This window comes from Prosopis cineraria, unplaced genomic scaffold (assembly GCF_029017545.1).
Source record: "Prosopis cineraria cultivar Desert tree isolate PC_DT_omini unplaced genomic scaffold, ASM2901754v1 PC2, whole genome shotgun sequence".
NCBI lineage: Eukaryota > Viridiplantae > Streptophyta > Magnoliopsida > Fabales > Fabaceae > Prosopis > Prosopis cineraria.
In genome coordinates, this window is record NW_026555333.1 from 45,944,073 (window position 1) to 46,088,251 (window position 144,179).

Sequence of the window (144,179 nt, forward strand, 5' to 3'; positions counted from 1 at the left end):
AGTTTTGATAAAAGAAACCATTAAATCCATTCAAGCTAAGAGCTTTCGATCCATCAAGATCAAAGGCAGCCTCTTTGATTTCCATCTTAGTCACAAGTCAGGTGAGTTGTAAATTTTGAGTCTCAGAGATACAATTGTCCATATAACTGAGAACTAGATTCAAATCCCCTGGGTCATCACTTGCAAATAAAGAAGTATAATACTCTTCTACCAACCCAATCACCTCATCACCATTCTCTGCCCATTCTCCATCATCCTTTTAGAGTTTAACAATCTTTTCTGTTGCCTTCTGATCTCAATTAAATGGTGGAAGAATTTTGTGTTAGTCTCCAGCTTGCAACCAATTAACCTGTTCTTTATGCCTAAGAAGCTTCCTCCTTCTTCTAAGCTTCTTCTAGTTCTTGAGTCAGAAATTCAATTTCCCTCTTGCTAGCATCAGTATAGATATCTAGCTTTAGTTCTTCAATTTTCCTCATTAGAGCATTAATAAGGTTTTTGCTATTTAGGAAATACTTCTTACTCCAAGTAATCAGCATACTTTGACAATCTTCCAAATAACATAGGAAAAAATATAGATGATTCCAATTAAAGATATTCGCATTCTTCCAATACTCCTGGATAACTTTTCTAAATTAAGGATGTAAAGCCCACCTGTTCTCAAACCAAAAAGACTGAGGAGTACTGACATCCTGAAAACACATACACAGTCTTAATAGCAAACAATCTGAAGCCCCTGTCTCTATATGAAAAACCAATATCTTTAGAAAAATGTCTTTAAACTCCATATTACACAGGGCTCTATCAAGTTTTTCCTTGACGTGATTACCCCTTATCCTCTGGTTACACTAAGTAAAACCAGCTCCCTTAGACATTGGAAATTAATAATTCTATGAATCTTCTTATGACTTCTATTAAGCTTCGCACTTTAAGACATTATATTGTTGAGGTCCCCCAGGGATACCCAAGTTTGAGACATTGCACTAGCCATTAGTCTTAATATTCCCACAACTTATAGCGATCCTGTTCAAGAATTTAGCTTCTTGTTTTATCTCTATGAAGAAGACAATTTAGGGTTTGAATTTTCTTACTTCCTCGCTGAGATTCCTGACTGCCAAGGATGACCCTAAACCCTAACTATTCCAAGAAAAAAAATTCATGGCGATTTGATGGCTGATTGAAGACAGCCATCAGAACCTTCAGCCGACTCAATATTTCCCTTCTTCCCATCATCAAACCTAAAAATGAACTAACTAGAATTATACTTCAAATTCAACCTAATCCGTAGCAATCTCACAAATCCAAGGTTTCTTAAAAATTTAAATTTCCTATATTATTTGTCAGAAACTCTTTCTCCTTGTATTCCTCTTAGGAGGGGTGGGTATCACCTAATTGTTAGAAACCTTCTCTTGGCAAAAGAGCTACCGACACTTGCTATTAACTCGAGACTGAGTATCTTTGACCCCTCATTTCAACCTGACACTACCCAATTTCTTCAAAACTTTTAAGATAGGGGAAAATCCCAAGTAAGGAATAATATCCATGCAAGCCTGTTCTAGTTGTTCAGAATTATGTTTCCCACAAAAAATTGAGTGTATGGAATCAGGTTCATTAACAACTATAGGAGTAGTGGGCTTTGATGCATAACGAGTGTTTTCTATGTGGGCCTTTAATTTCTCCTTAATTTTTTGGCCCAAAAATTCAGTGTTCTCTGAAACCTTCTTCTTCCCTCTTTGTCATCTACTATCCTCCACTTCATCTAACATTACCCTACCTCAGGTTGCTCTCTCCTCTGTGTAGTACTGGGATAGCCGCCTCCTACTTCTCCATTAGCCACACATAAAGCAGGATATCTGACTTTCAGGAAGTTCCCCTAACGTGCTAATTTTGATTGATTTCCACACGCTGCTTTATTTCGATTACCATCTTCCTCCGTCCAGTCTCTAGCATGCTTCACTAGAGCTTCCTCATTATCCCTTATTGTTTCGGTGCATATCTAAAGGCCAAAAGCAGTTTCCTCAGAGGATTTTCATTTTCAAGTTGATTACAACTCCTGCCATTATGCCCAATCAAACTGCATTTGTAACAAAAAAAATGCATTCTCTCATATTTTACCATAATCCAAACCTTTGACTTGTCTAGACATGTGACCCAGAATCTAGTGATCAAGGGTTGCTGGATGTCATCTAATACCTGAAGACAGGTAAACCCCCAATTAAGCTTTCCTTCCACGTAAGGCTTTTCATACCAAATTACTTTGCCTACTACTTTGCCCATCCTACATATATTCTCCTCATTCATGATCTTCAACGGAACATTATGGAGTTATATCCAGTAAGGAGTCCAATCAAAGTTAATCTCACTTGGTACCTTGAATTCATTCTACAGTTGAAGGCTCATTAGATGACCCTGAGTCAACCATGGTCTTCCCCTTAGCATTTGGACATTCTATTCTTCAAACTTGAAATTAAATACTACAACATCCTCCAACATTTCAATAACATCCGTTTCCTCACCAATATTCCAACCTATTCGGATTGTAGCTAGAACAGAGTTTTTATTCACCGGTTTCGATGAGATGACTTTCCCTACTAGCATATGCTTTTTGTAGCCTTTCGGTGAATCTAATTGCCACGGTGTTTCAACTCTTCTTTTCGTCTTCTTCCTACTGCTACTGCCACTCCCACAGTTTTCCATCTCAAAATCTGACCTCCCGCCTGTCACACACCTCAAGAACAGAGAAATCCAAGCTCCTACACACACACTTCCAATGTCTCTAGAGAAGAGATATTAGAAATTTTCATTGGAATCACAATGGGTGATCCATGACACTCACTCTCTTTACTCAAAAATGAAAACCACAGTGGGTAGTTTACCTTTTCACTCTGCCCACACCGATGGTGGCACAACACTCCTAAAGACGAGAGAAAATCCTTCGAGAAGAGAGGAAATCTCAAAGAGACTTATTACTTTTTTTTATATATATTATCTATATAACAAAAACAAAATATAAGATTTTATTTTTCCTCTCATCCAATCCTAGTATGAATCAGAAGCGAGGGCAGAAAACCCCTGAAGTACAAAGTAGGGGGTGGGGAAGTAATAGGACGATAACAAGATACTACAGAGATTATCCAACACTCACCCGAAAAAAGATGGCATTGAAATTAATGAAGCAAATTATCATAATCTAGCCAATACAATTAGACCCTCCGATCTCGATTTCTTACAAAATTGATAAAGTCAAACTTGGGGGAAAATGTGCACAACGTGTAAGATCTACACATGTTGTGAGGCCCATTATTTAAGTAAATTTCATTTACTTCGTCTATATCACAATTTTAGATTGATAGAGTTAATTTAAGTAAATTCCAATCTCTAATCTCTAGTCAACCATTTCTATTTCTAGAGTTAGATGGCCTTCGCCACAATTGGAGTCTTCACAAGATGCTTCCCATCAGACCATATCAGCTTCCCAAACACATAGTTCTTTGCTGTTGAGTGTTCCTCAACCTTCATGATCAATTTAAAGCTCTTTTCTTCACCAACCCTTTTGAATTTCAAGACATTAGGCTTCACATAAATGGAAATCCCACGCGGGTTTTGAAGGTAAGCCATATAAGTTGCTGGAGAACCGACATTTTTTAGGGTTCTTGTGACTGTGACAGACCCATTGAGATTAGGGACTGTAATGGAAGGATGGTTGAGGTTGAGGATACTTGATCTTTTCTTGTCGCATTTATAATAATGGCCTTCAGTGAAAGTTAAAAGCTGTGAGGCATTGTAACCCAACGCACATAGGAAGTTCAAGTAATCATTGATTGTTGCATCATAAACAAGACCAGGATCCATTGCTTTATTGGGGTCAACGTGACCTGCTCCATAACTGAATGGAGTTGCCTGGCAGTTAGAAGCATTAAGCAGCGGCTCCACCTCGTTATCGTGTGTTGAAGCTGAAAATAGCAAGTCAAAATTACATGGGTGCTTGAATTGGATATGACACCAGGAGCAAGTACAAGTCAAGCTTGAACTGTTTAGCGTGTTTTGTCGTCTATGTGTCATCATATTGAGTTTGTTGCCAGATATAAATGATACAACTTAATATGAAACTGATGTAAATGTGTTCAATTGTTTGTGAAAACATCATATTGGAGCAATAAAATAGTTTGGTGTTGCATCAAGGGGTATAATACTTTATCATGACATGTTTCCATCATAAATGAACACAAAAGACCCATCATTTTCAAATTAAACTATATCACCCATTTCTGTTAATTATTTTTCTTATCAGGCTTGACATGATACAACAAAATACTCTTTGGGGAAAAAAATGCAATGGTTAAACTTTGGAGTACAAAAATCTTAATATACTCTTCTAAACTTTCAAGAGCTTCCGGGTTTAAACTAAATAGGTCTGTGTATGCATTTTGAAAATATCAAGGAATGCATTCACTTTAATTTTTCTACTATTATGACAGAAATTGGCATGAGTATTAGGGATTGAAGTATAAAGAAGTTGAAGAACTTCTCACCAGTAGTCATGATTGCAGATTTAATAGCAGCAGGAGTCCATGAAGGATAAAGTGTTCTCAAAAGGCCAACAATGCCTGAAACATGAGGACATGACATTGAAGTGCCTGAGACTGAATTAAATGGAATTCTTCTGCTGTCAAACGGCTGGTTAGTTGGCCCTTGAGCTTCTGTGTAGGCGGCTATAACTGAAACTCCAGGTGCAGTTATATCAGGCTGCAAAATTGATACAACAGTGAGTTTAACTTCTAGTACAAAGAGTTGAAGGAAAGGACCCAGATTATTTGTATTTAACAAGTAAATATATTGTGTATAAGGAAGAGATAAAAAAATAGAAATAATCTTGAAAGAGATGAAATAAGTCCTATATATACTTTTACCTTTTTTTTTTTTTTGTCATTCTCTCTTTTCAATACACAATTCATTCATTACTAATAATGATCTTAATATGAAGGAAAAAGGTTTGCTTCTTTCCCCCGGTTTCCTTCTTTGTATACCTTTAGGATTTCTGGTATAACAGGATTGGGTCCTTTTGATGAAAATGCTGCCATGAATGGGGCTGGCTTCGCATGCAACTTTGTTGTTGGGTGCATAATATAAGCCACAGGGGACCTAGCAATAATTATGCAAAAGTGAAGTTTAAGCTGATATTAAACTTGTACAAGTTAAATTGTTCTCTTAAGCTCTGTAATGTTATTTAGTTAACTTTTATTGTTAACCTTTTGACAATACTTCTGTTAAATTTAGATATCCAAACTATCGTGTATTCTCTCAATACTTCGAAGTAAGACCCGTCACTTACGAAGCCATGCACAATTTTTCTTCAAAAAGAACATGTATGAATAATAGATATCTTACTTTGTTGAGTTGACGTAAGTGAAGATTGAAATGCCATCAGTGTAATTGATGTGAGAAGCAGGGAGGACATGGGGATCAGCAATTATTTCATTGCCATTAATCTTATCGTTTGCAAGAACCATTCCAACAGCACCTGCAAGTAAAGCTTGTTCTCCTTTGTCCACTCTTGCATTTTCTCCTCTCAGACATACCACTATCTTCCCCTTCACCTTTGTCGGATCTAGTGTTCCATTCTGGCACAACCTCCTGCACATGTCTCAATATGAATTATTATTTTCATCATTTAAACGCCTCATCTGTTTCAATTTAATTATGTGAAGTAACAATGCCTTTTAGATCTTTTAAACAGAAACTAGTGTCAGCAATTATATTAAAACTACTAACATATACAAAATAAATTCTTTCGACCAAAAATAAATAAATAAATAAATTCTTCTAAATAACTTTACAGGAAGTTTAAAGAGTGAAAGAGAAAGAGAAGAGATTTCCTTTTACCCAATAGATATCATCTCTGTATTTTTCCCCTTTCAAACTTCCTCTAAAGTTAACTTCAAAGGATCTTGATGTTAACACGCAACACATAGGAATAGATTCATGGTTTAGCATGAAATTGTTGGTGCTATTAAATGCCCAGTAATCAAGAAAACTTTCCGGGACAAAATGATTAAATACTCCCTCCCTTCCAGTTTAAAAGTCAATTTTACAGGTGATTTGTCCCAAAACAAATTTGAAAAAACTAAGATTTCATCAAATATATTTTTCCAATATTACCATCCCCTTCTTACTATATTCTCTTTCTCTAATGTTTTACAAATATTAAATGAAGAGTATTTTAAAAATGTATATTTTTGTCTTGAAAAAATAAAATTATAAAGTATATTTAATAAATTTTATTAGTATATGTAATTTTGTCTAAAATTATCTTATAAATTGGGATGTAGGAAGTAGTATTTATGTGCCATAGCATCTTGGCTACATCAAGTGGTATAATGCTCAATCATGTGATGTTTTATTAGCAGCCGGATATTTCATATTGCTATTAATTGTCCTGCAGCCAAAAACTTGCAACAGAAAAGCACAAAAACAACTGGGTGATTTGACTACTTCACGTGATACAGTGATCTATCATAGCAAGTTTTCACTGACAATTGGACATTGAATGACTGCAGTAAGTTAGGCCACCAATCACTTAATTATTAAAGACAAAAGATTGAACCAAAATGAGATGGTCAAATTTTAAGAAATGAAACGAAGACATGATGTATCTTTCAAAGATGAAAATGTGAATTTATTCCAAATCATACAACAGCGATGGAGCAATACTAGAATGGAATTCAATAATCATATTTGTACTTACGCGTCCTCAGCATTTGCTGTAGGCTTTTTAGCATCGAGACTAGTGATAACTGGGTAAAAGTTGCGCGGCAAACTTGCAGCTGACAAGCTTTCTCCCTTCAATACAAAAGTTTGGTATTAGGTGCCCAACTTTCTTCAACAAAAAGAAAGACAACATTTTGAAATTTTCAATAGATTTTGCCTAACTTTTCAGCACAAAGACTACGTCAGCCCCGGGTCTATCTCGTGAGAGGAAAACCCAACAACATAAACACGGAGTTCCCCTCTACTATGATCAGTAAACTATTACAAGAATTATACTTGAAAGATCTTAAACGTTAAAATTAGGTTAATGATGTTAAACTCGTCATTTGCATAGGTTAATGATGTTAAAATATCATGATTTAAGGCTAAAAATGAGAGAATGATAGGCAAGAGGGGAATGAACCTTGAGCGTGAGGTTGTTGCCAAGAATAACATAAGCTGGGAACTGTCTATCCATGGTGCTGGCAGCGACGGTGAGGAACCACGGTGCGAGATTCTCAACGGTAGCATCGTCTGGCCCACTGTTACCGGCGGAACACACCACCGCAATGCCTCGCTTGGCCGCATGGAACGACCCTATGGCAACGCTATCATTGAACAGTTCGGAGGACGTTCCTCCCAACGACACCGATATGACGTCGACGCCATCCTCAATTGCCGCGTCGAAGGCTCCCAATATATCTGCATCGAAACACTCGCTGCCTCTCACCGGCGGCCAGCACACCTTTTTCCGATTGAACAGTCGGAATGTCAATTAAGCTCAAGCAAATCGAAGAGGCAGCACATAACAAACCAAATCAAATTAAATATGACTAATTGGTAAATGATCTGAACCTTGTAAGCAGCAACGCGGGCTCTCGGGCAGCCACCCTTGGCGGAACCAAAGCCTTGGCCGTAGATGCTGACGTTGGAAACGAAGTTTCCGGCGGCGGTAGATAAGGTGTGAGAGCCGTGACCCTCGCTGTCACGGGGCGTGTCAAACGATTCGTTTAGTTTTCCCGCCACTGACGCATACCCTTGATTGAAGTACCTTGCCCCTATGAGCTTCCTGCCACCATTTCATTCCCAGTTTTATTCATTTATTATTCACCGTAATTGATATAATATATATTATATTATTCACTTATTCCATTGTTGGCAAAAAATAAATAAATCAGGGCCAACAAATCTAAAAATTATTTTTGTTTAAATTTTCAGATAAACGCTATCTTTATCATCAAGTTCTTCGTCTAGAACCTGTTGTTTCAATTTTAAGTGACATTATTTATATTAAACAAATTATGGCATTGATAGATGTCTTTTTTAATTACAGATAAACAATTATTTTTAACACAATTTATATCGCTCTTATTCAAGAGATATAAATGATTCATGGTGGGTTGAATAAAGTCCCAATAAAAAATTGCTCTCGTTTTAAATGGATATATCGACCCAAATCCGAACATAGCCTTAATCCAAATTCATGGTGGGTTGAAATCAAGGTCCACTGTATTTTTTTTTAAAAAAAAAAGAATCGTGCAGTGGATATAAATGGTTTACTTTTTATTAAAAAAATTGATAGAGAGGCAATTATTATTAACAAAAAATTGTCTTGCTTAATTCAACCAATAAAACTCATTCAAAATAATTGTTAAATTTCTATTATCATCCGTCTTAAATAAAAAGAAAATAGAGATTAGAGAAAAATACAAGAAAAAGACTTTTTCCCCCCTTAACATAAGATTTTGCCTTTAGTTTTTCCTTTATTTGAAGTAAAATTAATGAAAAATAAAGGTAAAAATGTTTTTTTCGTCTACTTTTTTTTCTAAATTTTCTCTCATTTTTATTTTTTTTCCAATTCCAAACAAAGCCTTAATGTCCATGTGAGATCAGTTGGTCAGCATACCAGCATTTTTTGACCTGAAAAATCAGCTAGATATCCAATAACTTTTTGGGTTGACTCCAATTTTAACAAACTAAGCGGCCCATTCTAACTAATTGATGATAAATGATGCGAAACCAAGAAAGTGAGGATGAAGTTGGAATATTGTGTGAAGTAAAGATGAAGGGAAGGATGGGGAACCTGTTGCAGTGAAATGTGGGATCAGAGTGATTTTGGCAGATACCTCTCCACTTGGAAGGAATTGGTCCATATCCTTCATCATTGAAACTCTCTGATTCAGGCCACACTCCTGTACATGCACACCCATACATGTTAGGTGTGTTTGGAATTGAATATATTTAAATAATTTTTTAAGAACGAATTTTGAGTGTGTAAATAAATGATACAAAAAAAAAATAAATCAAATGGAGTTTTGCAAATGAAAAAAATTTCAAATTTTTTGAAATAAAGTTTCTCAAGCTAGATGAAATTTTATAAAATGAGAGTGTTTAAATATTTAAATAAATGTTTGCAAAACTATAATTTTAATCTCAGAATTGATTCCTAACGGGTATCCAAACAGTCCCTTAATCATAGGCCCCCACACACACACAAAGTTAGTTGGGTAACACATGGCATAGCCACCACAGAATCAACACACAATATGTACGCATATCTAATCTATTTGTATATTCTTCTGATCCATTCATGCATGCTACATCCATGGTCCTCCTCCTTATCTTCTGTTTCACATCCATTCATTTCTTCTCTCATTGGATTCCATTGGACCTATCTCTTAATTTTAGGCCCACCGCTATCAACCACATCTTTTTCAAAAAAAAAAAAAAAAACCTTCAGGGAAATGGGTGAAATGACATTTGGGTCCCTTATAAGATAATTATTGACACTGTGATCCTTTGAAATAATAACCATTTTGAAAATGACAACTATGGCATGCTAATTCTGTCCTAAGAGACCAAAATGTCATTCTCATTTTGTTGTTATCAATCACTACAAAAACACATAATTACTTCTCTTTTATACCAAATTCCCCACATTCATCCACATGGGTATTATTGAGAAAGAATGATAAAAACTAATAAGTTATAGCTCAAATGGCATGACTTCTCCCTTGATGCAAAGGGTTTTGTTCTGCCTGTGTGAAATATATATGTATATGGGACCCCTTTCCTATGAAGAAGGGATTATATAGGATGAAAAAAAAAAGAAAAAATAAAAATAATAAAGAGAATGTAAATATGTATGAAAATTGGAATCAATATAATATTCCATAATGATGAGAATCTTCTAATCTCACTCTCACACTATACCTTTCACTTTCATTCTTATTCCATTGGACCATTCTCATGGTGCCAGCAATAGGAACCCCACCTTTTTTACTTCATCATTCACAAAACACAGAATAATAATTTTTCTTCTAAATCTAAATTCAATACAATTCCTTATGTTCATATTTATTCATTTTGAGAAAAAAAATATGGTTATTCATTAGAAATGAAGTGATATAGAAAAATATTAATGTGTATGAAATTAACATCTCATTATTTTACTCATGTAATTTTTCTTAATATCTATCTCTCTTTAAATAGAGTATAATTTGCTTTCTCTCTTCCTCTTTCTTTCGTTTTTGACAAATTGCAACAAATTAAATTTAATCTTTTGTTTTGAAATAAATAAATACATTTAGATTATTAAAATTTAATCTAAATGGCTTAAAAAAAATGCAACAGAAGAGGATGAAAGAAAATAGGAGAGAAGTTGAATTTACAAAACAAACTACCAGAATATGCGAGCGTCTGTATATGTGCAACATAGTGTTTTGATATAATATATTTGCAATGAAATTTTAAAATTTAGCATGCATAGTTATTTTCACTATAGATAAAAAGAAAAGTCCAAATTAAAGTGCGCCATCATATATATCACAAGCCATTATTCAGCCTTATCCTATTCAAACTTGTGCAACCACAAAAAATCAATTTTGGTGGGCTGATATTTTGTATTTTATATTAATATATTTTTATACATTAAAAGAGTATAATAGTTACTATAGCTAGGCCTAGCAGTAACTTTTATACAATGCTTATTCTTTTGGCCATGGCATTGATTACTTTGGATTAGCCAATAATTTTGTAGAAGCTTCCATCTTTGAAATCATTTCGAGCTGTTTTTGAAAAGTATATATAAAATATTTACGAACTACTTGTATATATTTGACGCCATTCAAAATATTTTAATATTTTTTATTCTATGGCCTCGCTATTTTAAGAAATATGGGATATTCACTTTGAGTCTAAACTAATCTAAATTATACTGTGAGAATGTTATTATCAACGACAAGCTCAATAATACCTCATGAATATCTTTCACATGTTTATTCAATGTAACTAATAACTACATTATCTCAAGATCTTAAAATAAATTGAAAATAAGTTGAACTAAGTTTTACTCAATAGAATATTTTCATATTCAATATTATCTATTAATCCAATCTTTCAAATACCTAGGTGTTTCCCACAGCTGAATATTCTCAACTTTGGGCATAGGAGTGTAAACTTTCCTGTTTAAAAATGTACAAATAATTTTCTATACCTTAATTGTTCTATCAAATTAAAAAAGCATTATAGTTTATTCTGAATAGACAATGAAAAGGACAGACTATTGGGCCTTTCTATAAGGGGTCTTTTGTAAATAAAGAAATAATACATTTTTTTAGTAATATGATGTACGAATATTGACAGATGACAACAGATCTTGCCGAAGGATTAGTCTTATTCTTAACAACCCTGGGTGGGAATTGATATAAAAGAATATAACAGAGAGAATGATAATTAGGTATTAAAATTGAATTAATTATAATTATGTTTTTGATAAAATTTTATTAAAAATGAGTTTCAATTTTAACTCATACAATTATAAACACGATTCCTGATTATAATTTGGGAATTATACTTAAAAATTTTTTGTAATTAAAATTTTTGAATTTATAATTTAATTGATAACATAATTGTTATTAATTTAAATTTATGACATAATTGTTATTCTCCTGATAAACTAATAACTTCAAGAGATTAACCTTTTTGAACAGGTCAAAAAGTTGTACAATCAAGAATCGGTGGGACTGATAAAGAATTAAAAAAAAAAAAAGAGAAAACCTTAATTTTTTAATGATTCGATTCATGTGTGAACTGATCTAAGTCAACGATATGGTTTCAAAAAACTACCACGCAACGTTAAAAATAATCAACCGCACGTTCGAGATGATAGCCTCATTCTATAGACTATTTGACTCATCAAACGCTGACCTTTTGTTGATGGTAATCTCTCCTAACAACCCAAAAAAATAAGGAAAAATTGAGATATTGATCCATTCAAAAATCTAATTTAAAAAAAAAACTAAACCTAAAAAAAAACACAGAAAGCATTCGAATTCCTTTTCCCGAATACTTTTCCATCATGTTCTTAACCCCAATTATGCCCCAAAAAAAAATTACACCCCACATTTAATTTTGATTTAAACATGCATTGACTCAAATTTTTATTAGAATATAATGCATTTTGAATTAATGGCGAGCAAGTACAAAAATAAGAAGTAAATGAATTATTTTTTTGTAAAATAATAATTTTTTAATTCTATCACTGGTTATACTAGAAAACTTTGCAATTACATATTGCAGGACTTAAATTCAAAAATCCAAGATAAATTGATTAAATTCTCTCAACCATTTAAACCAAGCATTTCTCAATTATAAAATAACAAATTAATTGGATATGTTAAATTATTTTAAATAATATGGATATGCTAAGAATAATTTAAAGTAGGGAAACCACAATCATAGATTCATATAATTTTATTGGGTTTTATTTTTATTCTCTATAATTTTTTTAGTATTTTAAATTTTTATAAGAATTGAAAATATTGAAATTATAAGGATTGCAAACACTGAAAAAACATACAAGAATTAAAAGCAAAACTTAATAAAATTATTGGGAATGATGATTATTTTTTTCTTTAAAGTAACATTTAAAGAAAAAACAGATTGAAATTATGATGACAGATTATTAAATGATTGTGATGTTAATAAGTAATTGAGGGAACTGACCAGTATCGAGGTTGGCTATGATTACGTCTTCACCAAATCTGGCTTTGTTCCAGATTGAGCCGGAAGAGATCACTCCATTATGTTCTAATCCCATGAAATCCCATGATCTCGTTGTGTGTAATTTTCTTCCTCTGTTCAAGAACACCGATAATACTCTGGGATGCCCTGTTTGCCCACACAGAAATTGCCTCAAAGAACCAAGGAAACAGACCCAAAAATAACACAAAAAGAAAAAAGAAAAAAATAATAATCATATAGTCCCAATAAATTTGAGTCGTTAATTTGGTGCAGTTCAATCCTTGTAATTTTTGCAATTTTTTAAAATATAAAGATTAATATTTTAAATTAAGTCAAAATTATGAGATTAAGTTACACCAAATTAAAATTTAAAGATTGAATTGTAATTTAATCAAAATTATAGGACCCAGATGATTAATTTTCCCCCAAAAAGTACAAGTCTCTGTTTCTCACTGGCTATATCCTCTGCCACATCTTGTTCCAGAGTCGCAGCAAAACCATTTATATGTCTCGTGTATGAGTAAAAGATCGATTCTTTTGCTGCAACAGAACTGCAATGGAAGCAAAATCAAATATATCTCAATGTTTGATCATATTATGTTTAGATTAGATATGAATCTCATCGTCATACCTTCCCAGAAAGGATCCCAGAAACTTATAGTGGGACTTTCTGACATGAAAATCAGTGGAAGACAAGTGTGGATCATGAGAGTGAGATCCCAAGTACACAATATATGGCTACCACCACGAAAAGGAAAAAACAAAAGATTAAAGTGGTTTCAGAAACAAATCAAAGAACTTGTGTTTGCCTGAATATTTCCAAAGTTGAAGTTAATTAATGGTTACCTTTTTGTCAGCAAAAGTGGGAGCTTGCAACAGAAAGAGAAAGAAAAGCAGAATTTGGAGAAGAAAGGGATAAGAGGCAGAAGAACTGTTTGGGTTCCTCATTCTGCTTAGTTCCTTTGCCTGTCTTCAACCTTCTTCTGCTGGAGCTCTTATACAGATCATAAGTAGGGCAAGATCCATATAAATATATAAAATCATGTGTTCCTTTCAGTCCTATTTATAAGACATTTTTTAAAAATAATTTTTAAACTAAAATATAAAACACTTTGTAATAATTAAATTATTTTTTTTAATTTTATCCATTCTTGATTAGTGTGAAAGTGTTTAAATAGTTTTATTTTTATTTAAATTTAAAAATAAAAATAAAAGTGCATCTCACTTTTTTATAATATAAAAAATATTTTTTTAATATACATAAAATCATTAAAAGTTTCCCATAATAAGCATTAGAGAGAATATTTTAAAACAAGACAAACAAAAAGTTAAAGATACTTATTTAGTCTTTGGAACTCTAATGCAGCATTTTGTTAATGTACATTGGTTGAGAGGGGATAAACATAAAGATGTCAGTGGGTTCAAATGGTTTTGTACTTTTTCTTTGTTAGGTAAAAGGTAATTTCTATTAAAAGATTTTTTGAGATAATATAATTTTTAGTTTTTAAATTATTTTTAATTATCCATTTAATTTTTAAATTTTAACCCAATACAATTTAATTCTTATAGTTTATTCAATTAAAAAATTATAGGGATGGAGTTATATTGAAAAAAAACTATAAAAATTGAATTGTTTCAAATTAAGAAACTATAAAAAATAGGTTATTTTGATTCAAATTTAAAGAATTAAATCAGTAATTGAGAAAAAATTGGAAGACATGTCTAAAACTCCATTTAACTCTAATTTAAATTAGTGGGAGTTCAATATTAGATTGAAAGAGGTTTTGAGGTTTCTTACTATTAAAAAAAAAAGTAATCCCTTTAATGTTTGTGAATAAATCATGGCTTTTGCCTTTGGAGATAAACAACGAAAATAAAAAAATTGGAGGGTGTTGATTCTTAAGGGGTCAATTTGGCACTTAATTAATCGCTGGGAGTGTTTGAATTGTATTAGGACAATTATAATATCAAATCCACAGTGACTGGGACCACAAAGAAATTTCCTTTTTGGATCTAATTGCACGTTTGAATGAGAATGATGCAGAACGGAGGGACGCATGCAACACATTTCATGGCATGATTGATTGTCTTGATAGAACATAATAACAAAATTACAACTATAAAATTTTATAAAATTTATTAGTTTGGAAAATTTAAAAGTTTAAATCTGTCTTGAAGGGTTTATTTGGTTTTGTTCTATTTTTTATTTTTAAAACTAAAAAAATAACTCTAAATAATTTTATTTTTTGTTTTTAAAATAAAAAAATGAAAATAATTTTAAAAAATTTAAATTCAAAACACATATTCAAATTTTTTTATTTTAAAAACATTAAACAGTTTTTTTGAAATAGAAATCAAACACGTCCTAAAGCTATCATTTTTGCGGCCGAAAAAGAAGAAGTTAATAGATATAAATGTCATTTTAATCACAAATTTTTTGTTATTTTATATACTGAACCTAAGAGTCTACGTCCTATTTTTTTCTAGCCTAATTTTTCACATGTGATGTTGAGGTCGGCATCAATTAATAGATGCCAGTTTCTTTGAATTGCACGATTTATCTATTCTAAAGAATAAAATGTAAGTAAACATTTTTTATGAAAATTTTTCAAAGATTAACTAATGACGATGAACTTAATAGCAATTTATACCCATTTGAATCTTTGATATTTTAAAGCAAAAAATTATTTATTCTGTATTTTATATCTTAAAATGAGATTTATGATTTAGAAGAAGTTGCAAAGGTAGGCCTATTTTTGGACAGCAAGTTAGGCCCTAATCTTAATTGTCGAGCTCCAAAAGTTCATAGATACTATTTCTTACCAAAGAAGACGCATTATTTAAATAAGACAGTTTATGGCATGTTCACAATTTTGTGTTTCAAGAAAAGGGCAAAGAAATATCTCTTAGGACCCGCCTACGTTGAAAAGAATTTTTAAACAAATGAATTTGACAAAAAATGAAAAGCAATACTACCCCCACTCAAAAATATAAGATATTTTTTAAAGAATTGAATGTTTAAAAATGCAAGACATTTTTAGTCTTTCGTGCTACAATAATTATCTTTTTTTAAAAATATCCCTATTGATGAATAACTTTACATTTGTTTTGAGGTATTTAATAGAAATAAATATGAAAATATAAGATTAGTTTGAAAACAGATAACTATTTTATTGAGAAGTGAGATTTAATTAAAAATGTCTTACATTTTTAATGGAGGGAATATATTTTTAATGCAATAAATTATTTTTCTCTAGTATATATATTTGGTATGTAAATAAAAGTAAATGAAATTCTATTATAAAAATTTTGTGGTATACACATTGAGATCGTTTCAAGTCTCCGGCTCCAACAATTTTTTTTTTTGGAATACTCAAACACTTGGTGAGCTAAAGAAACTATTTTTTGGCCAGCAAATAAGATTTTGAAAATTATTGAAAATGGAAGCAAGCATATACTCAACAAAGTTGAAGAGTAGAGGGAGGAGAGGGAGGCACATCATGACTAGCTAAAAGGAAAATGTTCATAAAATTTGGAAAATGATAAGAAAATGGTCGTTCTCACTTGTATTCCATGATAAAGTTTAGGATTCCTTAGAAGATAAGAAAGATAGAGAAAGAGTCAATCAATTTGTGGCTTATTATTCTTCTCGTTCTTTCTTTGTTCTTCTCCCTTTCCCCTTAAGTGGGAAGAAAGAAATCAATTTCGTTCGTCTGTTTGTTTTTCTAAAAACAAGTTTTGATCACTAAACATACCCATTCAAACAAAAAAAAATGTCATATATAGTGGCCCAAAAATGTCAAAACCCCTTGGAGGGGCAATTCCATTTTGCACTCATGAGAATTTAAGTATGCTTTATAAATGTGTCTTTATTTTGAAGAATGTCACAAAGAAAATGATAGGTTGTGAACCTCTAAAGGTGTTATGTTCATCTTAGAATGTCAAGTGTTGGCAATTACAGAAGCCAAAACCAATACTTCAAAGATGTTTCAACCATTGTCTCTTATTCCCTTTCTCCTAGCCTTCCTCTTACACTCACATAAGCATTTTTGTTTCTTGGGAGAATGACAGGTAAGTCACAAGAGATCAATTAATTCAAAGTAAGTCTCAAAATGCCAAATTCTAAAAATTTGCAAGTTTAGTTCTTAATTTTACAACTTCATTATAATAAATTTACAATTTATGTTTTAAATTTTAATAGAAAAAATAATTTTATTTATTCTTCAACTAAGTTAAAATTTAAAAAATAAGTTACAAATTTATCATAATAAAATTATAAAATTGAGACCCAAACTTACAAATTTTAAAAGTTTGGCACTTTAAAACTTACTTTAAATTAATTGGTTCCCTTAAGATGTATATGCCATTTTCCCTTTTTTTTCTTTTTTCTTTTCTTTTTTGCTTCAAACCACATACCAGGAGGGAGGGAGCAAGCAAAAAAAAAAAAAAAAAACCTATACATTTCTTCCTGTGATTGAAGAATGGAATAAGTGGAGAGAAATATTCAAAAGTAAAATATTGGGTACAAATAGATGATTAAGTTTTTTAAAGTTACTTTTAAATATTTTGAACAGAAATATGCTTAGAATATTAATATTTAAACCTAAACCTACCCATACGGATTATTTTTGGAAGTTAGTGGGCCAAGTTTGGGAAAAGGCAGGACAGAACAATTAATTTGGTTAGCCGAATAACAGGGAGCCATGCTGTCCCAGTTGTACACTTACTCAACAGATGTATGGATTCCTTGACTTTTTTATGGGCTCATGCTTTCATCAACACAGATTCTTCCACCAAGCATTGCCATTAGAACTTAGAAGTGCTATTATATTATAACATCCCCAACCCCCTACCCAAAAGACAAGAAGAAGAAGAAAGTACCCCAATTAACTTTCCATTAAAAGATACTAGATAATAGATTACCCTGACATCGAATTAAGTAGGATCTTAGAATAGGGAATAAACAACCGTAATTCTCCTCCAAAACTGTTTTTTTTTTTTAACTGATACTATGTTACCTTTGAAACAACAAAAAGAGGTTTTTTTTAGGACTAATGTACAAATATGCCGCGGATGTTTTCAAAGAGGCACAATTGATACCCTTACATTTTTAAAAGGCACAACGTCACCCTGATGTTTTTCACAATCAAACAATTTTGCCCTCTCGTCAAAATTTAATCATGTTGATCGTCGGTTTGACCCTGAATTTCCATGTAGGCAGCCAACTAGCATATTTTAAAAATTAAAAAAATAAAAAAACGCTGCCCGGAACAACCCAAACTTGTTCCCGTTGCATTTGGTCCCTGTTACCTCGTCTTCTTCTTCACCTTCTGATTCTTGCACACGTTTGATTCTTGCATCGTTTACTCCATCAAACCCCTCTATCCCTTCGTCATCAAACAAATCAAAGAACCCAACCTCCAGTGAACCCCTTTGTCCAGATTGAACAAATAAGAGAACTCAACTGTTGTTGAACCCACCCCTCCATCCAGTTCAAACAAATCAGAAGACATTGGGCGGGGATTCAAAACGATTTTGACACCCAAACCTCCATTGTCATCCACCCAAGAGCAAACCCTCAACCTAAATCAAGCACTGTCGAACCCCTTCGCCTAGATCAACATCCTAACAAATCCAAACCCATGACCTATTTCTTTGCCAGATTCATTGAACAAATCAAATAAGCTTTAGTCATCGAACACATCAAAGTGGATCAAAGAAGCTTTTGCCATATTCATGCTTTGATTTTTGTTGAGATTTCGCCACATTCTTGCGCCCTTTACTTTGTCTTTCATGATTTGTGGCTTCGTGCTTTGCCATTTATGCTTCGACATCGAGTTTCCACCATCATCCTTTATGTCTTGCAATCATATTTTGGTCCATCTTTGTCTCATCCCTCGATTCATTTTCCAGTTTTGTCTGCTCTTTGCAATTAGATTGAGCCATAATTTTTGTAATATTCATCACAATTACTCCCTTATTTTGGAGTTACATTTTGGTATTCTGTATGATAGATTTTGGTTATAGTTGTCGGATTTTTCTATTGATTTTTCTTAATTCTTAATAATCTAAAGATGTATTCTTAATTCTTGATCAACGTAGATTGAAGCTTGACTATTCAACTTCAATAGTTTTTGTTGAGTTTGCACTGCGATTTTCTTAAATATTTTTTATTATTGATTATGATCCGATTTGATTGTTCAGGTTAATGTTGGCATCTTAATTCAATAGTTTTTTTTTTTTTTTTCATTCTTCACCTATCTTTCTTGATTTGATTTGTTGTGTTCTTGATTTACTAGGTTCTCGATTTGTGTTTTTGATTTGCTTCGTCTGCATGATGGTTTCAGTGATAAGAAGGAAAAAAAGGAAGAGGAAAGAGTGATAATTTTTAGCGTACGTAACAACATTTAAAAATTCTACGCATATGTGGCATCAATGTGCGGGGTCCATTTGACTATATGTGGCATGCCATGCAAGCATTAATGGGTCAACTATTGTTTGATTTTAAAAAACTATCAAGATGACATTGCACATTTTAAAATGTAAGAATATCAATTGCACCTCCTTAAAACATTAAGGGCAAATTTATACTTAACTTTTTTTTATTATCTAAATTGTTTAGATTGAATATATAACTTATTTTGTTTTTGTCTAGCGAGCACAAGAAATAAGCAGAGATTATTTCTCTTGTGATATTGAGAGCGAAAAATAAACATAAATCCCTTCCAACTAAATTGTTATGTACTTAAAAGTTGAGATTCAATATCACAGTTACTTGCTTAGATAAACTCTTATCATTCAAACCAACTTGAGTTGTAGACCAATGAATGACTGTTTTCTTGAATGATTATTTTATTTTATTTTGTGCATAACTTCCTTGTATTCAATGATAAAAATCTACTAATTTAGTACTAATTTGGATTTTAAGTTTTTGCTAGATCTAAATTAATGTTTTAAAAACCAGATTGAGCAGCGAATAAAAAATATGAGCAAGTCATTGTTCTCATGGTTTAACTAGTTTAACTAGTGGCCAAACAAATAAAATAATAATTAAATAAAAAATAACATGTATATGCAAGCATGCGCACATATAACATTAAAATACCCACAATATCGCTCTCCATTCAAAGTTGTTTAGCCATAACAAATTAAGTTTTAATTTCCTCACTTTTTTTATATGCATATTTATTTATTTACCTTTTGTCCCATTAAAGCAAATAAGTTTTCAACTTTAAAATATAATTCATATCATGTCAATAAACAAATCATGCACTCAAAATTTTACTACCAACAACCTAAAATGATGTTGACATTAATCTTTTTAAATTGGATAAAAATTCTCATTACTAAAGTAAGAGAAATGCCAAAAAAAAAAATCAAAATTATCCAATTGTTTTAGAATTCCAGATTAATTCTAAGCATGTCAAACAAGTTGGCTTGAAAGACTTAATGAGCCAAACAAAACCATTTTTATATTTGGGAGGCTATCCAAGTGCCTGGGTCTTAAAATACTGATTCAAATTAAAAGAAGCGCTTCTAAAAACATATTTTACATGCACACAAACTTGAATGATTGATTTTTTCAAAACGAAGAATTTTAATAAAGGACCCTTGTCCATATTTAATTACATTCAAAGACCCAAAATTTTTGGAATTTCACTGTAGCACAGAAGTATTGATTTGATATTAAATTTTTGAGAAAAATAACAAAATCACCCTCCATTTAAATTAATGTCAAGACTTCCCTACTTCACTTATTAATTGTTTTATTCCACTTGTTCATTTGCTTATTGAATGCTACTAATTATTCCACTTCACTTGACTATTTCCTATGAATGAAATCAAGTAAAAATATGGTAATAACAAGTGAAGTAGGGCCATGAGCAATAGTCTTAAATAAATGAACAACATATAGTATCAGAATCAATAAATTGTTTTAAAATGATTTAAATACCTAAAATAAAAGCAAGTTAAATTGGACAATTAACAACATTCTGTAAATAAATGAACAATAAAAAAGTTCTGACATTAATTTAAAAGATGGACAATTTTACCATTTCTCTCATAAATTTAATATTTGAATTGCAGTAAAATTTCAAAAAAATTAGGAGTTTTAAATTTAATTTTGGTCAAGTGTCGAAAGTGAAATTCTCCCTTTTTAAAATGTTAGGCCATAGGTGTTGAACTTGAGATGGGTTTGTTAGTTTATGAATTGGACCAGTCCAATTTTGAAAACCATAATTTGGAAGGGGTGATCATTGCTATAAATGGACGGGGTCCAGTATCGGTACGACGCCTAATACTAATGGTAGCTTCAAAGACGAGAACCTTTTAGCGCATCCTTCTTTGTGACTTTGGTTTGAAAAGATCAAGGTTGTTGAAAACTGAGAAGAAAAATTTGTAGTCTATACTCGTACAGGTTCATCCCTTTTACCAAGAAGGGACACCTATGATTTAAGTTTAGTACAATTTCAGACCTATCATGCGACAGATGTTGAATTTTTTTTAGAACCATAAGTACTAAAAAAAAAAAATTCTACAAGGAAGTTTGGGTATACTACTATACTTAATTACTTTAAAACTAAGTATAGTAGGTGCAATTCTACAAGCATCACATGCTCAAGTCTCAACATTAAAGGCTAACAAGCAAGTTTCGGTATACCACTATACTTAATTACTTTGAAATTGCAAGTAACGATTAAACAAGAAGTCAAATTTGTAGTGTAATACCAGTTATGAGGCTTTTCGAAGAACTAAGGCCAACAGGTAGCAGAGAGCAGAATCAACAGATGCGAGTGCCACAATAAGCAGTGCAACAAGGACAAGAGTCAGCGTAGCAGTCCTTACCTGCAGAGTCCCACAATTCAAAATCCTCAATCAACAATTCTACAGAAAGCAAGGAAATCCGTGGCTGTGACATGGGAATCTCCATGAAAGTAGCAAGACGACTCTGATTTATAATTCCAAGCGCGACAATAAAGGGGAAAAATACATTTTAACCCCGACATTAAAAACCTAAATATATTTTCTGTACTCACAAAAAAAAAAAACACTTCCTGTTCTTTCTAAAAAAAAAAAACGGGCTAACTTTACATTGTTTTTTATACTTTTTCCCAAGATAAGGGAATTTTTATTTACACTTTAAGTTGATGTAATGTATTGAGATAGTAGTAGGTCTTGGTTTTGAGAAGTTAAACATATTTTTCCAAACTATAAACTTCTAAGACGTACCGTATTACTAAAGCTCGGCCATTCTATGTACTTCAGCTGGCTCGGCTGCTCAACCAGAAATGCAAATAAAGATTTCACTCCCCTGAGATTGAACGCACAGTTATCGGGTGAATCTAATTTATGTTTGTTAGAACCAGAGTTAGAAAACTGAATTAGATGTGTTGATAAAAATATTATTTTAATTATACTACAGTTTCACAATAAACTTATTCAAACAATACCAAATGATGTCTGCGATAAGACTCAACCAAAAAGGCTCCTGAGGGAACTCATCATCAAATCGCAATTGATCATTTTTTGCAGCAAACATCACTAGTCTGGTGCTAAAATGGCTTCTAGAAGAATATTTTATCTTTGTGCCACGAATCTGCCCACACAAAACATTATAATGATAAATGATATTGCCCCTTAAATACGTATAGAAAGAGCCACAATGTGAATGAGGAAGTTGGGAATAGGAAAAGAGGCAAGACATCATTACTGTTCTAGATGTCGAAGGGAGAGTTTTGTGGTAATCAACTCTGGTAGCACAGTGTGCTGGAAACTTTGATAAAAATGGAATATCTTGACAAAGGAAAACTATAAAACATAAAAGAAAAATGTTAGCCGGAATGCAAATCAAGAATTCATATGCAAAATCAGAAGAGTTGGAACTTGGAAGAAACCTGAACATTTTGCTGGTAATGCAGAAGGAATCACCATCCCAGGCGGAATTTTTAGCCAGTCAGAACCAACTGAATACATGGAAATCAGCACACACAAACTTAGTTAATAGAATTTATGCAAGCTCAAACAAAACCCTTCCCTCAATATCTGTGCCTTACAGAGAATAATGAAAAATATTTAGCCAAAAGTAGACTAAGGTCACACAGTAAGTGAGTGAGAGAGTAAGTGTACCCAATGAACTTTCAATCTTATTGGGAAAAAAATTAAATCAGGCTTGCAGATTGACATGATTGCGCAGGATGCCTCATTCTCACATTAAATAAATAATATGGGATGCAATTGCTTTTGGGGGAAGGTTTTTCATCCAACCGGGGTTTCCGTAGTCAAAGCTTCCCCATGAGATATTGAAGGATATCAGACAGAGACAAGCACACAAACTTGAGATTCTGTAAGCTTGAAATACAGCTTAGTATCAATAATCATAACTTACAGCAGTCGTACTATATTAAAACATACAAATGAACGCTCAAAGAGCGTGGGATTTTGAAGACAGAGGAACCCGAATCTTAATCACAAATTCACAATCCTAAAGCTCAGGTACAAAATGCTATGTTTAATAAAAATAAAAAATCCATCACGAAATCACAAAATCAATGTCAAATTTGAGTCTAAAAAAACATACCAAACACCTAATACGTAATGCAGACGCGAAAAATAATAGGTCAGAGAGAAGTCACAGAGCTGCCAACGAGTTCAGACCAGAGACGTGCAAAGAATTTCTAAGCGTATCAGAGCTTCCGGCTAGCAGAAAAGAAGCGCGAACCCACGCCCGAATTCGGTTTGCTGCGACGCCAGTAGATCGAAGCTCAGACCGAGTTCGCGCGCTCCGTCGGCGACGATTGTTCCAGTTGCTTGGGTAGAGTTATGTTTGAACTTTGAAATGAGGAGCCCGTAGGCTTGAACCTGATGCTATCTTTCAAAGTCCAAACCCATAAACGTCCTCAATATGAAAAGCCCTATAAAAGCCTATCAACTTATGGGCCAAGCTAGCCCATTAAGGCGTTAACACTTTTTTGTTTAAAAAACACAGCCTCAGTCTCTCAGATACCCGTTGATAATTTAAATATAAAAAAGTTCTACAGAAGTACAAAAATATTATAATATTATTTATTGAAGTTGTGAATTAGTATTAAATAATTGTTAATTACTATTTTTTTAATAGGAACTGAAACTTCATTAACAGTAGCTCAACTAAAACAGAATATTATCAACAGTCAGTTGTCTAACGACAACACCACCTCCTTTTTTTTAGAAAAAGTCATGGGTTCAAATATAGTGTTAATGTACTTGTGTACATGGGCGAATGCTTGTGTCTCTTTTTTTTTTTTAATTAAAGAAGGTTAAGTTAGAGGTAAAAAAAATTTAAAAAAAAAAACTAAAACAGAATACAACAACTAAGAGAGGAACTACCCCCCACCATCATCTGCCACCTCCTGAAGCATAGGCGGAGCCATGGAGGATAATCAAAGGAAGAAAAATTACCCTCAATGCAATGGGAAAATCAAGTTAATAATTATATAATAGTAATTGACAATTTCAATATAGTAAATTGATAATTCTTTAAAGTAATTTTGTGATTTTATGTATATATATATATTTGAGAAAATATAACATTAAATTCTTATACTTTACTTGCTTTTTGTTATAAGTCTCTATACTTTTTTAGTGTTTTAAATTCCTACACTTTTATTTTTTGATATTCTAAATCCTTACACTTTGTTCATGAAAAGATCTAGAACATAGAAAATAAAAGTGTAAAGACCTAAAATACCAAACAAAGTGTAGGGATCTATAACAAGACATAAGTAAAGTACAGGGACTTAAAGTTATAATTTTTCAATATTAATTTTGCATTTAGATTATGGTGTGGGACTTGATGAAATTAATTTTTTCTTTTTTTTCTGCAAAAGTGAAACTATTTAACATATTTATCCTTAAATGATCAGTGTCTATACATCTTATCTACTTTGGGCATGTCAAATTTGTTCTTTTTGTCAATAAAATTTTATTATTCTCTTTGGAATAAACTCTATGAAATTTACAATTTTGTAATCAACCCCTTAAACTTTCATATTTAAGTATATAACTTAATTACTATTCTTTTTAAATGCATAACTTCCTTACTATTAATTTTTTGTGATTTCATTAATGAAATGTAAAATGATAGCAAGTTTATTGCATACTTCATTCGGTCAAAAATATAAGGCATTTTTTAAGAAGTTGGATATTTAAAAATATAAAATATTTTTAGTATTTTGATATGTAATTATTGCATTTTTTTAAAAATGTCTCTATTGATAATGACTTTATATTTAATATAGGGTGTTTAACAAGGGTAAATATAGAAAGATGTGGTTAACTGAAAAGTAATAACTGTTTTATTGGGGGAGAAATTTAATTAAAAATATCTTAGATTTTTAAACGGAAGGAGTATAAAATATAAATTAAAATTATGAAGGATTTATGTATACATAACTCAATATATGAAGGGCTTATTTGTAAAGAAAAAAAGTTTAAAAGACACAGAACTTTAGAGCAATTTTGTGATTTTATAAAAAAATTATATTTAAATTTCTTGCATTGATTTTTCTCATGTAAGGTTAATAAATATTATGTTCTATTAGTAAACAAACAGACTTATTAACAACAATGGTTATTTAAACAATCTCAGAAATTTTACAGGTTTGTTATTCATCTAGTTTTAAAGCATAAGGATTTTATTCATATGAGACAAAGTTCAAACGATTTTTACATAATTTAGCCTTTTTTTTTTAAATAAATGATCCAATATGGCAACTGATCTGAAATGAAGAACAAATATGGATGGTGGAAAAAAAGGGGGAGTTTTGTATTTATATTTTTTAAAAAAAATTGATGTGATATGTGTGGCAAATTATTCCTATTATGATATCAATTTAACATATGATTGCACTTCATAATTTCCCTTTTCTTCTTACCTTGTCGCCATAGTCGACATTTCGGCCCAAACTTAATGGGTAAGCCCGAACTTATTTAAAAAAATTTAAAATTAAATTTATAACTTGATCAGTTTTGGGCTTGGCCCAAATAAAAAAATTTTATTTTTAAAAATATAAAATATAATTAAATATTAATTAATTCTTTAATGTTCAGGTCATTTTATATTAAAATACTATATAATAAAGTCCTATGCATTGTTTAAGCATAAAAAATATATTGTATATTTTTTATAAAATAAAAATAATTAATTTTAAAGTAAAAAATTAATTCACAATAATTTTAAAAATAAAATTCAGATATTTTGGTTGCCCAAAACCCAAATAAAGTGGGGTTCAAATACCCAAATTTTATTTTTAAAATTATTTTTAATTAATTTTTCACTTTAAAATTAAATATTTTTATTTTATAAAAAATAGAAAATATATTTTTTATACTTAAATTTTTTAAGCCTATTTGGACTAATCCTAACCCAAAATAAAAATATCTTTTTTAAGTCTAACCTTAAATTTTTTTTTTTGGTTGGTTCAGGCTATAAAATGCAATCATATGTTGAGATAAAATCATGGTAGGCATAACTTGCCACACATCAAATCAATTTTTTTAAAAAAATATAAGTACAGAACTTGGTTTGATAGAAATCAAGTTCTGTACCTTTTTGTAAAAAAAATAAAATTCAATTTCATTGGAACTAAATTTTAAATTTGTAACATTTAAAAAAATATTTTTAAAAATATAGTATATTGATAAATATTTTTTTCTTTGTAGTACCGTGGTGAAATTGCCTCAGAAGCGAGAGGTTGATTATTGAACCATATTTCAATTCAAAGCCTCATTATGTAGAGGTTAAATGATAAATTTATACTTCAATTATAAATTTAAGAATATTTAAAACTCTAAATTTATTTAGATAAAGTGACAGTAAAATCTTTCTGAATTATATAAATAACACTTTGATCCTTTAAAATGTCATAATTTCACTAAAACTTTAAGGACTTTTCTATCATTAATAATTTATGTAAATGATCAAATTGCTCTTGCAATAATATCAAGAATTTGACATGCAAAATATTGTGATTTGTTATTATATTGTTGTGAATATAAAAAGTAAAATTTTGATTATTTAAATAAAACTTATTATCATTACTTATTATTTTCAATACCTATAGTAATATCAAAAATTTGACATGCAAATATATGATTTGCTGTTTGTATTGTTGTAAATATAAGAATAAAATTATAATTATTTAAATAAAATTTTTGATTATTATTTTTTATTCTTAACACCTGTAGCAATATCAAGAATTTGACATGTGAATTCATGACTTACTGTTGTATTGTTGTAAATATAATAAAAAAAATTATAATTATTTAAATAAAATTTGTGATCATTTTATTTTTAATAAGGATAATTTAATCATTTCTATAAATTTATTACGATAGAAAAGTTTTTAAAAACTTTAGTAAAATTAGAGTATTTTGAGGAAATAAATTATCATTTATATAATTCAAAAAAATTATATTATTATTTTTTCATTTATTTATAGTGTAATGTTACTCTTTAACATTTCAAATTGGTGTGATACTTTCCTTACAATTAACAAACATTATAAAAAATTATCTTAAAAATTATTAAAAAATAAGAAATATATAGAAAAAGATCCTTTAAAAAACTAATATCATAAAAGATCCATTATAAAATTATTAAAAAATTATAATTATTTAAATAAAATTTTTGATTATTATTTTTTATTCTTAACACCTGTAGCAATATCAAGAATTTGACATGTGAATTCATGACTTACTGTTGTATTGTTGTAAATATAATAAAAAAAATATAATTATTTAAATAAAATTTGTGATCATTTTATTTTTAATAAGGATAATTTAATCATTTCTATAAATTTATTACGATAGAAAAGTTTTTAAAAACTTTAGTAAAATTAGAGTATTTTGAGGAAATAAATTATCATTTATATAATTCAAAAAATTGTATTATTATTTTTTCATTTATTTATAGTGTAATGTTACTCTTTAACATTTCAAATTGGTGTGATACTTTCCTTAAAATTAACAAACATTATAAAAAATTATCTTAAAAATTATCTTAAAAATTATTAAAAAATAAGAAATATATAGAAAAAGATCCTTTAAAAAACTAATATCAATTTTGTTCCCAAATTACAAGTTAATTTTTTATATTTACAATTTCTCCAAAATTACAACTCAGTTAATGTATTTGTGTTTTAAAAATGAATGTAATCTTTACAAATATAATAGTCGAGTTGTTAAAAATATTCACATATAAATCTCAAACGTAGCAATTGAGTTTTTAATTTCTAAACGAAAAATTATAAATTTTGGAAGAATAATTATCAATAATAATATTTAAACTATTAACTATTAAAGTATTGATATTTTAATAAGATTTATTAAAATAAATATATTATTTTTGAATTACTTATAAGTGTTAGTGTCAATAATGGTTATCCGAAAGTCACTCGGTAGCTAGTCAAAATACTTGATTAAAATTGAATTTTATTTTATACATGTAAAAGAAATAACGTTTATCTCTTAATATTTATTTATAATTTAAAAAATTTACTCAGTAATATTTTTATATGATACTTATTTATAATTTTTTTATTCTGTTCCGTAATTTCTGAATATTTTTTGTAATTTTTGAAATATTTTTTTGTAATTTTTTTAATCAATGAACCGTCAAAATTAATATTTATTAATAATTGAATAATATTGAATTATTTTAAAATTCTAAAAAAATATTTTATTAAAAATGAGTTTAATATTTTCGACGTTCTTCAACTTATAGTTTAATAATAAATTTTTTCATTAGAAAATTGAAGTAAATTTTCCCATTAACACTTTATTCTAATATATATATATATATATATATTCATACCTCGTTTTGAAAATATTAAATGTCAGATTAACTATGACGTGAAATCGTATCAGAGCTTTAAAATAAACCAAACTCAAACATATACCGTCTGCGATTATCCTTTGTTTTTCACAAAATTTACTTCATTCCTTATTAAATTAGGTTTATTTAATTAATCTAATTTCCGAAGTAAAGAGAAGGCGCATGAGTGAACAATTATACATAACATATTGGGGAATAAATTCACAAGTCTTGGTAATTTGATCATGGAAAGAAAGGCTATTCCCAAAGATCGAAAATAGAGAGATTGAAATTAGCCTTTAAATTAGCAGATTTAAATTTTAATTTTAAATTTAAAAACCCATAGTTTAAATTCATGTATTTAAAATATTTATTTAACTAGTATAACAATTTTAAAGTTAGAAAAGATATGAGTTGATATGTCAAGCACAAGCAGAAAATTAGTAATGATAAGCTTACCTCTTTTTTTTTTTTTTTAATTGATGAGAGAAGCAAGAGTAGTAAAGAGACACCAATAGTAAAATTTATAATAATCCAAATTCATAAATTTTTATATATTTAAATAAAAATATTTGGTTTAAATTCAAATTCTAATATATCCAAACACAACATTAGGTTTATGAAATCATGCATCATTGGACGAACAAAATCTCAAAAGTCTGTGCGTGTTGTTTAGACTTTAGATGAAAATAAAGGGGGAGGGGGGATTCTAATAAATTCAATTTTTAAAAAAATTGGAGAAGTGAAATTAAAAGAGTTTAATTAATTTTTCTTGCTCTTTTAATTTATATCTTTTCTTTATTAACATTTTATACCCTCTCTTTTGAATTTTTTATGTTAAAAAATATTAAACTTATCATAACTTCCTTGGGTGAGCATTTGATCAATTCGTTTTTAATTTCTGTAAAATTGATTGATCAAATTATATAAAAAATTTAAATTGAATCAAATCTAAATACATAACCAAACCAAATCAAAACTGAACTGAATTTTATTGATTTGGTTCGATCAATCTATTCAATTTATAGGCTTTGATTTGGTTGTATAAAATTTAATTGTTCATATATTTTTTTATCCAATTTTTTTTCTCTTGATGTTGAAGGGCCAACAAAAAAATAACAATCTTATACCATAATTTATAAGAAAATTAATAAGACTCAATACTATTGTACTAAAAACTAAATTATAAAAATAAAAAATTAGAACATCACATTAAACAAAAAAAATACTATTATTGCAAGTAGTAGAAAGATCTTTCTTACTCATCTAGATGAGAATTTATTTACATTTTCAAAAATATGAAAGAAAAAATATGGATAATTAGGTATGTTCAGTTTATTTAATTCTTGCATTCTCATACCGAATTGAACCAATCAACTAAAATTTTCATTAAAAGAAAACTAAATCGAATTAAAAAATCGAATAGACTGAATCAAATAGATAAAATTTAATTCAATTTTTTGCTTCGATTCGGTCTTGCTCACCCCTACCTACCTCTCCATTTCCCTCCAACTAAACTGGGTAACAAGAAATATTCTTTGTACTCATGACCTTGATACAATTAATCAAGAAGAAATAATAAAAGAGAAGGCGAACGTTAAAAAAAAATTAAAAAAGAGGAACAAACTTTAAACAAACACAAGTTCAGTACTCTTGCGTACGTGTTTCCCTTTGAATTTGAGCATATATAATTAATACAAACAAGCCTGTGATGAGGGTATTTTGAATGTCAATGTTTACAAGGGATGTCAAGCAGGGAATCCACTAGAGAAGCAAGTCTTAACAATTCTCTTGCCTTACATGATGGAACAATAGTAAGGATCATGATGATACTGATATGAATTCTTGCAATGATGAATTGGGTAATAGGGAATGCTTTGTGGATAATAACAGATTATATTGTGATCATCTGAATCTGATTGTGAGCTTTTAAAATCATGTTTCTTCTTTTCTTCTTTTACAGGACCCACACTGAGGAGGTCAGCATGACCAACACACTTTCTAAGCAAATTTGTGAGCTCAACTATATCCAATCCTTCTCCTATTACTTCTATTTCATCCTTCTCTTCCCCTTTGAATCTCGCTCCTTCCACTCCTGCATGCTTTTTTCGGTTAGCTTCTATTTAGCTTTTCCTTTAACAAACTTCAATCATAGTGTACGTTGTAAATTATATAAACGCTAACAAAACATTTTTAATATTTAAAAACTGTGACTGATATAACTTATCATTTCTTAGACCCTATGCAATACATGCATGGAACTTATGAACTTGGATTACATCCATTCCCTTTATCAATACTTCCCTCTTATCCATATATTCAATCCCATTCATTCATTTAATTATTTATTTGGTTTCATAATCTAAGATTGCTAATTATGTCATTAAAAAGAAATATATTATCCATTATCATCACTTAAATGCTTTTTAAAATGAGGTCAAAAAGTTTTTTTTTATGATAATTATTAAATTAACAATCTATTTATTTTCAGGGATAAATTGGCCCAATCGCCAAAAAGCTGTGTGTGTCCAAAAATATAGATAAAATTTTTGGAAATTTAATATGTAGTCAGTTCACATTTTATCATTAATATATAAAGAATTTATAATTAAAAATTTACAAAAGGTTTATTATAGATATACAAAAGTATATTATTAGCGAATATAATAAATAAAACATAATATAAAATATAATAAATATTGGGTTATTTGATTGTTTGTTTCTATAACATGAGCTATATATGCAAAAACTCATTTATTTTAATGCCATAATTAACCTTACATCATTAAATCAAATAAATAATTAAATGGACAAATAGGATTGAGTATGGAAGGAGATATTAAGGGAGGTATAAAAATGATCCAAATTTGAAAGGAAAAATGACAATAAAATCCTTTTAAATTATATAAATAACAATTTAGTCTCTTAAAATGTTATAATATCAATGAAGTCTCTAGGGACCTCTTTGCCAATAACTTTTTTAGAAAAAAGATCATTTTACTTTTACTAAAAATAACAAGACTCAATCATAACTTTTATTTTGTAAATTACAAAAGTTAAACAATAAATTATAACTCATCAAATGTAATTTGCATTATTGAAAAACAAGCCTTACCCACAACTTTTGTTTAAAAAATAGCAAATTTTATTTTCTAAATTGCAAGAATTAAACAACAAATCATAATTTGTTAAGTGTAATTTCTATTATTAAAAAATAAGTTTTCAAAATAACAAACTCTATTCACAACTTTTATATAAAAAATTATAATTTTTTTTCAAAGAATTGCAAGAATTGAATAAGAAATCACCATTTATCAATAAGGGTAAAATAGTTTTTTTAAAAAAATTTATTGACAAAGAGGTCCTTAGAGATTTCATTGGTATTATGATATTTCAAAGAATCAAATTATCACTTACATAAGTCAAAGGGATTTTATTATCATTTTCTTAATTTGAAATGTTCATCTAGTTATCAATTAAAAAATATAGGAGATACAATAATAGGTTTCTATACTTTGATTGCTTTTTATTTTTAATCCATATAATTTTATTTTTTATTATTTTCGGTTTCTTTGGCTTAATCAGTCTGCAACGTTAATTCTTATAAATTTTAAAAATATGCATAAAGATCATAAGTTAACTTGAAATTGATGGAGTTAATTTCACTATAACTCTATTAACCTTTTCACTAACATGATAAAAATATGCTAACTTGAAAATAAACTGACCATGTATAATTAATCAAAAATAAAATGTGAGAGGAAAAAGCACTCTTTTATATTTGGGTTAAATAAATGCGGAAGAATAACACGAGATTAAATACATGTCAGCAAAGGAATTAACAGAGTTAAGTACATGTCTAAGAAAATTATCTCTATCAATGTCAACTCATGATCTTTATGTGAATTTTTAAAACTATGGGACTAACATTGCAGATGGATCAAACTAAAGGAGCCAGAACAACAAAATAAAACTATAAAAACTAAAAATATAACACAGTCAAAATACAAGGATCTACTGTTATATTTTTCAAAATAAATATATAAAATTTATAGCAGGTTATATATTATTCAAATGCAACTCATTTTCCGAGTTCCATGTAACACACACAAAAACACAAATCCGATCACCAATAAAAAAATGCACCGAAAAAAAAAATCTTAAACTTTGGATCAAATCCATATAAAAACTCACCAGAAAAACCTACAGTAATCTTCAAGGCTTTGGATCTCAACTTGTGGGTGTTCATTGACCCTACTCTTATCACAACCTTTTGCTGCACCCATTCATACAACATTTCATCACATGTCAATGTAGTAATTTACTAATTGAACAGAAACAATATATATTAATTGTATAATATGGAAATAAAAAGGGATCAAGAATATAGCAAATCCACGTGAACAGAAAAGGACAAATTAACTTATCCATATTCACAAATAAATATAAACGTACATTGAGAGATAACAATTTAAAAAAATGATGTTTCATGTAATCTTTTTTTTTTTTTTAGTGTGTCTCAAATAGGTGGGTGCTAGTTAAGTGAAAATGACAAAAAATAAGATCAAGAACACTATCAAATCATCACAATAATAAAATAAACCATGGTTTGGGGGGGGGGGGGGTCACTTTTTTCCTTTAATTTCATTTTCATGAATGGCCTGTTGGCGTTGAGCATACCTTCATAATTTTTCTGGGCAAAGTTTGAGAGCCGAAATTTAATTTGGAAGACAGAGAAAGAGAGGAAAGATGATTGTAGAAGCATATGAATGAAGGTTGTACCAAGAAAGCTCAAGCTTGAAGCTATTTATAGGGATTGATTGTAAAATGTATATTGCAAAATTAATATTATAATAATAATATATTAATGCGATGGCAATAATTGAGACGAAGAAGAGTCCGATTTGAATGGCATGATGTAAACTTCGTAGCAACCCTATTTGGCTTGAAATTCTAATTATTCATCCACCGCGAACGTATGGATGGACATTTTTTCCTGAGCAAGTTGATCAAATTATCAGTTATTAATTTTTACGCCTGGAAATTATGAATAATTAATATCAATATCAATATTAATATAAAATATTAAATCTATGTCTCTTTACAAACCGTGTAAAATAGAGACCTATTTTTAAGATTTTACATAATAACCATAATCTCATCTCTCAGATCATAATTTTAAAAAAGTAAAATTAAATATTTCTATTAAGTTTCTAGTCAAAACATAATATCGTTCGATATCAATGTAATACAATGCACACTTACTTGGCGTTCAAACACCAAACAAAGCATAACCAATTAACTATCCAGAAATTCAACGTTTTTCAACGACTAAATCCAAGCGGGGAGCTTCATTGTAATTTACGCGAGGCTTTAATTTCTTCAGCTTTCATGGGTCATTTTTATCACTGTTTTCCTCTTTCTTTCTCTTTTACTTTTCATTTAATAAATTAATATAACAATATACAATATAAACTTAAAAATGTTTTTCATGTTATGCATTTTCACAAAATAAGATAAGCTGTATTTTTTATAATTTATAAATACTGAATGTTAGGATTTTATATAAAAATTATTATATATATAGTTACATAGAAATTTATAAAAAATATTATTTATGAATTAATGTGAAAAAATACTAATTAATGGCATTCCTTGTACGCAACGTTATATTTGTGGGTGAATTATAGGATTTAAACTAAGCCGTACCCTACGTAATTAGATGCTTAGAAAGCTAATTTGTGGGTGCAAGTCATCAACTATTATGCCAAATTGCTGACATTTTCTATACTGGTGAACTTCTTCGAAGGACGGTGCCAACCATTCCCCCCCCCCCAAAAAAAAATTTGTAAAGGGAAATTAGAGGAAGGACTAAGTGAGAATAATATTTATTGGGGAGCTTCTTTATAATTTTAGGACTAATTACCAAAATAAAAATTTAAAAATATTAAATTATTCCTATCAAATTTAAGGGTGTTCAACCTTATACCTGTTAAGAATGGCCGTTTTTGTCCTTGTTATGAAGGGACAGATCTTTGCTAGCTTAAAAAAAGTGAGACAAAATTTTGTAGAATGAGATGAAAAAGAAATTTCATATGGGACAAGATATGGGATTGCCCTTGAGATCCCATCCCATATTATATATATATATATATATATATATTATTTTTAAAAAAATTATCATAAATATATTAATTATACTAATATAACTTATTCTTATATTAAATATATTTATAATTTTAATATTTGCAATCTCGATCCAAAAGTAAAAGGTCTTGATATTTATAATTTAAATGATACACGGCAAGCACTACAAGGTAATCTCCCTTTTTTCACAATAGATTAAGTATATTAATATAATTCATTCTTATATTTGTCTATTTTAATAATGTACGTTTATATCATTATATTTTTGGTTTTATTTTTAGAAGAGTCAATAATTTTAAATATCTCAACTAAAAAAAAATAATAGTGACTACTTGATGTTATGCCTGACTTGTCTGTTTCTATTGCTCTTATAGTTTAAAGATCACTTATAGTTATTATCATAATGTGCTATGTCTTATACATATTTGATTTTAATAAGTTATAGATCTATAGTTGTGATTGATGTAATTCAATAATTAACTTTAAGTTGTTGTAATTTATATACTTGTACTGTTTTGGCTTTAAATTTATCAGGTTATGTGATTTAAAATTTTAATGAATATTATTATACAAGTCTTTTTTCTATGTTGTATGCTTTATCAGAATGTTTTGATTTTGTCATGGTTCTGTCTCAATTCCTAATGAGACGGAACACTAGATAAAAATTCAACCTCAATAATTATTTGAGATAAGACACAGAATAAGGGTGTCATGGTTCTATCCTTTCCTATGAACACCCTTAATGAATTATTCTGTGTTATCCCACGCTACATTTTAGCTTTCTTAGATAGTTTACTACCAAATGGATATTAATTGAAGTTCTTGCACCTCATATATACTCCTCTGGTCTTATTTATAAGGTAAAGAGAGAAGAAAAAAATTTTAATCCTATTTATAAAATACTTATCAATTTTCAATGCTCCTTTTTACATTTTTATTCTTATTAAATTATTTGAATAAAAATAATAGTAATAAAATTTAAGAATATTTATTAGGGATAAAGGTAGAAACTTATTAAATTTTAAAATAAAGTTAATGAAGTTTAAGTTTTTTTTATTCTAATAAAATATGTTTTAAGTAATTCATAACTAGAATTAGAGAGAGTATTTCATGCACGAGAATTTATTTTTAATTAACTCGATCTGTGAAATGAAGAATATTCATTTCAATAAGAAGCTCTTTAATTACGAAAGACGCGTTATCGAAATTGTTGAGTGCCAAATGACGCACCCCAAGTCTGAAAAGGGCGAAAGAAAAATGAAAACAAAATTCAGATGGCCATAATTTAATCATTTAACCAAAGAATCTCTTGCACAAGGACATAATGGTCTATCAGTTATATTTTGGTCCTTCAACGTAACTTTAAAATTAATGATTCTTTATAGAAAATATTGATGGTTCTAGATCATACAATGTCACCTTTTATTAAACTTTGTCGCTTAGCCATTTTGATATTTTTTCCCCCGTTAACATAAGGCTACAGCAGAATAACATATATGAGAAAAAGGATTCGCTTAATCAGCATTTAAAAGATCAATAAACTCAGGTGAAAAAAAATAGAGATAACAAGAAATCAGGAGGAGAAACTTTTAGAAATGATAAAAAAATTACTATCTTTATAAATTTATTCTCTTAATTTCCCTATTCCATTTTTTTCCCAGATAAATAAAAGGTAAAGGTGGTGCACATGTTGTGAATTTGATTTTTTGTTTGGTCTATTGCATGCGTTTATTGAGCCCACGAAGCAATGCATTTGTCAGTTTCTATGAAAGTATGCTCCATTGCAACAATTTGATCTTGATCGACATGTTATGAGCGATAATACAGATACCTTATTTTTTTGGATGATCCACCCTCAGGGTGTCATCAATTCCTTATAAGTTTAAACTTGATCTAATCGTTTCAACTCACACAATTTTCTGTGACCTTGTATTAAAAAAAAAAATTTAACTTGGTGATAAATTTGTTAATATCTTTAATAGTATCTATGAGAGGATAAATTATAGAAATTCATTCTAATTAGCTCAAGGGCTTCTATAGAATCATTGAAGATGTTGTTGATCGTAAATTTTAAATACATCCTTGATTCTGACATATTCTTAGATCTTCAAAAAAAAAAAAACCCATGAATTTTGTACGAAAATCTAATAAGAAGAAATCTTTTTTTTTTCATTCTTTGAAACCCTTAATCCAATTATCATTATGGTCATGAACAAAACCATCAAATGTTGCATATCCTCTTAGATTGACATAACTATCAATATCTAATCTAACTCAATCTAAGACTATCTAGAATCATTAATGCAGATAATTATTTTAAATTTTTTACGTTAGTTATTAAGAAAAAATAAAAAAGAAGAAAATAGAAAGTTGACTTTCTATGCCGATTAAAAACATTTACATATCAATTATTTTAGTAACCGATATGAAAAATGTACTTTTCACTTAATTGTAATAATTAATGTAAAAAGTTGACTTTTCATAACGATTATCATCCCAAATATTTTTACCTAATTTTTTCTCTTGGGGTGAAGAATTTAATTTTTTTGATTTTACCATGCCATATTCATTATTTTTTTTATACCTCAAATTTATTCTATTACAAAGAAAGCGGTTTTTTATTTCATCAAAATTCAGTCGACTCTCATTTAAATATTTCACCATGGACAAAAAATAATTCATTTTTATTAGAAACACTCCTTTTAATAAATTTAAAAAAATATTTTACCCCGTTCTTATATTTTTTACATGTTCTTCTATAATTCATTCAACTATAATTTATTGTCTAACTAGAAAAATATAAATTTTATAAATATTAAATAAAATTTGGTAGAATTTTTTGTTAAAATAAGACCTCTCAAAATTTTAATAACAATTAAATTCAAGTAATATAATTTTAAGCAATTTCAAATCAAACTCTCAAGCATTAAAAATTTAAGTAATATAATCCTAAGCATTTTCTAAACATGTAAAAATTTAAAAGAAAAAACATATTAATTTCTAAACACAAAAATTTAATAATTATGATTATAATATATATATTATTAGTTCAATCATATTTGTTTATCAATTTATAAAATTTAAAAAAAAATTGGCAACATTTTCGCTTAAAGTAGGACGTTCCAAAATTTCAACAATAATCAAGTTTAACCCAAAATCAACTAAAATCTTGAGCAATTTTAAAATTCTAATATAAATTCAGTAATATCACCTTTTCAACAACAAAATAAAAATTATATAAATTTCAACAACAATATCAAATTTCTAATAATATCAACAATTATAACTAGAAATTTAAAAACTTCAAATTTATATCTACCCATCTAACATATATTTCAAAAATCAAAGAAAATCTAGTAAATAAAAATAGAATTTAGAACCCATGGAGGAAGAAAATGGAACTCACAAGACCCAAAAACTTCAACAATGAAAAAGGGAGGATGAAAAAAATAATGAAAAACTGAAAATGTTGAAGGAAAAAAGGCAAAAAAAAAAATTGTTGAAGATAAGTATTTAACAATAACGAAGGAAGAACGAAGAGGGAAGAGAAAAAGGAGAGAGAGTGAGACAAACCTATCTCACAATAGGAAGAATGCAAACAAACGGTGCAATGGAGAAGTTGATGGATAGCGCAGCAGAGAAAATCAATGGACGAAGAACCTCAATGGCTACTTGACGGTCAGATGCTATAAATGCAAAATGTGCAACCTTTCAATTTTGGGGGAGAGAAAATTCAAAAATGAAGAGACGAATTTTACAAGTTGAGCGTTGATATAAAGACGAAGCCACATTGGTTTCTTAGAAAACCGACGTGGTTTCTTCCGTTCATATTAGTTATTTCTGGAATTTACATTAAAAAGTAAGTTATTTTTTTATTTTCCCTTTTTCATGTCGATTAGCCAATAAACTGATGTGAAAAGGTATGTTATTTAATTTTTTTTTACTTTCAACATTTCACGTTGGTTATTGCATTAACCGATGTGAAATGTAAGTTATGGTTTATTTTTTTATTTTTTATTTTTTCTACTTTTCCATGTAGGTTGTTTTCTTAACCAACATGGAAACCTTTCTTAACAACAGTGTTTTACTTAACCGACATTAAAACACTCTCAATTATTTACAATCAAATCATTGCAGTTTTTTTTTTTTTAACAATGGTGTTTTATATAACCAACATTAAAAGGTGACATGAAATGTAATTTGTGCAGTAGTAAATGTGTATCTCTTTAATTTATTGCTAAATATATTCATCCTAACTTCAAGAATGAGGTCATCAATGACTAATTGAATATTAATGAAAAGAGAAAACAGTAGGAAAAAACTTATAATAAATATAAAAACATATAAAATTATAATAGATAATAAAATTTAGGAAAAACACTACTTGTGATCCTTGCACTTTAGTCAAATTTTGGTATAGTTCCTTGCAATTTGTTTTCAGTGTTACAAGCCCCTACAATTTTCTTCATATGCAATAGTGGCCCCTACATTTTTAGAGGGACATTGATATGGCACAAACGGTATTAATAATGCTGACATGTTAATTAACATTGTTAATTTTATGCTTACATGTTAAATTGATGCTAACATGAAATTTTTAATAAGCAAAAATAAAAAAACCCACATTAGATGAAATGAAAAGGCTAACTTGGACTTTTATACTAACAAGCATCGGTGAATCTTGATTCTTGTAATTGATTAGGAAGGTCATGGATGTCTGATCATTTAAAGAGTCCAAGTCATCATTTTTATTTCATCTGATATATGTTTTTTTTAATGTTTTCTCATTAAAAATTTCATGTCAATATCAGTTTGACACGCAAATACAAAATTAATTGTGTTAATTGACATATTAGCATTATTAATATTGTTTGCACTGCATCAACATCCCTATGAAAATATAAGAACCAACACTGCATATGGAAAAAAATGTAGGAATTTAGAAGCTGAAAACAAAATGTAAGAATTTATATCAAAATTTGAGCAAAATACAGGGACTAAAAGTAGTATTTTTCCTAAAATTTAATAGTTCCAAGTAATTGTGTCTATTCTTATAAAAAATACAGTTATATTTAATGCAATTTATTTTTACATTTCATACAATAGACTAAGAAATATGTTTAAAAATATTTTTTTGTCTGTGCACACTACAAGTAGCCTTCCATTAAATACAATCTTGTTTAGAGTATGCTTGTACACTAAATGTAACACCTGTTGTAAAATTTATAGGTTAGATTGGTAAAGTTACCTTTACTAATCCTTCCTAATTTTCAAACATCAATGCAATGATCAAATGTGTCAAATTATACAAGTGGGATCCTAAATTTTCAACACTTTAAACATCCCAAAAAAATCTTTACAATTATAAATCAATGTGCATGGGATCTCAAAAAAAAAAAATTTAATGCATTTGATTTAAAATTGGAAAACAGTGACTCAATGTAGAAAAAGAGGCATGAGGCGTGCGCCACACTTGCGTCGTGACTCAGGCACAATGCGTCGCGGTGCATTACATGATTGTTATAACAGATTTTGCTGTCATTTGACAACAACTAGGTGAACTTTCGATGTTCAATTGAGACGATCTTGATATCTACATAAAGTTATCTCCTAGCCATAACTAATGGCTTTGATTTCACACTCAAATTATTTTTCAATAAAAAATTAGACACTTATTTCAAAATTCACTCTTTTTCACAATTACCCACTACTTGAGTGCCCAAAACTCATACCAAAAATCAAAAGCGACAAACACAATTTAGATCACACTCAGTGGACTAAAATGGACTTGTGTAATACACTACATCACTAACATACCACATAAAACACATTTTCATTACTCAACCCTTTAATCTTAAAAAGAGATGGGGGAGCCTCAACATTATAAATCATTTACCAATCATATGAAATTTTTATCCCTTATTTACATTAGTATTTTGACCTTTCTATAGACTTCACAATGATTACAAATACAATTTTAGGGCTCAAAATACACAACATAATTCCACAATCACACAATGCAAGTAAGTTAACACATGAATTCTTCTTAGTTGGAAATATCATCTAAATTATACATAAAACTAAATCAAAATAAATGAGGCCTACTAATTTTAGGTTCAAGTCCTAATCCTCAGTATGTTTTCCTAGTTTGTGTCCCAATAAACTAGTTCCTGTAATATTAAAAATAATGGGGTGAGTATAATCACTCAATAACTAAGGTGCTTTTAACTCATAGTAATGCATGTCAATTAATTTAAATACAAATGGCATGATATTATTCTTAATTCATTTAGCATGATCTAGAAACATTAATGAAAATTTTTATTCATATTAGCATGTAATCATAAGATAATGACTTATTTACACATTTTCACAAAAGTATAAGACCAATCTCACGATTTTCATCACTAGAGTCACAATACAGACAATTATGTGCTCTTTTATCACTATATACATAATCACACCTCCTTTATATCCTATTTATTCTTCTGACACAAAATTATAGGTTATAACATATTGAGATCATTTATGAACTAAGACTAACCTAGCCAAATTCACGTGAAAGGTTACCCGACTAAGGTTTCCTAACTCACTTGTGAGTCACAGTTTCTCCCATTTTTTGCACTATAAGATGTCATTCTCCTTGTATTAGCTTTCTCGTTGAACAAGTAGATAACTAGTTAGGTTCAAATCCTTTATTAAACCAATGAGACAGTCCCTCATTAAACAAGTAGGATGATGGATATGATAAACCTAGGCAAATCATCGAGCTCTGATGGAAGCTTTATCACATAGATTTTATTCTCTACTCCTCTTTCTAGATGAACTCTTGCCTCTCAAGATCATGCGATACATAACAATGCAACCTTTCAAGGCATGGAGTTACTCAATGTTCAGGCATGTATAACATCATCATTATACTCATCTCATACATGGGCATCACATTAACACTCATAATCAAATCGTCAAACTCCTTAACTACACATTTTATTGAACTCCACAAATATAATTTCATTGAACTTTACAAAACTCTATTTCATTGAATTATTCACACATCAAGTCGTTGAACTTTACTTAACACATAATCATTGAACCCCCTATCAAATCATATCATTGAACTCTAAAGAAATCATGTCATAGCACTTTAGTAATAATGTTTCATAAAATTTTGCATATACAATGTCATTAAACTCTAAAAAACTTTAATATAAATTTGAAATAGTTCATGCCACATTTGCTTTGAGTAATTTCACACATTTCAATTGTTAAGCACAAATTAATAAATTAATTAACACGCAAGAGCACAAGAAAAAATTCTTTTAATTATCTCAAACCTTTGAGAGGTTAAAGTTTTCACCCCTCAATTACACGCTCCTAAAGCTTTCACAAAACTTATGGTGCTAAATATGCTCATTTTGCAATTAATCACAATATAAATTATCAATACCCTTTTTTTGGATAGTTTTTACTATTAACTCAAACACTTCTTTGCTTTTAAGATTCAATCTCTTCTTATACAAGGGTACCTTAAAAACCTATAGGGTTTCTTAACTCTTTCTAATTCACATTAACCTTATTAAACTATTAAATAATCATTAATAAAGTTACATTATCCCAACTACCATATTTATAGTGGGATTTTTTGGGTATTTACTACCCTCAATCATTGATACTCATAAAACCATAAATGTTAAGTTTTATTAGCTCAATCAAATCTTATTAAATCTATTTAAGTCAATGGATTCAGACCCATAGCCTATATGAATCGAACATCATATTTATCAACTAAACCTTAACTTTCTAACTAAAGCAAAGGGAAGAAAAAGAGAGATTCAAACTTTGAAAAGTTACCTCTAGTGTTTAAAAAATCTAAAACAATTTAAATGCTCGAATCCCTTAAGCCCTAGCAGAGTTCTTCCGTTGCTCCTTCATTTTTCTTTTGTTTCTTCTCAATTTTTTTACATTTAATACGCTCTTATTTCTGTAGAAAAGTAGCCATGTGCCATGGCTCATGGCACAAGAAAGTCTTGCCCAGGTGCATTACCACACATGTGCCATGGTGGATGAGCCACATGTTACAATGTGTGGCACAAAATCTCATCCTTCAAATTTTCTTTCTCTTTCATATTTAGGTGACTCGACTTCATTTTGAACTCACATTTAGGGTTGAAATTGCAACTAAACATGCCACTTAGATCTCTCTAGTCACACACCTGATTAATAAACTTAATTACTCTAATCAAGCTTAGTTAATCAAGTTTAAATTTTGAGGATGTTACACCTCTGCTTGTAGAGAATTCAAATATTGATTCATTATATTGTGAAAAACTAGCCCTTTCTACTAAACTTAATCCCTTTAATATATTAAAACTCCCCTAAGACCATTGTAGAATAGTTAGCATTATTGTGACTCTTAAACCCTATTAATATGTTTAAAAATATTATTGAGATTTACATTTATAAACTTAATATATTTTTGTCAAATTAAATTAGGATTTATGGATTTTAAATTTAAGAATATGCTAACAACATTAATAATAAAATACATTATAAAACAAATAATGTAAAAAAAAAAATAGCCAAAGAGAGATCTGCTTCACCATATGCCCTAACCCATTGCCTTCTTGATTTCAATTTTTTTCCTTTTGCATTTCTTGGATGGTTTTTTTTTTTTGAAAGGGATCAAATATAAATATCCCCCACACACATCTACATAGATACATACACATATTCTCATAGAGAAAAGTGGCTCTTACTCAAAAGGAAAGAATAATACACACATCCATCACACTCACACACAACCCATCCCTTAACTGCATGAGAGATAGAACACACAACCTTTCTCTTTTAAGGGGATGCGAGGCATTATTAAATGAAGAAGCTCTTGACAGTATCCATTGTATACCGGATATTAGCTTTATCCCATGCATTTTTAGTTTATACATTCACATATTTATTCTAAATTTAAAACCTATTTTTCTCTCTACTTTAGGTTTCTTGGGGTTAATTTTTGATAAAATCACAATTAAGGATCCTTGAAAATCAATAATAATTATTTTGGATTACAAAATGTTAAAAATCAAATTTCAAGATCATGATACCTTTTTTTATAGTTTTAAAAAATAATGTTTTGACAAAACACTTGCGAAGAGTGGATTGACTGCCTACTGAGATGGACTACAAATTAATCTTCAATTACGAAACACTTTCTAGATCTCAATATGCCAACTCATCACCATTTTTATCTCATTCTTAGCTAATCTTAAGTTACTGGTTCTCCCTGATATCAAAGTAAGAGAAAGAGGGAGGGCATAAAGAGAAGTTAATGCCAAAGATTAATTGGAGCATCTGCAACAATGTGAAGAATCCATGTGAAACCCAAAATCCACTTGTTGGAGGGTGATGAATAGAGATCAAGGCAATTGAATCCTAAACCCCTTGCTCCATCTTACCTTCTCCATAAGAGGTATAGGAGTGTCAAGGGTCATACAATCAGACTTGAAAAATGCATTCTAAAACTATATGGAACTGCTGTCATCAAGCATAGTGTCTACAATGGCCAGAGCCTTAGTAGGGGTCATCACTCTCCATCTTTTAGCCACTATTCATCGTGCTCCATAATAGATTCACCCAATTGTGTGGCTCCTCACCTTAATGGGTAAACGAGGATGCTAGGCCTTGTTTGTTTTCTATTTTTAAAAATTATTTTTTTTTGAAAATAAAAAATTTTAAAATCTTTTTGGATAAGAATTTTCAATTTAATTTTTTCAAAATGTTTTCATTTTTTATTTTTTATTTTTAAAAACAAAAAAATAGAAATAATTTTAAGTTGTTTTGATTTTATTTTTTATTTTTAAAATACATTGCATTTGATTATTATAACTTACAGTTATCTTAATCAATTTTTAATTATAAATCACTACTATTAACTGCATATAATCATCACTATCAGTCTACTTTTTAATTTAAAAATTATTTTTAAAATTAACATAACCAAACAATTTTTTATTTTGTTTTGTTTTAAAAATAATTCTAAAAATTGTATTGCAAAATAATTTTTAAAACAAAAGGCAAGAAAAAAACCAAACAAGCCATATGCTTCTGCTGTCAAGTTTTCCGTATGTTAATGGTTTATTTTTTGTGTAAAATGGCTTTTTTTATCGGGAAAAAAATGTAAGTAAGCGATATTTCTGAACCGTTGATTATGTGAACGGCCGAGATGCAGAGCAGTGAAACAAAACGCAACGTTTTCCCGAACCCGAAGTAGAACCACCTGGAACCAAAGGGAGTCCGAGACTCTGGACCTGCGCAGCGCGAACCAGGCCGAGCCCGACTCAACACAGACACTAGACAAAACCATTGTTCTCCTTCAAAGAAGCAGGCACGTCGATGAAGCAAACGATGATTGAGGATAGAGCACAAACAGCTAGCAAGTCTTCATCCTGTTCTGATATATTCGGTAAAAGTTGTCAACAACAGAATCAAAATCATTCATTGTATTTGAAAGCTGAGTGGTATGCTGGTCATTTTCATGGATTTTTTTGGGCCATGGTTATCTATTAAATTTTTGGTGAGTAATGGAGATATCAAGAGTATTTAATGTTTGTTTGAAGATGGAACTTGAAGAGACTTGGAGAATTTGAGGTGTAATAACCAACTTTTAGCACAAAAATCTTCAATCATTGTTTTCTTTGATAGAATTTGGAGAATTATGAAATATAAAGATTTGCTCGTGTCTGTGCTTTTGTTCAGGTTGTCCTATTCTTTTTATTTTAAATTGTTGTTACTTCATTATTATTTTAAGTATTTTCTTAGCTGATTTTGTTTTGTTTTTTAAGCAGAATGATCAAGAAATGTATTTTATAACATCATTCACATATTGATTTTCACTGGAATTGCATTAGCTTTAGTCATCTAAATTTTAAGTTGATACTTCCGTAAGTGTGATTGAGACTGCTAGTGCTCGCACCAACTTCTCCATTAGTTGCTAAATCCTTTGGATGCAGGATGCATGATGGCTGGCAACGTGCAAACAGCAAACAGACTGTGGATTACTATAGAGGAGTTCACTTCCTGGTAAATTGAGAGCTTAAAATTTTTCTTACTTTTTTTATAGCATGCACAACTGGAATCATTTGATAGGAATAGGGTTTAATTGTACACTGAAGTATGCCTCCTCAACATCAGATAAAGGAACTGAATGTCCTAAAAGTTTTGGAGTCAGTTATCCCATTTTGGAGTCAAATATTCCAACATGCGTTGGTTATTACACTTTTTAAATATGCATGTATGATTTCATATTTGAGTAGATACTCCAAATCTCAATTTAAGAGGTAGAGATATTCAGTATCTCTGTGTTATTTGCTGATTTGTTGAGAATTTTAATGATCAAGCTTCTAAGAGTTCTAAAGAAATTGTTTTGAATTAGGGTTATGATGCATTCACGGCCAAAAAAAGCTAGCACATTGTTTATAGTTTTCAACGATTTGCTTTATCATTCTAAAAGCTGTAATTTATAGTGGCATTTGGGGGATGTGTATATTAGAGCTGATGCAACCCTTTTCCTTTTCTTGCTAATCCCTGAAGCAGGCTTAGGCTCAGAAGGTTTACCATAATCTATTTTGCTGACTCTTTTGGGTTTCACTTCACTTGCTAACAATGGTGAGTTCATTTTTACAAATGTAAGTACTCATTTCTGCTACATTTTTTCTTCTTTTTAGATTTCAACTCTTGCTATTCCTGTTTATTCAATTGTAATTTGAAGATCAATGTAAGAATCTTCACAACTTACCTTTTACTTAACCTTTCTACCTCTCCAGGAAACAATGCAATCTTTTGCATATCTCCCTGTAGACTTTGCAAAGACATTGCAGCAAACACTGACAATAATGTGTCTCAATTCATTACACATTTAATTTCTTACAAAATTAGGTCACAGAGTACTCGGGAAATATTTGTTGTTGCCCACATATTCAGTTAGCTTGTGTAATTAGTTCTTGGAGTCTCCAAATATCTTGGCTTAACTGTTTGTTACTTGCATGTACTCTTTGATTATTAGTCCCCCCCCTCAAGTAGTTTTTGAATTCAATGGTTTTGGTGCAATGTATTTTGTTGCTTGTAATAAAATCCTCTAAGTTGCATCAACCTGATTATGATACAATCCCATTTTTTCTTGCAGCTCTCTCTGGAAATGCTAATGAATTGGTTTGGTATCAATTGATGGGTACCTAACTGGGATGGGAAATCCTACCCTAAAAGCTAATTATTAAGGCGAGAGAACAAACACACTTAAATTTCCTATTAAGCATCTCATACTACTCAATGTCAGGCTTAATATGCCATATTGTTAATTCTCCATCAATTGCTAAAGGAAGTTTCACCATCAGGTGCAAACTAGGCGTTGATGAGGCGTCTTCCCAGCTTGTGTAACAATCAATAGCCATCTTCGGTAAATATGGTCAAACTTTTGTTAAAATGCCTATAAAGCCCATTGAATCTGCTGTCATGTTGACGAGTTCTCTTCAATTTATTTATCTTTTATTTGCCCGGAAAGCTCTCTTTCAAATTTAATTTGAATTTCTTCTATTTCTCAGTCAAATGAGAGTTCAACTTTACAAATGCTTAATTGGGAGTGGTTACCAAGTTAAAGCGTTCCAACAACTTCCACACAAAATTGTTCATTATGTGTTGGCTTCTACCCAGCAAAATTTGTCCCCCAAACTTGTTATTAGGCATGACCATTCTGGTCACTTGTCTTACATGGAAATAACCCAGGAGTTTTACAATGCTATGAAGATTTGTGCTTCAGTTGAGGCAATACCTATTGCTCAAACACTTCATGGCCAACTCATAGTCTCTGGTTTGGACACTTCTACTTTCTTGCAGAACAATCTACTGCATATGTATAAAAAATGTGGCTTGATTGATGATGCCTTCCAAGTTTTCCGTGATAGCAATCATCTTAATATCTTCAGTTGGAATACAATGATCCATGGGTTTGTTGATTCGGGTAGGATGAAGGAAGCAGAGGACCTGTTTGAAAAAATGCCTAAAAGAGACTTGGTTTCCTGGACCACTATGATGTCAGGCTACTGTCAAAATGGGAGGCCTGGTGATAGTATAAAAACTTTCATGTTAATGGCTTGGGATTTTAATCATATTAATGATCCATTTCCCTTCTGTTGTGCATTGAAGGCTTGTGCATGCCTTGGCTTCGTTAAATTGGCTGTTCAATTGCATGGCCATGTGATGAAATTGGGTTTATTTAGTGAAATTTGCGTTAATAATGCAATTGTTGATATGTATATTAAGTGTGGAGCTGTGAGTTCTGCTGAGAAAGTGTTTTCAAATATTGAAAATCCAAGTTTATTTTGTTGGAACAGTATGATATATGGTTATTCTAGATCACATGGAGTTCAGAAGGCTCTCAGTACATTCTCTCATATGCCTGAACATGACTCAGTTTCTTGGAACACGATGATCTCAATTCTCTCACAACATGGCTTTGGGGCCCAAAGTCTTAGTATGTTTGTTAAGATGTGCAGTAAGGGATTTAGACCAAATTCTATGACCTATGGTAGTGTACTAAGTGCATGTGCTAGCATATTTGAGCTTGAGTGGGGTAGTCATTTGCATGCTCGGATTATTCGCATGGAACATAACGTTGATGCCTTTACAGGAGGTGGGCTGGTTGACATGTATGCAAAATGTGGATGCTTAGAACTTGCAAGGCGTGTATTTGAAAATTTAACGGAACATAATGAAGTTTCGTGGACTTCTTTGATCAGTGGACTGGCACAGTTTGGACTTGAAGAAGATGCATTATCACTATTTAACCAAATGAGGTGGTCTCCAGTGAGGCTGGATGAATTTACCCTTTCCACTGTACTCGGGATTTGTTCGGGTCAAAACTATGCCACCATTGGAGAATTACTTCATGAATATACAATAAAGAGTGGAATGGATTCATCTGTTCCTGTGGGGAATGCTATCATTACAATGTATACAAAGTGTGGAAGTATTGAGAAAGCTAGCCGTGTATTTGGATTAATGCCAATTAAAGATATAATATCATGGACAGCAATGATCACTGCATATTCTCAAATAGGTGACATTGAAAAGGCTTGGGAATATTTTGATAACATGCCTGAGCGTAATGTCATTACTTGGAACTCGATGTTAAGCATGTATGTTCAACATGGTGGCTGGGAAGAAGGTCTTAAGTTGTTTATTTCAATGAAAAGGAAAGGAATTGAACCAGATTGGATCACCTTCACAACTTCAATGAGCGCATGTGCTGACTTGGCTATTTTAAAACTTGGGATGCAAGTTGTATCTCAAGTTGAAAAGCTTGGCCTTGGTTCTGATATTGCAGTTTTAAATGCCATTGTTACCATGTATTCAAGATGCGGGCAAATCAAAGAAGCAAAAAAGGTTTTTAACTCAATACATGACAAAAACCTGGTTTCTTGGAATGCTATGATGGCAGGATATGCTCAAAATGGTTTAGGCAGGAAAGTAATTGAGACATTTGAGGATATGTTGAAGACGCAGTGCACACCTGATCATATAAGTTATGTTGCTGTTTTATCTGGTTGCAGTCACTTGGGACTAGTCGAAGAAGGGAAGCACTATTTTGACTCCATGGTTAAAGATTTTCACATTTCCCCTGCAAATGAACATTTTGCTTGTATGGTAGATATGCTCGGACGAGCTGGATCACTGGATGAGGCCAAGAATTTGATAGAAGGAATGCCTTTCAAGCCAAGTGCCGCTGTCTGGGGAGCTCTGCTAGGAGCATGTCGTATCCATCATGACTCAAAACTAGCAGAAATTGCAGTCAAGAATTTGACAGAGTTGAGCGCTGAAGATTCTGGAAGTTATGTTCTTCTGGCGAATATTTACACTGATACTGGAGAGCTGGAAGGCCTTGCCAATGTGAGAAAGATGATGAAAGAGAGAGGAATTAGGAAGAGCCCTGGTTGTAGTTGGATAGAGGTTGATCACAGGGTACATGTATTCACTGTAGATGACACCAGTCATCCACAGGTAAAGGAAATTTACATGAAATTGGAAGAGACGATGAAGAAGATTGAAGATACAGGAAGATATATTTGTGCTGCTGATGCTTATCGGAGTCGGAAGTACCATAGTGAAAAGCTTGCTTTTGCCTTTGGCCTAATTAGCTTGCCATCTTGGATGCCCGTACGTGTGATGAAAAACCTTCGTGTCTGTGATGATTGTCACTTGGTGATAAAGTTAATGTCTTCTGTCACCTCTAGGGAACTTATTATGCGTGATGCATATCGGTTTCATCATTTCAAGGATGGGTTTTGCTCTTGTGGAGACTACTGGTAAATGGTAATTATTTTATATTCAATCTAAGTTAAATTTAGTTCCTTTCTTAATTCTTATTCCTTCTGCCTGTATATTGTTCGCCTGGATGGTCTAAATAATGTCCTTATTGGCTATTGTTGTATCTGGAATTTGGAAATTAGTGTTACATTCAAATGTGATTGTTGTTCCTATGATAATTTTTATAATTTTTTATATTTATCGTCCTAAAAAGATGTTTTGAGAAATAAAATTGGTTTTCTTGTGATGCACCTGAAATCCAATAGAAGTTTAATGGTTCACGGATTATTAGGCATTCATTCTAGATTTCTAGTTCAGATTTAACTTCCTATTTTATTTTGTGCATATTATTACCAGTGGTCAATTCTAACAAATGTTCTCGAAACCAAAATTAATGCATGATTCTTAAAAAAAAAAAAAATCTCTTTAAATGAAACCTGGACCTTCTTCAACGTAAAAAATGGATCTTCTTCGGGTCCAAATATTTAATTTTTTTTCCCTTAATCTTCATTTTAATCATAATTTTTTTTTTTTTGCTATCCAAAAATTTAGAATTATATTACTGAAACAGGCCTTTTCATGTCAAATGAAAGGGTGCAATATAGCGAAGAATAATATTTAAATTTAGGCCGGAAAATAAATGTGATGACTGTTATAAAGACGAGAAAAAACTTGACATTCATTGCTAGAAAGGATCTCGATTGCTGTAAATTGGAAAAGGTAAAGGTTAATAGAACATTGTCTGATTTCATCAAGTTTGCTAAACTTGATTCACCTTGTTTTAGAGTTTAACTTCTAGAAATTACTCAGCCAGAAAGAAAACGTCCAGAAATTAAAAAAAAAATCTCCGAAGAAGAATTTTGAAACCATAAAGTTGTTAAAGACGTAAATAAAATCTTTTTAATAATTAAGTAAATATTATATAATGTCTTTTATAAGGTTACTTTATTTTATATATAAAATTTAATGCTTTTCTTTCGTCAACGACAAAAAATGAAAAGCAGAGAAAAACATTTCTTTTTTGGGTCTAAAACGAGAAAAAATTTGTAGTATCATCTATGCATGAATAGGGCCATGGCCATAGCAAGTAACCGGTAAACATCATTCTTATGATTCGTTAACAAACATAGTCGTTTTATATTCAAACAGCACATTAGAGTTGGAATTGGCTACTCTTACACATTAATATATGCTATAAATTTCACCAACACATCGTCCTATTGTCACATTCCCTTATTCTTCCTTTCCTTCTCTTTCGCCTTTACCTCTCTTTTCAGCCTCTACCTCGAGAAATTTTCTCTCCTCAAAACTAACTTTCTTCCCCATTCCTATCTCTCTCTGTTCTCTTCCCAAAAATTCTTTCATCACTTTTCTTCTCAAATCAACCATTTTCGTCCCTGCAGACTCCAACCCTACTCATCAATCTCTCCCTCTCCATTCACAAGCTTTGTTCGGTCAAAACCGTGCATGTCAGCTCTGCAACTTACGATTAATTCATCAATCTTCTGAGGGATGATGATGAACCCAGAAACCAACCAGAGAACTCAAGAATAGCCTCTTGAGAAAACAGGAGAACAAAGGTGGCATTTTTGTGATGCAGTGTTAGCCCAGAGCGACACTGCTATATATATAACAAATATATATAGCTTTCATTGAAATCACCATTGATATTGCTATGTTAGTTAATATCTGAGGGGGGAAATTGCTATAGACACACACAAACACACACACATGGCATTCTATCGTTCCTTCCGAGAACAGGTAGTGTCATCAAGATCACCAATAGTGGACAGAATCATAGAAGAACCTGTGCCGAGCAAATCTGCTCAAAGCACTGTCACGAGCATTTATCAAGTCAACATGGTGGGATATTGGAGAAACTTGACGATATTATGGACTAAAAATTACATGAACCATTCATTACACCTAACAGTTGATGGATTGGGAGGTGAGATTCAGTACAACTGCAAGATTGACGTGAAGCCATGGCACTTCTGGAGCAAGAAAGGCTACAAGTCATTCATTGTCGACGGCCATCAAGTGGAAGTTTACTGGGACCTCCGGTCTGCCAAGTTCTCCAGCAGCCCAGAGCCGAGCAGTGACTACTATGTCGCACTGGTGTCCGACGAAGAGATTGTCTTGTTATTGGGAGACTACAAGAAGAAAGTCTACAAGAGAACGAAGGCAAAATCTCCACTAACTGATGCAGTCTTGGTGACAAAGAAGGAAAACGTGTTCGCCAAGAAAAGTTTCTCAACGAAAGCGTGCTTCGACGAGAGTGGTAGAGACAGTGACATAGTGGTGGAGAGTTCGAATTCCGGGCAGAACAAAGACCCAGAAATGTGGGTGAGCATTGATGGGATAGTGATGATTCATGTGAGAAACTTGCAATGGAAGTTTCGAGGGAATCAGACAGTTATTGTGAATAAACAACCCGTGCAAGTGTTGTGGGACGTTCATGATTGGTTGTTCAGTGAGAGTGGTCCAGGTGGGGCTGGTCTGTTCATATTCAAGCCAGGACCTTTAGAACCAGACAGTGAAAGAGAAGGCAGTGCATTATCTGGTTGTGAGAGTGATGATGGTAGTGGGTTTTATTCTACCAGAAGTCAAGCTACGACCAACTTTGATTTTTGTCTGATTCTCTCTGCTTATAAAATTGAGTAGTGACGAATTGTATTAATTCATTAAGGGAGGAGACCTATGAGCGAAGAAACACTGTTGCTGAGATAGATATGAGATACGCTTGATACTACTTTGTTTTTGAAGTAATATTGGTGTTTCGTCAATAAAAAATGAGCCAAAAAAAAGAGGGTAAAGTTAGAGATGCATTAATACGAGAATTATGGAGTCAAGTGTTATTGTGAAGAATATGAATTGCTCATGTAAAGCCTGCCTGATTGATTGAAACCAGATAATTTTGTGGGAGGTTTCATCTTTTTTCTTTCTCATGCCGGTTCTTTCTTACTTACTCGGCTACTAGAAACATGACACAATGACAAGTTAGGAATTAGAAGTTTTTCTAGTAGGAATTAGAAGTTTTTTCTACTAGACAAAATGCGGGATGCTTCATCATTCTCTATTTCATAATATATTCTTTTTCTATCAGTCCACAGTTCATATACGCTTTCATAATATATTCTTTCTTTTTTTTTTTTAATAAAGTTTTCATAATATATTCTAAGCAAGTAGTAGCATTCACATGACCATCATCACTCCCAACCACCTGTTTTTGTATGTTTATGCAGTGTCAAGTTGGTGCAGTCAGTCTCATTCTCCCTTTCTCATTCACCCATTCACATCACATCACATCCCCACACACATCGTCTCTCGTTTTTGTTATTTAATTTAATAATATAATAAAAATAAAGTGATGTGATGAGTGAGTGTAGTATGTGGTTGGACCATTCAGAAGCTCTATATAATATCTCACATCACATTCCATCCACGCTCTTCTAATTAAGAGCTCTCAATTCGGCCCTCTCAACATTCTTAGTCTTTACACTCAAGCAAGGTCTCCTCTCTTCTTTTCAGGTCTTTCTAATTGAATTGAACTATTTTGCTCATTGCTATCATATTATTTCCTGTGGTTGTGAATGCTCCTACTGTTTTTCTTTCTTCCTTAGACCTATGAGATGATGGTATAGATATGAGATATGATTGATATTACATTGTTTTTGAATTAATATTGGTGTTTCGTCGATAAAAAATGAGCCAAAAAAAAAGGTATTGTAAAGTTAGAGATGCATTAATACGAAAATTAGAGTCCACTGTTATTGTGAAGAATATGAATTGTTCGTGTAAAGCCTGCTTGATTGATTGAAACCGGATTATTTTGTGGGAGGTTTCATCTTTTTTCTTTCTCATGCAGGTTCTTTCTTTCTTTCTTACCCGGCTACCAGAAACATGACACAATGACGAAGGCAATAAAGTAAAAATTGGGCATAAGAACCAAAAGGGTGAAATATTTGGGAGAAAAGACCAACAGTTAAAGCAACATTGCAAATTCTAAAATCTGCAATCGAGTTCAATTTTTTTTTTTTAAAAAAAAAAATCTACCTGGATGATTCTTGAAGTTTGATTGCAGATCTGTAATGCAGCTTTAAGGATTACTAGCCCTTCGTCCCAAATATTTCACTGTTTTGATCCTGACGCCCAATTTTTCTGACAATAAAAATGTGTGCATGATATGGCACCACTTAATTTTCAAGTATAGTTAATACAAAAAAGCGTGCTTGACTAAAACTACGGTACAAGGATTGACATTCAAATACAAACCACGCACAATGTACGACAGTATCATATTCACATCCTAATGACAACTTTGACACAATCTGGTTGTTTCAATAGCCACAAAGCTTTGTCTATATCCGTCAATGACACTTCATGAGTTAGAAGTTCATGAAGAGGGAACTCCTGTGAAAAGGAACACAATCAACTATCATTACAAACTTGATCAGTAACTAGATTTTGCGTGTGCGTGTGCGTGTGCTTGTACTTGTATCGAAGAAATACTGACCTTTTTCAGGCATTTGTCAACTATGAAAGGCAGGTCAGATTTGGGTTTTAGTCCTCCAAAAGCAGATCCTTTTAAAGTTCGACCAAGTAAAAGAGATCGAAAGTTGATGCTCACAAATTCTTCAGTTACTGAACCAATTACTATTGTCTTTCCTTTCCCCTGTATGAACAGAGTATGCCACCAACAGAATCAACACGTCTACTTCAGAACAGAAAATGAAAGGAGAAGAACCATGACATCTTGGTTAATAAATTGCTTGATTGAAACATGCGTGTTGCAGGTGATAAAAAAGAGACAATAAAACAACTTGAGTTCAATTCCTCAAAACACTCTTGGGAAATCAAATTCTAATGCTACTGAGTGAGCCCTTGAGGTCATTAAAAAAAAAAAAAAATCAGATTTAGTCTGCATGAAATCTAGAAATACTGCTCAATGTAATAACCTAAAATGAATTGCTTTTCGGGCAAAAAAAAAAAAAAAATTTGCTTTCAGGAGTTGGAATATACCAATTTCGTGGCTTGCAGCGCCTGAGTAAGACAAGGGGCAACTCCGGTGCACTCAAAGGAATAATCCACACCCATTCCACCACTCAGTTCCTTGACCAACTCTGAAGCTGATTTATCAGATGCATCAGGATTGACAAAATCAGTCATTCCAAAAGCTTCTCCTTTTGCTCTCTTCACTTCATTTTTGTCAATACCAATTATCTTAGCTGCCCCCATCATTTTGGCCGCGCTAATAGCCTACATTGCATAGCAAAGAGGTGCCTTACAAGCCTGTCTACATACTAGGCAAATCAAACCAAATATATATATATATATATTGGAACAAAATCCTACCAACTAGGTGGAGTTCCATTTAGATTTTCTATAAAACTGCTTCTATTAATTTGTACCAAATTTGACAGTTTACAATCGTTTCAATGATTGAAAGACTAAACTGAAAAAATGATCAGCAGATGACTTCATCCGTCAAGAGACTAAAATAAAAGTATTCTCAAGAAAAATTTTGTACCCCTAAGCCAACGCCGCCAAGGCCAAAAACAGCAACGGATGATCCACTTTCAACCTTGGCTTCCTTCCAAACAGCCCCAAAACCAGTTGAGAACCCACACGAGATGATGCTAGCATGGGCTGGGTCAATGTTGGGATCAACTTTGACAAGGTAATTTGCGTCAGTTATCATGTACTCTGCAAATGTGGAACAACTAAAAAGATGGAATATCTTTTGATCTCCTATGGACATCCTTGAAGTGTTATCCAGCATTAGGCCGCTGATTATTATAGGGTATTTCAGGCAAAAGTTGGATTCCCTTGAAATGCAGTTCTCACATTCTCGACATTCACCAATATATGTTGGAATCACAACATCGCCTACTTCTAGATCTGTTACTTTCTCCCCAATACTCTCAACAACACTGCAATATGTTCAACAACAACAATGGGAAGTTACACACACACACACACACACACACACACACCATCTTGAGCATATAGTTAACTTTAGAGATGAAATTATAATGGGAATTCGCTGATTACCCAACTCCTTCATGCCCCAATACTCGAGGAAACAAAGGCTGCACAGAAAATTAAAGCATTAACTTCCACATTGTTGGTTTCTTATACAACTTAGAGGCAATGAGAAAGCCACCTTTGACAGACTCATTCACTGCTTCTTCTTTGATAAGTTAGATCAAGAATTTTGAATACCATATCTTATATTTTGGTATCTTTTAATATTGTACAAGTTACAAAGTTTAATATACTAGTGACGGCAAATGGTATAAGAATTTTATGATGGCCACGGGAGACTTTTATGGGTATTTCATTGTGAACTATGAATTTATGATCTGCGTGATGGTCACACAGTAAACAAAGTAAAACTTGTAGATCAAGCCCTGAACTGATATATATTTTCTTCTCAAGTTCTACCTCAATTCTTCATTGACTCCGCATCAACCAACTAGCTAGTGCGCTAAAAGAATCCATAATAAATAGAAAGAGTTCAATATCTGTTAAAAAAAATAAAAATAGAAAGAGTTCAATAAGAAAATGATAATAAGTAGGAAATTACTGCATTTCTTGAAACCTTTTCTGACAAAACGGAATCTTTTCGATATGAAATTGAGACACACAGAGAGAGAAAGAGAGAGAGAGTTACAAGTGGAAACCCTGTGGCCCTAAGGAGGTCGGTGTGGCAGACACTGGCGAAGAGCATCTTGATGCGAGCTTCGGTAGGTTTGGGAGGATCCACTTGTATGTCTTGCAACTTTACATCATTTTCTCCGCCTCCCCACCATACAGCACCTGCATTTCCACAGCCAGAATCCGCAGGTCTTCTTCAGTCTCAAGTCAACGATATTTCAGAAATCAAGCAGTCTATTATAGCATTTGAAACTAGAACAAGAAGAAGAGGAAGAGGAGGAAGAAGAAGAAGAAGACCTTTGCATGTAATAACTTGCGGCGTTGCGGCCATGCTCCCACTGCTTCTGTAATAAATGAAGCACACAGCCGATAATACATAAATGCCCAAATATTCTGGGGATATTGGATAGAGTTTTGCTCCGAGTGGGGACCACCTGGAAGAGACGGTGAACCACGAAGAACAGTAGAAGGTTGCTCCGCTTAGAAAGAGCACCCGTGCCAATGGCCTTTGTTAATTAGCTAAGAGGGAGACGCCGGGTTTTACAGCTTGTAACCTCCCATTGTTAATGTCAACTCAATGAAGGAAAAGCTATGGTTTCAAACTGTGATGCTTCGGTCTTTTTTTTTTTTTGGGAGAATACCGGCAAAGAACTCAAGACACAACTTAATTTTAAAAAAAAACTTTTGACTAGTACACATTAATTATTAAAAAGAAAAGGCCTGCAAAGTATCAACCAAATCTTTATTAAATATTAATTTTTTTAAGAGTCTTTCATTAATATTCTTTTAGTTGGGGTCAGCAGTCTCTTGGCTTTTTTTCTTGACTTATCTTTCTAAATATTGTTAGTTTTAGATTGGAAGAATATCCATTAAGATTGGGGGATAGATGAATTTGGATTTTTAAATAGAGGCCAAATGTTAATGGAGCATAACAAAATATGTAAATTATATGACACCACTTATCTTTGGAATATTGATTTTTCATGAACAACGAGGAAAAAGATTGCCAACGTTAATTAACGCAAGTGTTATAAATTGAGCTATTATTGTTATTATTGGAAAGGATTGATTAAAACTTTATAGCTAATCATCCGAAGTTCTGCTGGATTAAAACCTGAAAACCACGATACAAGGACAGGCAATTTGCTGGGAGACTTGCAAACAATTTACAACAACATCATATTCACATCCTAATGACAACTTTGATACAATCTGGTTTTCCTAATAGCTCCAAAGCTTTGTCTATATCTGTCAAGGGCACTTCATGAGTTAGCAGTTCACGAAGAGGGAACTCCTGTAAATAGGAAAACAGTCAATCAAATTACAGATTTGATCAGTAAATACTAAGTAGTGTAAAAAAGCTAACCTTCTTGAGGCATTTGTCAATTATGAAAGGCAGGTCAGATTGGGGCTTTAGTCCTCCAAAAAGGGAACCTTTTAAAGTTCGCCCAAGTAAGATAGAACGAAAGTTGATGGGCACAAATTCTTCAGTTACTGAACCAATTGCTATTGTCTTTCCCTTTCCCTATACATAAAAAGTAACAGAATTAATCCGTCCACTTCAAAACCCCAAAAAAGAGAAGGGAAATTAATCATTTGATTTTTTTTTTATTTTTGACTCAATTGCAACTTAATCCATTAATTTTAACTCAATTCAACTCAATCTTTATAGTCTGATTTAGTTGTAACTTAAATCTTAAATTTTAACTCGATACAATCCAATCCATTCAAAACATTTTCTAAGTTTTGATAATAACTTTATTTTTACAATTTTATTTTCTAAAATGCAAGAACCAACAATTTAAATAGAAAAAACTACAGCGACTGAGATGTAAGTCAAAATTCAAGAGTTAAATTTTAACTATATCAAAATTATAAAAATCAAATATTAGTTTTTTTTAAAAAAAAAAAAGAAAAGAAAAAGGCCATAACATAATGGTCCACAAATTGCTCGATTGAAACGCATGTTTCAGTTGATAAAAACAGAGACTCCCCAAAACAACTTGAGCTTAATTCCTCTAAGAAGTCTTCGGATATGAAACTCTAAATGCAACAGATTAATGCTACAGAGTGTGCCCTCAAGACAATTAAAGAATGAGATTTAGTCTGCCTAAAATCTAGAAATACTCTTCACTCTTATCACCCAAAATGAAACATAGAATTGTTTTTATGAATTGAAAAATACCAATTTTGTGGCTTGCAGGGCTTGAGAAACCAAGGGGATAACTCCAGTGCACTCAAAGGAATAATCCACACCCATTCCACCACTCAATTCCTTCACCAACTCTGAAGATGGTTTGTCAGATGCATCAGGATTGATAAAATCTGTCATTCCAAAAGCTTCTCCTTTTACTTTCTTCATCTCATTTTTGTCAATCCCAATTATCTTAGTTGCCCCCATTATTTTGGCTGCGCTTATAGCCTACATTTCATTGCAGAAACATGCCTTAGATGAAACCAGCCTGCATGCTAAGCTTAAGAGAAAATCGAAAAAAAAAAAAAAGTATTGGACAAAATTCTAACAATTTGGTAGAGTTCTATTTTGATTTCTACAATTTGCCACAAAGTTGACAGTTTACTCACGTTAAACTTTATCACATGACAAATTTGACTCAAATGATGAGCTGAAATCTGATCAAATTCACAGACTATCAGGTTTGACCTTAAATTTTAAATAAAAATAAGAAGCGAGGGTGAAACCACAGTCACTTTAATGATTGAAAGACTGAACTGAAAAAATAATCTGCAGAAGACTTCATCTGTCAGAGACTAAAATAAAAGCATTCTCAAGATAAAATAAAGCATACCCCTAATCCAACAGCACCGAGGCCAAAAACAGCGACAGATGATCCACTTTCAACCTTGGCTTCCTTCCAAACAGCTCCAAAACCAGTTGAGAACCCACAAGAGATGAAGCTAGCATTGGCCGGGTCGATATCCGGATCAACTTTGACAAGGTAGTTTGTTTCAGTGACCATGTACTCTGCAAATGTAGAACAACTAAAGAGATGGAATATCTTTTGATCCCTTATGGACATCCTTGATGTGTTATCCATCATTAGACCATTTATTCTCATAGGGTATTTCAGGCAAAAGTTGGATTCCCTTGAAATGCAGTTCTCACATTCTTGACATTCACCAACATATGTGGGAATCACAACATCGCCTACTTTTAGATCTGTTACTTTCTCCCCAATGCTCTCGACAATGCTGCAATATGATCAACTTTGGAAGGTCATACACCATCAGCTTGCGCATAAAGTTAAATTTAGAAGTGAAGTTAGTATGGGAATTTGCTACTTACCCAACTCCTTCATGCCCTAATACTCGAGGAGCCAAAGGCTGCACAAAAAATCGAAGTGTTAACTTTCACATTGTTGGTTTCTTAAACAAGTGAGAAACAATGAGAACCTCCTCACCTTTGATAAACTCATTAACTTCTTTTTCTTTGATATATTACATCTCAGTATCTTTTATTACCGTAAAAGTTTAACATGCTCGAGATGGCAAATGGGATAAAGATATGAAGGCTATGGTCAGTGGTTAAAGACTTTTATGGGTATTTAATTGCGAATTATGATGTAAGACTTGTAGATTACCTGGAATGATTTATAAATCTCAGCAAACTCTTGATTTCTATTTCGTTTGTTGATTTAAGCATGTAATCTTTTAAGATCATGAGCAGTGCACCACATATTTAGTAGAAACAATGCTACAAAAAGTGAAAATATGGTGTCAACTTTTTCTCTCTTCACCAACTCCTCATTTTCTATTTCTCTCTCTCTCTCTAAATATGCGTTTTACTACATTCACTAGCTAGCAGAGGATACAGATCCAATCTTCTAATGGTTTCGAAATATTATCTAATTTAGATCGTATATATATTAATGTAATTATGCATCACAAGAGTGACTTTGTACGAAATGCATATCACCTCCCCCTTTACATATGTTCTCTCCTTTCTCTCTTGTGCCCCTTGGAATAGGCATTCGCTTTTCTTTACCTAATATATCACCCATACTTTCAATTTCTTGCCCAAATCTTCCTCAATTCTTCAATGAATCTGCATCAACCAACTAGCATACAAAAAGAATGTTGGATTAATTTTATACTCCCTCAATTAATCAGATCTCACTTCTCAAATAAAGTAGTTAGTTATTTTTAAACTAACACCATCTTTTCATATTTATCTCTATTTAATAAGGGGTTTTACTTTAAAATAAATACAAAATAATATATTTATTAGGGGTACTTTAAAAAATACATATTAATTACACCTTAAAATGTTAAAAAAAAATTAACTTCCAATCCCTTAAAAAATACCTCATATTCTTTAATAAAGGTAGTATATGTTATGAATTTGCACTAATTAGTTATCTAACCTTGAAAAGGTTTACCTTATATTATTTCATGTCGACCTTGATAAAAGAGCTGTACAAGTAAACTTATTTGGATAGAAACTTAACCTACAACTTTTTAGTTATCAGTTTTTTTCCTGGCACAAAGCTGATTAAATTAAAGAGCTTATGAGATGATAATTAAATTAATTAAGAATTAATATTTTAATTATTTACTAAATCGGTCTCTGGCACGTTGAACATCGTGCCTTATGAGAGGTCAATAATACCGGACTCACCGTCTTCTAATTTCTCATCCTCTTGTCTTCCTCTCATGTGTCTGTAAAGCTAAGGTTGTCTCGTAGGTTCTAAATTTGCCTTCTTTTGGAGCAATCAAAATTTTTACTTGACTTTACATTAATCTATAAAGCCATGGATTCCTGGACACGCTCAGTGAACTTTTCTTTGAATCATTTTCGATTAATTATTGAGATACTTTTAACCCAAAAAAAAACATATTAAAAGAAAAAGATCACCCCTAGTTTCCCCTTTCTAGTTGCGACTAACCCAAATGTTTTGGAGATGGAATTGAAGAGAGGAATAAAATAAGGAGAAAGTTACGATGGGAAATCCTCTGGCCCAAACGATGTCGGTGTGGCAGATGCTAGCACAGAGCACCTTCACTCGAACTTCGGTCGCTTTGGGAGGATCGACTTGTATGTCTTCCACCCTCACATCGTTTTCTCCGCCGCCCCACCACACAGCACCTGCATTTCCGATTCCCAAATCCGCCGAGCTTCTTCAGTCTCAGCTCAACCATATTGCAGAAATCAAGCATTCTATTGTGCCATTTCAAGCTCCAAATAAGAAGAGGAAGAAGAAAGAGTACCTTTGCATGTAATGATTTGCGGTGTTGTTGGAGCCATACTCGCTGTTTCTGTAATAAATAAATGAAGCAGATGACACCATAAATTCCTGTATTTATTTTGCGACATACGGACATCGGATCACACCTTGCTCCCGGGAGGGGCCACTTGGGAGGGAGTCACGTAAGGATTTTGATTGTGTGGCGCTCGTGCACCTTAATATAAGAGAGCTGAGAAGAAGGGTACTGAAAATCAGTCTTCAATTTAAGATAGTGGTGAGTTAATTATTAAAATTATAGTCAAATATGATCAAGGGGAGCAAAATATTTTACTAAATCGGTATTTATTCAACATTTTACTGGTGAAGTGATCAGATTGATCCTATTTACAATAGCATTTTAAGTAGTGAGAAGCATTTAGTCTTGTTGGTACAGGCGTTCCTGGGAAACATGAAGCTTTTTACTTATGTTTGCAGTTATTCTCTTTCAAAAAAGATTACAAATGCTATTGTGTTGGACACTGTCGGAATCAAGAAATCGAAGGTTGTTCTTTGATGAATCTTATATGCCCTGTTTAGTTCATTTCCTTGCATCGGGATGATATGTAATTCTCATGCATTTTACGAATATTTCATGGCGTTTGGTTAGGTCTCGGTAATATGAATGGGACTACATAGCATATTTATGTTTCTCTTGAATAGTTGCATTGGGATTACACAATCGTTTGGATAAAGATGATGTAGACCTCCTGTACAATGTGCCATGTATCATAATCCTATGGACAGTGAATTTCCACCGTTAATAATTTCTGTATGAAAATTTCAAACTTGTCTGAAATACGGCCAAAACCATGCAGCAGAATAAAGTTTCCGTGATAAACTTCCAAGAGAAACAGATAAATCTTGCACTAATTAAGCAAACCCGGTGGGGACCACCTGGGAAGACTCAACAAAGATGGATTTTGATTGTGTGCCGCTGGTGCACCGTAATATAAAAATTAAAAAGATCTGAGAAGTGAGGAGCATTTAGCCAGGTGGGTGCATGCAAGCATTTGAAAAAAAAAAAAAAAAAGGATTGCAAAGACTATTGTGCTGAAACTATGGGAATCAAGAAATCGAAGGCTGTTCAGTAATTAATCTCATAATGTCTTTAATCATATGTCAATGAAGTCTTACCATGCTCATACATTGGTTACATGATATTAACTATTTTTTGTAAATTTTATTAGTCTCTTTGGTCCCTGCTGAATTTTTTGGCATCTGGCTTTTTAACACCTAGATTCATCTGGTGTACAGTTTGCTTTGAATGGAATTTTCTTTCACTCAATATAATATATATATTACAAATGCTATGGAATTAATGCATACGGACAAGTATGATGTTCATTGCACAAGTTAAAATTACAAGATTGTTGGCACTACCCAATGTAGATTGTCTATGATCATAAAATTAATATTATTTGTGTGCTTAAAGACTCCATCTGATCTTTTATATAAATATATAAGCCACTCCTAATTATTTCATTGGAATCAATTTAATGAAGTATAGTTAAATTATTGATGTTCTTTGAAACAGATTTTTTTTTAATTTACCCTTACATCTTTAGAAATATTCTCTCTCTCACAAATTTTTGAAATAATTAAGTTCAGCACCTTGATAACTTAACAAGTTATTTGATTGAAATTAGGTTACAAGAATCGATAACTTTCCAGAAAATCTCAAGCACAAATTAAAGTCACAAATAACACAAAATTTAAAGTTGCTTGGCACACTTGCAAGAATGAGTCACGTTATTATCAATTTATAAATAATGCGACTCTGCATTTTTTATTCTGATATATATGATACAACATGTTCATATCCTAATAACAACTTTAACACAGTCTGGTTGTTTTAGCAGCTCCAAAGCTTTGCTTATATCTACCAGTGACACCTCGTGGGTAAGAAGTTGGTCAAGAGGAAACGCCTATAAACAAGAACAAAGACAATTACTATTATTTCACATTTTTCTCACCAAAAAGTGAGTGTGGCTGCATATAATTATATATACACTTGCTTACCTTTTTCAAGCATTTGTCAGCTAAGAAAGGGAGGTGAGATTTGGGTTTTAATCCTCCAAATATTGAACCTTTTAAAGTTCTCCCAAGAATGAGAGAGACAAAGTCGATGTGCACAAATTGTTCAGTTACTGCACCTACTGCTATTGTCTTTCCTTTTCCCTGTATAACACAAAGTATACCACTAGGAATCAAAACATCTACTCATTTAATCCTATTTATAGAATAAAGAAAAAAGATTAATTTTAATTATATTTATATAACACTTTATTATTTTTTATACTCATCTTTACCTTGGTGCCTTTATTAAATGTTATGACAAATTATTAAAAATAATTTTTTTTGTCCTTATTAGAGATAGAGATAAAAACATATTGAACTTTAAGATATAGTTAATGAGATTTAAATTTTTTTAAATTCTAATAAAATATATTAAACATGACTTATAAATAAAATTAAAGGGAGTAGTTGACAAAAGTGAGGAAAAGAAAGAGCCATGACATAAAGCAAAAGAGATGGCATCTCTCTCAAAAAACACTTGAGCTCGATTCCTGATAGTTTTTTTTTTTTTTAAATAAAGTATTACGAAGGGACATAACATTTAAAAACCCCTAAAACCATTAATTACATTTAAGGAGATTAAAATTTTGAAATTTCATATAAGGGTCACAATCTTTGGCTGGGATTAAAAAAATTGAGTTAATTTTTCTCAGTACTAGTATTTCATATTTTTAGTACTCAATTTTTCAATTTTTTCAGTAGTAGTCATCTTAGAAGTTTTTAGTACTAAAAGAATCAAATATAAGTATTGAGAGCATTTAAGATGACTGTTGAAATATTGAAGAATTGAGTACTGAATGTGTTAAAGATAAGCAATAAAATTGTAGAATACAAATACTGAAAATATGAACTGATAAAATTCACTTAAGAAGTTTTAATTCCAACCAAGGACCATACTTTATTTTTAAAATTTCAAAATTTCATGATCTTTAATTATAATTAATCTTCTTACTTGAAATGCCCTTTTTCCAATTATAAATACACCATATTACTGCAGGAGAGCATGCTTTGAAGACTGACGATGATCAAAGAATGAGATAGTCTGCAGAAAATTTAAAAAATACTAATCACTGTGATGACCAAAAATTAATGCTTGATGAAATGAAAATATACCAATTTTGTGGCTTGAAAGGCCTGAGAAAGCAAAGGGGCAACTCCAGTGCACTCAAAGGAATAATCCACACCCATTCCACCACTTAATTCCTTGACCAACTCTGAAACTGGCTTATCAGAAGCACCAGGATCCACAAAATCTGTCATTCCAAAAGCTTCTCCTTTTGCTCTCTTCATCTCATTTTTGTCAATCCCAATTATCTTAGTTGACCCCATCATTCTGGCTGCACTTATAGCCTACATTTCATTGTAGACAAATGCCTTGAATGAAACCAATTAGTGAATCACGCCAAAGTTTTAGAACACAACATAAGATCTTTGTTCTAATCTAAGACATGGGAAGGGGAAATTAATGCTGTGTTTGGATGCAAAGAGTTTTGGATTTAAACTTAATCCATCATCTGAAGCCATAAAAATTAAAAATTCATATTTTATTGTAATTCCAAATTCTTCCTAAATTATAGTTATTTGAAATGTTAGCTACTCCAATCCTTTCATCTCTTTCCATTTTCATTTCCCACCTACCTTTTTTTTTTTTTATCTTTGAAGTCACAATTTTTTATAAAGGAAAGCATCCCTCTAGGGTGCCAAGCGGGGATGTTACAATCATGTCCATGCCTTGAAGTCAAAGTCAAACTATTCCCTCTCCCTAACAGTCGAGATCTTAAGAACCTCTGCAGCATATTGGTCTCAATATCGAGTGTTTTGAATTCCTATCGTTTGAGGTGTTATCCCTCCTTACCTTCAGGTAAACCTCATGGCCTATTCAAACAAATAATTTTAAATATATGAACTTTAAATTTTAAATTTAAATCCACCAATCCTAACACTACCTAAGAGAAATGATCCGAAGAAGAATTTATCTATAACCAACGAAAAAAACAAAGATGCATACCCCTAATCCAACACCTCCAAGACCAAATACAGCCACAGATGATCCACTTTCAACCTTGGCTTCCTTCCAAACAGCCCCAAAACCAGTTGAGAACCCACAAGAGATGAAGCTAGCATGAGCCAGGTCAATGTTGGGATCAACTTTGACAAGGTAATTTGCTTCAGTAACCATGTACTCTGCAAATGTGGAGCAACTAAAAAGTTGGTATATCTTTTGACCTCTTATGGACATTCTAGACGTGTTATCCAGCATCAAGCCACTTAACGTCAAAGGATATTTCAGGCATAGATTTGATTCCCTTGAAATGCAGTTCTCACATTCTTGACATTCACCAATACATGTGGGAATCACAACATCGCCTACTTCTAGATCTGTTACTTTCCCCCCAATGCTCTCAACAACACTGCAAAATGTTCAAAAATGGCTGGTCAGATGCATCATCATCTTGAGCATGTATCTAACTTCGGACATGTGTCAAGTTTTAATGGAAACTAGATCAGATTGGGTTCCATGCATTACACAGAGTCCGATATAGATACACACACACACACACACACACACCCACACCCACACACTATAGGCAGCTTACCCTACTCCTTCATGCCCTAATACTCGGGGAAACAGAGGCTGCACATAAAAATCAGAGTATTAACTTTGATGAGGTAACTGGTATATAGTTATTTATGTCCGAACATTGAAGATATTGAAGGTATTAACATAAAATCGGAAACTAAAATTTCAGAGATATCCAAGACGCTTCAAGCCTGAAGTCATCAACCATGTTCCAGGTTTCTCATGACCAAATCAGATCTTGTGGAGATGAAATGTGTATTTCTTTTTTTAACATATAAATACATATCAAAAAGTTCTTGTGAGTTGGTATGAAGATTGTCAGAGCAAGTAGAGTTGGGATTCTTGGGAATACATGCCAAGGCATTGAGCGGCCTTTTTAAAGCTTTTTTTTTTGGCCAAAAGTTTTTTTGAAGTAGGGTTTTGAAAATTAGGATATATATATATATAAAGGTTTCTGAATTTGTCTTTTTATGTTCAGAAAAAAGATGCTTCACCTATTTGTTTGAGCCCCTATTTATATCAACCTGAAAAAATTGTCCAATTTTATATTTTTTGATTAAATTTAAACTTCTAAACAAATGTTTATACTTTAAAATTATAATTTATATTTCTTATTTTAAATTGTAGAACATTTTAATCTATACTTCATGGCTGAATCCAATCGATAACAAAAAATAGTTGATTTTAGGGAAAAAGAATTTCTAGGCGAGAGAATATGTAGGCCAGCGTACCTATTTTCCAGCTCAATGAGACTATGACCACGCTTTTATAGCTTCAAAAAGTACAGTGCATAAACGTGTATTTGTGGAACGAAAGAAAATAGGAAGAGAGTTTTACGACTGGATGTCCTCTGGCCCTTAGGATGTCGGTGTGGCAGACACTGGCACGGAGCATCTTGACCCGAACTTCGGTTGGCTTCGGAGGATCCACTTGTATGTCTTCCACCGCCACATCGTTTTCTCCGCCGCCCCACCACACGGCACCTGCAAGCATTTCCGGTTCCAGAATCGGCCAACCTCCGTCATCGTCTCGATCGACTCAACGAAATTGCAGAAATAAAGCAATCCACTGTGGAAATTGAAACTGCAAGAATAGAATATAACACTGATATGATACCTTTGCATGTTATCGCTTGTGGTGTTGTTGTCATGACTGTTACTGAAAGAAAGGGGTAACTCAAAGCCGATGATGAAGAAGTGCCAAAATTTCGTTGGACTCTAAGCAGTGAGGAACATGAGATGCGGATTGCTCTGTTCTTAGCGGCGAATATGAGTTTCTGAATTCAATTTGAGAAGCGATGAAAGAGAAATTATTATGGATAGCAAGAGAGTCAACACCTGTCTCTCGTCTCCCCGCACCCACACCACTCCTTCCCCCAAAACACTTTTTGGTTCTATGAGAAGTTCACATGTTGCTATCCATTTGTTCTTATTCATTTTGAATTTGACTGGCTTCATACTTTGTACAACCCATCACAAAGGTGGCTAATTATTGAATTTTAATTTTGATTATATATCACAGATCTCTCGGTGGCCTTGCCGTCTTGGATTAAGTCTGAATATGTAATTAAATGTAGAGAAGTTATATGAGATTTTAAGTGTCATTAATAAAACATGAAAATCTATGGAAAAAAAATGGACTCTAAATTTTGAAGTTGAAGTTTAACTCATAACCTGTAAAGAAGAAAATGTAAATAATCACAAGATGGCAAAAATAATATATGATACTAAACTTTTCAAGCAATAGAGAGACAATTTTGTCATTTATTATGCGTTAAAGATGCATGCCAATGTTTAGCTTTTAAGGAATTTCTTTGTAATTAACTAAATTCAAAAGATTTAACTAACTTTAATTTTTGAGCTGAATTGTCATTTTTCCTATAGATAATGTTTTGAGGCATCAATCAGTATCACTCCTAATACTCCTCCAGCCAAGCGAAGAAAGTAAGTGGCTCTAGGCTCAAAAACTCGTTGCAATGAGTACTCTCGGCTTATTCCTGTGTGCAGCCCTGAACTGGCTAATGAGGTACACGGTTTCTTTCAAATTAAAACCCCCTCTTTTTTCTACTCCAAACACATCTCTCTTTATCTGTATTATTGTCAGCTTTTCCAATTCTTCACGCTTTTTGCCTCTCCCTTCTACGCTTTTTCCTCATGGGCAACCCTTGCACTTCACTCCTTGTAAGAGGCTTCATTTATCTTTCTTCCTCTTACTCTCTTCACCCCAACTTCTCCCAAAAAATTGACCCAAATGAGTGGGGGAAGAAAGCGAGGAGATCTTAACTGGTAGGAGGAGTAGTCTAGGGTTTCATCTAAGGGTTGATTGATGGCAACTATCACTTTCTATTGATTCAGATAAAGTTATCAATTAAAGCTAAATCTGTTAGGCTAGCCCTTTTAAGTTCAAAAATAATTAAAGTTGGGCCATTATTTTGAAGGAAAAAATGATAACTCGAGCTGGCTCTTTTAAGCCCGACAATAAATGGGTCGGACCCTTTAAGGTCAAGGCCAGCCCTTTTGTTATTTTTCAAAAATTTTAATTTTAAAAATAGAAGATTGAATATATAACTAAAAAAAATGAATATCTTAGACTCATTCGTACCTCCCCTATTCATTTATTAAGATTTAACTGATAATGTTGGTCAAGTTTAATTTTTATTAGTGCTAATTTTGATGTTACTATTATGTTTAGGTTTTTCATATTTGTTGTAGTGTGAACTGATTTAAATTTATTTTTTTAAACTTAATCATATGTGTAATAACTTTTGTTAGAATTATAAATATACATTTTTTATAATTTTAAATTGAAAAAAATAGAGTTGATGCCTTAAGGAATAGCCCTTTAACCCTAAAAGTTAGGGTCGACTTTGTGAAATAGAGCCCTGAAGTATAATTAAGTTTATCAGGGCTAGCCCACTTAGGCCCTAATCTTTCAAGAGTCAGGCTGATCCTAATTAATGATTTTAAATTCAGTTGGTTGATGGTCAGGCTAGCTAGATTTTGCTTTCCCCTTTCTTTCTATTTTTCTTTATTTTATCCTCTCCTCCGACGCTATCTAATTGCTCTCTTTCAAGTCCAAAGCCAACCACGACATTAGGATCCTCTACACCCTTCACAAGCACTTCGATTACTGTCAATGGCAAGGTGTCAAGTGTGCGCAGGGTTAGGTCATTCTTTTCTTCCTTCAGCCTTAAGGAAAACAATTTTGAGCAAAAACCAATCGCGATTTAGTGCTTTAAATTGTGTTAACCTTCTTCATTCTAATTATTTGTATATCATCTCATACATATAATAATGCCATGCTTGTCAAATCTGCAGGCACTATTGTGATACTTATTTGACCCATGACTCTATAAGTTCATTTCTTATCAATCATCAGTATTTGGTTTCACAAATTTCTATCATGGTATTTTATGTGGGGACTTCATAAATGGTTTTTTGTGATTTGTGCATCTCTAGATTTCATATTAAAGGTATTATTCTACCGTGCATTTGGTTCTTCTTTCACGCTACAAAGCTTCAATTTCAAGGGCAAGAAAATGGCTTGCTGTTATGGATGAGTTAATGTCCAGGGTAACGCAGAATCCAGACCAAGTAGAACATATCTGTTTCTATTGTAGTTTGTTATCTTTATGCTTATGGATTCTAATGCGCCTATTAAAAAAAAAATTAAACCCTACTCTTTGGATGCTTTGCTAGCGGTCTGACAACCATAATATATTGTGATTTTTTTCTCCTTTAGCTTCATGCTTCTTTAATTTAGATGATTTAATCTTTATCTTCTGCTTCAATTGATTCAAGGATTTGAATTGTTGGTATATATTGGTTTTGCTAGTCATGAGAATTGTTTGTTTTAACTTTATTATTAATGTGGATGTGACTGGACAATACAAGTGAAATGGTTAATTGAAAAAAAAAAATTCTATGACTTGTGACGGAGAACTTGTATCAATCAACATCTAAAGAAAAGCTTTTTTGTATGTTGTTACTTGTATTGATTACTTCCCCCCTCTTTTTTTGCTATAAAAATTCAATACAGGTTCCTTTGATTTAAATTTTAATTCTTTTGAGTGGTTATTTTCTCATAAGCTGTATTTTTCATTTGTAATTATTTCCCCATAAATTGTTATTACCTGCAAAATGTTTTATGAAACTCTCCATGTTGAGACTAATATTGTTGATGATTCTTCTTTGGCTCAAGTGTGCTATAACTTTGTTTTTTTCCATCTTCGATGCTCATCCGACACTAAAGCTGGATATGGGTCCCTCTATTCAAAGTTGTATTTATTTGTTATTTAGCTGTCATTCCAGCTCACAATTAGCATCTATTTTGTCAAGTAGTGAGATTAATATTGTTCCCTCACATGTTTGTTTGTTTTTTTTTTTGGTTTAAGCTCATACTTTTATTTTAAATTTTTATAAACTTGTAGTAGTTGACGGGTTAGAGCTCAAGTTTTTTTTTTTAATCTATGATGGATGAACACTGCCTAAGCTTTTGTTTTATTAGTTGATGTTTCTTGCTTCACTTTCATATTTCAATTGCAAAAATATTTCAAGATTCATGTTATTCTTTAAATAAAAAAACGAATTCAACTTGTACTGAATTACAACCATGGTTATAGTTAAATAAGGGAGAATGACAAATAGGTCATAAAAGAATTAATTAATTTAAATTAAATTTTAAAGTGTTGAACTCTAGAAATTTACAAGTTCAACTTTCAATTTTATAATTTTATTATGATAAATTTACAACTTGTGTTTTAAATTTTAATAGAAAAAATAAATTTATTTATTTTTCAATCATGTTAAAATTTTAAAAATAAGTTGCAAATTTATCATAATAAAATTATAAAATTGAGAATTAAATTTATAAATGTATAAAGTTTAACACTTTAAAATTAATTAAAATTTAATTTAAATTAATTAGTCCACTTGGCCCTGTCTATCACTCCCCCTCTAGAAACCTTGGCTTTTATTGATTGTGCAATAAACTCATTCTTATCTTCTCACGGTACTATTTGAAATGCAGAAACTGTTTGGAAGAATTTGTTTAAAATGGCTCTGACTTTATCTGCGCCTCTTTTCTCTTGTCAACTTAGCTCTTAGCTTAAGGTGTTCAAGGTATTATAGTAGAGATTGTGGTTTGAACTTTGCAGGTAACATGTGACAAAAAGCATTATAACCTATTAGTTAATGTATTATTTTACTTGATCACCCAGGATATGTTTGTTTTCTCAAGGATAGTATAGTATAATGAAATGATATCTCAATCATTAACTTGATCATTCAATCATAAGCCAAAGTATCCTAGAAGTACGTGTATTATTTGACATTATTTATGTTTTTTTGTTCGCAAGTTGCAGCAAGCCATGCCTCTTATGCTGACAGGCTGAAGACTCCATAATCCATACAGTATAGTTTTGGAGTAGGTATTTCTATAATTTTGTTATTACGTATATGTCTTTTCTTTTATTACTTTCTTTGATTTATTACTATAATTTTGTGTTCTTTCACATAGTTTTATGTTATATTTTAGTTATGAAATTATTGTTTTATCTTAATTGGTTCTTAACTAAACATAAAAAATAGAGCCACTCGGATGTGGTGTTTTTTTGTTTCAAGTGCTATGTAAAGCCCAATATAAGTCCTTTTTGGTATTAATTTTGATTGGCTGGTTGTGTTTGCCTTTTTTTTTATTGTATATTTACTTATTTTGATGAATAACCAGACTAAGAACAAATGGCACATCATGTGAACATTAGAGAGTATGACTAAAAAGTACTAGCTAGACAAACAAGAGAAAAAGATATTTGAAAAATAAGAATCATCAAAGTTAATATTTTGTGTTACCCCAACTTGTGAAAAATGGGGGAAAAAATTGTAGCCACTTGTGACTTTGAAATCGCGGTTTGATGCTAAAAAGTGAGCAACTTTCCTTTGAATATGTGAAGTGGAGAAATGAACCATAAAGAAAGACAAAAAAAATTGGCTAAGCAATGGACAAAACAATCAGTGTTACTATTAGCCCACGGGACAAATTGTAATTGTTCGTGCGTGAATATTTTAGCCCAAACAGTAATGAAAAATAAAGGCGGTATTTGCCATAAAAATTCATTCCACAATCATATTTATTTCCTATATTTTTTATTCCCTCCATTTGATTTTTTGCTGATAGATGCTTCAAAGTTTGGAGTCATGTATGCATGATAAAAGTTGCTAGCTGGGCCCAAGCTCGAGATGGTACAGGGTAATTTGTGTTTTGTTTTTCTTTGCAACAAATTATACTCAGGGATTTACTTTTGTTCGTCCTTTTGCGATAGGTTCAAAGTAGGCTTATTGCTTTTGAACTTTTCTTCTTTTAAATCTTCTTTGCTATTAGTGAGTATCACTTTTTTTCTATATATCAATAAAAAATAACTTTTTTGGCTGAAAAAAAAAACACAAATAGAAGGCATTATACATCCTATCCATGCAATTTAAAATTTTCAAGAGGATTTCTTTGTTTTGCTCAAAAAAAAAAAAGAGGATTTCTTTGAAATCTTTCCTAACATTTTTTTATTAACTAATTACTTAATTTGCTTAATATTTTCACGTAATATTTGAATAAGTATAGTTTTAGGATGCTTTCTTCTCTTTTCAAATATTTACAAACATTGTTCCCATAACATGTCAGTTATCTATTCGTGCTAAATTGATATTGATTTTTATTATGAATAATCATTTAAATTTAGTTTTAAGTGATTTTTAATAGGTTTTTTAATCAAATAAATATATTTAAAATTTTTACATGTGAAACAATTTTTTAAAATGACTCAATGAGACAAAAATTATTCAAGTGCCATATTTTATGGAGAGCTCATTACATATTTATTTGATAGAAACAAAGGAAATTGATTCTTTTTGTTTTATTTTTATAGCCATGTTTATGTCTTTAAAATTATTATTTAATAGTAGTTATTATTTTTAAAGTAGAGGCAATTTTTTTAAATTTCGAAGTGAACTTTTTAGTTTACGTTATATTATGTGTATCTAACATATTTTCTAAAATTAATTTACCCATATTTATGTTATTGGAGTATAATTACTTTTATACAATGTATTTTAAATTTTAAAATAAAATTTTTATTTTGCATACAATCTGCATTTTGGTATGGCTTGAGCCAGGAAAACGGGCCGAGCCCGTCGGGCTAGCCTGTTTAAGCCCATATAAGAGTAGGGCCGGGCTTGTAAATAGGACTTCAAAAATGATAAATCGGACTTAAACAGGCCCGTTTAAGCCTGTTTAATCTAGGGTTTAAAAGGGCCGGCCCTGCAGGGCCGAGGGCCAGCCCGTTTAAGCTTGCATATGCATTTTTTTTAATTAATTCTCATAATTTTCACTCTTTTTAGATTTGGAAAAAAAAATTAAACTAAATCTTACTCCACATCACATATTAGCCCATATTTACTAAGGATGGAAGGAAAAAAAATAAAAAATTGCAATGAAGAATCACTGATCAAAAATTATATCAGTTAAGGATCACTTATTATCAAAATTTGAGTAAATACTTGTGGATTTGAGTTAGCCTTTATCAATAAGTATTCATTTAGGTTTTAATAACAACTCATTTTAAATTAACAATAGTTCATTGTGGCTTATTTTTCATTTAAGTTTTGATAACAATTGATTCTTAATTGATATAAATTTCATACAGAAATCCTTGATTGTTATTTTCTTAAAAAAATACAACCTTAAATCTCCTAATTCATCTAGATCCATGATAATGATTCATTCAATTCAACATTTACTTTTCTAATTTTGATTGGGTATTTGTCGACTTAGCTAATCCATTACTTATTGTATTGCTATTATTTTATTTGTATTTTTAGTTCATTTAGATGTTATTTAGTTAGTTTTATTTGTACCTTTCTTGATTGAGTATTATATTAGAATGAAGTAATTTTTTGTTTGATTAAAAAATTTAAAAAAAATAAAAATAGTTAAAAGGGCCTAAAGCCCGCAGGGCCGGCCCTGAGCCCGCTATGTTAAGGGCCGAACTTTAAATATCAGGGTCCTAAAGAGAACTCGGGCTTAAAAAGGCTGATCTTTTTAGGCCCAAGCCCTTCAAGGGCCAGCCCTATAGGGTCGGGCTAGCCCTTTTTGCCAGCTTTAGGTATACGGCATCAAAAACTATGCATACATTATCCCCTATCATTATGTGTAGAGGACTATAATTATTTTAAATGATATAGTTTTATTGTTACTGATATTCTAATTAAAATGTAATTTTGTGAAAATTTATACTCTTCCATGTATCGTTCGGGAGTTAGAATCTAGCTTGTTATAAATGGTTGTTAAATCAAGCATGCACAGATAGACATATCAGACAGCTTATACAGCTTGTAACATGACAATATACCCACCAAAAAGTTTTTTATTTTCCTTTATTGATGGTATAACTATTACTTCTGACAGTCTTGGCTTAATTCAAGCTAACCCTATCTAGATTGAGGTTGAAATACTTGAATATATTAAAAAAATAATTCATATAACCAAACTCAAACCAAATTCCTCAAGTTTTTGGACTTAATTGAGGTTGACATGAATATTCAAATTGTTGAATATTATTTTTATTTTATTTTATTTAAGTCAATTTTAATTTTTACCTTAAACAATTAAAATTTTCAAATAACATAACACTATAATGTATCTTTTTTTAATCTCTATTAAAATGAGACCAAATATTGAAAGAGTAAAAATCAAAGCATATAAAGTAATCTCTCATGTTTATTTTTTCTTAATATTTAAAAAAGGATAAAATAATTATTTAGTCCTTATAATTTTGACTCAGTTATAACTCAATTCCTGAACTTTAACTCATTATAGCTCGATCCTTATTATTTTAATTCAATTGTATTTTAGTCCCTAAAATTTAACTCTTGCAATTCGATTCTTATAGTTTTAACCATTTAAAATATTAGTCTTTATATTGTAAAAACATATAAATATAAATATTAAAATTATGTCAAAATTTATGACTAATATTTGAAGTCACTAAACCCTTTTAATTTTTATAAATAGTATAAATATTAAACTTTTAAATTTAATCTTTATAATTTTTTTAAAATATAGGGACTAATATTTTAAATATTTAAAACTATAGAAACTAATTTGCAAGATTCAAAACTCAGGGATCAGATTATAGTTAAGTCAAAACTATAAAGATCAAGTTATAATGAGTTAAAGTTCACGCATTAAATTATTGGACATAATGTAGTATGACGTTATGTTTAACTTAAGTTTTGATGATGATAAATATATATTAATTAAATATATGCATGCATGAAATAATAATGTTTATATTTATTTCCATGCATATTAATACTTGAGCTAACAACTATGTTCGTGATATATTATTGAAGGTTGTCCAATGTGAATGAGCATGAAAAGGAAGCCACTGTTATCATTAGCATGTTTCACTCAAAAATGAAGAACGTAAAGATGAAGAGAAAAACAATTTAAAAAAGATTAAGTAAATGAAGACATATAAACTTAGATCAATCATAGCCTTGATCTTGATGGGTATAATATCTTTAAGCTTTTTAATCTTTATGTAAATTCATTATTTTTATATGCATTTATTTTAAATATTATCACGCCTTTTTGTTTTGAAATAAATAATAAGGTATAACCTTAATCTTATTTTTAATCAATTATATCTCAAGTTTTGAAAATGTTTTCTCTTAAATATTGTTTGAAAATTAACTTCATAAAGTTTAAAAGTTATATGTCACACCCCCAATACTAAAGGTATCACAAAGCTCATGAATGACAAGCGTGGATTATATCCACGAAACTACATCCTCCATTCCACGTGTGTTGGCTCGCACACGGGGCTAGCACCTCCAATGTACCCTGCTAGTTAGGTGTACCATGGTGTGCCAAGGGCTAACAGAACTGCCGTTAGCATCCAGTATTCTGAACTCAGTCTCTCTAATTAAATCAAGTGTGCATGAGTTTGAAACATTCATTGAAAACTGTTCCTTTCAAATTATAATACTCAACTCTCAAATTTTTTTTTATTGTTCTCCATACACGAATCACTGTATTAACAACTGTTGTATAAATTATAAAATTTTAAAAAAATAGAAATCTTTAGAATAAATAATCAGTTAATAACATATCGAATCTAAAATTTTTTTTAATAATAGCATATTTCTTAATGAAAATAAAGCAAATTCCATAATAAACCAATTAATATAAAAGTGAGGTAAGTAAAAAGAATTACATAAATTATAAAAATAAAATTGACAAGAATATTTATACAACTTATAAAGAAATTCTATAAAAATTCAAATAAAGAAATTTTATTAATACTTTGTAAGAAATTATTTGGAACACTACCCACTCACCTGAGAGTTTTTCAAGAATTTTAAAACTTGCTTCTCTTATCTTTTCACTTTAATTCTAATGATGCCATTAATTCTTGACAAATAAATCATAATTCTGAAATCATTTACCAAGTAATTTTCCAATCACTTAGTGAGAATTTAAATTCACTCTAAATAATATCATAGATAATACTCTAATTAATTATGTTCCAAATGCACTTAAGTTAGTTAAACCATTTGACAAATCTCAATTCATTCTCATACCTTCTTATGGCCCATTCTCAACTATAAACCATAATAAACCAATCAACCATTCTCATGTTTCCTTTAGACTTAATAAAATACTATACAAGTATCCTATGCAATTCTTTCTCCTATTTTGGTATTTTTAAATTTCAATCAATAGCTCAAGCCACTTCTCGCACATATATTCCTCCAAACTATATTATACCAATTTAGTTACATTATTTTCACAGATTTCTTTTTTCAAGCATTTCCACAAATCTCTTGGTAGCACCCATACATGTTCACTACAAATTCAAATGAAACTTGAACTCTAAGGAAATATTTGAATTAATACAGCTTCCTATAATAAATTCCTTTAACAAAAATCAATTTTAACTCTAAGGATACCAAAGCCATCCATCTTTATCTTACTCTTAATTCTAAAATTTTCAATTTGATATCAACTTGCCCTCCCCATTAAATGCACACAGTAACAGAGTGAAGAATAAGGGAAAATTTTTACAATATTTATCGCTTAATTACGCACACAAATCAACGAGGAAGGAAAAAATTCGAAGGTCCTCACCTCAATCAACCACCACAAAGCCAAAGAAAAATTTAAAATTCCTTCAAACCATGACAGCATCACGAACAAGGAAGAAGAAGGGTGAGTTCCACACTCTAACACATAAATGACGCCACGAAGAAGGAAGAAGCTTACATCGTTGAGCAGTCGAAGAGATGAGAAGGAGAAAGGATCAGCAGTGAAGCAAGAAAAAAATAGAAAAGAAACAGGGCGATGGGCAAGGCAAGATTCTGGTGACGGCACTCTCCTAGCGGCGAACGCGGCGACGAGGAAGAACGGAGCTGACTGTGAGGTCGAAGGAGATGCGACAGGGAAGAGGAGAAGAGCTATGAAGAACCGATATGATCCCTTCCTCTCTCATTGCTCTGTTATTTGAATGATCGAGAAGAGGAGGAAAAATCTGGACAAAATGGAAAATTGGGAAAATGACAAAAAGTGGCATAACTTTTTCTATTATTACATAAAAGACACAAGTACTTTGGTAATTTTTTCCAAACTTTAAAACAAATTAAAACCAAAATTTTGATCAATATGATTCAAACTCTGAACCTTAAGATAAGCTTTTAGCATAGATTTTACTAGGTCACTAATCTTCATTTATCATAGAACTAAAACAATTAAATGAAATATCAATTGAAATAAAATTTTGTGTAATTTAAAAATTAAGGACATTACATTATATTTACTCAAAGTGGAGTTATGTTTTTAATACTTGAAGCTCATGATTTGATTTAAGAGTTTTAGAGATATATAATTTGATCTTTTATTCAGTATTTTCTATATATCTCTTGATATACAAATTCGTTTGATATGAAAATTCTTTCATTTGAAAATAAACTTGTACATCTTTTCAAAGAACTTAATTTTGTTCAGAATGAATTTTATATGAAATTGTTATGAGTTTTCAAAGTTGGCTATTGAAGCCTCCAGTACATTGAAAAAACGTCCTTAACCTTTGCTCATCATGTTGATCATATTTCTCAATATACTTTAAACTTTCAAGTTGGTCTTATTTTTTTGGAAAACTAGACATCCAAGGCTTTCCAACCATAGGTCATTTTTTTAATTTGGACTTAAAATGAAATAGTTATGACCATTATAAATTGACTCATTTTTATTCCGTAACAGTGTTTGTTCGTTATTCCGATATAAACTATATAACTCTTCATTATTCCCATACAATATAATGAGTGTTTTAAATTAGGATTTAAATCATATCATTAACTATAGTTAATTAAGGATTAACCTAAAAAGGTTATCCTATAGAGATTAACCTAAATAAGCATTTAACATGTATTTTTATAAACTACATAAAACTAAGAGATTTCAAGTCTTTAAAATATTTCAAGAACTTATATCATTCAATTAAACATATGTGAAAGCATGATTAAGGAAACATATCTCAACATGGGAGAAAAAAATTCCTGCTTTATTTTCTCTCTGTGCCTTACTCCACATAATATATATATATATATATATTTATCAACATAACACTTCGCCACTTAAATCCTTCCATAACTAGCTGTGTGGGGTCAAGGACTCAATTATACTTATCACAATGACTATTACCTAATTATATTATTTTATATATCATCTATTCATCAATAGCCCATCAAATGCATGAATTTTTCATTCACATATAATTAATATCAACTACTCACCCTTGGACATCAAAAACACAAGGGGAAACTATAACAACATTTAAGTTCTCAAATTAAGCAAATAATAACTATTTTCACTTACATAAATATTTGGTCCACTAATATAAACATAAGCACCAAATCACATACCCAAAGGCCCAAAATATATTTTCACCAAACACAAAACTCACAATGTAAGTGGATTAAGAATATGTTGTTATAGTTGGCAAAATCATAAACTAAACACACATATCAAAATAAAAAGAAAAAGGCCTACATAAGTGATTATTATCACTTGGTCTAATGCTCCTTTACTCTATTCTTCCCAAATGAACTAGCTCCTATAATATATTAAAACAGAAGGTAGGTACAACCATTCAGTAACCAAGGTATATTTAAATTATATAAATGCATGGTAATTAATCATAAATGCAAATGGCTAATAAATTCATCGAGATAGCCATGTAAACAATCATATTAAAAACATGTTAATCACATTAACATCTAATTCATATGAATATTTTTAAGAATAAAGTCAAGTATAAAATTAGCACGATTGCCCACAAGTATTGAATATTCATATAAAATTGGCATAAGTGGCCATGTATACATTATTCCTATATTTACCACATGTTCTCAATTCAACAATTACAATCTCAAACATAGCCATCAATCACTCAAATGGCATGATAATGATAATATGCATAATCAATCTCTTCCTTATATCCTCCTTATTTCCTCTGATATGAAATTTGTGGGCCAACAATCGAAAGGGATTGTCCATGTGATAAGACTACTTAAGGCTTTAATCATATCGTGAAGGACTACCAGGCAAGGGTTACCTACTTACTTATGAACACGATTTTTTCCAAATTACATGTTATGGGATGTCATACCTAAGACTTGCTTTACCCAAAACTTTAGGTAGGCTAGTAAAGTTAAGTTCCTTAATAGGAATAATGCTACAATACCTTACAAGATAAGTAGCGACTATAATCGCTAGAATTATCAGTTGATAGCCAAGAACTATATGGATTTTGCATAATTGCTAATTCCTTTACTAAGGCAAACTCCTGCCATATAATCATGCTCATGAGAAAATACATTTCAAAAACTCATATATATAATTCACAATTATCCCACATGCTCATCAACTTTCTTGCTTAACAAGCATCAAGAATCATTATATTTCAATCATGCCTCTTGCATCAATTTTTATATTACCACATAAATCACATTATCATCATATAATACTCAACATGCTCATGTATAATTCATTACTATACATAATCCACAATTTATAATTAAGAGTATACACATCATCATCAACCATCAAGAGTATACACCTCATCATCAACCATCAATCTTATTACTCAAATCATGTCATAATTAACTTGGTCACAAATTATAAGGTCTCAACAAAGTCACAATATGCATTACAAACAACAATTCAAGATTTAGATACACACATACACACACATATTCATTTGTTTTACAAATATAAATAATTAATTAACACACAAATGCATAAAATATATTTTCGTCGGTTATCTTAACCTTTAAGAGGTCAAAGATTACGCCTCAAATAACAACACTTTCAAAGCTTTTAAAAGCTTGAATGGCGCCAAAAGAAAATTAATCTACAATTAAATCATATCTTAATGTGTCAATAATATTATTAACATAATTTTTACTCATATTTCAACATCTAAGTATTTCTTTTATTTTATTTCATTTTTAAGACCTTAGTCTTAGCCCCTTAAATTCTAAAATTTAATTTCATATATCTAAACCGATCTACTTGATTCAATAGGCTCCTTCACAATAATTTCATTGAAATTCAGCTAAAATCATCATTTAAACAATTTTTTAATATCAAAATTTTCCTTTTAATTCCAAAATTCGCACCTAAAAATACTTAAAAATTTCAAATTTAGTCTTAAGCCTAGAATCATTATTCTATAGTCATAATAATTTATTTCTCATCTCAAATAATCATCTAGACATCAACAAATCAATTTATGTCTTTAAATTTAACCAAAAATCTATCCAAAGAAGTCTAGGGTTTAATCCAAAAGCCTTAAATTCAAATTCCATCAACAAAATACAACCAACAACCTTAATAATCAGATTTATTCATCAAATATTCATTCCTCTTTCAAACCCAAAATTTTTTATAATTCCATAATCTGAAACTCAAGAAAAAATGTGATTAAGAGAAATATTTAAAATACTTATTTAGTTTTAAAATACTTAAAATCTCATCTAAAGTATCTTATTATGAATCTCTACCTTTTAAATCAACACTCATCATCGACGGATAAACGTTTTGGCTCTCGCTCTCTCTGTGTTTGCACACGCAGAAATGAAAGGAATTGGGAAGAGAAAATGAAGAAGAAAGATAAGAGAGGTTTGAAGTAAAGTGGTGTGAGTCTCAATATCCTACTCCCTCTTTTTTTATTATATATAATATCAAACCCACACACACCCCCCAATAGATTGCTCCCCCTTCTTATTATTATTTTATTTTTTTAATTCCTTTTCCAACTTCTTCTTTAGTTTTAATAATAATATTATTATTTATATTATTCTTTAATTATAACTTAGAATTTTTATTCTAAATTAAATTCAATAATCATCTAACTAAAATTATTTATCTTTAAATATTTCTTAAAATTACTCATTAACCCTTGATTAACTTAATTAATCTTGAGTTAAATTTTGAGATGTTACATACAAAGCCCTTTATACCGATATAATCCTTCATTTTTGAGTTTAGCCTTGTCTTATATTAGTATAGAACTTTCTTATACAAATACAAAGGATCTCTTATTTCGGTATAAACATCATTTTTTATGCTATGTCTTTCATGTTTGATTACGAACTATTCGAAACTCATTCAATATCAATTCCTTTCATTTCCTATGAGTTGTATTAACTTTATAACCTTTCTAAAATCATTTTAGACACAAATTTAACTGGGATTAAACTCTTAATGATGATTTTTTCATCATCCCCTATTCTCATATTGTCAAGAAACTCAAAAGCTAAATCTGTATATGATCTAATCAAGTTTTTTTTTTAAAGATTAAGTATTTGACTTGATCTTAATCTCTCAAGGATCATTTCTAATGTTTAAGAAGTATTTCAACTGCTCTCAAAATCAAACAATTCAAAGTTTGAAAGCTTCTATGTAAATAGCTTGTTCTTGTGGGTTCTTCATATTTCGAAATACATTTAACTATACAAGAACATGTAACTCGTATTTGGGAATAGCTTCCGTTGTTCCCAAACAAAGCTCCATAGATCATCGTCTTGCTTTAAATTATTCTATCATAAGAAAGATATTCCAGTAAAGCTAATTCTGTGCCTCTAACTGCTTTGTTCTTCATTAGAACAAGCACATTTATTTCAGTATAAAGATGAAGAAATATGCTCTATTTTTCATTCCACATCTTATAAGTTTTGAATCTCTCTTGTTACTAAATCTTTTCATAATCTAAGTGTTGTGTTAAAATTCTTGCCTATTTTAGATTTCTTTTAAACACAACCTCTGGACAAATTAAACATTTCTTGATTATTCCAATATTCATATCCCCATCATTTTTCTAGTATTTATCTCAATAGTAATATTGTCAAAATATTAAATACCTAAATGCTGTTATATTTGCTTTTAGCTCTAACACATAAGCCCATATGAAAAGCTATCATTTTTTACTATTCTTTTTGGATAATAATACCATTGCAATGCTATAAACCTATAACGTTAAAGATTAAAGAGCAACAAAAAATTAATTGTGTCTAACGGATACTTTACAAGATGCTGAAGAGAGAAGGAGACTATTCCAATGGCTATATTAATGAGTCTAACAGATCACTTATCAACTCCAACTATAAAAGGACTCATCTATGAAGATCAAAGCAAAAAAAAAGCGTGCATAAGATGTGATACTCAATACTCTCAACTACCTTTGTTTTTATCTTCAATATTGTTGTATTTTAATATATTTATCTACTCAATGAGTGAGTTTGTATCAGGATCACTTTGTGACCAAATTTTCTCTATTATTTATCTGAGTAAACTTAAGATTAGGGAATCTTGAGTGGGTGCTAAAATTAACTTTATAAGGGAGAAAGAAATAGACTTGTAAGTCTAAGAGATTGTAAATAGCTTCATAAGTGTTCGGATCAAACTTGTAGGACTTTTGTAAAGGAGAGTGATACAGACAGTAAGTCTGAGATTATACTGTGACTTCACAAGTGCCCAAATCGAACTTGTGGTTATAGTAGAAAATCTCAAGAGATTTCTGGGGACTAGATGTAGGCCAAGTGGGTTGGGCTGAATTAGGATAAATTTACTATGTATTGCTCGCTATCTATCTCATCTTAATCAGCTCCATTTATCCTATCAACATTCATATTCCAAGTTTTTATGGTCAAGAGCTTTAGACAAAAAATTGAAAGACACCTAATTCACCCTCTTTTCGGTGACCAACATATCTAACATAAGTTACAACTTGATCAAAACTACAAGGACAAAATGATTATTTTAAAAAAAACTATTCAAAACAATCAGTTATTAAAACTTCATTTAAGAGTGGAAAGTGTATGGACTGGGAGTCTTGGGAGTGCTAAATGAAAGTTGAAGGGAATGCTAATTTTATTTTATTAATAATAAAAAAGAATTTAGGTATTCAAGCTAAATTCATTTGGGCTTGGGCTTAACCTAACTTGCTTTGTTTAGGCTTACTTAAGCAGCCTAAATTAATTTAAAAAAAAAATCCAAGCTTGGTTATACAATTTTTTGAGTTTACTAATCCATTAGTCTTTACCCCTATTACTTGCACTAGGGACCTTAAGGTCCTAATTAGAAGGATGAGTTAGACAAAAAATGCACTAGGGATAGAAGAGGACACCTTCTAAGAGACCAATAGTCACACATAGATGAATAACATCAATGCATTTACCACACGCTATTAAAACTCAGTTTGATATGTGAGACTAGTAAATGAGTGAACCAGTCTCCTTACTAGTCTGATTTGGGCAAGTTAACAAACTAGATTTTATATATTTTTTCCTCTCATGGTTGAGCCTTAACAATATTGTTTTGAGTTCAAAAAATGAAGAAAAATGAAATTCTATTAAATTTCTATTGTAGCAACTTTGTTATGTTTAGATCATGTGTGGTTTATATATGAATATTTTATTAACTTATTGTGAATACTGTATTTTGTCCAAATTTTTTTTTAAATTTAATAATAAATAATCAAAAAATATAAAAAATATAAAAAAAATTTAACCCTTTTTAGGATTATATTTTCAAAACAAAAAAATTAATTAATTTAATTGATAGGGCTTAATTTTATTTTAGATAATATTTTTGGTTGTGATTTTATTTCTTTTAGTTCATTAAAATAATTAAATATATATATAAATAAAATTTAATCCTTTTTAGGATTATATTTTTTTAAAAAAAAGAAGTATAATAATTTAACAAAATAAAAAAAAAAGGAAAGGTTAGATCTTGAAAAAGAAAATCTCTCCCAAATTATCCCAATCATTCAAGAATATTGGGAGTCTATTTTTGAGAGTTAACTTTTCTCTCCTCAAATCTTCTTTTCATTTAAATATATATTTTAAATATATATATATATATATGTATGTATGTATGTATGTATGTATGTATGTATACATATTAATCAGAATCATTAATAAAAAAAAGAGAAGAAGAGATGAGTAAGCTGGACAAAATGCTGGTTCTATCAGCGTTTTATCACAGCTCAAGAGACAGACGTCGAGAAAGCAGAAAGAACACATACAGAAAAAACAAGTAGAGACGCAAAATGAAAAGAAATAGGAACATGCACATACACGAGAGAGCAGAAGGAAAAAACACAGCACCAACACACACGAAACACACACAGAAAAAGCAAAGGCACACACGAGCAGAAATATAGAAGAAGCAGAAACACGAAAACACAGATTGTAGAAAAAGCTTCACAGAAAAAAAATGCAGCAAGCAACCAGAACACATATACATACACTTTTCTACCAGCAGAAGGAAAACACAGAGCCAGAGACGCAAAGCCGGATATGCACGTTACAGCACACGAAAAGAAAACAGAAAAAGTTCATGCAAAAATAAAAGGAGACAGAGCAGCGAGCACACACAAAAACACAGTAGCAAAAAAAAGCAAAACGTAGCCACGCATGCACGGGAAAGACGCTAGAAAAATAGAGCAAAGAAAAAGCAACAGAAAAGGAGAGAAAGAGGAAGCTGAGAGGAAAAGACTGAGAGCATAAAATAATGTTCAGATTAGGATAGGAGGGAGAGGATGAAAAAAACACATAAAATATAGACTAAGAGAAAGAAGTAGAATAGGAAGAGAAGAGAGGAGACGGACAAAGACAGAGGAACGAGAGTTTTTTAAAAGGAAAGCAAAACTGAGTGAAAAAAAACCGAGAGGAGGAGGCTGTTCTGGCTAAAAAAGAAACGAAAAGTAAGATAGAAGGAGAGTCCGAGAGAGTGAGTGGTTTTCCAACAAAAGACTGAGAGAGGAGGCTTTTCTTGCTGAACGTGAGAAGGATCAGGGAAGAGGAAGATTTTTAAAGAATCGAGGACTGATATCTCCTTACTACAATAGGTTTGAGAATTCATTTTTTTTTTGTGTTTTAAATTGTTGTTTTGCCCTCTGATTCCACTTCAGTTCTACTCCATGAAATTCAATTTGCTGGGTGATTGTTTTATCTAGACGTGTACGGATTGAAAGGCTGAAATAATTTTCTCATATGTTTGCTAAGTTTACTTGTTGTAAGCCTGATGATCCCATTCCATTAGCTAATTACTCTGGGTTTACATGAATTATGCATGTCCATGGGGGTGTGTTTAAGATGCCAACGAAAATGTGAAACAAGAAAGCAGGCACATCTGGACGTATGTTGCTAAAATCTGGTCCTTTTAAATATTTGAAATAGCTAGTATGCTTGCTTCATGATTTGGCTACCTTAGAGGTTTTTAAGAGGTTATAACCGTGCTGTTTTGTCTTTTAACAGTCAAGATGTCATATGAAAACAATTAGATAATAAAAATTTCAAGCTTATGGTTTTAACTTAGATAAGTTTGGTTTAAAATAATAAGAAGTGGTTGAACTCATTTCTTCTTAAGGGTCAAAGTATATACTTGTCTTACAATATTTTGTGATTTTTTTTAAATTTTAGGAAATAGCCTTTATGATTAATCTCAAAAGTGTCACTTTATGTTGATTGAATAATGTTAGTTGCAGCTGCTTATTTTGTTGGTAACTTAAGGAGAATGCGTTTTAAATTGCACTGAGTTATTTCTTAAGTCATAATTATAAAGATAGTTAGGCAGTTTAATAATTAAATTCGCATGGATGTGACCATGTGTGTTCATTAAACATAGCTTCATTTGTCTCGAATAAAATTGGTTGTGTAAAAATCATATGAGTCTCTATAACTGATTAAAATGATTACATACCATGTAAATCAATAAGATTTTACAGGCATGATAATCAATCTTGTACATATTTATATGGGTTTTAATGGCCCATCATTAAATTTAACTCTCTTCTCATAACCCAGATTAATAATTTATTTAAGTCTCATGTGAGATTTCAAAAATTTTCGTAGAGATTTAAATTAAGCACATCATCGTGGGGATAATAAGTCTTCACAGATGCAATGATTCTCAATATATATAATAAACAATTTTTTAAAATAATCATATAATACACAATTTAGAAAATTAATTAATCAAATGAATGAATTTAACTTGTGATCATATTCACCAATTATATCTTTTAGTCATGTGAGATTTTTGAATTTCCGTAGGCTTCTAAGATAATCGTATTATCGTATGAATCAATAAGACTCTACAGATATAACGATTAAGTTTTTAAGATATATATATATATATATATAAATATAAATTATATAATTAAATTAAAGACGTATTTAAATTTAATTCCTTTATCGTGTGAGATTTTAGAATCTCCACAGATATTTAGGATAATCATATTACCGTATAAGTCAATAAGGCTTTGCAGATATGTTGATTAAAATTCTTCAAAACATGTATCTACATGCTAAAAAAAATTATTATGAATACTTAAAAATGTACATAAGAATATAAATAAATAAATTAAATTGCCAAACTCTTTTATCGTGTGAGATTTCAAAATCTCCGCAGATATTTAAAGCAATTGCATTATCATATGAACCAATAGGGTTCTGCAGGTACTGCGATTAAAATTCTCAATCATAAAACATAAAGAAAAATAATTTTAACCCTTTTCTTTCTTTATTCCAAAAGTTCAAAATGGAGAAAATAATTAAAATTAAATTACCTTTTGTAATTTAAAACACACATATAAAAATTTTAAAAATTATTTTATTTGCAAAATGGTGAGTTATTTCTAATTAATTTCTCTTTAAAAAAATATTTTCACTAACAAATTTTCAAGCCCGAACTACGTGGACTTTGATCCCCATCAAAAGATACGTAGGCCTCAGAGTCAGGTTCTGAGTCAAGTCCGTCCTCCCTTGTAAATAAATAAATATTTCTCACCTAAATCCTATCATTTTCATATCAAACACATGAATATAAAAGGGATAATTAAAATAATTATAAAACCATATTAATAGAGCACAACAAACTTCAGGTAACCATTCTGACGAACGGGTGTTGTGGGGTGCCTAATACTTTCCCCACACTCAACCAACTCCCGAACCTATTCTCTAATTTCGTAGACCACCCTTATTCTCTTTTTAATCAGTTTCCCAAGATTTCCCTCAAAATCTTGGTGGCGACTCCTCGTTTGATCCGATTCCCACCTCGAAGGCCGGGACCTCCGCTTGCGCGCCGTCCGCGTCGCATTTTTTCAAGTGCGACACTTATGAATTCATATGTTTTTTATTTAAATATTACTCTTTTTAGGGTTATATATGAATATGATCATATATTTTAATTAAATTATATTATTTTAATCATGATTGGTGACTCCAATTCAACTATGATGTAGATAGTCGATTTTTGAACCACTACCTTAGTCAGTTCAGTGATCGATCTGAATTTAGTATTTTAATTTATTGCATAATATGCAATGATGATGAGTAGAGAATAAAGCACCTCCTTCTTGTTAGTATTTAACTTATAATCTTTTTTCACTCATAAATCAATGTTCAAGACTTGATGAAATGGTCTTAATGACTTGATGACCCATGAAAACTATGACAAATGTGTACATTTGATGAGAGGGTCTTAAACTCTTAATGAGTCTATGATCAAGGCTTGATGAGAGGTTAGGTTATGTATGTTGAATGTAACTACCTTCCCCTTTCAGGGGCTCATGTGGCCATTTGGCTATTTTCCCTACTTTATCTTTTCTATGTTACATGACCATGGTACTAAAATTCAACTCAGGTTGGTTGGTCAGCCTAATAAATTGGTGATGAATCAATCTTCTAGCCGGTCTAGTTAAGATCTTTAGAAGAATCAACATTTGAGATTTTATATGTTCTTTTCACACTTTGCTTAATCTAAAATGACATCATTTTGAGTTTAAAAAATCATGACTGGGTTGATATCGGTTCAACTATGAATTGAACTACTTACTCTTGAATTACTAGTTCAATTAGTTCAATGACCAGTTCGAATTTTTACATTGGCAATGTCATTGTATAATTATGGCGCAAAAAGGGAGAATTTTATAGCAGGTTTAAAGCACTAAAATGAAATAAATTCTCTTACTTAAATGATTAAAATGTCCTTCAATTATACTTAACATTACTGAAATAACTAGTTAAGTTATGATTTTTATAACTAACATTATTAAAATAGCAAGTCAAATTATGATTTTTACAAGTAACTTGTTATAATGACAAATTAAGTTACAATTTTTACAAGTAATATAATTGAAATTGTCGCACTTGAAAATGTGACGTGGATAGCATGTGAGAGTATAAGCAAAAACCGACTGAATAGGAGTTGCAACCAAAATTTTAAGGAAAGATGATCTGTAAAATCAGAAACAGGTCCGGAGTCGATTGAGTGTGAGAAAGATTAAATACCCCACAATACCCGTTTGTGAGAACGGTTACTTGAAGTTAATCGTACTAAATTAATATGGTTTTAAAATTATTTTAATTATCACTTTCTTATTCATATGTTTGATATAAAAAAATGATAATTATTAAGTGAGAAATATTTATTTATTTACAAGGGGAGGACTTGACTCAAAATCAAACCCTGAGACATATATACCCTGTGATCGGGATCAAAATCTATGTAGTTCAGGATTATAAACTGTTGGTGAAAATATTTTTTGAAGAAAAATTAATTAGAAATAATTTATCATTTTACAAATAAAATAATTTTGTAAAATTTTGATATGTAAGTTTTAAATTATAAAAAGTAATTTAATTTTAATTATTTTCTCAACTTTTAAAATTTTGAGATAAGAAAAAGGTAGAGTTTAAATTATTTTTTATATTTTATTATTGAAAATTTAATTGCTATATTTGCAGAGCCTTGTTAGCTCATATGATAATATAATTATTTTAAATATCTGCGAAGATTCTGAAATCTCATATGATAAAAGAGTTTAATAACTTAATTTATTTTAATTAAATTTTTAATTATTAATAATATTTTTTAAACATGTTCATACGTATATACTTTTTAAAAGGCTCTTAAATATCAAATTTGCAAAGCCTAATTGACTTATATGATAATACAATTATCCTAAATATTTGTAGAGATTCAAAATTCTCACACAATAAAAGATTAAATAATATATATTTTAAATATACTTAAATGTGTAACTTTACAACGTATATTTTTAAGTGTAAAAATCTTAATTGTTATACCTACAAAATCTTATTAACTTGCGCAGTAAGATGATTATTCTAAAGGCTTATAGATATTCAAAAATCTCACCCAAATGATTTAACGGTTATTATATAAATACATTAATTTAATTAATTAATTTTATATAAAAATTTTTATAATTTTATTTACAAAATTTACTTATTTATTTACCATATAAATTGAGAATCAAGAAATTTGTGATGATGTATTATCCCACACAATAAGACAATTAATTTGAGCATCTATAGAGATTCTTTAAATCTCACACAATACTGTTAAATATTTTATTAATTTTAAAATTTAAAAAGAAAAAAAATTAATTTGAATAATGGGCCATTAGAACCTGCGTTAATATATACAAGTTTAATCCCTATACTTACAAAATCTTATTAATTTACATAATATGTGATCATTCAAAATCCTTGTGGAGATTCTTAAAATCTCACAAGGAAAACTTTGAAAGGGTGGTGTGAAGAGTAAACACAAACTCTGATATTAATATAACCACATTAAGGTACACCAAATATGCGTAACATATAAACTTGAAATTTCATCCCTATATGAAAATGGCTTACTTTTGAAAGTAACTCTAAATGGGTGAAGTGGTATGAATAACATGAAGGCCAAGCTAACATATGATGCAATAACTACAAAATGAAATATTCTAATGCATGCCTTATATTCAAGGCCATTCAGTACCAATTGTCATTGGGCCTCATTTTATTAACTATACAATTCCACTTCTCATGGCTCTATTTGAACCACACTCCCTGAAAAGCCTAAGTGTACTTAATAAAATAATTGAAACAAAAACATTTTTGAATAAAGACACAACCCAATCAATGGCCTTTAATGCAAAACTAAAAAAAATTTTATGACATAGTGGCTGTTTATTTGAAGAACCGAGAAAATAAGACAAACTATCACACTAGGCATTATATCTTATCCTTTTTCTTTTTCTTTACCAAAAGTCAAGAATAGATCATAATATTTAAGGAATTTTTTTTTCCAGCCATAGCTAAAATTTCTTCTGTGAAGACATACTCAATAAGTCATGTCCTACAATTATCATACCAAAGGGGATATATACATGTGCATCAAAGATTATCTTCTAAAAAAATGTTATTTAATTTGAGAACACTCTGAACCAATCAATTGGCCATGATAATGGAAAATGGGAATTTTATAAAAACATTGCAACAAGCATCATCTTTGCTTCCAAAACAAAACCCAATCTTATGTTAAACAAAAGTCTCCAAAGTGATAATTGTTAGCAGAGTGTCACGTTTGGCAGTATCACACCATTTTCAAGAATTCAAGAGGGGATTCCATATAAGAAATAAAGACAACATGAAATCAAAAGCCAATTCCAAAATAAGTCAAGTACAAGGGAAAAAACGCAGCCACTAGGATACTTGACTGGCACATATAATTCAAACCATTGAATGATGAAGGCAAAATGGCCAAGAAAACACAAGGCAAAATTCCAACTAATATCAACTCTAGATTTGCTAAACCAACACTGAGTCACAATTAAAAACATAAGTAAGATATTCAACCATATAACATGAGACAAAAGAAGCAAAAATCTATTATGATATGTTCATCATCCACAATCTACTAATTGAAGGCCAACAATAAGAATTAAATGAATTTGGATTTATGACATAAATTTCGAACCTATTGTATAACTAGGAATTTCCTCAAATCTCTCTTGCTTTCCAAGCTTTAGACTACTTCCAAAATCAACTCTAAATCCCTCTCGTGGTCTCCTCTCTAGAAATCCCAAATTTCTTGGGCTCTCGGTCCTCTCTCCAAAATCCAGCTCTTTCAAAAAATCCCAAAATCCCTCTCAACCCTCACTTTTATATCTAAGATGAAAATCATACCTAGGCAGTTTTCAAACTCATAAATCTCTGACCCGATTTAGATTCTCCTTCTTCACACGGTGTCCTCTTCCATCTCTGCCTTCGTCTCTTTTCTCTGCGTGTGAGGTCGAAAAAGATCATAAATCTTTACGTGTAGTTCTTCTCTTTGACTGCTGCGCTTGCATGCATCTCTCTTCTGCTCTTCCTCTTTCTACTTTCTCTCTATTTTTCATCCATTTTCCTCTGCTTTTTCACTTTTGCTCTCTGGCTGAAAGTGTGCTATGTTTCTGTTATGCTTTCTGCTCCTGCATCTCTAGTCGAAAGTGTTTTTCAATTGTGGGTGCATGTGTTCTGACTCTGCTTTTTGCTTCTACATTTTTGTTTCTCTGTGCAGCCAAAAGTTCTCTACTTTTACGCTTGCGTGTAGACAATTTAGGCATCTCTTCTGCTATGCTCTTCTCCTTCATCTCTTACTTTTTCTTCTCTCTACCTGCGTCTCTTTCATTTCATGATTTGGAATAGGTGAGCATAGTACTGGGGGCTAGAATATTGAAAAAATGAAGCACTACCTTCATCTAAATGTGATAAATTCCATTCTTCTGGTGCAACCTCCTACCCCACATGGAGCAAATGATACATTTGTTTGGAGACCTTCCTCTGATAGCAACTTCTCAATCAATTCTACTTATAAAACTATTGAGAACTGTGAGACCCATAAGACTTCCAACATTTGGTCCACTATCTAGAAATGGCCTATTTATGAAAAAATCAAGTTCTTCCTCTGGAAAGCTACTTAGGACCGTCTCTATACTACTTTTGTCAATTTCAAAAACACAACGCCTACCATTAGAAAGTGTCCCTTCGGCTGCAACTCCCCTGATTCTTCCATCCACATCTTACATGATTGCAACAAATCAAGGTAAGTTTGGATGAAATTAGTTAAATCTTGTAAAATTAACACTTTCTTTTCTCTTTCTTTACAGGAGTGGATACTTTGGAATGCTAAGAATAATGCCAGAGGACAGAATACCAGAAGAATCCCTTGGAACAAACTCTTCGCTCAGATATGCTGGAACATTTAGAGAGACCACTGCTCTCACTTATATTCTAAAGAACATTTTCCCAACAATGACATCATCTTCTTCAGCACACAAAACATTGTTAATGATCACTGGCTTCAAGCATAACTTGGAAATGCTCATGTCATTAATGATAAATCTTTTGCTAGATGGATCAAACCTAATCCCAGTTGTGTTGGACTAAATGTTGATGGTTCTGCTTTCCCTAATGGAGCTACTGCTTGTGGCGGCCTTATCCGAGACCATCATGGCAACTAGATAAAAAATTTCACCAAATACCTTGGTTACCTTCCTAGTATTGCCACTGAACTGTGGGCCATCTATGAAGGACTTTCCCTCTGTTGGAGATGCAAATTCCCCTGCGTCAATGTTTATCCTGACTCCCTTGAAGCTCTATCTCTTATCCAGCACTACCAAAGCCTTGTTCATCTGTTATACGATACCATAATGAAAATTAAAAATCTCATCATGAAAGACTGAGTTGTCAACCTCAACTATGTTTTTAGAGAGGGTAATAGATGTGCAGACTGGCTTGCCCACCAAGCGTCGAACGAAAACAATGACATCCTCATTTTTGAAGACCCTCCGCCATATTGCAGCACTTTTTTACATTTTGATCTGAGCTAGTTTTTGCACAGTTTTTTCCGTGGCCTTGTATTAAAAAAAAATAGGGGAGCATAGGTCTTTTTCTGAAACACCAAAGTACCCAGCATTTCAGCAGTTTGTTTCCTCTTTTTTTTAAGGTACAAATTTTAGAAATTAAATTGAAACAAAAAAAAATGTATCAAATTTTTAGAATATTATATATTTTATAATGGAAGCAAACAGATTTAGAGGAACATAAAATAATTTAATGTTCAAAGGTTGATTCCTCTAATTTTGAAATTGTTAAAATAATTTGAGAGAGATTTTTCAATATTTAAGCAAGATTTTTTTTAAAAATTGATTCTAAAGAGAGATTACATTTACTTATCTTCTTTTCTTTTATTATTATTATTATATTTTTTAAAAAATATAATCCTAAAAGAATTAAATTTTATTTTTTTATTTTTTTATTTTTTATTGTTTTAATGAACTAGAAAAAATAAAATTTTAACTAACAAAAGAATATTTAAGTTAAAATAAACTTAAACCCTATTAATTAAAAAAATTATTTTATCTATATTATTAAAATTTTATTTTTTTATTAAATTTATTATTATTTTATTAAATTTAAAAATATTCAAATAAAACACAGTTTTCACATAAATGACAAATTAAGTTATAATTTTTAAAAATAATATTGATAAATAACAAGGCAAGTTATAATTTTTACCAGTAACATTACTATAATAAAAAATAGTTATGATTTTTATAAGTAATATTATCGTAATAACATGTTAAGTTATAATTTTTACAAGTAACATTATAAAAATAACAAAAAGTTTATGTTTATTCTATTAATTTTAGTTGTAAAACTTGTAACTTAAAAACTATAAACTGACTTGTTATATGAGTAGTGCTAATTATGATTGAAGGGCTTTTGGTTATTCAAGCAAAAGAATTTATTTTATGTTTGTGCTCCAGGCCTGTAATGAAATTTTAAAAAAAATTTGAGACCTGATTGAAATTATATCACATTTAAGGAACTTTAATGAAGTTCTCTAAAAAAAAATAATAGTGGCCCACATGATAGAATAAATTTTGGGCCAGCCCAAAAGGACAATTGGAGATCCAGTCAGGAAACTCAAAACCCACTCTCAACGTCTCCAAGCCCATCTTAGAAACGATACTGCAGCCCCAAACGGAGAAAGATTATTGGAGGATCTGAAATTATTAAATTAGCCCTGCCATAATGCTCCAATTAATGTCCCATATCTTTAACGTTCCGTAGCGGAGGCCTATTTTTTTTCTTTTTTATTGTTAACGCATGTCCACACATATGCAACCCTTATCTACCTACCAAACGGCACACAACGCTCCTAACAAACTCACACGGACACTTATTCAATTTAATTTTCACGTTTTAATAGAACCCACAACACTTTATTTTATTAAGGTGAAAGATTCATACCATTGAATCAAATAAATTTCCTATCTTCTATATAATACAATTATATATAAATAAATTTCACAAATTTATAAACAATACACTCAAATCTCATGAAATTCAGTTATAACAAATTTATTATATGAAATGACATAGATCATCTTAGATTCTCATCTATTTAACTAGCGTTGACAGATCACCACTAATTATTGATCAGTCATTTGTTGGTATTGACCAATCAAAAAATAACTTTTGAAAGATATTTTGATTGAATTATTCATGTCTTAACATTTATTACAAGTTAAACTTCACATATTTATAAGTAAATCTTTAAGATTTATAACTCAAACTTATTACATTTACAAGAAGACCTCTTACAATATTAATAGTTAATACTTGAAAGTCAACTTCACATATTAACAAGTTAAACATGTTAATTTACATGTCTAACTTATAAATTTGTGAATTTTAATTTGTAATATTAAAGTATTAATGTTGCAAAAAGTTAAACTTGTACATATAAAAAGTTTTACATGTAAATCTTGAATATTTACTTGTTAATATGTGATGCTTGACTTGTAAAAATTAAATTATTAATATTTTACTAAAACTAGTTTTAAAAAAATGGCAGGTGGTTGGCTAGTCATCGGTCAACAATCCCTAGTTGATCAATGCTAATTACAAAAGTGAAAGTCTACAGATATTTATGTTATTTTACATGATAAATTCATTATAACCAAATCTTTCAATGCTAAAATGTATTTTCATTAGTTCATGAAATTTATTTATAAATAAATTTTTTATATGGCATATATTTGTAATTTATTTAGTTTGAAATTGCCCTAGGTTATACTAGAATTGGCTTTTTAACCAAGATACTACACACAATAAAAAAAACTTGCCTAAATGTTGTAATGTGAAAAGTATTTACCAAAATACTATACCAAAAAACATTTAGATGAAGAACGAGTTTGAGGTCTGAAAAAATTATTCTTGCCTAGAACAATCCTAGAGTTAAAAATTATTTTATATTCCATTAAAAGTGAAGTTGTTCACTGCCTAAACAATTTTAACTTATTATTGCTGATGTGATATTTTATTCCCAATTTCTACTCTCTTTTCTCTCATGATCACTTTGTCAAGTCTTTCTTCATTTGTCAAGGAACTCCCCAGCTTTTGTTTTTTTCATGTGGGATTAGAAAATTCATGTGCATGTGTATTTTACTGGCTATATAAGGGATTTAAAACATAAAGAAGGCAATAGCGATATTAAAGCCTGATATTGCAAGGCTTCTCCAATATGTTCAAGGGTAATTCTTGCTCTTCTTATTTCATTCATGTGTTAGTGAGATTGACTATAATGTTATTTGCTCTTATTTGCTTAGCGTTCTAACATTTTATTCCTGCACTTCTTATTCTTTTTTTCATTTCCTATCTGCTTCATATCCCATGATCTCTCATTTCTCTCTTATTTAAACTTTAAATTTCTTTTTTTCTATTACATTTCTCTGCTTCAGTTAGTAATGTTAATATTGTTATCAAAATTTGAAGTGCATGTTCTTCCTTTTTATTTTCTTAAAGCTTGACTCTTTATTTGATTAAAGTACATTTTCTTAATATTTTTTCAACTTTTATATCAAATTTAATATTTTTTTAGTAAAATCTTAATATTTAATCATTAATATTTTGTATGTTAAGTTTTTTCTTAAGTATAGATATAAACATGCAGTTAATTTTTTTAATAGAATAATCAGGGGTAAAATCAGCATAAATGTAAAAGGGGTTAAATTTTTAAAATTAATATACAATTTTATATATTTTTATTTTAGTTTTAATATTTATACTAATTAATTGTTTATGTAAGTTTATTGCATTAAAAATCTGAGAGAATAAATTACATATAATACTAATCATAACAAATATATTTATAAAATTATATATGGAATTATATATCTATAATATTAATCATAACAAATATAAATACTGAAGGAAAAACTTATCAAATAAATAATATAGACAAATTATATATTTGACATATTGAAAAACTTAATTTATACAAATTCTCACCTTTTCATAATAATTGATATGTGAAAAAATGTGCATGTTCTAAATATGGCAAATCCTTATACATTTTTAGTCTAGGGAGAAGGGTCAGACAATAAGCAAACATGCACATATATTATATAGATTTTATAAAAGGTAGAAGTTGTGAGAGTTGTGAATTGTATCAAAAAAAAATCATGAGTCAAAGAAAATCTATAAGGTCCTAATAGCATTGAGTGGTGGAACCTAGCTTCCCTCAAGGACAGTGTGGTTCCACCATTGAGAATAATTGTAGTTAATTTATTAATAAAAAAATTAAATATAAATAAAAAAGATTGTTACATGTAAGTAATACATCTTTTAGTTTTAAATATAAAAGTTAGATAATTAATTTATAAATATTTAAGAAATTAGTTAAGTTAATTTATTTTTATAATTTAATTTTACTGGGATGTTAATTATATAATGTAATATTTGGAAAGTAGAATGAATAATAGAAAAGAGTTCGTGCATATATTTGCAAGTAGATTGATTTTTCATGCCACAACTAAGTCAAATACTATAAAAGTAATGAAAGTTGACACAAATATTACCTTGGATAGACTAAAGCAACTTATTGGACAAAAACTAAATTTATTGGACAAAAACTATGCCTTCTTCCCAATAAATTGGTAACAAGTCTAATATATAGATATCATATATGCATAAATCCACTACAATACCGAGCATGCAATTTGGAGGATGATTCAGATATAGAACAAATGTGAAAAGTGAGTCATCGATTCTCAACTCAACTGACAGGTACAGAGTTATACGCAAGCATATGTGAGTTAGAAGTTGATAGCCATGTTGAATCACAATCAATGGATAATTATGTTGGAAATACTCTCCCATCAAATTGCAATCAAGCAAACATTATGGAACAAGTCTCCATGTTTGTTAATCAAATGGAAAATTCCCACATATTTGAGCCTTCCTTAGATATTGGCAATAATGGGCCATTGTGTTCTCTTTCTCCAATAGAAGACATCATGAATGAATTTAAGAATGAGGATGAATATGATTCTCATTTAAATGTTGGGGATGGGAATGATAATGGTGCTAATGACTATAATGACAACAATGAGCATAATGAGGTTGTAACTGCTTTCTTGTTGCATGTTAATGTTGAGTCAGCTATGGCTCTTGAGTTCAATGAAGTAGAAAAATTTCTACCTTTTAGTGACAATAAAGAGTTATATATTGAAAAGATGTTTAGCAATGTTTGTGTCCTAAGATGTGTAGTCAAGCTATATTCTATTCAAGTTTATCACACATTTGATGTCCATTATTCATGTAATAAGTATGAAGTATATCCATGCACTAATTATGGAGAAAATTGCAATCAGAGAGAAACGGCTTGCAAGAAGGAGAATAGAAATTGTTAGTAGATTACAAAATATATGAGGTCCACACATGCTTGGCCACATCATTAACTTAAGACCATCCAAAGTTGGATGCTACTCTTGTGTTGCTAGGCATGAGCAGTTTTGTTACAGACTTGATAGTTTTTTTAGATTAATTACTAGTCAAAAATATCTTTTAATGATAAAAATACTAATCACTTTTGTAATGGCAATTGGAATGATATTAACTCCTATTTATTCATTATCTATGTTACACCATATGTTCTATGGATACAAGTTTTTTAATAAACCAAACTCTTTCTTTTTTGATTATAGGCCTCGAGAGTTATTTATTTTGATTTCTATCCTCATACCTGTAATAGGCATTGGTATTTATTCGGATTTCATTTTCTCATTATCAGCTAACAAGGTCGAAGCCATTCTATCTAATTTTTTATGGATATTTTTCATGAATAAATGACTAAAACCAAAAAATAAAGGAGAGCAAAAAATCATATTTTTTTAACAGTGTTCATTGTACAATGAAAAAAAATCTTTTTTCTTCTCTAGATTAACTTAAAAAAATGAATTTGAATTGTAACTGAATACGTTTGATGTTTGTGAGAACCCCTTGAATCACTACATTACTTGATTTAAAGGGTTCTCGACGGTTTGGTTTATGCGAAGTTTGCTTAGATTTTTACTTAATCGATATCTATTTTATTTTATTAAAATTAAATTCATTTTACTTATTTTCTTCTATTTTTTTATTAATTAATAATATTAATATGCTTATCATAATATTAATATACTTATTAAGTTTGTATTTGTAAATGAACTCAACTCATTTTAATTCAATTAGATGTAAATGAACCATAGCTATGTAGTCCTATTCCTAATAGATTGATCCCAAAATAACATATCCAAATTATAAGAAAGCCCATAAAGGCCACTATTAAAGAATTTACACCTTTCAATCTTTTCTTTTTTCTAGCATGTAAATAAATCGTGAATATAGTCCAAGTAATAAACGCCCAAATTTTCCTTGGATCCCAATTCCTATATGATCCCCAAGCCTTATTAGCCCATACTGCTCTCGAAAGAATATCTATGGTTAAAAAGATAAAACCTAAACTAATAATATGATAACTCCAATGATCTAATTATTGAATAAATTGAGACATGTAATAATTTCAATAAGAAGGAAAAGAAGTGTTTCATAAAACATTGTTTATTTTGTTCATGTATTTGATCTCAACAAAAGAAAATGACTCATTAAAAAAAGATTATTGTCCTTACCAATCTTTCTTATTATGACTTTTCAAAATGTAATGACTAAAAGAGCTACTAATGATAATGAACCACATAAAGGAGCTACATAGCCCAATACCATCATACTTACGTGCATCATTAACCAATGTGATTGTAAAGCAGGTACTAATATTTTGGATTCATGCAGTTCGGTTTAAAGACCCGAAGTAGCAAAGCCTTGGATAAAAATAACACTTGGTGCTACTATTGTGCATAAATGGTTTTTAAGCTTTTTAAAACCAAAACTTGGAATTATATGAACAATGGAAAAACACCATGAAAGAAAGATTACCAATTCATATAAATCACTTAATGGTAAATGGCCCGAAAAAATTCAACAAGTAACTAATAATCTCGTTATACAAAAGAAAAAGATGTTATATCATCTTGTATTGTGGCAATGATATCTGATAAGCTAGATGAAAAGGTATCTCAAATTATTGAGAAGATGCAATTCATGTTTAGATATAATGTGTCATATAAAAAAATATAGAAGGCAAAACAATTAGCAATTGCCATTGCTTTTAGGAATTGGGAGACCTTATACTCCTTACTCTTAGAGTGGTTAGCTGTACTTCAACACTTCATGCATGGTTCGTGGATACAATTTTCAAATAAATAATGCTCTCATGTTAGTATAGATGATTAACTAGTAGAAATGTTTCATCATTTTTTTTTTTGAGAATTCAAGCCATGCATAGATGCATTTCCATACCTAAAGGCCATTGTATAAGTTGATAGAATATTCTTATATGAAAAATTTAGTTAGGGATCAGCAATTTTGGCTCCCTTATACAAGGAATTATGTAATACCACTAACCCATTTAAAGATGAGATTAGAGTGTGCTTATCATTACTACATTTGTGGGCATGGAATCGCTTCCCCATGCTAGCACCACAAGTACCTGTGTCTCGAGATCCATATTCTAATATCTATCTTCTTTTACCTCCTTTAGGTTTCAAGTATGTTAAATTTATCCAATAAATATTTTTTTAACATATACAAATTTTAATATTTATTTTTTTAATAATAGATGAAAAAAATAAAGGACAACACCCTCATCCAATTACCATGTCTTTGCGACAATATAGGAATTTTTTTGATAAAATGGTTGTTGTTGAGATAATTTGGCAACTGTATGAATCTCCTGAAGCATGCAATTGACTCTAGATTATTGTTTAGCAACACCCAAGATTTGACTTGCCTCAATTCCCTTAATTTGTTTTCATATTATACTTTTAAACATGGTGGATTATCAAATGAAACATATGCCACCCTTTAACAGTCAATTTTTTTTATTTGAATTACCTTGATTTGATTTAAATATGCTGACTATATAAATAAATGAAATATTTGATTTTTAAGAAGAGAGGAACATATAACAACAGCAGCCACAACATATGAGAAGAAGAATAAGATCACTATTTGTGAGGTAAATTAATTTTAACTTTTTATTCATATAACTTAATCATTTATTATTAATTTTTTATAAAACCTAATAATTATTTATTTATTATTAATAATTTTTAATTTGATACACCTCATAATAATTCTTTAATCATATCACTAACGATTATTTATTCATCATTTTTATTCAAATAATTACTAAATTATTGCACAAAATGTGTGACATAGATGGTTGCTAAATCACTCGAGCCAAGAATGAGTTTTGGAGGAAGAGAAGTAATGTATTGAAGAAATTGTATTTAGTTTGATAAATTTTAAAAATTATTCCCCCCTGCACGACTGTAGATGTAGTGGTTTGAAAAATAATTCCGACGGTGCAACATTTTGATATTTTCTTTTACATTGTATAGTATCCCAGTTAAAAAAAAAAACCCACTAGAATTAGATGCAAGATTTTTGCGCGCGCGCGCACATATATATATTATATATATACATATATATTTTGTTTTGGGTGGCGGCGCAGCGCCCGACGGAACTGTGAAAGCGAATCCGCATGCTAGTGTCACTAAGCCAAGGGGCCCTTATCCCGGAAGATATGCTAAGTTGATCTAGATTCGCATTTCACACATCTTGAAATTTTAAATTTAATTAAATCAACTAAATTAGAGGGTCCAATTCTTTAATCTTACATTTGAGGGAGATGTGTGACGAGACTTATATACTTAACTTTTTATATTTAATATATTTATATTCAATCAAATTAAAATAAATGAATTTTAATGTATTAATCATATTAATATCAAACATTTATTATAAAATAAATATAAATAATACACATATTTTGATTTAATTAAAAATTTTATTTTAAATATATCAAATTGAGTACATCAGTTTTTGCTTTTAGTTACACATGATAGATTGGGTTATTTGTATGAGTGTGCAAATATTGGGTAAAACCTAGCTAATTATCAATCCAATACCTAGTCCTCATGCATTGAGACATTGAGACAAAGACCGAGCAAGCCAATTTAGTATAAAAAGACTGTTGGTCTTGTATTAAAAAAATAAAATAATAAATAAATTTTATATATTAAATTTTGTCTATCTAAACCATTAGGTTGAAAAATAATATTTTAATTAAAAGTAATATTTTTTAATTTTTAAAAACTAGATAACATTCATTGTATTTACATAATATTAAGTTAGGAAATCAAATTAAAAATATAAATAAAAATAATATATTGACTTCTTAAAAATTTTCATAATAATAACAACAAAGTAATTTATTAAGTATGATTTAAAAGAGGAAAAAAATCATAAAATCAATCAACAATAATAAAAATTTATAATAATATATAATATATACATGTACTGGATCCAGCAAGACCAGGAGATTAAACCCGCATCGAGCCTAATGCTGTTACATAGATCAATTCAAGAGATTGGGTAAGATTGGCCCTACCAGATCATTGGATTGGCTGCCCACCCCAGTTATTTGAGATTTGAGAGAAGATATTTTGAGTCTTAAGATCTGGGCGCCGTAACGATGAAGCAAGGAAAAGACCTGAAAGATCCAATCTATCTATCCTCCACACAAAAGGGAACATCTCTTTAACCCCATCAGCCTAAAAGTCCATACCTTTTTCTGCTTTCACCGAAATGCCCTTCGTTTCTTATTCTATTTACGCCCATAGCCTTATCTTATTCTCTGATAGCGCCCGTCACTTAAGTAGATGCATGCTCTCATATTTGCCTTTTTTTTTTGTCCTGTTTTTTTTTTTGGGACCTGGATATTTGCCTTTCCAATCTCATGTAAGAAAATAAATATCTAAATTTTCAATTAATTAAAAATAAATATCACTTATTATTAAGTAATGAAGTTGGCCTTTTATTTAAAAAATATATAACTTTTGATTCCTGTGATGTTTCTTCATGTTTTGTTACAGATCATGTATTTTTTTTTTTGGTGTTTTAAAGACTTAAATTACTAAAAACATAAAAAATATAAGAATTTAAAATATTAAAAACAAATATAAAAAATTATAACAAAACATGAATAAGATGTATAAATTAAAAACTACGTTTTTTCTTAAAAAATATGAACATACAACAAAAGAGAATATGGAATTTACGGGAATATTATAATGTTCCTTTTATTCGCAATCATTATCTTTGATAAGCATGTAAATTGTTGTTGACTAAAAATACGAAAAAAAAAAAGAAAAGAAAAAGATGAGCTGTCAAGTGGTTAAGTATATGAAATTAAAGCTTCGGGCCAAAAGGCAGTCTCCGATGATTAATGAAGAATGGCCCCCGTGGGCCATCCTATTGACTCCCTTTATTTTTAAATACAAAATAGTATAATAATATTTAAATAATATTTCTTTCATTTTAAATTATAAAATATTTTAAAAAAATTTAACATATTAAAATATGAAATATTTTGATAAAAAAATTTATTAATGATATTTTTTAATATTATTTGCATCATATATTCTCTTTTTTTAATAATTTTTTATCAATAAAATATTAAATGAAGGATATTTTTAAATGTTTTATACTTATATCTTAAAAAAGTAAAATTATAAAATATATTTAATAAATTTTATTGGTATATAAAATTTTATTTAAAAATATTTTATAATTTAAGATGGAGTGAATAAAATTTCTACAATTTATATATCACTATTGCCATTTTCACTTTAATGAAAAACTATATCAAATTTGAGAAAAAGTTGTATTTTTATGATTCTCTTTATTTTTTAAATAAAAAATAGTGCTCGTATCTTGATAATAAAATTCTTACACTTTACATATCACTCACAACATTTTTACTGTCAAGTTTGAGAAAAGTTGTATTTTTATGATTCTCTTTATTTTCAAATAAAAAATAATGCTAGTATCTTGATAAAAAGATTCTCACACTTTATATATCACTAACATCATTTTCACTTTAATAAAAAACTATATCAAGTTTGAGAAAAGTTATATTTTTATAATATATATATATATATATAAAGAGATTATAGTCCTTTCATTAGGATCAGAATTTTTAATATTATATAAAGTTAGAAAAATCATAATATTTATTATTTTTTATGATATATTATTTGTTCTCGACCAAAAAAAGAATAATATTATTTGTTGTAATTTCTGTCTTTTATATTAATATGGATAAATAAGCAAAGGTTTAGATTTTTTTTTTTTTTGTGGGGCCAGCTGAGAGGAGATAGTTGGACAGTTGGATATCATAAATCAGATTAAAAATTTACGTCAAAATTCATTTATTCGGAGGAGTCAAAATCGCATAAACAGTAGATAGGCAGTGATAGGAGTAATTGCAAGAGGGGACAGATGTCAGTGCATCGCTAATATATTAAATTAAATGTTTCGTGCTAACTCACGTTTTGTATTTACCTTTTTTTTTTAATTTTTAATTGTATAGAATTATTTACTTGTTAACTGGAAGGGCAATGTTTAGATAGAATTTATAAGCCTTAGAAAAGTATTAGTTAAGAATTAGCCCAAAGAACCAAAATTATCAGAAAAACTTTGTTTAAAAACTCAAATTAGATGGTCAGGCCGATTGAATCGTTGATTAGAACTAACAACAACTTGGTGTGAACAAAAAAATTGTTTCCATTATCAAGCTAAACTGAAATTAAGCCGTTATTGAAATGAAACTTAGAGTTAAATCAAAAACTGAAACAATTTTTAAAAAACTAGCTGATTCTAAACATGACATAAAAAATGGCTTAATTTTTTAAAATATAAAAATTCAAAAAATGGATCCTATTAAAAATCAACTTCATCATTAGACCCTTTACATGTACATTGAATGATTTGTAATCATTCTTTTAGAAGATATTGACATTTATGAGTACAAATACATCTTTTTTTTTTTAACTTATTCACACTTGATTTAATTAAAATCCATCTATATCTAAAAATTTATAAAATTATAATCTATAATATTGTCAATTTATAGTTATATTGTGTTATTTTATTAACAGTTAAATATCCCATGGATTTATTTCTTATGCATATGTTTTATAAATGCATTTATGTTAATTTTGTTTAATTATTATGTTATCGATTTGGTTACTAGTGTACTTAATTAGACCATAAAACCAAGAACCATTGACCTTTTGGTTTAATATCGAGTTCAATTTTTAAAGCATTGATAAAAATTAATCAATGCTGATAGTTTTTCAAATAACTATTTTTCTTTTTTAAATTATAGTTAAAGATAATTTTTCAATCAGAAATAATAATAAATTTGAAATATTGTCAAGATATGAAACTAAATGATAAGTTTAAAAAAAGAAAGTGAAACTTTTAATCTTTTTAATTTGTCTCAATTATTAAGGTACTCCTTTAAATTTAATTTTTATTGATTCTGTCTTTTATGTTTTATTAAGTCATTAGATAGTTTCTTTAAGTTTTAAAATATAAATTCACTCTCAAAATAATCTAATGTATAAAGTATATTTATGACTTGATATATTTGTGTAACTAGATGAAAATAAAATAACATCAAATTAATTTAATCCTTCTGTTTTGTTTTGTTTTTAAAAGTTTTCAAGTATGTTTTTTTTCCTATCTAAATAATTGTACTTTTTTTCATTAATCTACATAGTTATATTAATATCATGTTATCTATATGAGTGGATTTTAATAGTTTTATTTTCTTTTTAAACAAAAAAAATCAAATTGATATGTAAGACAAGTTCAACGATCTAAAAAGTTTCATTATATCTTTAAAAAAATCAATACAATAATTTACTGTTTATGGCCAACGATAATTAATTATCGTTATAATCTTAAAAAAAAACTTTTCGGTAATTCACAAGTGTCAGTTTTATGAAGTTTGAATCTTTATATAATATTTTCCCAAACCACACCAAACCAAGCACCCATAGAATAAACAGAGCGGGCGCAAGGTTTGCCGCCATAGCGTGGAAAGCCAATCTGAAAGAAAAAAGAAATAAAAAGAAATCTCAAATTGTCCAGCTCACCCAGAGACGATGCACTTTTTGGGCAAAGTGCAATCATAGTGGGACGATTAATAATTTATTTTTTAACAATAAAGAAACAACATCAACATTATTCAACAATCAAATGGACACAGATTTGGAGAGCGCGTAGAAAGTCGTATGAATCAATATGAATGTGGGACTGCGTCTGTAGGCTGAGCTCCGGGCAGTATCACACAAGACCACTTTTTTCTTCTCTTTCTCATGTGAGTGAGGGACCGATAAAAAGGAAAGGCCTAACCTTTTCCCTTTCACTGAGAAAAAGACTTGGCCCCACCTGCATTATACATATTTTTTAAAACTCTGCCATGCACTTTTTATCAGCTTTGCTTCCGTCACGTTAAGGATATACAATTACAAACATACACATCATCACAAAAACCCCATTCCATTATTCTCACATCTCACACACCGGCACACCCACTTGCCACTTCCCCATAATCTAATCTACACATCCTCCTCCAATTAATTCATATCTATCTGAACAGAGCAGAGAGGGGGGAGAGAGAGAGAGAGAATCAGCGGTGTGTTTTGTCCAAAAAGTCCTGCTTCTACTTCTAGGGTTCCTGTTTCTTTGCCTTTTTACTTCTGCCAGTATTTTATATATTATATTTCTGAAAAAGAAGTATCCTTTACCGATCTTGTCTTCTCTCAGCCTTTCTTGCCGGGAGGTAAATTCTATCTCTCTCTCTCTCTCTCTCTGTTCTCCACCTTTTTGCTTCTAGCTTTCTCTTCTGTGTATTCTTGGTCACTGTTGTTTGTTCTTTTCTGGGTTTTTTGAGAGGAGTGGATGGGGTAAGAATTTACGATTTCTCTGCTTATTGGATTAGATTTGGTGGTGTGTCATGGCGTGTTAGAGATGCTTCTAATTTTCTGGTCCTTTAGAATGATCTGCTTCTTGCAACTGATCCCCCAGCTGATGTTTGGGAAGCTGACTTGAGAGATCAAGTTGAATTTTTTAGTATAGTGAAATTTCTTCTTGAAGTCCTTATGATGATGGGAATGTCTGATTTTGAGCTGAAAGGCGTTTTATTCCTTTGCTTTAAAATGATAATTCAGCTAAAATTGCATTGAAGTGTGAAATGTCCCTCCCCCCTTTCTAAATCTGAAGTCGTATTATCTGTGGAAGCTCTTCAAAGGAATCATTGATATAAGCAATTATTTTCTTAACTATGATTTACAATTGATTGTCTAGAAAGTATCATTCTGTCTTTCCATTAACAGGTTCTGAGGAAATAGTTTTTATAGATTTCTTTTCAAGTCCCTTACTTTTTAAAAAATTATTCTGATATTTTTATACACACAAACACAAATACTTTTCGTTCTCTATTTTTTATCCTTTTCCGTTTTTTTGGGGCATTATCTGCAATTTTTCATGTTTGAACCCATTCCACATGTCTGACCATGACATTGTTCCTATGTTTAAGACGTCAAGGTTGAAATCTCACACACACGCACATTTCTATTTTATTTATAGTGCTAACTAAATTTTTTCTTGGCAGCGGTAGAATTTGGAGCATCAAATTTTTGGCATATTGTCTGACTGCTTTTGAGTTGTAAGGGACAATACAATTCTGCTTCATCAACTTAGAAAACATAGGCAATTCTGTTTGGTCAGCAGATATTGCTGTTGGATAGAGGTTTACTAACGGAAGAATTCTTTCTTTAGATAGCAACCAAAGAGTCAGCTTAAAGATGGGTTATATATGTGACTTTTGCGGAGATCAGAGGTCCATGGTGTACTGCCGTTCTGATGCTGCATGTTTATGTTTGTCATGTGATCGGAATGTTCATTCTGCTAATGCTCTTTCAAAGCGTCATTCAAGAAACCTTTTATGTGAGAGATGTAATTCACAACCTGCTCTTGTAAGGTGTTCTGAAGAGAGGATCACACTATGTCAGAACTGTGATTGGTTAGGTCATGGTCCCACTACATCTTCTTCAACACATAAAAGGCAAACAGTCAATTGCTACTCTGGCTGTCCTTCAGCAGAAGAATTTTCTTCAATATGGTCATTTGTCTTGGATATCCCGTCTATGCGTGAAACTACCTGCGAGCAGGAACTAGGTTTGATGACCATTAATGAGAACAGCAACAAAAGTGCTCGCGTTCCTCCAGAAAGCCAGAATGCATCTGGTTCAGCTCAAGCAACTGATTTGCACACCTTTGATAAGTCTTGGGTTGGGGCCTCTGCAATGCCTGAGTCAAGCTCAGAACCTCATATTCTTGATCCATCAAATGGACCTACCAATGAATGTTTGCCCAAGGTATTATTTAACCCAAGACCATATTATCAATTTAAGCATGAGCATCATAGCCAGCAGTTTTGTTCATGAACCTTCAGGAAAATCAGTTCTTTGTCCTTTTGTTTGAGGTTTGAGTTTTTTGTTCCTGCATAAAGGTAACAGAGTGCTAAAACTGTTGGGTAATGATTTTTCTAAGTAGATTCCTCTTTCACAATCCTATTCGAGCAAATGTCAACGCCTTTGTTGAATTTCAAGGTTCAGTATCACAGTGGTTTCATTTTCTAAATGAACATTGCAGTATTATACATTGCTTTGCTTTGGTTATCTCTGCCAACTAATTCTTTCATGATCAAAGACATTTACGGAATTGACAAATTTTTTTGGCTCTCCCATTATATTAGCGATTTGAACTGAATTAAGAATATTTGATCAAATAATAACCTCTTTAAATCATGAGAGTAGCCATTTTTGTTGGACTAGCAAACTGCTTAAGGACCATCTTGACAAGAAAGGATATCACAAAATATTGCTCGTACATATGAGCTAATGTCATATTGTCTTTTTTCCGGGTAGGATTGACGGTGAGTGCAAGTTAATTTGACTGGCTGCTTTTGAGATGAATTTGTTCATGCTACTACAATAGTATAGCAGCTGATCTCACGTAATAGAATAAGGCTTGTTGTTGTTGTTGTACTGCAGTAGTGCAGCAGCATATCAAGTCTTGCTAAGTAAAATTGTGTGATCCATTTTAGGGCTGCAGGATGTTCTCCTTCCATGAATGCAAACTGTTTCCCAAATTTTGACTCATGAATTTCAATGACAATGGATGACATATGATTGATTTCTTTGTGGAAGATATATTTCTATTTTTACCCGTGTAGCTTATGAACATTATAATTGCACCTTATTTAATATGGCTTTCAATTATTGCCAATTACTTCTATGGTTGACTGAAATGAGTTACGTGTTTCATAGTTTGTTAAGCAAAAATTCTTGTAGTTTCATTTTTGCACTTAACTAACCTTTTGTAGTTTATATGTAGTTAAGCTGTCCAAGTACGAAAGGTCCTGTGCCATATGAAAATGAAGATGATGACCTGTATGGTGATTTTGACATGGATGAAGTGGATCTGGATCTTGAAAACTATGAGGAACTTTTTGGTGTGACACTCACTCATTCTGAAGAACTCTTTGAAAATGGTGGAATTGATAGCTTGTTTGGGACAAAGGGTGTGTCTGCTGCTGAGGTAGTGTATTTTATTTTCCTCTTTGTCTGTGACTACCTTTTTTTTTTTGTTTTGTTTTTCAGTGAAGCTTCTTCGGTTGATTTCCATTTAACCTGATCTATCCTACTTCTTTAAATAATATGAGAAACCGGAACTATTCCTTATTCCCATTACTTTTTGATATTGATCACATATTTAGATTTGCAGATTGAAACTTCAAATATAAAATCTTAATGGGATTAGTATTCGTTACATACAATGTTCTAGTGTATCCACTTGTGTGCATTATTTTTTGTTTTCATTCATGATTAAAAATAGGCATATAATCAATTCCAGTTGGGACTTCTCAAGGTAATTGCATATAGTCCTCAAATTGATTCAAGTTAACTCTCCACCTCATCTGTTATTATTGAAATTTGAGGTTTTAGCAATGTAATGTGATTTTGGTCTTTTGCTGAATCTGAGATAGATAAGCATGTAATATAATTGAAGTTATTGGAGAGCATTTCAAACCTGTATTTCATTTTCTATCTTCTGAAAATCAATAGTGTAATATGAAAGAAAAATATTACGTGGAGATTTAAGCAGTGATATGCCTGGTTATTTGCAGCCTTGAAACTTTAATTAATAGTGGTGAGGGGATATGGAGAAATAACAGGAATGTTAGGATTTTGGATTATTATTTGGCAAATTAAGAATTACTTTTTAAGTAATTTAGGATAAATAGTCATGATGTTGAGTTTGCCTATTTAAGGATTGGCATGTGGTTTTGTTTTTGGATTTTTTTTTAGCTGAGTTGAATTTTATATGAGATTTTGATGTAGTTTATTTTTCCTCCTTTCTCTGTCTATATCCTACCTCAGTTCTTTGTCTCCGCTATATCTCTCTCTGTCTTTTACTGTTCTCTCGACATCTCAAAGCTGATCAGTACAAAATCTTGTGATCTGTATTCTTGTATCTAGGCTTTTTCGTGTAGGAGACTCCAATGAAATTGAATACTATAGATGATATCGTTGGGCCATGCTATAACTCTATTTGAAAAGATTCCTACTATTTGTGTACAGTTGAGATCTAGCTGTTGGATAACTGAACTTGTAACTGATAAGGTGTGGGGTTGGGTCTGATATGCTTATCTTTCTGACTTACTAGACATTGTTAATCACTATGTAATTAGTTAAAAAAACCAACTTGCAAATGTGATCACACTGATAATGCAAAAAATTAAAGGGCTGATCCTGATTGTCCAGGAAACCAAAAGCAAGAAAATAAATTAATTAATTAAGCAGGGTTCACCGAATTTTTTTTGTGTATTTTCCTTCCTTTAATCTCTTTTCTTAACTGAAAGATTTATCTTTTATATATTTATTTATTTTGCCTTTAAATAACATGCAAATTAGTTTGTACAATAAGATGTTCTGTTGTTCACTGCTCAGTGTTCACACTTTGGACACATACTTGTCATGAAGACCTCATGCTGGAAATAACATTGCTGTGTGGGTTGTGTTAAATGGTGCAACATTTTTTTTTTTTTCATTACTAATAGTCAGATTGTGTCCAGGGTTCATTGGTTGGACCGGTCAATGCTGTGCAACCAGCATACAGCAATGCAGCATCTGCAGATTCTATTGTGAGCACTAAAACCGAGCCGATTATTTGTTTTGCGGGGAGGCAAGCACAATCAAATCTTTCTTTTTCTGGGGTCACGGGAGAGAGCAGTGCCGGAGATTATCAAGACTGTGATGCTTCTTCAATGCTTCTCATGGGAGAGCCTCCCTGGTGTCCTCCTTGTCCTGAGAATTCAATACAATCTGCCAACCGTAGCAATGCTGTCATGCGTTATAAGGAAAAGAAGAAGACACGCAAGTAAGTATATTCCTGTGAACGTGTACAGCGGTGTTGGTGTTCCGGTCATAAACTGTAAAGATCAAACTGAACATTAAGTGACGCTTTGGGGATCAACATGTAGTGTGACCTTGAAAAGGGGAAAAGAAATAAGCTCTAAAATTATAACTGTCCTAGCACTTGTGATATGTTTATCAAGTTCACTGGTAAGGCAAGCAGTGTTCCTTGCTCGAATTATTGTGCAATCATCTACTTCTCTGGTCCCATTTCATCTTTACCTTTTGCCCTTATTATTAAATGCTAGAGTTTGATCTTTAAAGTATGCATATTTAATATGGGTGAAGTTATAAACTTAATTGAATTTTTAGACAAAGTTAATGAGGTTTAAGTTTTGCCTTGGTTCTAGTGAAAATACTAAAGGTGACTTATAGAGGGAGTACATTTGTTCCTTACATGATAGGGCTATAAGTCATTAGTATGTTTATGTTGTGTGTAAAGACCCCTTCTAGTTGTTATCTTATTGTAAATTTCTTTAGCTTAACTCACCTCACAATTTCCACTTTTAAGCTGCATACTTGCTGGATGATTGAAGTGAATTGTGGTTCTTCTTTTAGGTTTGACAAAAAAGTGAGGTACGCCTCTCGCAAGGCAAGAGCCGATGTCCGAAGGCGCGTGAAGGGCCGGTTTGTCAAAGCTGGGGAAGCTTATGATTATGACCCTTTGAGCCCAACCAGAAGCTACTGAGTGTACAACTTCTAACCATCTTATATAAAAGGAAAGAAACATCCATATAGCTGCAAAAAAAACCGCGTTATTCTTGCCTCCAAATCGAACAATATTTGATGCATTCTTCTTGCACCATTCAATGACAAACTATCTGGTTTGATCACAGGACCTAGATTTCTCTTCGAGGGGGGAAAAAGGGCATGAACGAGGCGGTCCGACGCTTCCAACCTGTGTAAGCGCAGGAACAGATTTGGTGTCCTTTGCTGTGAAGGGTATGCATTATGCAAAGATGTAATGTGAAATGACAATACCACATACACTGCACAACTTACAGGCAATAGGTTTTTATTGCCTCTCTGTTTAACTCAGACAAATCACACCGCTTAATTCGCCTCTAGAACCAGAAAAATTCAAAAGAATCCGTTTTGTTAGGCCTTAATTATCCTCCGGGTCTATTCCCTGCCTGTGGCATTATAAGTAGCTCTACTTCATAGTTGTAGACAAGCCACAAGGTTGTAACTTGTAATGTTATTTCTGGTCCCTTTTTTGCTTTGATCTGTACAGCAGAATATGCAGTTGAGGTTTAATTGCAGAAAAGGTTTGCTGGTACGAGATCGGAGAATCTGTAAATTCAACGGGCATGTATAGAATAGAATGATAATACTTAATATGCTTATAACATGGAACAGTCTACAGAACACTTGTATTGAATAACTACTGTGGGTTTCTGTATTGCACAGAAGTCTAAAAATAAGCAGTATTGTTCATGACTTTTAAATAATGCAGCTTCTTAACATTTTTATTATCTATGAAGATATATTCATTGTATATTTGTACTTCATTTCGTTAATTATGCTTTAATCGCTGCTAGCAATTTTCCTAGTGATGATAGATTATAATTGTATGGGTGGATGATAAAAATTCCGTTGATTTCTTAATTTTATGAGAGGCCTTTTCAATTATCTAATCCTAACACCTTTAATTTGATTAATAAAAAAATTGCTAACATTTAGCTTTTAAATATTAATAAAATATTATCAATGTTAATGTATGAAGTTTAATTTTTAAAATAATAATTAGAACAAAAATTCACCATTTGATACTAACATTTTAGAATTAAAGGATTAAACATTACTTCATAAAATTAAAGAATTAAATTAAAATTTTATATAAAATTAGATAATGAAATGGGCATTTTTTACACTTTTTCCCGTACTTGACTTGTAATACTAAATATGCTTTTTTTCAATATTACCCAAGTAAATAGACAAATTCAAACACGAAGTCCACATCAAGAGTTGTATTTAAAACAAATTTGAGTTTAAGATATGTAAAAAGAAGTTAAGAATTTTAGAAAAGAATAATAAAATTAAATTCGATGGCAACATCGTGACACAACACTAGTGGAGTTTGGGGAGGAGAGAGGGCATTCTAAGGGAACAGAGATCTAATTTGGATAAGCTTTTGTTTTGTTTAGGGTGGGGAGGAGCACAGTCCAGATTCAAGGTAACAGCCCACACATGCAACTAAAATGGCAAAATCCACGTGATGGTCCTTGGATTTTACACGTGTCATATTCCATTCCTTCGCCGGTTACTTACTTGAAATATATATATATATATATATATATGTATGTATGTATGTATGTATATAACATTCTCGGTTTTTAAGAAATTCGAAGAATTAATATTAAAAATGCGCACAAAAATTAATGAGAAATAAACAAAAAGAATCGTGTGAGTGTTTTCTAAACTTCTACAATGTATTTATTTATCTGAATTGAGAGGTCAAATTACTTAAAAAAATGTAAACATTCACATTATAATGTTTCTTTGTTTATTTAATCACGCATGATTTGATTTGATTCAAAGAAGATGATGATGATAAGCACGTAAAGAAATTTAAATCATAAAAAATGATTTCTATTTTTTAAAAAAATAAATTAAATAATTAGTTGCACTTTATTATAATACTAATAGAAGTTGATTCATCTCATCTTATTTATAAATCATCTTTAAAATTTTTATTATAATTAAAAAAAATTTAAAACCTATTAACTTTGTCCAAAATAGTACTTTCTCTATTTTAAATTATAAGATATTTTTGTGAAAGATTTCACATTCTAAAATGTAAAATATTGTGATAAAAATAAAGTTTTATTAATGATTCTTTTTTAATGTTATCCTTTCCATATATTGTCTCTCTATAATATTATCTTACCAATGGAGTATTAATTAAATAAAGAGTATTTTTAAAAATTTATATTTTTATCTTAAAAAAGTACAATTGTAAAGTATATTTAATAAATTTTATTAGTATATATGATTTTATCTAAAAATGTATCATAATTTACAAAAAAGAGAGTAATAAGTTTCTAACTTTACTTCTATCATATACTCTCTTTATTTAAAAATATAAGATATTTTTAATTGAATCTCACCCCAATAAAGTAATTACTTACTTTTTAACTAACAGTATCTTTTCATATTTACCCCTATTGAACACTCTACAATAAATATAAAATCATTATCAATAGGGGTATTTAAAAAAAAAGCAATGATTACATTCAAAAAATTAAAAATATTTTACATTTTTTAACATTCAACTTCTCAAAAATGCTTTACATTTTTTAATGGAAGGAGTATATATATATATATATATTAGTAAAGTATTTCTTTCATCAATATTTGATAAGGTGAAAGGGAAAAAAATTATGATAAAAAGTCAATAATATGTATGTTTTATAAATTAGATTAAAAAAAATTCTTTATCTTCTAAATATGACAGGAAGAAATAGAGTGAGTTTCAACTAATCTAGATCAAGTTAGATTGAGCCACATATAATTCGAACTTGAGGCTTTGTATTTTAAAACAAACAAGAATGGAAGCCAATGAATTATTTGTCATCAGTAGTGGTCTGACACCATTTGTTGATCCAATGAATGTATTTAATATAAATTTTAATTGTTTGTCACCTATATATCTCTATTATATACTCCATATTTAATTATGCAACAATATAAAATTAGTTGGTACTAAACTCACACTTGTCAATAGTTGAGGCACTCGAAAACACATGGAGGGTGTGAAGACGTACAAAAGCTACACGAATATGTTCAAGTTAGGTGTGACGGAAAATTACGGAGGACTAAGTTGAAAGCAAACAAAAGCAAGAGGAACCAATAATGGCTCTTTGTGTCTCCAAGTGATGGCATCCACGTGACACACTATTTAAACAGTCCCTTGTTCAATCTGTTAACCTCGTGGTTTCAAAGTTTGATTTCAGTGACGATTACAAATTATAACAGGTGTTTCTTCCACTGCCTCTCATATTCTTTATCTTTTTTATTTTTTTAGTAAATTATATAGTGTTAAAAAATCAAGGTTTCAACAAATGCAAGATAGCCACTTGTTTCTATTAGGCTGGGCGTTTCAAAATTTGATTTCAATGATGACTACAAATCATGACAAGTGTTTCTTTCCTTATATCTCATCTTTTTTATTATTTATCCTTTTTTTATTTTTTTGGTAAATTATCTGAAATCAAAGCTTTGTTTTCAAATTTTGGTTTTAACCATGAGTGTGAATCGTAACAAATGTTTCTTTTCTTGTGTCTCATTTTTTTTTTCAAGTAAATCATCCAATGTCCGGAACTAAAGCCATAATTAATTTGGATCAAGTTGGGTTGGGATCTGTTTTAACAAAAGCTCTACCACCAAACGCTGTTCAATTTTTAAAACCTAAACTTGAGATCTTTGATTAAGTTAATACAACTCCCTTGCTAATTAAATCAAGTGCATATTTGGCCTCTTTATTAAGCAATACTATAGTTATAATTATAATAAAAAATTTAAATAATAAGCTACTTTGAGCAAAATCAGATGATAAGAATGTAAAGTGAAGTGGTGAAGAGATCAAACGAACTTGATATTACAACAAATTAAAATAATAATTAATAAGTATTTGTTTATTACTGAATCTATATTCCGCGCATATTTTGATTGGTTTAGAGAAATATTGTCAAATACCAAAATTATTATAGCAGTGCATAAATAGAAATCAAATTGTAAGTTTTTAAATAAAGATTGTGATCCTTGAATATATAGTACTAATTAACCCATCAAACTATGAGACCCTTTAACTCGTGTTGAGTTGTTGACTATGGATTCAATGTAAGCTTTAACGTTAGTGCCAATATGTATGTCATTCCTCTGAAGTCTGAATCAACATGGCAGCATGTACACACATTATCTGGCCATAATTAATTAGAAAGTTTGAGTATGAATGCAATTAAATAGGAAGAACCAATTTTAACATTATTATTAACATAACCAGTAATCCAAGAAAATAATCATGGAGAATGACAACAATCAAGAACATCACTTGATACAAAAACACTGAAAAAATATTAGTTGTTAGTCTATATACTTTTAACGCGTTTTAAAATTAGTCCTTATATTTTTTAAATTTCTTTCAGTCCTTTAAATTTAATTCATCTACAACATTAGACCTTATAGTTTTAAATATACTTATAAAAACTTAACAGTAACTAATATATATATATATATATATATATAAATTTTGTTAATTATTTTGATGATGTGTACATAAGGACTTAACAATGCCCCAGGATTTAATCTCCTTCCATTTACCTTCTGCTTGTTTTTTAATAGAATTTAAGTATATGTTAGTCATTGTTAAAACTATAAAAATTATCGTGTCAAACTCTTGTTACTGTTTAACTAGTTTAGTTTATGGACTTTGCCCCACTTGGTAATTTAAAAAAAAGAAAAAATAGCACTAAAGGATCATTGAGAGAAATTAATATTAGTTAAGAATTAATTAATTTAAAAATTACACTGTGAACTACAGTCTTTTAATCCTTGATTGATATTAATTTATTATGTCAAAAGATAAAATTACCTCTAAAGTTTTTTTTTTTTAAAGCTACCCCGCTATTGTTAGCCATTGGATTGTTGCCACATCCCTTGCTAATAGCAAGGTGGCCAGAGCCCCTGTCGTTGGCAACCGGCTACAAGAGCTCCGACATTGATGATATTTTTTTCAAGGAATGTTTGATTTAGGTGGCCAAAAGAGGGTTTGATCCCATGATCTTTAGCCACCAAACTCTTTAATTATATATAACAAAAAAATAGTAAATCAAGCTTCTAACTATTTTTATGTCGTAACATAATGGTGTGTTGTTAATTTTTGAATAAAATTTGTTATTTTACAAATATTATTTCTTAATCTGACATGGACAATTACAAATTGAAAGCTTTAAAATTTTATATATTTTACTTATTAAATATCTAAATGTATTGCGGTTAATTACAAATAGATTATTGTCAAAATTCAAATGAATATTTATTAATAAATGACTAATACATACTCCCTTCATTTAAAAATGTAAGGCATTTTTAATCGAATCTCACCCCAAATAAACTAGTTATTCGCTTTCTAACTAACCCTATCTTTTCATATTTATTCTTATTAAATACCCTATAATAAATATAAAGTTATTATCAATAGGAGTACTTTTAAAAAAAGGCAATAATTATACCTTGAAAGATTAAAAATGCCTTACATTTTTTAACATCCAATTATTCAAAAAATATCTTATATTTTTAAATGGATGGAGTATAATTAAGCACATTCTATTAGCTTTAAATAGCTAAAGGTTATGCAATCAAATTTTTTATTGGCTACCAAAACCAAATATTCCTTAAAAAAATATCGCTTGTGCTCTGGCGGTCAGCCTCTAGCGAGAGGGGCTCCGATGACCTCGCTCGCAATAAAAGGTCCAGTGATAATGGTTTGGCAATTGGCGACAATAGAAGGTAGTATTTTTTTTTTAAACATTTTAGGATCAATCTTATGTTTTAATATAATAAATTAATATCAATAAAGAATCAAGAAATTGTAATATAATTTTTAAATTGATTGATTGATATTAATTTATGTCAATAGTCCTTCAAGGCTATTTTGCCTTAAGAAAACCATAGAACTTTGCATTGTGAACCAAAAAGCACATCCAATTTATGCATAATTAATTTATTATTAATATTTTTTCTTCAAGAAAAAAGATAAGGATTAGGATAGGGTGAGGAGAGAGAGGTTGAGGGGGAAAGGGTACGTGATAGATGATGAAAGGAGTGAGGTGGAGGGGAACAGGTGTCAGGAGTTAAGATGGAATAGGAAGAGGGGTTTGGTTATGTGAGCGACACGTGTCCACGCATCTCTTCATTATATGCATATGGGGACCCCAATCAAACCATTCATTCACTTCTTCTGCACTTGTCAGACTCTCCTCATGTTCTGCCCCCACATCCTTGCGCTCTCCCATCATGCCTCTTCACATGTTAGGTGTCGCTTAATATTATCCTGCGTTTATATGCACGAGATTTTAAATTCAATTAAATTAAATTTCAACCAAATTTTTTATTCAAATTTTTTTTTATCAAAATTCATATTTTTATTATAAATTTTTTAATATTTAAAAGTTTACATATTTTAACCCTCTTATTTTTCTTTATTGTTTCACTTTCAATGATTCTTTTATTTTTGCAAGTTACAACTCTTTTTATCACTTATTCTTGTCTCATTAGTTGAATAATAAAGATAAATTTGTCACTTTTAATTTTTTATTTTTTTAAAATCTTAGCTTATCTTTCTTTTTCATTTAAATTTTTTAAAGTTATCCAGATAAAAAAATTTTAAAAAAATAAATTTTAAATATGAGATTTTGCCAAATTTAAATTCAAATTCTTCAACCCAAACACTACTTTATTGATTTGATTTTAAATTTTAAATTTTATATTTTATATTTAAAATTTTTTGTCATTTTAAAATAAAAAAGAGACGAGCTAAAATTTAAAATAAAAATAAAAAATTCAAAGTAATGATTTTACTTTTATTCTTCAATCCCTGGGAAATGAAAGGAGAAGCAAGAATAACAAAAACACCGATAGTTAAAACGGAAAGGAAACAAAAGGGCTGGAACACATGAAAATTTATATAACTAAAATCTAATGGAAATTTAAAACTATAAAAAATTATAACAAAATATAGGTAGACTTTTATATATCTAAATGAGAATCTGGTTTAAATTTAAATCCAAATTCCTGATCATGTAAACGTAACATTAGATTTATTCACAACTTGAGTATATTAAATTGACAACTATGTCATGAATTTATAATGTTGTGTGGAGCCTAAGGGTCATTCTTTCCTTTTTTTTTTTGGTCAACATTATTCCCTGGTTTAATTTCATTCATCCAATACAAATTTACGTTTTTAGTCCAGTAAATATGCACTCCTCTTCAGATCTTTTCAATTTTTTACACATTTCAAAAATACTATTAATTTTTAAATTTGACAAGAAAAATGAGAAAATTCTGATTTCATCCCCATCAAAAGGTTCCTACGTGCACTTTGCTTTTCAATTTTCAAGAAGACTTGTTACTAAGACCAGGAATAAAAATATGAAACTACAGAAAAATATTACATCTCTTCTTGCACTGTGGGGGAATTTTTTTTTTTTGGAGGAAAGCCTTGTAATCAGAATTAAAAGGAAATATTAGTGGAATGAGACCATTTAAGTAAGAGATCTTAAATTTAAATCCGTGTAAATTCAAGAAATGCCAGTTGGAGAAATATCTCCATTTCTACAATGTTCAAATCTAACCTCTTCAAACAATTTTATAAAAAAAAAAAATTAAAGGGAATATTCATCATTTTATATCTCATTGTCCCTTCTGAAGCAGCTTGTTTTTCCTAGGCGCATCGTGACATGTCGTCCAAGTGTTACACAAGAAAACAGGACACCTGTCATTACACATTCAGATGATGACAACAAGGTATCTCTCTTTTTTTTTTCCTCCTCAAATATAAAATATTTTGTTAAAGAGCCTTTTTCTTAAGAAAAAATGGTCATTTTGTTGGTAAAGAAAAAAAAGAACAAAAAAAGAAAAGAAAGGAAAAGAAAAGAGGGTCATTCTTATATTTGTTATCAGTATTTATTTCTCAAGTTACATGTTTTTTAAAAAATAATTAAATATTCAAAAGGAAAGTTCTTAAAAATTAATACAATTAATATAAATATATACTGCTTTAAAACTGAAAAAAATATTAATGTCATTTCATGAAAACACAAAAATTAAATTTCAGGCAATTTCTAGCCGTCAAAACCACACTTCAGTTTGTTAAAAAATTGTTTAGCGACGGTCTATTTATCAACAGTTAGTTCGTTCAAATTTAGTATGAGAAAAAAAATACTTAATATGTTAATTCGGGAATAAATTTCTTCTCTTATATACACTATGCATATTAATTTATAATTTTCTTTCCAGACAAGCTTTCAGATACAAAGATCAGTTCAATTTGCGCCACAATTTACATTGTCTGCCGCTTTCAATGCTTACATTGCATCTCTTTAGTGGCTCAATAAAAGGTTCTGAAAAATGACAATTTTTTTACAAACATGTTTTTTATGCCAAAAACTGATTATATATATATATATATATATATATAAATTTGATATTACTTTATGCCTTGTCTTCATTGTCTCGTTCTAAATCCCGTTTGTATGCTAGTAGTATAATTTTTTTTTTGGTTGAATCATATATTATAATTTTTATTCAATATTTTTAATAGTACTTGTATAAAGATTATTCTATATAAATTATATTTTTATTCCATTTCCTTTTCTATTATACTCGTCTCAATTTTTTGAACGTGAATATATGTATGTATATAATTTAATCGAGTACAACATAATTTATTATTGTTATTATTTTAACCATCAACGTCAACTACAACATATAATTTACTTCAAACTGTAGTAACAATTTCAAATCAATAATAAGTTCATTGCACGATTCACAAATTTCGAAGAATATATTTTTTATTCGAATTGAAAATATAATTTTCCGATTTCTTATGTCTAGGTATTTTCAAAAATAGTGTTAAAAATTTAAAAAAAATTCATGGATAAATAAGTCTGTGCTTTCCAATTTTTTTTAACTAATTAAATGTCATAAATAACTATGGTTCATAAAATTAACTGAGGAACCCCATCGTCCCGTTGAATGAATTAGTTATTGTTCCGTTCATATAATTGTGTAGCCTTTTTCTACCTCCCTATCAAATAAAATAATACTTCATTAAAACTATGTGACATTTATTAGTCAATGGTAGTTTTTTTTTTTTACCAACAGTCAATGCTAGTTTAAAATGTAGAAAAAATCAATAACATGAAATTCTTTTTTTCAAAAATGCTCTTAATTCTATTGAAGTGAGAGATTATAAAAAAATAAAGAGTAATTAAGATTGATTGATTTTAAATGGCGAGCAATATTGTGTGATAATATTTGACCATTAAATGATACAAATTACTTTTAATTTATTTTCTTAATTTTTTTGATAAAATTTATTTTATTAATTTTTATGAAATAGTTAAAAGTATTATATTTTTTGAATTGAAAGAAATAATTAATACTGACTCAATATTTTTTTGAAAAAGGAAAATGCCAAAATCTATATTTACAAAATTTTGTACAAATTGTATAATCAGTAAGGCTTGAAAAATTTCAAAATAATATGAAGATCCTGAATTTTATTTTAACTGTCAATTTATTTCATAAATTTTGACTGAGTACAATTTAGCTTTTGTAGTAGTTTATTGAATAAAAAAATTATAGCAAATGGGTTGTATTGAATCGAAAACTATAAAAACTCAGCTATTATAGGTTAAGAAACTATATAGATTAAATTGTTTGGAATTAAAGTTTAAAGATAAAATTGATAATTGATAAAAAGTTCCAAGGAAAAAAGTTTAAATTTTTCTCAATTTAATTGGTGAAGATTTCATCTCTATTTCACAATATTTCGGAAGTAGTATCGGATGTCCAAAATCTCGAAATGGGTTCAAATTTTATAAACGGTTCATGCAAAATATCCATACTAATTCATAACAAATGCATAAATATCAGAACATAAATATAAAAATCTTTTACTGGCCAAATATATATATATATATATATATAATAATCTTTGAAATTAGCGTGTATTTTCATTTTTGCCCCCCTAAAAAAAAGATCACTTCTCTTAGGAACTAGCCTCAGAAGAAGCGAGTTACAGGCCGATGACGTCGTAACCATGGTTAATGATTACCACTCTCGGAAAAGCAGTAAGTTCTAACCATGGTTAAACCTCTTGGGTTAAAGCCAGCGGTTATATCAATCCCTCGCTCCCAGTGTGGGGTTCTTCAGTAAAGCCACCCGAATGCTCATCATCATCAATATCACCTATCTGTCAACCCCATTATAAGTTGCTTCATCGAGCAAGCCTAATCCGATCCTTAGCTTCTCTTCCTGCTTTCCCAGAATCGAAATCCTCAAATCTTGCTCTGTGTAAGTCTCAGAATGTATTCTTTTTCCTCGATGGTGTCTGAAAAAGCTGCGTTTCCATCAGCAAAAAATTGTTCTTTGAAATGCTAGATCTCTTCTTCGACTTCTGGTGTCAAAGTTGGATTTATGTTTTGTGGAGTGTGCCATTACTTAGTTTTTATACTATTTTCTGGATTTGATTTAATTAATGATTGGTGATTAATTTCTCGTTCTTCTTGTGCGTGATAAACCTTTTGTTCTGTGTTAGATCTCGTTGACGAAGAAGCCAAGCCAGTTATTATCATTTGATTTCTGTTCCTCGACTTACAATCTCGGACCTCGGGTGTAAAATTAGATATTACTTGGGTCTTGGGATGATTAGTGATTCATTTATGGCTTTATTTCTTTTGGATTTCTTTTTCTTGTAATTATGAACTTGCTTGTTCTTGTTTTCGTTTTCTGGGATTCTCATACTTGTTCCTCTAATCTAATTTGGATTTTGAATAGCTATTCTTTTCCTGGCGAGAAGAAGCTTTCATATTTTGCACATGGATATAAATATTATTATTTTATTTGGGTGAGAGTACGTTCCCACTGATCATCCAAGTTCTGGGTTTCTTTGAAGACTTTCACGTCCTTTTCATCATGGTCTATGCAAATAACTTTGTACAGTCAGATACCTTAGCTATTTAGTCAGTATTCCCTATTCTGTGTGTTATTTTAATGCTTGATTTGATTATTCCACTTCTGATATCTTTCCATTTTAGTTTTGGTATGATTTGTCAGAGTTTTGACTAATCTTCCTTCTAATGTGTTTTCAGGTCACACAGACAGAGAGAGTCATATACTCAAGTCTCCATACATTTCCATGTTTGCTGATTCTGCTTGGCTCAGATAATCTTTTGCTGAATCTGCTAAGTTCCAAGTTTCTCCTGTTGGATCGCATTTATATCAGAAGTTTCTTATCTCTCTGATCAGAATGGGCCTCTCAAGTCTGCCAGCTCCATCTGAAGGAGTACTGTGTGTGCTTCTGGTGAACACTGCATTTTCCATATCCTTAGTTAAAGGCATTGTTAGAACAATCCTTCACATTGTTGGTATCAGTCTTTCGTCATCCCCCACCACTCCACCATCACAATCATCATCAGAATCATCCCCTTCTCCAGATATCTCTCAAGACCTGCCAGAGTCATTCCAATCCAACCTCTGTTCGCCGGAGAATTACATCGACGAGTTCACAAGGCGGACACCAACAATCAAGTTTGGCAGTGTGTGTGGCTGCAAACAACCGGAAGAACATGACTGCTCTGTATGTCTGACTGAGTTTGAACCAGAGTCTGAGATAAACCGGTTGTCTTGCGGCCATCTCTTCCACAAAGATTGCTTGGAGAAGTGGTTGGCGTACTGGAACATTACATGCCCTCTTTGTAGGACTCCATTGTTGCCTGAAGAAGAGGTTTCTTCTTGCTTTTGGTGAGAGACAGGAGTGAGGCTCCAAGCGTGCATATAAGAAAGAAGAGCGAGTTGCCTTGTACAGTATATTATATTTATATAGAGTGTGTACATATTGTGAGGTTTTTGGTGTTACCACGAGTCATCTGACCCTTTTCAATCTTATAGCCTTCTGTAGTCTTTTATGATCCTGAAGTGGTGGAGGCTTTTTTATTTTTGGTTTCTATGTTTATGGTCTTTTACATCAACTAAGGGATATACTTTTCCTTGTGAGTTGTGTTTATTTTCTTCTTCTTCTTCTTTCCTTTACACTGTGCGAGGCCTAAGCCTAGATTTCACTCCGGCATGTCTTTGTTTTGTTTTTGGTTTTTTGCGGCCAAGTGGCACATGTCTCTTTTGAGGATATGGATCCTTAAAAAGACGCCACAACACAACCAATGGCCGATAATATCACCTATATCCAATATTTTACTGAGCTACTTTGTCAATTGCATAGGAATTTATTCTTTTGGCCAGTAATTCCATAGGATTAGTGTTGGATTTTTTAACATGATTATTTGATATTTGATATTTAGTACTCCCTCCTTTATGATGCATTTTTTAATGAGTTGGATTGCATTTTTTAATGAGTTGGATCTTTAAAAATATAAGGTATTTTTATTCTTTTAAAATATAATCATTGTTTTTTAAGTGTTCCTATTAATTAATAACTTTATATTTATTGTAGGGTATTTAATAGGAATAAATATAAAAAGATAGGATTAGTTTAAAAATAAATAACTACTTTATTAATGTGAGATTCGGTTAAAAATATTTTATATTTTTAAATAAAGGAAACATTATGGATTTATATCCAAGTATAATTTGTCTTCAGTAAGGGTGGTTTTTCTAACATGATACTCTCTCTTTTCCATATTATAAATATTTTTAACTTGAATTTTATTAATAAGTTAGTTAATTTTTTTTAAATTACACATTTTTTAACGTTCATTCTTATTTATTTAATAGTTGTTTAAATTATAAAATTTTATTAATTACACTCATTAAAGATATTATTGAAAAATTTTGTTAATTGTATTTTAAAAGGCCCAATATGCCTTGTATTGTTTAGCATCTTACTTAAAAAATTTATTTTTAAGGGGAAGAGTATGTTTTAATTGATAAAGTTCAAATACTTGATCTCAGCTTCAGGAAAATGAAATCTTCCCCCTTTTGGGCAAAATCTTCCCCTTGATCCATGCATCATTTTATTCATCATATGATGATGCAGCATTAAAGTGTTGCGGTTGTTGGCCACTTTTTTCTTTCTTGTGTGAAAAATCTTGGAATGTTGGTACTTGGAATGTTGGGACATTAAATTGTAAATCTGTAGAGGTTGTAGGGGTTATGATTCAAAGGAAAATCAATATCCTTTGCTTGCAAGAAACAAAATGGCGTGGAGAAAGAGCTAAGGATATTCAAGGTTTCAAACTTTGGTATACAGGAAAAGTAAGTGCACGCAATGGAGTAGGCATCATTATAGATAAGGAGTGGAAGAAGAACGTTGTAGAAGTTAGCAGAATTGGAGACAGAATTATTTCTTTAAAAATGATAATTGGACGTGAGACTGTTAATATTGTTAGCGCTTATGCGCCGCAAGTCGGGACAGAAGCCAGTCTTAAGGAATTATTTTGGGAGGATCTGGAGGGGTTGATTCGACACATACCACAGAGTGAAAAGATTTTTATTGGAGGAGACTTTAATGCGCATGTCGGGAGGGAAGCTGGTCAGTATGCGAGGGTGCATGGTGGTTTTGGTTTTGGAGAGCTAAACAATGAAGGGCAAACTCTTCTTGATTTCTCATTGGCATATGATTTTAAAATTGCCAACACTTGTTTCAAGAAGAGAGATGAGCATCTCATCACTTACAAAAGTGGAGCCTCAAGGTCGCAGATTGATTTTCTTTTGGTTAGGAACACAGATAGAAAACTTTGTAAAAATTGTAAGGTGATCCCTGGAGATGCTGTAACGACACAACACAGGGTCCTAGTCCTTGATGTGTGTATTATGAGTAAAATCCAAAAACGTCGACAAGTAGTAACACCAAGGATTAGGTGGTGGCAATTAAAAGGTGAGAAGCAAGATATTTTCAAGCAAAATCTTTTGGATAAAGGAATTTGGGATTCTCAGGGAAGTGCTAACATCATATGGGAGGATATGGCTAAAAAGATACGGGAGGTTGCAAAAGTAGTTTTGGGAGAATCGAAAGGTTCTGGTCCGAGAGATAAGGAGTCTTGGTGGTGGAATAATAGTGTACAGGACAAAATCAAGTATAAGAAGAACTGTTTTAAAGCCATACATTTGTGTAACAATGAGGAAAATTGGGAGAGGTACCGTATGGCTAAGAAGGAAACTAAGAGAGCTGTGGGTGAAGCTCGTTCCAAAGCTTTTGAAGAATTTTATAAGAACCTTGAGACGAAGGAAGGAGAGCAAAATATTTATAAGATTGCCAAGAGTAGGGAAAGAAAATCAAGAGATCTAGAACAGGTAAGGTGTATTAAGGATGAAGAGGGAAGAATTTTAGTTACAGATGATGAAATTAAAAATAGATGGGAGACTTATTTTTCTAAACTTTTCAATGATGGAGAGGATTCATCTAGTAACTTGGAGGATTTAGTAACTGGTGAAGGAGAACAAAATTTGTCATTCTATCGAAAAATACGTGATAAGGAGGTAAAGGAAGCTCTTAAGAAAATGGCAAATGGTAGAGCTAACGGACCTGATTGTATATCTATCGAAGCGTGGAAATGTTTAGGTGAAGAAGGGGTGAGATGGTTAACTAAGTTATTTAATGTGATTTTACGGTCCAAGAAAATGCCTGATGAGTGGAGGAGAAGTACATTAATTCCTATTTATAAAAATAAAGGAGATATTCAGAATTGTACTAACTATAGAGGGATTAAACTCATGAGCCACACAATGAAATTGTGGGAGAAAGTAATTGAGCACAGGTTGAGATTGGAGACAAGTATTTCTGAGAATCAATTTGGTTTTATGCCAGGTAGATCAACTACAGAGGCGATTTATCTACTAAGGGGATTAATGGAAAAGTATCGTTGTAAAGATAAAGATCTACACATGGTTTTTATTGATTTGGAAAAAGCTTATGACCGTATACCAAGAGAAGTGCTTTGGAAAGCGTTGGAAAAAAAGGGAGTACGGATTGCTTATATTAAAGCCATACAAGATATGTATGAGGGGGTAAAAACTAGTATAAGAACGCCTAGTGGTCAAACAAAGGATTTTCCTATAAAGATTGGACTACATCAGGGATCATCTCTGAGTCCTTATTTGTTCAACTTGATTTTAAATGTTTTGACGGAACATATTCAAGAGGAAATCCCGAAATGTATGCTCTTTGCGGATGATATAGTTCTTATAGCAGAGACAAGAGAAGAGGTTAATTGCAAACTTGAGTTATGGAGGAGGACATTGGAGTCGAAAGGTTTTCGTCTGAGTAGAAGTAAGACGGAATATTTATATTGTAAATTTGGTAAAGGACTATTCGAAAATAATTTCGAAGTGAAATTGGGAGATCAAATTATACCTCAAGTGGAAAAGTTTAGATATTTGGGAGCCATTATTCAAAATGATGGCGAAATCAGTGGAGATATTTCACATAGAATTCAAGCTGGGTGGTTTAATTGGAGAAAAGCTAAAGGAGTTATTTGTGACCGTAGGGTGCCTAATAAACTTAAAGGAAAGTTTTATCGTACTGCTATCAGACCGGCAATGTTATATAGTAGTGAATGCTGGGCTCTAACGGGACAGCAAGAGCATAAAGTTGGAGTAGCAGAGATGAGAATGTTACGATGGATGTGCGGACATACACGTAAAGATAAAATTCGAAATGAGCACATACGTGAAAAAGTGAGGGTGGCACCTATTGAGGAAAAAATGGTAGAAAATCGGTTGAGATGGTTTGGGCATGTACAAAGAAGACCAAGGGAGGCACCAGTGAGAAGAGTGGAACATATAACTTTGAGTCCGATTAAGAGAGGTAGAGGAAGGCCTAAGAGAACACTCTTGGAAGTTGTTGAACGTGATCTCTTAATTAATAATATTTCTAAAAGCTTAATAAATGATAGAGCACAATGGCGTCTTGCAATCCATGTAGCCGACCCCACCTAGTGGGATAAAGGCTTGTTGTTGTTGTTGTTATTGTTGTGAAAAATCTTAATAAGAGGTCACCCTTAATGCTGCAAAACGAAGAAATAAACCTATGGGAGACGGTTTGAATTATAGCTAGTTATTCAAGTGAATCAAATTTATTTGAACATGCAGATAAATTCATATAGTCCAACTTAATCTTAGCAATTCAAATTTCAAATTTATTTGTTAGCTCAAATATTTAAATAGTTAAAAATTTTAATCCTCTTTTTAAGTCAACTTTAATTTTTATCTTGAAATTAATTATTGTTGTTGTTATAAAAATATATATAATATAATTTTCAGAATATTTAAGAAATATAGAAGACTTCATTTTTTTAATAAAAAATGTAAGTCTTCAGACTTAAAGATCAAGATTAAAATGAACATAACAATATGGATCTTTTTAATTTGTTTAAGAAATATCTATATTCATGAACCAAAATATACATATGATCTCTTGTCAATATAGAATGAACTAATTTTTAAGATATTAATAAATATTTAATATGTATTATGTATATTTTTTTAAAAAAAATATTTAGATATTTGGATCAGGTCTATTTGAAATCAGTTGTAAAAATTGTTATTTTCTTCAGTCTGACTTTAAAATTTTTTGACTATACTCAAAGTGGCTCAAATTATCGGCTCCCATTTGAATTATTGATTATGCCATGCATGTGTATTAATTTGGTATTATTTATTAAAATGTAAAATGTAGAGTAGCATTAAAGGGGGAAAATACGATTTACAAGTAGAGATAACATATACATGTTCAAATAATACTTGCAATGTGTTTATTTCCTTTGATCTTAATTATAGGTTAAAGTTTAAAAATCTTATTTAATTTTAAATATAGGATAACTATGTATTAATTATTTTTTTAATATTGTTTCTTTTTAATTGCGTCAACTTGTCGAAATTTTTTTATTTCATATGTACACTTTATTGAGATCATTAATTTCATTGAATATAGTATAATATTTTGATATGGATACAATAGATTGAAAAAAAATTACAGATGAAGAAAAATCCAAATCCACCATGCACACTTTCTAAGGAACCATCTCACGAGGAATCAAATCAAGGTGGATGCAAAATACACTAAAAAAGGGTTATAGAAGATCAATCACTTCCACAAATGTCAATCACTAATTGAAAGTAGCTTACATATCCCAATACAGAAACTAGTGATTCTTGGAACAATTAATAAAGTGATGATTAGTTATTAAGTAACAAGAAGATACAGGAAGGTGCCAAAGGAGCAGGCCAACATTATGAAGCTCTAAGAAGCAAAGGATTGATTCAATTACTTAATAACTAATCACTTAATTAATAAAAATATAATATTCTGTTGAGGCTGAGGGGAACAATGTTCCTTCCTTCCTTATTAAGCAAAGCATATCATCTATAATTCTATATTGTACTCTGGGTGGTTTGGTGTTAATTAATTGATGCTGCTAAAATGGGCATTGCATCCACTTGTTTGCCTCTTATAAGGCAGCTTGCTACCTTACCATTTATTTTTAACTATTTTTAGGGAAACATTATCTGTTTAATTAAAACAAAGCACTGTCAAGTCATCTTCTTTGCAAAGGTTGGCACATGATTTTCTTCATTTTTAAAGTTTACAGTATAAAAATTTAATTAATTAAGTATAGATTTGAAGGTTAAATGAAAAATTTTCTTCATCTACACAAATGGTGGCCTTAAACTCATTTTTTAATGTAATATTTTTTTTTTAACTTTTGAAAACCATGCAATATTATCCCTACCATTAATAAATATTAAATTTAATTATTAGTTGATAAAAAATTATAAAAAATGATCTAAAAAATTATGAAAATAACATCCAAAATATTCTTACCATAAATTATAAAATATCATCGCATGATATTTGAAAACTACTAATGATTTTTTTATTTTTGTAAATGTTATTTTTTAAAAAGAATCAGCTCTCATTGATATAAGTTATGACTTTATTATTTTTTTCTTAATAAATCAATAATATTTCTAATTATCCTTATTTAGCATTTACTTTCAATGGCTATCTTGATTAGTAATAGAATGGATTTTGCTGAGGTAGATTCTAGTTTAACTTCATTGAAAGTATTGAAAAGAATAAGGAAATTGAAAGTGCAAAGTGTACCAATTTTTCTATGATATAAGATAGCACAGAGAAAACATTTTTTTTATATTATAAGGAAGAATGACAATAAAATTCTAAAAAAAATGAATTTATAATAGTTAAATTCTTGAAAAAATTAAAAAAAATCAGTTATCACTATTGATTCAAATAATAATAAATTCAAGATTTATAATTATAAATAAAATATTTAAATTTTAAATATAACTTTACAGTTAAAATTTCTATTTACAATTATTTGAATCAATATCTATAATTTATATTTAAAAAATTTAATTAAAGACTTAACTGTTATAAATTTTAAGTTTTGAAATTTTATTGTCATTCCTCCTATATTTTATAGCTGGTCTTAAGTTTTAATAAAGAGAAAATGATAATAAAATTTTTTTAATTATATAAATGATAATTTGATCTTTCAAAATGTCATAATACCAATAAAATCTCTAAAGACTTTTCTTTCATTAATAAATTAATTGTCCTTAATTTAAATGTCAATTTTCATTAACAAGTTTTGTTTCAAGATTCAAAACTTTTTTTTTTAAATTGCAAGAATCTAACAGCAATTTATAAATTTACATTTGAAATCCTGATATCCTTTAAATGCGGCAAATATCAATTACTATTTACAAGTTTTGTTTTAAAATTCACAACTTTTTTTTTTAATCACAAGAATGCAACTACAATTCACAAGTTTGCATTTAAAATTCTGAACTAAGATCAATTTAGTCATTTATATTAATTTTTTTATGACAAAAAAGTTATTATGACATCTTGAGATATTAAATTATTATTTATATAATTCAGAAGGATTTATTATTATTATTTTTAATAAAGGACGTTCAGATGAAAAAAGAGATTAAAGAAAAGAGGGTTATATTAAATTTTAACAACCAACGTACATTTTATGGTTGGGGGGGGGGTACAGCTCTATTCAAATCTGTTAGATGGATCAAAGACTTTCCAGTGAATGGTTTATCGGAAAAATTGATGGTTGATAAACAATAAGACATAATATAATTTATATATCCAATTCCACTAATAAGATAATAACTAAAAATAGCATACAAACTCCGAACTAAAATATTTTGAAACCTTAATTATAACTAGATTTTACCTGTGCGATGCATGGAATATTAGATTGGGAAAAGAATGAAATATTCTAAAAAGTTTAATTTTTTGAAAAAATCACAAGTAAGGTTAAAAATTTTAATTGATTATTTTGCATCTTATTTCTATTTTTATATTCAATCAATTAAAAAAATTAAATTTGTCAAAATCTCCCTTTTCCTCACCTCCACTCTCATTCATCCCCTTCCAGCTAGACATGAACAAAAATTAATTTAAAACATTGAGTAAAGACTTCTACCCAAGGCATCTATCCTTACGGGCCCCACAAATTTTAATAAGTTAGTTTAATGGGAAAATAATAATTAAGGATCAGACATTAATTCTAATTAAAAATTATAAATTTTGAAATTTTAATTTGAAATTAAAAAAATATAATTTGTCTTAAATGCCCTTGAGACTTACAATTGTGAGGTGGAATTCAATAACCCGATTTGAAAAAATTATTAACATATATTATGAAAACATAAAACTTCATTTATGAATCAATTGTTTGACAAAAAATGTTATTTAAAAATTCATTAACTTGATTTAAAAAATTTTTTAACATATATTGTGAAAAAATAAAATCTCACTTGAGAATCAATTGTTTAACAAAAAATGATTTATTTAAATTGGGATCCACTAATGTGAGGTGGGATTCACTAACGTCACTTGAGAATTCACTAACTTAATGTAAAAAAATTGTTAACATATATTGTGAAAATATAAAACTTCACTTAAGAATCGATTATTTAACAAAAAATATCATTTGAAAAAAATTTTAATATATATTATGAAAAAATAAAACTCCACTTGAAAATCAATTGCTTAACAAAAGTGGCTTATTCAAATTAAAATCTACTAGCATAAAGTGGGATTTACTAACGTCACTTAAAAATTTACTAATCTGACATAAAAAAATTGTTAATGTATATTATAAAAATAACATAATTGGGTTTTTTTTCTTAAGGACATTTAAGACAAACTATATTTTTTTAATCTTCATTAAAGACCGAGATTTAAAAATTTTATAATCCTTAATTAGAATTAATGTTTTAAGGGGATTCTTAATTATCATTTTTTTTAGTTTAATTTTGTGTGTATAATCACTGTAGAACTACAGTGAAAAACGACGGTAACTCCAAATGAGAAAAGATCTTGTTAGGGCCTGATTATTTATGATCTATTGATAGCATCGGTTAAGGAAGTGGAAATTGATGAAATATTATTGTGTTATCTTTTAATAAAAACAGATTTTTTTTTTTTGCCAGAATAAAAAGAGATTTGACAAAGTGGGGCAATGCAAATACATTAAATGCTGTTGTTCCTTTATTGGACAACATTTAATCTAAGGATGGTCATCTTCTAGAGTCACAGACCTATAACTTCTGAGAAACAGAGATTATAATTATTGCATTCCCATTTTGGAATTGAAGATCCATTCAATTCCAACCAATAGAGTAAATTGGATTCTAGCTTGCGGAATCTTAGGCATACGAAAATAAAACGAATAAGTTGTGAATTAAAAATTACTATGTGTCTTTATCAAAACATCAAGAAAGCATAGATATATATTATTAATTAATAATGACAATATTTGAAATGGATCTTATAACAATCTAAATTTAATTAGAACAATGTATACCTTATTTCATTTGAAAAGAAACATAACATAAAGTAAATCAATATTTAAAATGTTGGCTTAAAAAGAATAATTTATATTAAGAAAATTACAATGTAAATTACTTTAATTAAATTTAAATTTTCTAAATTATATATATATATAAACAACCATGTGCTGATGAACCGAAGGATCTACTAGGTGACTATGATATTATAAGCATTGCAGATTTTCTTTATTTTTTCATACACTCCCTCTTTTTTCCTTTCTCATGCTCATAACTACGATGAAAAATTTACTATATATTCTTAAGAAAGTTAGGCCATTCGCACTTCTCCCCATCACAACATTTCAAATGTAGAGAAATGTTAAAAATACTTTAATTTATAATATTTTTGATATTTATTAAATATATGACATGATACTTTTGAATTATTTAATAATTTTGTCTAACCAAGACAAATCAAGTGTTTTGATTGTTTCTATAAAAAATGTGGTGCAAACTGATAATTTGATGAAGTCAGTTGTGGGTAGTTTAAGTGGTACGAGTGAAGTGAGATAGGATAGCAAAAGATTTATTTTGAACAATATAGTGATTAAGATTTAGATCCTCCTATGTTTAAGGAGAAAAGTTTGATGATGGAAAAAGAGAGTTAATCACATGGGCAATATTTATAATTGACGGATTTAAGTTGGTTCCATGGGAGTATATATAAAACACAACGAAATGGAGCCCATTTAAACACTAATGATGGGCTGATCCAGCACAAGCCATTCTGTGGGCCTAAGCCTTCGGACTTCAAAAGGTCCATTTTCTTAGTGGGCCTCAATTGCAGCCCAACACTTTGTATTAATATTTGCTTTATCATATTAGCACATAACAAATAACACGCTGTATCTTGAAAAAAAAAAAAAACAGACAAACACGCTGTCCATGGCTCCATGACACACACACACACACACACACACACACACACACACACACACACACACACACACACACACAGAGGAAATGGTCCTCTACTGTTTTTGACAGTAGATTTGAACATTCTAAATTTAATTTGTACTGTCTAAATTTTGCTCCATATTATAAGAGATTCAACAAGATTTTATATTGATTGTTAAAGGCCTAATACAACCCTTCTTATTTAATGATATATTAAGGTAAAAGAAAATGCCAAATGAGTAGAGGATAAGCATGTTGGTACCTACTTATATAAAAGAATGAAGGGATATTCAAAACTATACAAATTATCAAGGGATAAAATTTATAAATCTTACCATGAAATTATGGAAAATAGTGTAAAGAATAGAGTAAGGGGTTGATGGAGAAGTATTGGGACCCAAAAAAAAAAAGGAAGATATATACATGGTTTTCATTAACCTAGAGAAAGCTCATGAGAGGGTGACAAGAGATGTGCTTTGGAAAACTTTAAAAAAGAAATGTGTTTGGGTCAGTTATATTAGAACTATATAAGATATGTATGAGGAGATATCAATTAGTGTTAAAATGCTTAGAGGTGAGACAATATTTTTCTACAAGGATTGATTTACATTAAAGATTCTTCTGGAGAAAGTACAAAGGTGAGACAAGATTTTTCTATAAGGATTGATGTACATCAAATATTATTTTTAAATATGTATTTATTTGATCTAGTTTTAGACATCTTGATGGAACACATTTAAGAGGAAATCTCTGAGTACATGCTTTTTGCAAATGATAAAGTCCTGGTTATGGAATTGAGAGAGGAGGCCAATTTTAAACTAGTGTTATGGAGCCAAACTTTAAAATCAAAGGACTTTTGCTTGAGTAGGAGCAAGGTGAAATACATGCATTGCATATTTAATAAGAGACAAGTTAGTAATGATTTGGAGATAAAGATTAAAGAGGAAACAATACCACAAGTCACAATGGCCAAGTATTTAGGATCAATTCTGCACAATGACAATGAAATGTATGATGTTATGTATAGGATGCAAGCAATGAAATGTATGATGTTATGTATAGGATGCAAGCAAGGTGAATGAAATGGAGGAAGGCATCAAGAATTCTGTATGTTCGCAAGGTCCTTACTAAGCTTAAAGAAAGATTTTATTAGATTGTTGTAAAGCCAGCAATGCTTTATGACATTGCATGTTGAACATTGAAAGGGTAATATGAGCACAAAATGGGCGGAGATAAGATGAGCATGTTAAGATACTTAAAGATCATATAAAAGAGGACACGTTAGTATGACATCTATTGAAAAATTAGTAAAAAATCCTTTAAAATAGTTAGGTCATATGCAAAGGCCTTTAGAGATACCTATAAAGAGCAATGAGCTAGTGAGTAGATACTCTTTAACTTTGTGAAAAAAGCTAGAGGGAGACCAAGAAAGACACTTTAGGGTATGTTTAGTTCAAGAGAGGAGGGGAGGAGTTGGGAGAGTTAGGAGGGGGGAATTAATAATAAATTGACAATTTTATTCTTATCAATTTTAAGTTGATTTTTATTTTTTGATTTGATTTATTATTAAAAGTAGTTATATTATATTTTAGTAACTTTATTGTTTTAAGGATATGAACTTATATTAATAACAATTTTTAAAAAATAAATACATTAATATTATATTTTATCAGCGTATCCAATGGAAAAAAAAATTAAATTTAGACAATAAAAATTTTATATTAACTTTGTAAAGTGATAAAATTTATTTAATTATAAGAGAGAGGGAGGAAGATAATGCATAATTTTTTAATATAAAACATAGTTTATAATTTTTAAAATAATAAATAATTTAGATACCTCTCCTCTTCTCTCTAAAAGACCCCAAATTGGAAGGGAGGGCTAGGAGGGGAGAGGAAAGGAGTTGCTCCCCTCCTTTCCCCTCCAATTTTTTAATCAAACAAGGGACTCTTTTCTCCTCTCTTTGTTAAATGCTAACCAAATAAGAGAAAGGGGGCAACTCCTCTCTTTTTCCCTCTAAAAACCTCCAACCAAACTTACTTTTAAAAAAGTCATTAATTGAAATCTCTTGCTTAATGGTTTTTATCAAAAGAATTGGTTTTAGACATAGTAAAAGAACATCGTACAATTTCTATAGTTAACACTACTTAGTAAAATAAGGCCTTTTTTATTGTTTCTAAATTTTGTTGCACATTTTTTAACACTTTAACTATTTTAATTTTAAAAGATAAATATGATCAAAAAATAGATAAATTACTTGACTTTTTACTTTGGGATTGAAGTAATTTATATATGAAACTCATGCTTGTTAGGGAATTATTATGAAGCCTAACTGTCTCTGGGTTCTTTTCCGCGTGACAAATATAAATGTAATAATCCTACTATTCCCATGGTTTATAAAACCAACTCTTATCTTACACATGTTTCAGTATTTATAGAGTTTGGGAATAGTTCATATCTCATGTGAGTTGGAAGGTAGGAAAGGCGGATCAAATATCCTTATGGTATGACAAATGGTCCCCCTTTCTTGATCCCCTTGTTAAGTACATGTCACTTAATGCTGATTCTATTGTTCATGCTAGAGTTTTAGATTTTTATTTTGCTGCTGGCAGTTGGAAGGTAGCTCAATTATGCAACTAACTTTATCCGAATGTCATCAGCCTTATCACTATTGTTCAACCTCCTAATCCTAATACAGATGAAGATGTTATCTATTGAAGATTTTCTACTGATGGTAGCTTTACCATCAAATCTGCTTACAAGATTATTGAAAATCATAATGCCAACACTAGCTCTAAGATTTGGTCTAAGATTTGAAAGTGGCCTACTTATGAGAATATTAAATTTTTTCTTTAGAAAGCGTAATATCTGCCTTGACATTACCAAAATATATTACACAATACCATCATGATAACCAAGATTAATTAATTCATTATATTAGGTTATCATAACACACAAGGGTTAAAGTTAAGTTTAAAAGTTGGGATCCCAACAAATCCTTTTTGAAAAGATGTTTGAGTTTTGTTAAAAAAAAGATATCTAAGTTCAAACAATAGTTTAAAACATACAATAAGAATTAACAGAAGCACGGACGGAAGCATGGAAGAAGAGTTTACTGCAACCATAAGTCAAAATAGGGTAAATTGGGCATGGTCGCAGGTGCCTTATCCGCCTCAGCACATGTGTCATCGCCATGAAAAATGACACAAAGGGGAGACTCCCCTCATTGTATAATGCTCCACGGTGCACACATCTTGTCATGACAGCAGATTTGTTATTATGACAACACTTCGAGATCAACTTTTGAAATGTGTTGTTTCGCCATTCGATGTTTGATTTAAGCAATTCAAGCATCTTCATGTAGCCTTAACCACCTATTTATTGGCACTGATTTCACAACAAAATTCTTCACCAATAAAAAGTTGGACACCTCGGCATAAAATGAGCCTTTTTTCCCTCAAAACACACCCCAAGATGTCCAAAACTACAAAGCAAGTGTCAATAGCCCTAGGACTACTTGAACTAACTCAAATAAGTCATAATACACCCAGTCAACTAGTTATATATTATCACATATATTCCAAACAAAAGTTGACCATTAAAATCTCAATTTCACAATAATCAAGGGGCATAGGCATAATCACACTCAACCATACCATATTCGTCCATACACATATAAACACCACAGCAATGTCACTTGCACTAGTATCTTGCTCTTATAACAATTTCGTTACAATTACATTGTCCTAGGCCAATATACTTATAAATTACATATTCTCATGCAAGTGTATCAAAACAATGCATAATCCTAAGTTGTCTTAATTTTACAAATTATTCATTACAAATACACATAAAAAGGGTGTTAAGTGTAAGGTTTCCCTTATTAATACATTGTTGCTGTCTTGCAATAGCAACTGGGGTGAATTTTTGGTACACCCAATCTTTTTGTCTAATGCTTGATTGAGGCGATCTAAGTGTTTACAATAAGTTTTCTCCTAACTCTAACTAATGGCACTAGTTTCATAATCAAATAATCTCTTAGTAAAAAATTGGACATCCATCTCTTAACTCATTACTTTTTACATTTCAAACATCACTTGTGAGTCCTAATTTCAATCTAAGTGCCAAAAACCTAATTTATACCTTAAAACATACTCAACAGACTAAGATGGACTTGTGTAATACACCACATTATAAATTCAACACATCAAATATATTTTCAATACTTAACCCCTTAATTACAAAATAGAAGAGGGAGCCTCAATTCACAATTATCATAATTACTCCATAATATCCACATTTTTACTCACTCCCTACTTGTACTACTATTTAAACTCTTTCCAGAATTCACAATTTATACATATACATTCTAAGGCCTAAAATACACAATTAAATTCCATAATCAATTAGTGCAAGTAAACCAACAACATGTACTTTTCTATTCGGTAATATCATACAAATTATACACATCATAGTAATCAAAATAAATGAAGCCTACTATTTAGTATAGAATCCTAAGCCTCAATTTATTTTCCTCAGTCTTATCCCAATGAGCTAGCTTCTATAATGTTAAAGAGAGAAGGGTAAGTACAACCACTCAATAACTAAGGTTTGTTTAACTCATACTAATACATGCAAATTAGTTTAAATGCAAGTGGTAATGATAATCATGCTAATAACAATTTAACATGTTTAAAACATGTATTTGTAATTTTCATCATCAATATCAATTTTCATAATTCACAATTCCATGTTCACCATTATTACATTAGTCACACATATCATCACATGTTCTTAATATAAGGGACACAAAACAGACAACCATGTGCCTTTAATCATAATAGGCATGATCACATCTCTCTTATATTCTTTTTATGTCTCTGACACAAAACTATGGGCTATTTCATACTAGGATTGTCTACAAGATTAGACTATCCTAGCTATTCAGGTGTGAAGGGCTACTTAGCCAAGATTGCCTAACTCACTTATAGGTCATAGTTTCTCCTAAATCTCACACTGTGAGGTGTCATTCTTTCTAAACTAGTTTCCTCATCAAATAGGTAGAAAACTAGTTAGGTTCAACTCCCTCATGGAATAAGTGGGACAGTCCCTTGTCAAACAAATGGGATAATATGAATAATAAAATTTACGCAAACCATCAAGCTTTAATGGTAGCCTTACCACATGGATTTTAAACTCATCACACCTTTTCCTAAGCGATCATGATCATGCATTACATAAAGATGCAATTCTTCATCGCAAGCACATACTCATTATTCAGGCATACATAATATCATCATTGTACTCAAGTCACAAATGGACATCACATAACACATATAAACAAGTCATGAAACTCTACTTCACTTGACATCATCAAACTCCTTACTATACACATTAATTGAACTCTAACCAATCATATCGTAGGACTCCATAATCACATCATTGAACTTCACATAATCAACTCATTGAACTCCATAAAGACATAATATTTGATTTTCAAATATTTTATGTCACATTGCATGTCAAATCATTTTACATACTTCAATTATAATATTTAAATTAATAAATTAACTAACACATAAAAGCACAAGAAAGACTCCCCCCTGATTACCTTAAACCTTTGAAAGGTCAAAGGTTTACCCTTCAAATACACACTTTCAAAGCTAATCTAAGCTTGAATGGTATCAAGTTGTAATTACTCTACATTGATTCATAACAATAATCATCAATAACCTCCTTAGGATCATTTTGACATTTAGTTCAACACTTTTAAAATTCAATCTCCCTATATACAATAGTACCCATAAAGTTCATTAGCTTCCTCTATCACACATTAACTTTATTGAACTCAATTAACCATTAATGGCACCATATTGCCCCAACCACCTCATTTATGGTGGAATTTAAGATATTTATTACCTTACAACTACCAAAACTCACAATGCTATAAATGCTAGGTTTAAATAGTTTAAACAACTTTCAATGATTCTATTTAACTTAATGGATTCCGATCCGTAGCCTCTATGAACTGAAATCATTTTTTCTAATAAACCTTAATTTCTATATTCAAGAAAAATGGAAAAGGAAGAGAGAGAAAGAGCTTAAGAGTTTTACCTTTAATGGTTGGAAGTCTTAGAATACTCTTAATGCCTTTAAATTCCAAGCCCTAGTAGAAGTTTCCATGAGCTTTTGTTTCCTCTTTTGTTTCTCTTTTGTTTTTTTTGTTTGTTTTAGCATTCTTATTTTTGTAGAATTATGACCATACATCACGTCGCATATACCATGCACTGAGGCATGTGATATAGAGAGGGATATCCATGCTGTGATGGCTTATGCACCGTAGCATGCCATGCATTGCGGCATGTGGCATAGAGCCATTCATATTTGTTTTTCTCACTTTTTAATGTTAGGGTGGCCTGACTTCCCTTCAGAATTGATTCTAGGGCTGAAATCATACCTCAAAACATCTGTTAACTCTTTGAAATCATATATCATAGTAATTTATTTAATTAATCTTATTAACTCAGATAATTAAGGGTTAAATTTTTTAGGATGTTACATAAAGCATAGAATAATACTTTATATCAATACCACTTCACACAAATTTTCTAAAATATCAACAAGTCATACTTAAATCAAAATTTTCATAATAGATTATATATATGTATATATATTTGCAAACTCATAACTACTCAAATATACACATAAAATGACTAGATTATCCAGTTACTTTAACCTTTTTGTTACAAAAAAGATTACTGTGGCAATTAGTTACTCCTCATAAGTCCACAAGCTTAAAGGGGCTCGATTAATATTTGATCTACAGGATTAAATACTAAACAGTTATAACTATAATTAAACCCCTTTTTTACTTAATTTTGGATACTCACTATATCTAAATTTTCTTTTTAACATAATTAGTACTTCCAACACACTATGTTAATTCCATTTTACACCCAAACACTTAGACAACATCAGTTCTTCACCCTACATTACTCCGTAAACTCAAACTTTTATTTAGGGTTCGTCTAAACCCTATCTCAAAACTCTAAATCACTATAAAATCCTTAAACCTAGGTTTAGAAACTTGATTTAACTCCCTAAGCCTCTAATCAAGCCAATAGGTTTAGCCAAAACTCAAGGAAAATCAAAATCAACCCCCAACAATACTAAACTCATATAAATTTTACATAAAAAGGAAGGAGAGTAGATAGGAAGCTTACCCAAGTGTTAAACTGGTGTAAATTGCCTCAAAATTGCTTTAAAAGTGAAGCCCTAGCAGAGAAAAACCCTTTCTCTATCATCCTCCCCGTTTTCTTCCTTTTTGTCTTCTACTTTGAATGCATGCAACTATTTAATTAAATCAAATTTTCACACATCTACTGCATCGTATGGCATGTCTGCCATGGCCTGTAATGTTTTCCTTAACATTACCATGACAATACACTTACACACCATTGTAATAATTAGGATTAAATAAAATCTCAAGAAAAAGTTATCACAACCTAAAGGTTTAAAAGGTAATTAATTTAAAATAATGGGATCTTAAGAAAACTTTTTTTAAAAATATTATTTGAGCTTAAACCAAAGTTTAAAATCAATCAAATATGATAACGAAAACATGAAAATTAAACAACACTTAAAAACAAGCTGATACAATCTAGAAATTTTTCATAATTTAGCTTGCTTGTCACGATGGATGGCACAGAGGGATGAGTTTCTTAAATAGCATGATGAGTTCCTTAAATAGCATTTGCGCCACAAGCGCACCTACTGAATGCTGTCATGACAGCACTTTGAATTTCTAGAGTACACCGTTTCGCCATTCGACGTCTGATTTGAGTGGTTCAAGTGTCCACACGAAGCTTTTCGAGCCCTCTAGTTATTGGCATTGATCTCACACCCAAATAATTATCCATTAAAAAGATAGACACCTGAACCTAAAATAATTTGTTTTCACCTTAAAACACTTTCAAAGGTGTCCAAAACACACTACCAAATGCCATTAGCTCCAGAATCAATTTGACCCCTCAAATGGACCACATATAAGATAATAAGCTAATCATATCACACAAATAAGCATTCATACTCAAAATGACCACTAAATTCTCAATTCTCAATAATACAAATGGGTGGATAAAACTCAATATAAATATTGTTTTGGTCATTTTCACACATAAATCATTATAATTATATCACTTATAATTGTATCTTAGTCTCTCACTCACATTTGATCACAAATAATACAAGCTTAGGCTGAGATACGCACACATTTCACATATTATCATACAAGTGATAATAAGATCATGAAATGCTCTTGAGTTGGCATAATATTTATGACATATTCATTACAAATCAAAATGACAAGGAGAAGAGCTATACAAATGAGCTCTTTACTCTTTAGTTGCCCCTTCCTTCCCTTTGCTCCTACCAGAGCCCTCACCAGTAAAATATAACCACGGGGTAAGATAAATATCTTAATAACAAAATAATTCTCTACTATTAATTAACATGCACAACTATATGGGAGTAAAGCTTTTATACACCAAAATATACTTTCAGCATAGTTCAAGATAGTCTTTTTCATAATCAATATTCATTTCCACTTTAGCATAATCATTTTACCATCCAAGCCTCCATATCGTTTTGACTGAAACCATAGGCTCTTGGGCCAAGTACACACTCACAATGACTCCAGCACACTTTCAGTAGTAGGATCACCCGGCCAAAGGTATCTTATCCCACTTCTGGACTATGATCTCCCCCTATCGCACATGAATTGGGGCATTGTTACTCCTACATCACATAACTGATGCTAAGGAACGTTACTCTCCAACTTCATATCATGCATAGATACTAAGGAGAAAAATTTCCAACACCATACCACACTAGACATTAAAAAGATACATGTTATATGGACTTTTACTATTCCTTCCTACTGGTGAACTTACTCCCTACATGATCATACTCATGCATCTCATACCAAACTCATATACATATCCAATTCTTACTATAATCATATAAAACTTTCATAAAACTTCACCGTTTTGAAATTGTTTCACATGCACAAAATTATATTTCATAATATGCAATGTTGTCAAATCATAAGTAGCAAACATACATATCTACTTACAAATAATTAAGCAATATAATCAAAGAGTGTAAATTATTCTATTACCTTAATCCTTTGTCACAAAAGGGTTATTATGGTTCAACATTAGTTCCACATGTTCTATACACATGATAAGCTTAAGCAATACTCAATCTACACAATCAAGTGACAACCGTCAATTATCATTCCGGATAAACCCCAAATTCACTAGGTTCTAAGTACCCATAACACTCAAATTTCTTATCTAACAACATCAACAATTTCCAACACTCTAACTATCCTATTAAACATCTCAACATATTAAAATCACCAACCAATTATCCACATTGTCAAAAACTCTCAAATTATGCTTAGGATTCGTCCAAACCCTTAACCAAAATTTTAAGTCACCATAAAACTCATAAACCTGGGGTTAGAGGCTTGATTTAACTCCTCAAGACTTTAAATAAGCCAATGGGCTCAGTCTGAACCTAAGAAAACTGAGATGAAAGCCTCAACCATAGCCAAAAACATGAGAAATTCACATAGAGGGAGAGGGAGAGGTGTAGAGAGCTTATCCAATGAAAAATCTTACCCCAAATGCATTCAAAAGGGTCTAAGGATTATGCCCTGGCAGTCACAAGTTCCTT

General features: G+C 30.5%; 10 protein-coding genes across 24 annotated transcripts; 4 read left to right on the plus strand and 6 right to left on the minus strand.

Annotated features, from left to right (window-relative positions):
• Window positions 1-3,127: 3,127 nt before the first annotated feature.
• Window positions 3,128-13,785, minus strand: LOC129304181 (subtilisin-like protease SBT5.3). The gene is made up of 12 exons (XM_054943870.1): window positions 13,615-13,785; window positions 13,400-13,506; window positions 13,222-13,319; window positions 12,751-12,915; window positions 8,828-8,936; window positions 7,600-7,813; window positions 7,169-7,489; window positions 6,743-6,837; window positions 5,386-5,631; window positions 5,025-5,139; window positions 4,530-4,743; window positions 3,128-3,950 (listed from the first exon to the last, which is right to left on the minus strand). The coding sequence occupies exons 1-12, from the start codon at window positions 13,714-13,716 to the stop codon at window positions 3,409-3,411; spliced, it is 2,328 nt and encodes a 775-aa protein (XP_054799845.1). The 5' UTR covers window positions 13,717-13,785; the 3' UTR covers window positions 3,128-3,408.
• Window positions 13,786-21,142: 7,357 nt separating this feature from the next.
• LOC129301619 (uncharacterized) lies at window positions 21,143-23,602 on the minus strand. Of its 3 annotated transcripts, none has more exons than XM_054940176.1 (7): window positions 23,348-23,602; window positions 22,980-23,111; window positions 22,665-22,733; window positions 22,481-22,578; window positions 22,221-22,366; window positions 22,000-22,081; window positions 21,143-21,615 (listed from the first exon to the last, which is right to left on the minus strand). In XM_054940176.1, the coding sequence occupies exons 3-7, from the start codon at window positions 22,699-22,701 to the stop codon at window positions 21,502-21,504; spliced, it is 477 nt and encodes a 158-aa protein (XP_054796151.1). In that variant the 5' UTR covers window positions 22,702-22,733; window positions 22,980-23,111; window positions 23,348-23,602; the 3' UTR covers window positions 21,143-21,501. The 3 variants fall into 3 exon arrangements, with proteins under 3 accessions (XP_054796151.1, XP_054796150.1, XP_054796149.1); XM_054940175.1 differs by having other exon boundaries at window positions 22,897-23,111; XM_054940174.1 differs by lacking the exon at window positions 22,980-23,111.
• Window positions 23,603-30,248: 6,646 nt separating this feature from the next.
• Window positions 30,249-33,398, minus strand: LOC129299404 (heavy metal-associated isoprenylated plant protein 16-like). Its single transcript, XM_054937881.1, has 3 exons — window positions 33,302-33,398; window positions 32,816-32,897; window positions 30,249-30,716 (listed from the first exon to the last, which is right to left on the minus strand). The coding sequence occupies exons 1-3, from the start codon at window positions 33,305-33,307 to the stop codon at window positions 30,418-30,420; spliced, it is 387 nt and encodes a 128-aa protein (XP_054793856.1). The 5' UTR covers window positions 33,308-33,398; the 3' UTR covers window positions 30,249-30,417.
• An 11,666-nt stretch (window positions 33,399-45,064) lies between these two features.
• Window positions 45,065-50,301, plus strand: LOC129298107 (pentatricopeptide repeat-containing protein At2g13600-like). Of its 9 annotated transcripts, XM_054936569.1 has the most exons (6): window positions 45,065-45,338; window positions 45,775-45,844; window positions 46,355-46,429; window positions 46,947-47,038; window positions 47,155-47,216; window positions 47,362-50,301. In XM_054936569.1, the coding sequence occupies exon 6, from the start codon at window positions 47,366-47,368 to the stop codon at window positions 50,123-50,125; it is 2,760 nt and encodes a 919-aa protein (XP_054792544.1). In that variant the 5' UTR covers window positions 45,065-45,338; window positions 45,775-45,844; window positions 46,355-46,429; window positions 46,947-47,038; window positions 47,155-47,216; window positions 47,362-47,365; the 3' UTR covers window positions 50,126-50,301. The 9 variants fall into 9 exon arrangements, with proteins under 9 accessions (XP_054792544.1, XP_054792512.1, XP_054792516.1 ...); XM_054936537.1 differs by having other exon boundaries at window positions 46,355-46,449; window positions 46,947-50,301; XM_054936541.1 differs by having other exon boundaries at window positions 46,358-46,449; window positions 46,947-50,301.
• Window positions 50,302-51,276: 975 nt separating this feature from the next.
• LOC129299553 (uncharacterized) lies at window positions 51,277-53,094 on the plus strand. Its single transcript, XM_054938034.1, has one exon. It carries the CDS (start codon window positions 51,854-51,856, stop codon window positions 52,784-52,786), a length of 933 nt encoding a protein of 310 aa, XP_054794009.1. The 5' UTR covers window positions 51,277-51,853; the 3' UTR covers window positions 52,787-53,094.
• Window positions 53,095-54,168: 1,074 nt separating this feature from the next.
• On the minus strand, window positions 54,169-57,349 carry LOC129301966 (8-hydroxygeraniol oxidoreductase-like). Of its 2 annotated transcripts, none has more exons than XM_054940619.1 (8): window positions 57,080-57,349; window positions 56,799-56,944; window positions 56,177-56,214; window positions 55,653-56,055; window positions 55,145-55,381; window positions 54,639-54,797; window positions 54,405-54,535; window positions 54,169-54,283 (listed from the first exon to the last, which is right to left on the minus strand). In XM_054940619.1, the coding sequence occupies exons 1-7, from the start codon at window positions 57,111-57,113 to the stop codon at window positions 54,425-54,427; spliced, it is 1,128 nt and encodes a 375-aa protein (XP_054796594.1). In that variant the 5' UTR covers window positions 57,114-57,349; the 3' UTR covers window positions 54,169-54,283; window positions 54,405-54,424. The 2 variants fall into 2 exon arrangements, with proteins under 2 accessions (XP_054796594.1, XP_054796593.1); XM_054940618.1 differs by having other exon boundaries at window positions 54,169-54,535; window positions 57,080-57,126; window positions 57,217-57,345.
• Window positions 57,350-57,810: 461 nt separating this feature from the next.
• Window positions 57,811-62,168, minus strand: LOC129302166 (8-hydroxygeraniol oxidoreductase-like). The gene is made up of 7 exons (XM_054940847.1): window positions 62,009-62,168; window positions 61,741-61,886; window positions 60,087-60,124; window positions 59,590-59,992; window positions 58,968-59,204; window positions 58,149-58,307; window positions 57,811-58,076 (listed from the first exon to the last, which is right to left on the minus strand). Exons 1-7 carry the CDS (start codon window positions 62,112-62,114, stop codon window positions 57,966-57,968), a joined length of 1,200 nt encoding a protein of 399 aa, XP_054796822.1. The 5' UTR covers window positions 62,115-62,168; the 3' UTR covers window positions 57,811-57,965.
• A 1,469-nt stretch (window positions 62,169-63,637) lies between these two features.
• Window positions 63,638-68,091, minus strand: LOC129297670 (8-hydroxygeraniol oxidoreductase-like). Of its 2 annotated transcripts, none has more exons than XM_054936018.1 (7): window positions 67,799-68,089; window positions 67,520-67,665; window positions 66,699-66,736; window positions 66,110-66,512; window positions 65,215-65,451; window positions 64,045-64,203; window positions 63,638-63,950 (listed from the first exon to the last, which is right to left on the minus strand). In XM_054936018.1, the coding sequence occupies exons 1-7, from the start codon at window positions 67,830-67,832 to the stop codon at window positions 63,840-63,842; spliced, it is 1,128 nt and encodes a 375-aa protein (XP_054791993.1). In that variant the 5' UTR covers window positions 67,833-68,089; the 3' UTR covers window positions 63,638-63,839. The 2 variants fall into 2 exon arrangements, with proteins under 2 accessions (XP_054791993.1, XP_054791998.1); XM_054936023.1 differs by lacking the exon at window positions 63,638-63,950 and adding an exon at window positions 65,054-65,143 and having other exon boundaries at window positions 64,063-64,203; window positions 67,799-68,091.
• Window positions 68,092-106,939: 38,848 nt separating this feature from the next.
• Window positions 106,940-113,396, plus strand: LOC129303227 (zinc finger protein CONSTANS-LIKE 9-like). Of its 3 annotated transcripts, XM_054942390.1 has the most exons (7): window positions 106,940-107,221; window positions 108,053-108,106; window positions 108,220-108,818; window positions 109,840-110,043; window positions 111,581-111,885; window positions 112,479-112,610; window positions 112,757-113,396. In XM_054942390.1, the coding sequence occupies exons 3-6, from the start codon at window positions 108,246-108,248 to the stop codon at window positions 112,606-112,608; spliced, it is 1,212 nt and encodes a 403-aa protein (XP_054798365.1). In that variant the 5' UTR covers window positions 106,940-107,221; window positions 108,053-108,106; window positions 108,220-108,245; the 3' UTR covers window positions 112,609-112,610; window positions 112,757-113,396. The 3 variants fall into 3 exon arrangements, with proteins under 3 accessions (XP_054798365.1, XP_054798363.1, XP_054798364.1); XM_054942388.1 differs by having other exon boundaries at window positions 106,941-107,221; window positions 108,053-108,818; XM_054942389.1 differs by lacking the exon at window positions 106,940-107,221 and adding an exon at window positions 107,279-107,345 and having other exon boundaries at window positions 108,053-108,818.
• Window positions 113,397-122,847: 9,451 nt separating this feature from the next.
• LOC129303393 (probable E3 ubiquitin-protein ligase XERICO) lies at window positions 122,848-124,703 on the plus strand. The gene is made up of 2 exons (XM_054942682.1): window positions 122,848-123,002; window positions 123,800-124,703. Exon 2 carries the CDS (start codon window positions 123,958-123,960, stop codon window positions 124,453-124,455), a length of 498 nt encoding a protein of 165 aa, XP_054798657.1. The 5' UTR covers window positions 122,848-123,002; window positions 123,800-123,957; the 3' UTR covers window positions 124,456-124,703.
• The last annotated feature ends 19,476 nt before the right edge of the window (window positions 124,704-144,179 follow it).

Bases quoted from the DNA above. Each gene is read 5' to 3' on its own strand.
- LOC129304181 (XM_054943870.1), bottom strand. From the start codon at position 13,716: ATGAGGAACCCAAACAGTTCTTCTGCCTCTTATCCCTTTCTTCTCCAA. The intron at 8,937-12,750 runs GTCAGTTCCCTC...GTGCATGTACAG, and splicing joins CATAGCCAACCTCGATACTG to GAGTGTGGCCTGAATCAGAG. The intron at 4,744-5,024 runs GTATACAAAGAA...TCAATTTTGCAG, and splicing joins TTATACCAGAAATCCTAAAG to CCTGATATAACTGCACCTGG.
- LOC129298107 (XM_054936537.1), top strand. From the start codon at position 47,366: ATGAGAGTTCAACTTTACAAATGCTTAATTGGGAGTGGTTACCAAGTT.
- LOC129299553 (XM_054938034.1), top strand. From the start codon at position 51,854: ATGGCATTCTATCGTTCCTTCCGAGAACAGGTAGTGTCATCAAGATCA.
- LOC129303393 (XM_054942682.1), top strand. From the start codon at position 123,958: ATGGGCCTCTCAAGTCTGCCAGCTCCATCTGAAGGAGTACTGTGTGTG.
- LOC129299404 (XM_054937881.1), bottom strand. The intron at 30,717-32,815 runs GTGAGTTTTTAT...AAAAGCATGCAG, and splicing joins GATTACTGTAGGTTTTTCTG to GAGTGGAAGGAGCGAGATTC.
- LOC129301966 (XM_054940619.1), bottom strand. From the start codon at position 57,113: ATGGCCGCAACGCCGCAAGTTATTACATGCAAAG. The intron at 56,056-56,176 runs GTAATCAGCGAA...AACATATTGCAG, and splicing joins TTGGGGCATGAAGGAGTTGG to TGTTGTTGAGAGTATTGGGG. The intron at 54,798-55,144 runs GTATATTCCAAC...CTGTTCATACAG, and splicing joins CGCTGCAAGCCACGAAATTG to GGGAAAGGAAAGACAATAGT.
- LOC129302166 (XM_054940847.1), bottom strand. From the start codon at position 62,114: ATGTCGCAAAATAAATACAGGAATTTATGGTGTCATCTGCTTCATTTA. The intron at 61,887-62,008 runs GTACTCTTTCTT...TCGGAAATGCAG, and splicing joins GCAAATCATTACATGCAAAG to GTGCTGTGTGGTGGGGCGGC. The intron at 59,205-59,589 runs GTATGCTTTATT...AATGAAATGTAG, and splicing joins TCGGTGCTGTTGGATTAGGG to GCTATAAGCGCAGCCAAAAT.
- LOC129303227 (XM_054942390.1), top strand. From the start codon at position 108,246: ATGGGTTATATATGTGACTTTTGCGGAGATCAGAGGTCCATGGTGTAC. The intron at 108,819-109,839 runs GTATTATTTAAC...GTTTATATGTAG, and splicing joins CCAATGAATGTTTGCCCAAG to TTAAGCTGTCCAAGTACGAA. The intron at 110,044-111,580 runs GTAGTGTATTTT...GATTGTGTCCAG, and splicing joins AGGGTGTGTCTGCTGCTGAG to GGTTCATTGGTTGGACCGGT.
- LOC129297670 (XM_054936018.1), bottom strand. From the start codon at position 67,832: ATGACAACAACACCACAAGCGATAACATGCAAAG. The intron at 67,666-67,798 runs GTATCATATCAG...AAATGCTTGCAG, and splicing joins ACAAGCGATAACATGCAAAG to GTGCCGTGTGGTGGGGCGGC. The intron at 63,951-64,044 runs GTAAGCAAGTGT...TCTTGTTTATAG, and splicing joins CTGACAAATGCTTGAAAAAG to GCGTTTCCTCTTGACCAACT.
- LOC129301619 (XM_054940174.1), bottom strand. From the start codon at position 22,701: ATGGTGATTCCTTCTGCATTACCAGCAAAATGTTCAG. The intron at 22,367-22,480 runs GTAATGATGTCT...TTGTGTGGGCAG, and splicing joins TCCCTTCGACATCTAGAACA to ATTCGTGGCACAAAGATAAA. The intron at 22,082-22,220 runs GTATTGTTTGAA...GTTCAATCTCAG, and splicing joins CTTATCGCAGACATCATTTG to GGGAGTGAAATCTTTATTTG.